Source organism: Oncorhynchus gorbuscha, linkage group LG06, assembly GCF_021184085.1.
Source record: "Oncorhynchus gorbuscha isolate QuinsamMale2020 ecotype Even-year linkage group LG06, OgorEven_v1.0, whole genome shotgun sequence".
Taxonomy (NCBI): domain Eukaryota; kingdom Metazoa; phylum Chordata; class Actinopteri; order Salmoniformes; family Salmonidae; genus Oncorhynchus; species Oncorhynchus gorbuscha.
The window spans coordinates 83,916,891-84,023,819 of record NC_060178.1 but is presented as its reverse complement, the minus strand read 5'-3'; the positions used below and the strand labels follow the sequence as shown (position 1 = coordinate 84,023,819).

The 106,929-nt window shown below is 42.6% G+C and overlaps 1 protein-coding gene across 6 annotated transcripts; it reads left to right on the top strand.

Moving 5' to 3' along the window:
- The first annotated feature begins 13,293 nt into the window (after positions 1–13,293).
- On the top strand, positions 13,294–101,175 carry LOC124038454 (caskin-2-like). 6 transcript variants are annotated; one of them, XM_046354356.1, is made up of 22 exons: positions 13,294–13,765; positions 15,545–16,134; positions 66,423–66,474; positions 68,775–68,872; positions 69,248–69,393; positions 70,391–70,486; positions 77,923–78,047; positions 80,162–80,270; positions 81,521–81,629; positions 81,929–82,023; positions 83,210–83,327; positions 88,061–88,192; positions 89,922–90,011; positions 90,352–90,509; positions 90,681–90,762; positions 95,269–95,354; positions 95,681–95,791; positions 95,941–96,042; positions 96,529–96,667; positions 96,904–98,952; positions 98,989–99,559; positions 99,640–101,175. In XM_046354356.1, the coding sequence occupies exons 2-22, from the start codon at positions 16,041–16,043 to the stop codon at positions 99,734–99,736; spliced, it is 4,659 nt and encodes a 1,552-aa protein (XP_046210312.1). In that variant the 5' UTR covers positions 13,294–13,765; positions 15,545–16,040; the 3' UTR covers positions 99,737–101,175. The 6 variants fall into 6 exon arrangements, with proteins under 6 accessions (XP_046210312.1, XP_046210311.1, XP_046210310.1 ...); XM_046354355.1 differs by having other exon boundaries at positions 90,355–90,509; positions 96,904–99,559; XM_046354354.1 differs by having other exon boundaries at positions 96,904–99,559.
- Positions 101,176–106,929: the final 5,754 nt, after the last annotated feature.

Here is a 106,929-nt window from a genome sequence, read left to right as displayed (position 1 = left end):
TGAGTAAATGAGGGATACAAAGAATATTGAAAGTAGATGCTTCTACACAGGTGTGTTTCCTGAGTTAATTAAGCAATTAACATACCATCATGCTTAGGGTCATGTATAAAAATGCTGGCAGGTCATTATGTTGTCTACCATAGCTATGCCCCAATAGAATGACGATGCTCCCATCCACAGGAGACGCGAGTGGTCACTGAATGGTTTGATGCGCATGGAAACGATGTAAACCATATGTCATGGCCGTCTCAGTCACCAGATCTCAACCCAATTGAACACTTATGGAAGATTCTGGAGCGGCGCCTGAGATAGTGATTTCAACCACTATCAACAAAACAACAAATGATGGAATTTCTCATGGAAGAATGGTGTCACATCCCTCCAATAGAGTTCCAGACACTTGTAGAATCTATGCCAAGCTGCATTAACACACTTTATGTTGGTGTTTCCTTTATTTTGGCAGTTATCTGTATCATATTTAGTGGTGGACAAAGTACTCAATTGTCATACCTGCGTAGAAGTTAAGATACCTTAATAGAAAATGACTCAAGTAAAAGTCACCCAGTAAAATACTACTTGAGTAAAAGTCCAAATGTATCTGGTTTTAAATGTACAGTGGTGGAAAAAGTTGTCGAAATTGATTTTTTTTGTTGAAATTGTCATACTTGAGTATAAATACAAAGTAAAAGTAAATGCTATACATCAAATTCATTTTATTAAGCAAACTAGACAGCACATTATTTTTGGGGGGACAGACAGACAAGGGCAGACTCATACACTCAGACATAATTTACAAATTGCGTTTTTGTGAGTCTGACAGATCCAGTAGAGATGCCAAAGCGTTATATTGACAGGTTTATGAATAATTCTGTCTTGCTTGAGCATTAGAAATGTAACAAGTACTTTTTGGTGTCATGGAAAATGTACAGGAGTAAAAAGTACATATTTTATTTAGGAATGTAGTAGAGTAAAAGTAAAAGTTCTCAAAAATATAAATAGTAAAGTCCAGATACCCACCCAAAATACTTAAGTGGTATTTAAAAGTATTTCTTACTTAAGTACTTCACATCACTGATCATACTATTCTCTGTATATGAGAATATATTATTACCTGAGAATACATTATCATATTTTGTTGTTCTCTCGAGCTAAGATTGGATCCTATAATACTAAAAGAACCTTAATAACTGCAGCACCTTGGACTACAAGAAGTATCCAAACTTCTACAACTACAACAAACACCACTCACCAATGGTATTCTTCACCAATCACGATTATATACAGGAGATGAATATATGGACGACAAATTATGACAACAAATTAATCAAACTGTACCTGGAAAAATCACATGAATTTCACATCTGAAGATGTGATCTCATGTGATTGTCACACCCTGACCTTAGAGAGCCTTTTTATTTCTCTATTTGGTTAGGCCAGGGTGTGATTTGGGTTGGCATTCTAGTTTTCTATTTCTTTGTTGGCCGGGTATGGTTCCCAATTAGAGGCAGCTGTCTATTGTTGTCTCCAATTAGGAATCATACTTAGACAGCCTGTTTTCCACCCTAGTTTGTGGGATCTTGTTTTTGCACAGTTGCTGTCTAGCCCTGCAGAACTTTACATTTGTTTATATTTTGTTGTTTTGTCGGTGTTTCAGTATAAAATGATCATGAACACTTTCCACGCTGCGCTTTGGACTCATCCATTCAACGACGAGCGTAACAGTGATCACGTGATTTAATGTGAAGTTAATGTGATAACATTTGACAACATGTGAAGCAACATGTGACATGTGATGATAACATATGAAACGTGACATGTGGACATGTGAAATTAATGTGAAATAAATGTCATTTAGAATATTTTACTTTGAAAAGCACAATTGACATTAATTCAATTTAAACTGTCGTGGTTCCCTGCAGATTTGATTTAGTTCCCGGTTTGATCCATCGATTTCCCCCAGTACGTTTTAGGACATTCTTAGAACATTGTGTCAAGGTCCCCTAGAGGTTTTTTTCTTGAGGTGAAAATACAGTAAATCAAATGTATTTATACAGCCCTTCTTATATCAGCTGATATATCAAAGTGCTGTACAGAAACCCAGCCTAAAACCACAAACAGCAAGCAATGCAGGTGTAGAAGCACGGTGGCTAGGAAAAACTCCCTAGAAAGGCCAAAACCTAGGAAGAAACCTAGAGAGGAACCAGGCTATGAGGGGTGGCCAGTCCTCTTCTGGCTTTGCCGGGTGGAGATTATAACAGAACATGGCCAAGATGTTCAAATGTTCATAAATGACCAGCATGGTCAAATAATAATAATCACATTAGTTGTCGAGGTTGCAACAAGTCAGCACATCAGAATATCAGTTGAATATCCAACCTGAAAATATCTTTACCTCGGAAGCTATCCTCACCATAAGGTGATCGTTGTCCTGTATATTATGAGTACAGCGACTGCAATGAGAAGGCATAATGTTAATGTTACTAACGTTACTTAGCTTTGGCTGGTGGAGGTCCTGACGAACCACGTCCAGATAAAGCATCCGGGGTGAAAAAGTTGAATGAAAAAAGTTGAGCAAGGGAAAAAATAAAAATATAAAATGGTAATTAAAAAGTTCAAACTGTGTAGTTGGCAGGTAGCAAAGTAAGGTAAACGTGTTGCTCTTCCCTCCTCCAGACCAGGTGGGCAGAGACTTGTGCCTGCTCCTCTTCCTGCTCCACACATCCACACACTCTCACAAATAAGAGCATGGTTACAGTACAGTGTTGTTCCCTGGTGTACAAAAAGGTGAAATGCACACATAAGATACCTTTAGAGGTACACATAGGAACTCACATGGTACTGGGTCTGTACCAGCTGGGTGCATTCGCATGCTTTGAAATCGTTCGAAGACACCACTTGGCTAATGGCCAATAAGCTGAGTCAACCATAAAGTAAAAGTACAGCTATCATGCTTGTAAACAATTTATACCGTTCAAAAACACATTACTAGATTGCTTTTTATAAATAGTGTTTTGTTGTTACATTTAACTGCCGAAAATGCTGTTATCTAAGTAATTTCCTTAGTGTTGTCAGGAGGTCAGCATGTGGGAGATGCAGCACAACTGCTTCACAGCTCATTACTGACACATTCACTTACAAAATTTGAAGAGCAGACAGTGTCAAAGGAGATGCTCTACTTACATCGGCATAACCATTAAACACTTAAATTGCCGTTAACCGTAACGTAGTGACAAATCACATTTTTCAAATTTCAATAGCTCTTTAACCATTACTCCTAAAACTTTCAAAACTGGTTGTAGCTAACCCGATGGCATAGACACACATTGCACACACTTATCTTTACATCTCGTACTAATTTAAAAGATTTATTTACATTTTTGAATTTCAATTGCTCTTTTGTAATGTGACCTACTGACTTCAAACAAGATTCAGAATATCCACCGACTACCCTTCTATATTGTACACCCTTCAGTTTGTCCGTTTTAATCTCACATGTTTTTACATTAATTTTTCAAAATGTAAAACTTCAATAGCTCCTTGGTCATGTGACCTACTGGACTCAAACAAACTTTAGAATGTCCACAGACTAGCCTTATATATTGCACACTCTTATTTGTGTACTGTAAAATCAAGTGGTTGTAACGTACATTTTTCATAGTTTTAAATTCCAATAGCTCCTTGGTCATGTGACCTACTGACTTCAAACAAGGTGCAGAATGTCCACTGACTACCCTTCTATGTTGCACACCCTTTAGTTTGTCCATTTTCATCTCACACGTTTTTACATTAATTTTTCAAATTTCAATAGCTCCTTGGTCATGTGACCTACTGACTTCAAACAAGGTTCAGCATGTCCACTCAGTGGGCCTACACATTGCACACCCTTTAGTTTGTCCATTTTTATCTCACAAGATTTTACATGAATTTTTCAACATTTTAAATTCCAATAGCTCCTTGCTCAGAAATTCATACAGTATGAAGGATGAACATAGAAGTACATTAGATGTGCACCTAACCAAGTCTAAGGACATGTAATATCATTATGTAGTCAACTGGAATTGTAGTTGAGCTTTTATGTTATGCAGGTGAATGAGGACCCAAAAGCGACTTAACAGAAACAGAGTTTATTCCAGTCCAAACAGAAAACGACTAATCCTGAATTCTTAACAGGTTATGTCCAAACGGGGAATAACAGAAATCCTCTAGTCTGTTAACAGGAGAAGCGGCCACAGACTGCAGGTCGCTTCGGGTAGGCGCAGGCCGTAGCTGATAGAGACACCTGCTCACCACGCAGCATCTGATGAAGGCAAAAACACGACAGGACGGAACAAGAACACAGTACAGCAAACAGCAAACAAGGATCCGACAAGGACAGAAGCAGAAACAGAGAGAGAAATAGGGACTTAATCAGAGGGCAAAATAGGGGACAGGTGTGAAAGAGTAAACGAGGTAGTTAGGGGAATGAGGAACAGCTGGGAGCAGGAACGGAACGATAGAGAGAGAGAGGGATAGAGAGAGAGGGAAAGAAACCTAATAAGACCAGCAGGGGGAAACGAAGAAGAGAAGAGAAGAAGAGAAGAGAAAGCACAGGGACAAGACATGACAATATATGACAAAACATGACATTTTATTTATTTTTATTTTTTATTTCACCTTTATTTAACCAGGTAGGCAAGTTGAGAACAAGTTCTCATTTGCAACTGCGACCTGGCCAATATAAAGCAAAGCAGTGTGACACAGACAACAACACAGAGTTACACATGGAGTTAATAATAAACAAGCTAATAACACAATACACAAATCAATGACACAGTAGAAAAAATAAAGTCTATATACAGTGTGTGCAAAAGGCTTGAGGAGGTAGGCAATAAATAGGCCATAGGAGCGAGTGATTACAATTTAGCAGATTAACACTGGAGTGATAAATCAGCAGATGATGATGTGCAAGTAGAGATACTGGTGTGCAAAAGCAGAAAAGTAGAAAAGTAAATAAAATAAAAACAGTATGGGGATGAGGTAGATAGATTGGGCAATGTACAGCTGCAGCGATCGGTTAGCTGCTCAGATAGTTGATGTTTAAAGTTGGTGAGGGAAATAAAAGTCTCCAACTTCAGCAATGTTTGCAATTCGTTCCAGTCACTGGCAGCAGAGAACTGGAAGGAAAGGCGGCCAAATGAGGTGTTGGCTTTGGGGATGATCCGTGAGATATACTTGCTGGAACGTGTGCTACGGGTGGGTGTTGTTATCGTGACCAATGAACTGAGATAAGGCGGAGCTTTACCTAGCATAGACTTATAGATGACCTGGAGCCAGTGGGTCTGGCGACGAATATGTATGTTGGGCCAGCCGACTAGAGTATACAGGTCGCAGTGGTGGGTGGTATAAGGTGATTTGGTAACAAAACAGATGCCACTGTGATAGCAAACTGGATGCAGTCTGAGTAGAGTGTTGGAAGCTATTTTGTAGATGACATCGCCGAAGTCGAGGATCGGTAGGATAGTCAGTTTTACTAGAGTAAGTTTGGCGACGTGACTGAAGGAGGCTTTGTTGCAAAATAGAAAGCCGATTCTAGATTTGATTTTTGATTGGAGATGTTTAATATGAGTCTGGAAGGAGAGTTTACAGTCTAACCAGACACCTTGGTATTTATAGATGTCCACATATTCTAGATCGGAACCGTCCAGGGTGGTGATGCTAGTCGGGCGGGCGGGTCGGGCAGCGAACGGTTGAAAAGCATGTATTTGGTTTTACTAGCGTTTAAGAACAATTGGAGGCCACGGAAAGGAGTGTTGTATGGCATTGAAGCTTGTTTGGAGGTTAGTTAGCACAGTGTCCAAGGAAGGGCCAGAGGTATATAGAATGGTGTTGTCTGCGTAGACCCTGCCAGAGGTCTGGACAACATGCCCTCCGATTTGACACACTGAACTCTGTCTGCAAAGTAGTTGGCGAACCAGGTGAGGCAATCATTAGAAAAACCAAGGCAATTGAGTCTGCCGATAAGAATACGATGATTGACAGAGTCAAAAGCCTTGGCCAGGTCGATGAAGACGGCTGCACAGTACTGTCTTTTATTGATGGCGGTTATGATATCGTTTAGTACCTTGAGCGTGGCTGAGGTGCACCTGTGACCGGCTTGGAAGCAGGATTCCAGAGCGGAGAAGGTACGGTGGGATTCGAAATGGTCAATGATGAGTTTATTAACTTGGCTTTCGAAGACTTTAGATAGGCAGGGCAGGATGGACATAGGTCTGTAACAGTTTGGGTCTAGGGTGTCTCCCCCTTTGAAGAGGGGGATGACCGCAGCAGCTTTCCAATCTTTAGGGATCCTGGACGATACGAAAGAGATGTTGAACAGGCTGGTAATAGGGGTTGCAACAATGGCGGCGGATTGTTTTTGGAAAGAGAGGGTCCAGAATGTCTAGCCCAGCTGATTTGTATGGGTCCAGATTTTGCAGCTCTTTCAGAACATCTGCTGTCTGGATTTGGGTGAAGGAGAAGCTGGGGAGGCTTGGGCGAGTAGCTGCAGGGGGGGAGGAGCTGTTGGCTGGGTTTGGAGTAGCCAGGAGGTAGGCATGGCCAGCCATTGAGAAATGCTTATTGAAATGATCGATTATCATGGATTTATCAGTGGTGACTGTGTCACCTAGCCCCAGTGCAGTGGGCAGCTGGGAGGAGGTGCTCTTGTTCTCCATGAACTTTACAGTGTCCCAAAACCTTTTGGAGTTAGAGCTACAGGATGCGAATGTCCGCTTGAAAAAGCTTGCCTTTGCTTTCCTGACTGACTGCGTGTAATGGTTCCTGACTTCCCTGAACAGTTGCATATCATGGGGACTATTCGATGCTATTGCAGTGCGCCACAGAATGTTTTTTTGCTGGTCAAGGGCAGCCAGGTCTGGAGTGAACCAAGGGCTATATCTGTTCTTAGTTCTGCATTTTTTGAACAGGGCCTGCTTATCTAAGATGGTGAGGAAATTACTTTTAAAGAATGACCAGGCATCCTCGACTGACGGGATGAGGTCGATATCCCTCCAGGATACCCGGGCCAGGTCGATTAGAAAGGCCTGCTGGCAGAAGTGGTTTAGGGAGCGTTTGACAGTGATGAGGTGTGGTCGTTTGACTGCAGACCCATAGCGGATACAGGCAATGAGGCAGTGATTGCTGAGATCCTGATTGAAAACAGCGGAGGTGTATTTGGAGGGCAAGTTGGTCAGGATAATGGCTATGAGGGTGCCCATGTTAATGGATTTAGAGTTGTACCTGGTGGGTTCCTTGATGATTTGTGTGAGATTGAGGGCATCTAGCTTAGATTGTAGGACTGCCGGGGTGTTAAGCATATCCCAGTTTAGGTGACCTAACAGAACAAACTCTGAAGATAGATGGGGAGCGATCAATTCAGAAATGGTGTCCAGTGCACAGCTGGGAGCAGAGGGGGGTTGATAGCAGGCGGCAACAGTGAAAGACTTATTTCTGGAGAGGTTCATTTTTTAAATAAGAAGTTCAAACTGTTTGGGTATAGACCTGGAAAGTATGACAGAACTTTGCAAGCTATCTCTGCAGTAGATTGCAACTCCTCCCCCTTTGGCAGTTCTATCTTGACGGAAAATGTTGTAGCTGGGTTTGGCAATCTCAGAATTGTTGGTGGCCTTCCTAAGCAAGGATTCAGACGCGGCAAGGATATCAGGGTTGGTGGAGTGTGCTGAAGCAGTGAGTAAAACAAATTTAGGGAGGAGGCTTCTGATGTTGACATGCATGAAACCAAGGCTTTTCCGATCACAGAAGTCAACAGAGGAGGAGTAGGATGAGGGTATGGCTAAAGACTATCAAAACTGGTCGCCTAGAGCGTTATGGACAAAGAATAAAAGGAGCAGATTTCTGGGCATTGTAGAATAGATTCAGGGCATAATGTGCAGACAGGGGTATGGTGGGGTGCGGGTACAGCGAAGGTAAGCCCAGGCACTGAGTGACGATAAGAGAGGTTGTATCTCTGGATAAGCTGGTTATAATGGGTGAGGTCACCGCATGTGTAGGGGGTGGGACAAAGGAGGTATCAGAGGTATAATGAGTGGAACTAGGGGCTCCACAGTAAACTAAAACAATGATAACTAACCTGAACAACAGTATACAAGGCATATTTACATTTGAGAGAGACATACAGCGAGGCATAAAGTAATCACAGGTGTTGATTTGGAGAGCTAACTAAGACAACAACAGGTGAGACAACAACAGCTAATCAGCTAAAAGGTAAAATGGCGATGACTGGGCAGAGAGGGTTGGTTAACTACACACAGAAAGTTCACACCTGAGTTCGCGGCCAGGGCCGATAGATAAAAAAATATAAAATATATATATATATAAACAAACAGAATAGAGTACCGTGATTAATGGACAGTCCAGCGGGCATCAGCTATGTAATCAAGTGATCATAGGGTCCAGGGGGCATCAATAGAATTTCTATCCGGGCAGATGCCCGGGGCTAGTAGAAGCGGCTCCGACGGAGGCTTGAACGCGAATGTTTCTGGTGGTGCGGCGGGGTGACGACTACACTGGCGATTTATGGCCTTTATTCTGTCACTTTAAAGTAAATAGTGAAGATGTGACATCATGTAAACACAGTATTGTCAGCAGTAACACACTTTTTTGACAACATAACACCTTATGTATGATACTTCATCTCCCTAACAACCTCAACCTTCTCTTTCTGTCCAACAGGGTGAACCAAAAACACTTGTAACGCCCGTCGGAAGAAGTGGACCAAGGTGTAACGTGTGGTTGAGGTTGTGAGTTCAAATCCCAGATGTGGTTGCATCCCAAGTGTGCTAACAGATGTTGAGATTATTTCCATTTATGTTCCAATTCCTAATTTTACGGTATTGAAAATGATTTAATTAGAATTTGAATTGATGTGTACTTCCTGAATACAGTTTGTTGTTGTTGTATATCCACTGACAAAATACAGTTCAGCTGTAGAAATACCTTCACAGTTGTTTCCACTATTTTCACCGCAACGCAGTAGCTGGAAAATGACTATAAAATTACAGGATAAAAAAACAACATATTGTGCCATAAGCACATCTACCTTTAAATGCAATTGCAAGTCAGGCATACCAAGTTAATTTGCAGGAAGGGCCAAAAAGTACCCAAGTGCATTGCAATTGACAGTAAATGAACGTCCTCTCACTGTCAACTGCGTTTATTTTCAGCAAACTTAACATGCGTAAATATTTGTATGAAGACAACAAGATTCAACAACTGAGATATAAACCGAACAAGTTCCACAGACATGTGACTAACAGAAACGGAACAATGTGTCCCCGAACAAAAGAGTCAAAATCAAAAGTAACAGTCAGTATCTGGTGTGATCACCAGCTGTACTGCAGTGCATCTCCTTCTCATGGACTGCACCAGATCTGCCAGTTCTTGCTGTGAGATATTACCCCACTCTTCCACCAAGGCACCTGCAAGTTTCTGGGGGGAATAGCCCTAGCCCTAGCCCTCACCCTCCGATCCAACAGGTCCCAGACGTGCTTAATGGGATTGCTGGCCATGACAGAACACTGACATTCCTGTCTTGCAGGAAATCAGGCAAAGAACAAGCAGTATGGCTGCTGGCATTGTCATGCTGGAGGGTCATGTCAGGCTGAGCCTGCGGGAAGGGTACCACATGAGGTAGGAGGATGTCTTCCCTATAACACACAGCGTTGAGATTGCCTGCAATGACAACAAGCTCAGTCCGATGATGCTGTGACACACCGCCTCAGACCATGACGGACCATCCACCTCCAAATCGATCCCGCTGTAGAGTACAGGCCTCTGTGTAACGCTCATTCCTTTGACGATAAACGCAAATTGCAATTTATTGCTCTGGCCACATCTGCAGTCCTCATGCCTCCTTGCAGCATGCCTAAGGCACGTTCACGCAGATGAGCAGGGACCCCAGGCATCTTTATTTTGGTGTTTTTCAGAGTCAGTAGAAAGACCTCTTTAGTGTCTTAAGTTTTCATAACTGTGACCTTAATTGCCTACCGTCTGTAAGCTGTTAGTGTCTTAACGACCGTTCCACAGGTGCATGTTCATTAATTGTTTATGGTTCATTGAACAAGCAAGGGAAACAGTGTTTAAACCCTTTACAATAAAGATCTGTGAAGTTATTTGGATTTTTACTAATTATCTTTGAACGACAGGGTCCTGAAAAAGGGACGTTTTTTGTTGTTGATGAATTTATATAGAAAAACTCTAATACATTATCCTATTACTGTAAAAATGTATCTTATAATGACCATAACATTTACCCCAAAATTAATAACAATGGATAACAGTGTAGTTTCAATGTTATCACATGTTGAACCACATGATTTCACATGTGGAAAATTGCATGATTTCACACGTGAAACATGAAATTTCACAAGGGAAATCATGTAAAAACCTGTTTTTGGAACACTTCACATGTGACATATCGAATCTAAAATCATGTGAAAACGTGTTTTGGAACACTTCACCAGACATTTCAGATGTGAAAACACATTTTTGGAACACTTCACATGATATTTCACACGTGAAAAAGTGTTTTTGGAACACTTTACATGTGACATTTCACATGTGGTGAACGCGTCTGCTTTTGAAGCACTTGTTTTAAATGTTTTAAAATGTGCAATTCCATGTTATCGCTGTTCAGCTAAAATATTACCCATCTGTGATTTGAACTCACTCACAAGCGCTGGATTTGACGTATGCTGATCTTTCTGCAGCACCACAAAGCCTTTAGCAGTCCTTTAAACATTCATTATCTATAATACATCTCTGCACTTATCAGAAGCCATCTGCACTGATATTCTATTCTCTCGTCATTGATTTAATTGACTTATTTCAGAAATGTCAGGGTTTGGTGTACAGGTGTCTAATGTTGGTGTGACATATTATTCTGTTTTAATGATACTCCTGAATCACTATGATAAATATAATAGTTTTTCTTGAGTGTATTTTTAACAAAGCTGAGATTTACTTTGAAGTCTAAAGTGTAGGAATATAGGTGAAATCAGTAACTGACAGATATGGTGGCATAGCAAGAACATTGGCACGAGGTGAACCAAGAGGTTGTGAGTTCAAACCCAAAGTAAAGACATGTTGAATAATAATTACTGTATAAACATACACAATGTAAGTTGAAAGCACTGTGTATATAGCCTTGTTATGTATTGTGTTACATTGATTAGATTTTTTTTATTTTAGGTTATTTAGTAAATATTTTATCAACTCTATTTCTCTAACTGCATTGTTGGTTAAGGGCTTGTAAGAAAGCTTTCACGGAAGGTCTACATCTGCTGTATTTGGCACATGTGACAAATCAAATCTGATTTGATCACAACTCTTTTTTATTTGCAGTTCATCACCTGTGAAATTTAATGTGAAAATGTTCATTCACATGTGAAAGGTTTTTGATCACATGTGAAAGTCCATCATATGTGAAGTGTTCCAAAAACACATGGTTTGACATGATTTCAAACGTGAAAATCCACGTCATCACATGTGAAGTTTTGTGCAAAACATGTGGAAATGTCACATGTGAAATGGTTTTCCATAAGGGGAGGGAACATGTGGAGAACTGATGATGACGGGGAGAATGAAGAGGAAATACCATGCTTCCGTGTGTCTGAAATGGCACACTATTCCCTTTTGGTGCACTACTTTCAACCAGGGGCTAAAGGAAAAAAGCTGAACATACCGTAGCTCCGGACATTTCTAGACATTTAATGTTTCTCCTGTTTCTGGGTTGAATACACTGTGAATGGCACTGAAAGAGAAAATAATGAGTCATGAATATAAGAGCCATTGTAACACTCCCTCACACTCATGTTTGAGTTCAGGACACAGAACATTCTTTGAATGATACAATAATTATTGTTATTTTAAATCTTACAATTGTAAAATGGTTTAATGAATCTGCTTCTGACCGTTTATTCTCTCTGTAAGAGAAAATAAACCACCAAGTGTAAATTATTCATTGTTCAAACAAGATTATAAAACATGTATTTTATTTTGTTACTTTTGTTTGAAAGCACACACTGAAGTATTGTCTGCAACATGTGCATTACTCATGATACCCCGTCATACCACCAAGTGTCGCTAAAACCAAACACAACTTCAAACTGTGACCCGGTCGAATTATGTTATTTGGGTTACATACACATAAACTCCTTTTCAAATCCTTTCAGACTATTTTAATACAGACGCTGCTTTTGAAAATGTATATACACAGAGTATACAAAACATTAAGAGCACCTGCTCTTCCCGTTACATAAACTGACCAGGTGAATCCAGGTGAAAGCTATGATCCCTTATTGATGATACTTGTTAAATCCACTTCAAAGGGAAAGAGACAGGCTAAAGAAGGATTTTCAAGCCTTGAGACATGGATTGTGTATGTGTGCCTTTCAGAGGGTGAATGGACAAGACAAAATATTTAAGTGCCTTTGAACCGGGTAAGGTAGTAGGTTCTAGTTGCATCGGTTTGTGTCGAGAACTGAAACGCTGAGTTTTTCACGCTCAACAGTTTCCCGTGTGAATCAAGAATGGTCCACCACCCAAAGGCCATCCACCCACCTTGACACAACTGTGGAAAGCATTGGAGTCAACATAGGCCAACATCCATGTGGAACGCTTGTAGAGTCTATGCCCCGACGAATTGAGGCTGTGCGTATAATCAGTGTATATTGTAGCAAACGGAGGGAGTGGGAAGCGAACCCGCATCAGCGTGAACGGCATAAATCCTACGCATTGCACCACTAGGGTTAACACATTTGGTGGGAAACGTGGCTCATATAGCTAGGATCAGTACCCTGCCCCCTCCGAACCGGAAAGCATGTCCCAGTGTTCAGATCCCTCACACATACCGGGCTGTGCGTTTCGATGACCCCACGGCCACCATTCCATTTCTGACACCATTGTAGCGAACTGACGGAGCGGGAAGCGAACCCGTGTCTCAGGCATGAAAGGCAAACACCATAAGGTTAACAAATTTGGTATGAATTATAAAGTGGCTCATAGCAAGGATCGATGCAATATGGTAAACCGACCTTGTCTTGTCTACTGGCAAACTTCATTCTGTCTCCAATAAATTATCCATATAGCCCAACTACTGATACGGAGTCAGACACCTTTCACTCCCCTGGTGATTAAGGATAGTATGGGAGTAAAGTAATCCTATCCTAGATCTGTGGTACAGTAGCACACGAGTCGTCTCCCTCCGAAGTTCTTCCCCAGAGTTTTGATGCGTGCGGAGGCGGAGCCAAAACCTCGAGGAGTCGCTCGTTCCGCTCGAGGTCGCAGAGGGATTAGTCAAATTGAAAAGGTGTCAGATCCGCTCGAGGTCGCAGAGGGATTAGTCTAAATTGAAAAGGTGTCAGCTTCGCTCGAGGTCGCAGAGGGATTAGTCTAAATTGAAAATGTGTCAGATCAGGTCTCCTAGCGCGCGCACGATTCAGTCAAACTGCCAGGCGAGGGTGACATTATTTTCTTGACCTTCAGTAAAACAGGGAGTAGGAAAAGAACTGAATGAAGTCAGAGTTTGACTTTCAACCACTTATCAGAAAGTCTTCTGGATATTGTTTCGCTAGCAGCATAACTTCTTTATACACACACCTTCTGTGCTGTCTGCTCCTTGAGCCTCGGCTCCAACCAAGCACCTGACAAACGCTAGCTGAGCACTACTCTACACTCCTCCAATCCTTCAACAGGGACCGGACAACCTGTGAACACATTTACAATACTGGTAAGATGTTCTGTCTTTGACCTCTTCGTTTGTTTATTATTGAGCGGTCTTGGAAGACCACAAATCAAAATCGGACAAACCAATCTGCAAATTTGATACAACTGGTCGAAAAAACGAGCCCAAATCTAGCTAGCAGCAACGTCCGACGTTCTATTAATGAGTTATTTTCTATCTAGCTAGATCTACCGTTATTATAATAATAATAACAATTTATATCATGTTCTGTCCTATTCTGTTCATTTGGTTCTGTTCTATCGGGGTTCTAGTCTATTCCTTCGAAGTGTGGCAGGGTTTTCAAACCTCTCCTCGGGGACCCCCCAGCCGTTCCATTTATTTGGTATAACGTTACTGTACCAGTTTGTTTTCCTAACTACAGGGAAGCCCTCTAGCTATAGCAGCTCTGTGTTTGTTTACAAATGCTCACGTGCCTCCCTCAATGGACAGCTGCTCAGTTTGTTATGATGTTGTTATGACACCCTCTGAACTCTGTGTACTGGGCTTGATGGCAATCAAGAGGAGTGTCATGTACTAGCTGGCAGGCAAGGTAACTGAGTCTGTGACACATTGACATGCATGCCATTACTAGCCACTAGTTATCCGGAACAGAAATCCTATGGGGTAACTTCTGATTGGAATAAAACTGGATTCATGATTGCAGCCTTACATGATGCCTCCTCCCTTCACATACATGTAGCACCTATCATTCCAAATTTTCATAGCTAATATGATGTGATCTGTTATTGTACTTGACCGTGTCTACTGCCTATTATTGTGTAGTCTCTATAATGACAGCATATGTGATAACTTAGCCCCACAACCTGATGGTAAACAGAAGCCCTGCTGTAGTCAGAGAGACACACCAATAACAGTCCCTCCCAGCACAACCTTTCAGAAGAAGGGGAGGAATTTGAATAGAATTTAATAGAATGGGATAGAGTAGAATAGAAAACATTGTCCTTCAGAAGGACATTTCTTTGCAAAGTCTTGCACAGGTGACACAAAAACACATTCAGTTGGAGGTACAAAGGTGGTACAATATTTTCGTGTTTTAGCCCAACACTTTGCCTCCCAGCTCCATTGGGTGTCTTAATTGCTGTTTTGTTTTTGCCCAGAAAACTCCTATTTTAATTGGATCTGGGTGGCTGCAGCTCTGTGTGTGATCTCAGATATGCCTCATTCACTTGCAGCTGTACAATCCAAAAACCAGACGAATGTATTTTTCTCCTAAAACATTTATCCTGGATATGTTTTGTCCCGTACGTGCTGCTGGCTGTGTCCCCTGTGATTAAGATGCGGTCACTTCTGCCTTTCAGTGTACGTCCCAAATGTCACCCTATTCCCTATATAGTGTACTACATTTGACCAGGGCCTGTAGGGCTTTGGTCAAAAGTAGTAGGCTTACACTATGTAGGGAATAGGGTGACATTTGGGACAGAGCCCCCAGTTTACTTCTGTCGGGAAAAGTTTGCAGCTTTTTCCCCGACAAGTGGCAGAGTTCCAGACAGCTCCAAGTGAAAAAGACATTTCCTAGAAGTTGAAGGAAAGTGGAAGGAGTTAAGGAGTAGTATTCCGACATGGAATGATCCTAAGATAACATTCCATGGTGAATAGGCTTCCTGAGTGAAAGAAAAACAAACACATTAGATTGGTTTTAGAGAGCCACCCATCCTTAATTATGTTGTAGTTACAACTTGTAATAACACCCAGTGCTTTGCTAATGCTTTTATTAAATAGTAGTGAATGCCCAGCTCATGATGACATGTCTGTGTGTTCTGGTAGGTTTTACTGTTTCAGGTTGGCGGAAACAGCTGAGAACCCAACACACACCTTGCCCTAAGGACAATCCTAGGCAGACTCCATTTGATTTACAACGGGACAGACAACCAGGCCCCATACACAAACACACACTCTGGAAACCAAGCAACCAACAGAAGGCAGAGGAACACAGCCTCTAACAACCAACTACCCCACCTATCTCACCATCTCACCCAGTTGATACCTAGCCTAACCTAGGCCCGGAGATAAAAATGTTCTCTGCTGGCTGTTCTGGTTGATTCCTATCTGACTGACACACGCAGGCAGACAGACTGGCTGGTTTGGGCATTTTGTGACGCTCTTCTGTACGTTCATCATCATTGTGTATCCGAAGGAATCAACATGCACCTGACTGGGTAAGGTTGAGGCCTCGACTGCCAAGGACCACTTAGACGCAGTTGAGACAACTGACCTCGTAAGGACCGTGTGTGGTTACTGGTCACTGGTGTGGTGGTCAGTTATGGGTAAGGAACAGGACTTCCTGGTGGCAGTGAAGAGTGGAGACATCCTCCTGGCACACAAACTTCTGGCTAAGGTTAAATGCAACAAAACCAGTGAGTACCTAGACACACACACACACACATCTGCTTTCTCTTTCAATTCCTGATGCAGCCCGTGTCTGCCTGTGTTTGTGTTCAGAGCATGTGTATCTGTTGGCTTGATGCAATGTACAGCAGAAGCATTGATAGCCTGTCCCTTATCTGAGTGATACTGTTCTCTGTATCTATATCAAAAGAAAAACGTTGTATTTAAAATAGCAGTATCAGGTTCAACCATCCACCACAACCAATGATCCATCTAGGGGTCGGACAATTTGAATTTAAATGTAGTCAAACCCCTAACAATATGACCTAATCTCCAAAACACAGATGCTGGTACTGTACAATATGTCTCAGGGTGTGCCTGGTCAAATGTAGTGTACTGTATAGGGAATAGGGTGCCATTTGGGATGCACCCTCACAGTGGAGCTTCGGTGTTGCTTATCTCTATAGATTCAAGTCAAACTGCTCGCGAGGTTAGCCTACCATAGCATTGTTGCTAATCACAGTATTCTCCTTATCCTGGCCAGGAGAAAGTCTAACCTCTCTCTCTCTCTCTCTCTCTCTCTCTCTCTCTCTCTCTCTCTCTCTCTCTCTCTCTCTCTCTCTCTCTCTCTCTCTCTCTCTCTCTCATGGGCTAAATGTTTCAATGCTCGGGAAAGGAAATGAGTGGCGTAGTTGTTGCATTCATTTTTTAATTTGTAGGGCTGGGAATTGCCATGGACCTCACAATATTATATTTTCACGATACTTAGGTGCCGATACGATATGTATTGCAATTCTTACTATTGTCATGATTCTATATGTGTTACGATTCAATACTGGGATTTTATTGTGATTCGATGTTCCAAATATATATATATTTTTTACCTGACGAAGATCCGTTTCAGACCGAAACGTTGTCAATAAAGCAGTGGATTGGGAGCTTTAACAGTATGTGGGCCTTCTTGTTTTATACTAGTACTCTTTATTAGTCCAGCACCTATGTTTTTAAGGATGTGCGTGTGACCACAAACCTTTCCAAATATATTGCTCACCATATGTCTGCTGCACAGGGACAAGTGGGAGTCATGAGATTTTTTTGCTGTTGATCAGTCATGTTAATAAAATTGCTGAAAACAAATTGGCTACCTTTTTAAAAAGTAGATGGTGAACAAGCCATGAAGAAAAAATACTGGACTTTTGGTGTAGACACAGCAAACTAACGCAAAAATAATATCGAGATACTGTCAAAACGACACGGTATATCATCCAAAATAATATCCCAATATGTAACTGTTTCAATATGTTCCCCCCGTCACTATTAATTTGCAGTGTGGTTTATTTCACTTTACCAACTTTCCGGATGTTGGCCAATTAGCCAGTTTCACTCTTGGAATATGCTTGTATGAGTACTCTACTCTGACTGGAAAAATAGGCTACTTTCTGATGCTTTGCAATGGCCCGTCTGTAATATGTTCCATTTGTAAATGAGTAGTTTAGTATCTCGGGACGATAAGACTTAACATTTGAATGGCTCTATTTTAACAAACCTAATGCAATGGTAAATCTAAGCGCAGGCGTTAGCACTATAGGTTCAGGGGTGTGTCAGAAATATTTTTGCTATTTTCACAACTACAATTATCGGCGTGAAAGGGCTGGGTTTTCATGAACAAACAAGTTGTGGGTGTGTAGAGGCTTGTGCCCTCACTGGCCAATCAGAATGTGCTCCATGGCTAAATATGTGGTTGCTTCAAGTTGTGTATTTCCAGTCTTTAATGTATTCCCTTGGAATCAACTCCAATTCCAATGTTAGTCTGTTTATAGTTTGTTAAATGAAATGAAATAACAAAATGTAGAGCTATCCTATCTTTGCTAAATACATTAACTTGAACCCATTTTGCAGTCCACATTGTTCTAAGTAATTGCATGGCTTCAATAGCATTCACACTGATATAGGGGCTAGGCCTACTGTAAATCACATTATGGCTGACCATGTACATGCCAAACATTGCCAATAAGCAAAATTAAAATTCACTATTGATGAGGCCTAAAAAGAGAACGAATAATTCAAATCAAATTCGAAAGAAAAATAAACCACAACTTGTTTTAAATAGGCTACGTGTAAATACACTTACAGGGACCATAGTTTCTCCCTGTGGGTATGTAACATTAAGACAGAGGAGACTATGGAGGGTTTTATGTACAGGACATCCAAACTTTTCACAGTAGCTGGATCCAGTATAGATCCAATATAAAGAGAAAGGGAGAAAGTCTGTATACTGCTCCCAAATATATTTTATGAACATAATCAGATCTTACAGATCAGATCGTATTCTCACATCTCCAGGAGCTGCATTGCATGGGCACCACAGAGTTGGCACCATAAAACCAGGAAGGTGAATCATTCTAATAAATTTGGTTGTAATAAAATGTTTCTAAATACAAAGTATACAGGCATAAAAAGCAAATACGCTAAAACCAGCTATTGGTTCATTTAAATATCCCTATCAGCGTATATAGCTCCACAGTGATCTGGTACTGGTATTCCCTGTATATAGAGCCGCAGTGATCTGGTACTGGTACTCCCTGTATGTAGTTCCACAGTGATCTGGTACTGGTACTCCCTGTATATTGTTCCACAGTGATCTGGTACTGGTACTCCCTGTATATTGCTCCACAGTTATCTGGTACTGGTACTCCCTGTATATTGTTCCACAGTGATCTGGTACTGGTACTCCCTGTATATTGTTCCACAGTGATCTGGTACTGGTACTCCCTGTATATTGTTCCACAGTGATCTGGAACTGGTACTCCCTGTATATTGTTCCACAGTGATCTGGTACTGGTACTTCCTGTATATTGTTCCACAGTTATCTGGTACTGGTGCTCCCTGTATATTGTTCCACAGTGATCTGGTACTGGTACTCCCTGTATATTGCTCCACAGTTATCTGGTACTGGTGCTCCCTGTATATAGAGCCGCAGTGATCTGGAACTGGTACTCCCTGTATATTGCTCCACGTTGATCTGGTACTGGTACTCCCTGTATGTTGCTCCACAGTGATCTGGTACTGTTACTCCTTGTAAATAGCTCCACAGTGATCTGATACTGGTACTCCCTGTATGTTGCTCCACAGTGATCTGATACTGTTACTCCTTGTAAATAGCTCCACAGTGATCTGATACTGGTACTCCCTGTATGTTGCTCCACAGTGATCTGATACTGGTATGCCTTGTATATAACTCCATTCTTGTGGATATTATTCCTCTTGTGTTACTAGTTATTTTAAATATGTTTTAACTCTGCATTGTTGGGAAGGGCTCATAAGCAAGCATATCACAGAAAAGTCTACACCCATTGTGTTCGGTGCATGTGACAAATAATATTTGATTTGATTTGAAACACACACACACACACACACACACACACACACACACACACACACACACACACACACACACACACACACACACACACACACACACACACACACACACACACACACACACACACACACACACACACACACACACACACACACACACACACACACACACACACACACACACACACACACACCATGTCATCACCATTGACCCTAGTGGAGGGGTTAAGGATCTGGTCAATGCTACAGTCGTTCATCACCGCAGGAGAGCTGTAAGAATGACAGAATCCCAGATGCTCTGGTCTACACTGGCTGGTATAGCCCTGGCTAGGTGTCAATGAAGTTGAATAGCATGCCTATTGATTATGTGGAGCTGTAAAAGGTCTGTCTGTATGGAAAGAAAGGGAACAGGTGGTAGTAGGTCACCATAGGGCCATAGACCAGAACTGCGTCCCAAATTTCACCTTATTTCATAATATACACACACATTTCATAATATTTCCTATATAGTGCACTACTTTTGATCCATGTCCTATTGAGAGCCCGTAGGGCTCTAGTAAAAAGTTGTGCACTAAATAGGGAATAGGTTGCCATTTTGGATGCCGCCCAGTGGTCAGAGAGCTGATAGACCAGAGTCTGGCTTTATCCTGAGTCTGACTGACCATCTGCTGACAGGTCCTGTCTCTCTGTCCTCTCCTAGACTAGCCCAGGCTACATCCCAAATGACACCCTATTCCCTGCATAGTGCACAACTTTTGATCAGAGCTACATAGGGCACAACTTTTGACCAGGGCCCATAGGATAGTGTACTATGTAGGGGATAGGGTGTCATTTGGTACGCTACCCTAGTCTGGCCGTCCACTAAGACCCGCTATTATTGACCCAAAGAAGGTCCAAAAATGCAGGCACAACATTTTTGTGGAGGTGACCGATTCATCATGGCGAAAGACATACTCACAGTGAACTATTTTATTCAGTAAGCTGATAGTGGACTATTTGAGACAGAATGGAGAGCACGTCCCCAACCACATCGACAGAGCTGTTGTGGAGCAGGACGAGCGCTTCAAGTTCCTTGGCGTCCACATCACTAAGTACTTAACATAAAATCAAATTGTATTTGTCACATGCGCTGAATAGGTGTAGACCTTACTGTGAAACGCTTACTTACAAGCCCATAACCAACAATGCAGTTTTAAGAAAATAGTTACGAAAATATTTACTAAATAAAGTTTAAAAAATAAATAATAATATGAACACAATAAAATAACAATAATGAGGCTAAAAACAGGGGGTACTGGTACCGAGTCAATGTGCTGGGGTACAGGTTAGTCTAGGTAATTTGTACATGTAGGTAGGGGTAAAGTATGCATAGATAATAAGATAATAAACAGTGAGTAGCAGCAGTGTAAAAACAAAGATGGTCCACACATGCCCACACATTCATGAAGAGGGCATGGCAGCGCCTATTCCCCATCAGGAGACTGAAGAGATTTAGCATGGGCCCTCGGATTCTCAAAAAGTTATACAGCTGCACCATCGAGAGCATCTTGACTTGCTGCATCACTGCTTGGTATGGTAAATGCACCGCCCTTGACCGCAAAGCGCTACAGAGGGTGGCGTGGACAGCCTAGTACATCACTCCCTGCCATCCAGTACCTCTATATCAGGCAGTGTTAGAGGAAGACCCGAAAAAAGCCACCCAAGCCATAGAATGTTTACTCTACTACGGTCCGGCAAACTGTACTGGAGCATCGGCTCTCGGACCAACAGGCTCCAAGACAGCTTTTACCCCCAAGCCATGAGACTGCTAAATAGTCCATTTATGGAACCCAAACTATCTGCACTGACCCTATCCTGTTGTCTAGTCACTTTACCCTGCCTTCGTGTACCTATCTACCTCAAATACCTTGAATCCCTGCACATTGATCTGGTACTCCCTGTATATACACCACATGACCAAAAGTATGTGGACACCTGCAAACATCTCATTCCAAAATCATGGGCATTAATATGGAGTTGGTCCCCCCTTTGCTACTATAACAGCCTCCACTCTTCTGGGAAGGCTTTCCACTAGAAGTTGGAACATTGCTGGGGGACTTGCCTCCATTCAGCCATGAGTGTTATTGAGGTTGGGCACTGACTCACTGTCGGCATTCCAATTCATCCCAAAGGTGTTCGATAGGGTTGAGGTCAGCACTCCTCGGCGGTCCCGTTCTGTGAGCTGGTGTGGCCTACCACTTCGCGGCTGAGCTATTTTTTCTCCTAGACCAGGGTTCCCGAACTATTGGCCCGCGGGTGGTTTTATTTGGCCCCCCAAGATTTCTGAGAAAATCTTTTTATAATAATATGTTTTAATACATTTAAATGTTGGACATAAAAGACTGTAAAAACACCAGGAAATCAGCTCCAAGTAATTTTAATTTAAGAAATCTATTCCCAAGTATTCCCACGCATAATAGAGAGACAAGTGGTCATACACAAATGTAATCAAGGTTTGAAATGATCATGTTTTCGTCAAACATTATATCTGTTTGGGCTTCTTGCGGTCAATTTGCAGTCTACAAATTATTTGTAATTATGCCCCCCGAAAATCCGCTCAACAAAAAAATCGTCCCACGGATTAATCTAGTTGATGATCACTGTCCTAGAGGTTTTCACTTCACAATAACAGCACTTACAGTTGACCGGGGCAGCTCTAGCAGGGCAGACATTTTACCAACTGACTTGTTGGAAAGGTCCTATGATGATGCCACATTGAAGGTTACTGGGCTCTTCAGTAAGGTCATTCTGATGCATATATAGGTCATTCTAAATGGCATATATATATATATATATATATATATATATATATATATATATCTGATGCCAATGTTTGTCTATGGAGATTGCATGGCTGTGTGCTCGATTATATGTACCTTTCAACAACGTGTGTGACTGAAATAGCCGAAACCACTAATTTGAAGGGATGTCCACATACTTTTGTGTATATTTTGTAGCTCCATTCTTGTGCATTTTATTTTATTCCTCTTGTGTTACTATTACATATTTTTTTTAACTCTGCATCGTTGGGAAAGGCTCGTAAGCAAGCATTTCACAGTAAAGTCTACACCAGTTGTAATCAGTGCATGTGACAAATACAATTTAATTTGATTTGAACTTACATGCCCCCAGTGACAGCTTGAATTATATGGCTGTGGGAGGTTCTTGCTCCTCATGGGTGCTGTTCGAACGTTGCCCTAACACTCCTCCTTAAAGGAAGACTATTGTTAGTATCGCTCCTCATTATTACCATTTCTATTGTCTTCTAGATACATGCTGGTGTTCGTGCTATATAACCCTAGTAGTCTGTCACTACATCTATACAAATGACTGAAGTTTCATGCAGAACAGAGGTGAATTTTAAATCTGAAAAACTAAACTTCACAACACAGTCCTTCACCTGCACATATTAATGCAACATAACCCCACATGTTAAAACACACTCCTTTACAAACCATCCTGTTCTTTTTAACATCTGCTAGTTCTCTAGCTCCCTCTCTTCATCTTTACCTCCTCCCTCCTTCGCTCCCTCATTCCTCTGCTCAAATCAGGGATATCCCAGATGGCCAAGGGTGAGATTACTGGACAGAGGGGTGTGTGTGGTGTGTGTGTTCCACTAATACCACTGTTCCATTTATCCTACAGTATGAAGCTATGGGTCGCCAACTAGAGTACCCTATTAGCTAACAGTAGTTATCTTATTATTAGCGAACAGTAGTCAAAGTGTTATTAGCTGACAGTAGTTATCTTATTATTAGCTAACAGTAGTCAACTTGTTATTAGCTGACAGTAGTTATCTTATTATTAGCTAACAGTAGTCAAAGTGTTATTAGCTGACAGTAGTTATCTTATTATTAGCTAACAGTAGTCAACTTGTTATTAGCTGACAGTAGTTATCTTATTATTAGCTGACAGTAGTCAACTTGTTATTAGCTGACAGTAGTTATCTTATTATTAGCTAACAGTAGTCAAAGTGTTATTAGCTGACAGTAGTTATCTTATTATTAGCTAACAGTAGTCAACTTGTTATTAGCTGACAGTAGTTATCTTATTATTAGCTAACAGTAGTCAAAGTGTTATTAGCTGACAGTAGTTATCTTATTATTAGCTAACAGTAGTCAACTTGTTATTAGCTGACAGTAGTTATCTTATTATTAGCTAACAGTAGTCAAAGTGTTATTAGCTGACAGTAGTTATCTTATTATTAGCTAACAGTAGTCAACTTGTTATTAGCTGACAGTAGTTATCTTATTATTAGCTAACAGTAGTCAAAGTGTTATTAGCTGACAGTAGTTATCTTATTATTAGCTAACAGTAGTCAAAGTGTTATTAGCTGACAGTAGTTATCTTATTATTAGCTAACAGTAGTCAAAGTGTTATTAGCTGACAGTAGTTATCTTATTATTAGCTAACAGTAGTCAACTTGTTATTAGCTGACAGTAGTTATCTTATTATTAGCTAACAGTAGTCAACTTGTTATTAGCTGACAGTAGTCAACTTGTTATTAGCTGACAGTAGTTATCTTATTATTAGCTAACAGTAGTCAAAGTGTTATTAGCTGACAGTAGTTATCTTATTATTAGCTAACAGTAGTCAACTTGTTATTAGCTGACAGTAGTTATCTTATTATTAGCTAACAGTAGTCAACTTGTTATTAGCTGACAGTAGTTATCTTATTATTAGCTAACAGTAGTCAAAGTGTTATTAGCTGACAGTAGTTATCTTATTATTAGCTAACAGTAGTCAACTTGTTATTAGCTGACAGTAGTTATCTTATTATTAGCTAACAGTAGTCAAAGTGTTATTAGCTGACAGTAGTTATCTTATTATTAGCTAACAGTAGTCAAAGTGTTATTAGCTGACAGTAGTTATCTTATTATTAGCTAACAGTAGTCAACTTGTTATTAGCTGACAGTAGTTATCTTATTATTAGCTAACAGTAGTCAAAGTGTTATTAGCTGACAGTAGTTATCTTATTATTAGCTAACAGTAGTCAAAGTGTTATTAGCTGACAGTAGTTATCTTATTATTAGCTAACAGTAGTCAACTTGTTATTAGCTGACAGTAGTTATCTTATTATTAGCTAACAGTAGTCAACTTGTTATTAGCTGACAGTAGTTATCTTATTATTAGCTAACAGTAGTCAAAGTGTTATTAGCTGACAGTAGTTATCTTATTATTAGCTAACAGTAGTCAACTTGTTATTAGCTGACAGTAGTTATCTTATTATTAGCTAACAGTAGTCAAAGTGTTATTAGCTGACAGTAGTTATCTTATTATTAGCTAACAGTAGTCAAAGTGTTATTAGCTGACAGTAGTTATCTTATTATTAGCTAACAGTAGTCAAAGTGTTATTAGCTGACAGTAGTTATCTTATTATTAGCTAACAGTAGTCAAAGTGTTATTAGCTGACAGTAGTTATCTTATTATTAGCTGACAGTAGTCAACTTGTTATTAGCTAACAGTAGTCAAAGTGTTATTAGCTGACAGTAGTTATCTTATTATTAGCTGACAGTAGTCAACTTGTTATTAGCTAACAGTAGTCAAAGTGTTATTAGCTGACAGTAGTTATCTTATTATTAGCTGACAGTAGTCAACTTGTTATTAGCTGACAGTAGTTATCTTATTATTAGCTGACAGTAGTCAACTTGTTATTAGCTGACAGTAGTTATCTTATTATTAGCTAACAGTAGTCAAAGTGTTATTAGCTGACAGTAGTTATCTTATTATTAGCTGACAGTAGTCAACTTGTTATTAGCTGACAGTAGTCAACTTGTTATTAGCTGACAGTAGTCAACTTGTTATTAGCTGACAGTAGTTATCTTATTATTAGCTGACAGTAGTCAACTTGTTATTAGCTGACAGTAGTTATCTTATTATTAGCTAACAGTAGTCAAAGTGTTATTAGCTGACAGTAGTTATCTTATTATTAGCTAACAGTAGTCAACTTGTTATTAGCTGACAGTAGTTATCTTATTATTAGCTGACAGTAGTCAACTTGTTATTAGCTGACAGTAGTCAACTTGTTATTAGCTGACAGTAGTCAACTTGTTATTAGCTGACAGTAGTCAACTTGTTATTTGCTGAGAGTAGTTATCTTATTATTAGCTGACAGTAGTTATCTTATTATTAGCTGACAGTAGTCAACTTGTTATTAGCTGACAGTAGTTATCTTATTATTAGCTAACAGTAGTCAACTTGTTATTAGCTGACAGTAGTCAACTTGTTATTAGCTGACAGTAGTTATCTTATTATTAGCTGACAGTAGTTATCTTATTATTAGCTGACAGTAGTCAACTTGTTATTAGCTGACAGTAGTTATCTTATTATTAGCTAACAGTAGTCAAAGTGTTATTAGCTGACAGTAGTTATCTTATTATTAGCTGACAGTAGTCAACTTGTTATTAGCTGACAGTAGTCAACTTGTTATTAGCTGACAGTAGTCAACTTATTATTAGCTGACAGTAGTCAACTTGTTATTAGCTGACAGTAGTCAACTTGTTATTAGCTGACAGTAGTCAACTTGTTATTAGCTGACAGTAGTCAACTTGTTATTAGCTGACAGTAGTCAACTTGTTATTTGCTGAGAGTAGTTATCTTATTATTAGCTGACAGTAGTTATCTTATTATTAGCTGACAGTAGTCAACTTGTTATTAGCTGACAGTAGTTATCTTATTATTAGCTAACAGTAGTCAACTTGTTATTAGCTGACAGTAGTCAACTTGTTATTAGCTGACAGTAGTTATCTTATTATTAGCTGACAGTAGTTATCTTATTATTAGCTGACAGTAGTCAACTTGTTATTAGCTGACAGTAGTCAACTTGTTATTAGCTGACAGTAGTTATCTTATTATTAGCTGACAGTAGTTATCTTATTATTAGCTAACAGTAGTCAACTTGTTATTAGCTAACAGTAGTCAAAGTGTTATTAGCTGACAGTAGTTATCTTATTATTAGCTAACAGTAGTCAACTTGTTATTAGCTGACAGTAGTTATCTTATTATTAGCTGACAGTAGTCAACTTGTTATTAGCTGACAGTAGTCAACTTGTTATTAGCTGACAGTAGTCAACTTGTTATTAGCTGACAGTAGTTATCTTATTATTAGCTAACAGTAGTCAAAGTGTTATTAGCTGACAGTAGTTATCTTATTACTAGCTAACAGTAGTCAAAGTGTTATTAGCTGACAGTAGTTATCTTATTATTAGCTAACAGTAGTCAACTTGTTATTAGCTGACAGTAGTTATCTTATTATTAGCTAACAGTAGTCAAAGTGTTATTAGCTGACAGTAGTTATCTTATTATTAGCTAACAGTAGTCAACTTGTTATTAGCTGACAGTAGTTATCTTATTATTAGCTAACAGTAGTCAAAGTGTTATTAGCTGACAGTAGTTATCTTATTATTAGCTAACAGTAGTCAAAGTGTTATTAGCTGACAGTAGTTATCTTATTATTAGCTAACAGTAGTCAACTTGTTATTAGCTGACAGTAGTCAAAGTGTTATTAGCTGACAGTAGTTATCTTATTATTAGCTAACAGTAGTCAAAGTGTTATTAGCTGACAGTAGTCAAAGTGTTATTAGCTGACAGTAGTTATCTTATTATTAGCTAACAGTAGTCAAAGTGTTATTAGCTGACAGTAGTTATCTTATTATTAGCTAACAGTAGTCAAAGTGTTATTAGCTGACAGTAGTTATCTTATTATTAGCTAACAGTAGTCAAAGTGTTATTAGCTGACAGTAGTTATCTTATTATTAGCTAACAGTAGTCAAAGTGTTATTAGCTGACAGTAGTTATCTTATTATTAGCTAACAGTAGTCAAAGTGTTATTAGCTGACAGTAGTTATCTTATTATTAGCTAACAGTAGTCAAAGTGTTATTAGCTGATAGTAGTTATCTTATTATTAGCTAACAGTAGTCAAAGTGTTATTAGCTGACAGTAGTTATCTTATTATTAGCTAACAGTAGTCAAAGTGTTATTAGCTGACAGTAGTTATCTTATTATTAGCTAACAGTAGTCAAAGTGTTATTAGCTGACAGTAGTTATCTTATTATTAGCTAACAGTAGTCAAAGTGTTATTAGCTGACAGTAGTTATCTTATTATTAGCTAACAGTAGTCAAAGTGTTATTAGCTGACAGTAGTTATCTTATTATTAGCTAACAGTAGTCAACTTGTTATTAGCTGACAGTAGTTATCTTATTATTAGCTAACAGTAGTCAAAGTGTTATTAGCTGACAGTAGTTATCTTATTATTAGCTAACAGTAGTCAACTTGTTATTAGCTGACAGTAGTTATCTTATTATTAGCTAACAGTAGTCAAAGTGTTATTAGCTGACAGTAGTTATCTTATTATTAGCTAACAGTAGTCAACTTGTTATTAGCTGACAGTAGTTATCTTATTATTAGCTAACAGTAGTCAACGTGTTATTAGCTAACAGTAGTTATCTTATTATTAGCTAACAGTAGTCAGCTTGTTAGCTAACTGGGCTAAAGATATAATTGAGGTTGTCGACTCATTGTCTTCATGTCAGCCAAACATGCTAGTACAGCAAATATGCATGCACACGCACGCACGCGCACGCACGCACGCACGCACACACACACACACACACACACACACACACACACACACACACACACACACACACACACACACACACACACACACACACACACACACACACACACACACACACACACACACACACACACACACACACACACACACACACACACACACACACACACACTTTAATCCTGACCCCTCCTTCCCGGGACAGATGGAGGAGCTTGTCTGGGATTGCCGAGGGATTTAACTGAAGGGGTTAAGTGTGTGTGAATGTGTGTGTGGCGTCACTTAATCCAGCATAACTGTTATTTTATTACCTACAGTAGCTAGCATGCAAGCAGTGGATTCATCCATTCCAATAACATTTGATTTTTAGTCTTCCCTATCTTCTCTTAACATTCTTTAGTCTCTCTCTCTCTCTCTCTCTCTCTCTCTCTCTCTCTCTCTCTCTCTCTCTCTCTCTCTCTCTCTCTCTCTCTCTCTCTCTCGCACCCTTCTAGTCTATTTTATCTCTCTCTTCATTAGGTTAGTATCTCTTTTCTCTTCTTCAATAGGTTAGTCTCTCTTTTCTCTCTCTCTTCATTAGGTTAGTATCTCTTTTCTCTCTCTCTCTTCATTGGGTTAGTCTCTCCTTTCTCTCTCTTCATTAGGTTGGTCTCTCTTTTCTCTCTCTCTTCATTAGGTTAGTATCTCTTTTCTCTCTCTTCATTAGGTTAGTCTCTCCTCTCTCTTCAGTAGGTTAGTCTCTCTTTTGTCTCTCTTCATTAGGTTAGTCTCTCTTTTCTCTCTTTTCATTAGGTTAGTATCTATTTTCTCTCTCTCTTCATTAGGTTAGTCTCTCTTTTCTCTCTCTTCATTAGGTTAGTATCTCTTTTCTCTCTCTTCATTAGGTTAGTATCTCTTTTCTCTCTCTCTTCATTAGGTTAGTCTCTCTTTTCTCTCTCTCTTCATTAGGTTAGTAACTCTTTTCTCTCTTTTCATTATGTTAGTATCTCTTTTCTCTCTCTTCATTAGGTTAGTATCTCTTTTCTCTCTCTTCATTAGGTTAGTATCTATTTTCTCTCTCTTCATAAGGTTAGTCTCTCCTCTCTCTTCAGTAGGTTAGTCTCTCTTTCCTCTCTCTTTATTAGGTTAGTCTCTCTTTTCTCTCTCTCTTCATTAGGTCAGTCTCTCTTTTCTCTCTCTCTTCATTAGGTTAGTATCTCTTTTCTCTCTTTTCATTAGGTTAGTATCTCTTTTCTCTCTCTTCATTAGGTTAGTATCTCTTTTCTCTCTCTTCATTAAGTTAGTCTCTCTTTTCTCTCTCTCTCTTCATTAGGTTAGTATCTCTTTTCCCTCTTTTCATTAGGTTAGTATCTCTTTTCTCTCTCTTCATTAGGTTAGTATCTCTTTTCTCTCTTCATTAGGTTAGTCTCTCCTTTCTCTCTCTCTTCATTAGGTTGGTCTCTCTTTTCTCTCTCTTCATTAGGTTACTATCTCTTTTCTCTCTCTTCATTAGGTTAGTCTCTCCTCTCTCTTCAGTAGGTTAGTCTCTCTTTTCTCTCTCTTCATTAGGTTTGTATCTCTTTTCTCTCTCTTCATTAGGTTAGTATCTCTTTTCTCTCTCTTCATTAGGTTAGTCCCTCTTTTCTCTCTCTCTTCATTAAGTTAGTATCTCTTTTCTCTCTTTTCATTAGGTTAGTATCTCTTTTCTCTCTCTTCATTAGGTTAGTATCTCTTTTCTCTCGCTTCATTAGGTTAGTCTCTCTTTTCTCTCTCTCTTCATTAGGTTAGTATCTCTTTTCTCTCTTTTCATTAGGTTAGTATCTCTTTTCTCTCTCTTCATTAGGTTAGTCTCTCTTTTCTCTCTCTCTTCATTAGGTTAGTATCTCTTTTCTCTCTTTTCATTAGGTTAGTATCTCTTTTCTCTCTCTTCATTAGGTTAGTCTCTCTTTTCTCTCTCTCTCTTCATTAGGTTAGTATCTCTTTTCTCTCTTTTCATTAGGTTAGTATCTCCTTTCTCTCTCTTCATTAGGTTAATATCTCTTTTCTCCCTTCATTAGGTTAGTCTCTCCTTTCTCTCTCTCTTCATTAGGTTGGTCTCTCTTTTCTCTCTCTTCATTAGGTTAGTATCTCTTTTCTCTCTCTTCATTAGGTTAGTCTCTCCTCTCTCTTCAGTAGGTTAGTCTCTCTTTTGTCTCTCTTCATTAGGTTAGTCTCTCTTTTCTCTCTCTCTTCATTAGGTTAGTCTCTTTTCTCTCTCTTCATTGGGTTAGTCTCTCTTTTCTCTCTCTCTTCATTAGGTTAGTATCTCTTTTCTCTCTTTTCATTAGGTTAGTATCTATTTTCTCTCTCTTCATTAGGTTAGTCTCTCCTCTCTCTTCAGTAGGTTAGTCTCTCTTTTGTCTCTCTTCATTATATTAGTATCTCTTTTCACTCTCTCTCTTCATTAGGTTAGTCTCTCTTTTCTCTCTCTCTTCATTAGGTTAGTATCTCTTTTCTCTCTTTTCATTAGGTAAGCATCTCTTTTCTCTCTCTTCATTAGGTTAGTATCTCTTTTCTCTCTCATCATTAGGTTAGTTTCTCTTTTCTCTCTTCATTAGGTTAGTATCTCTTTTCTCTCTTTTCATTAGGTTAGTATCTATTTTCTCTCTCTTCATTAGGTTAGTAACTCTTTTCTCTCTCTTCATTAGGTTAGTCTCTCTTTTCTCTCTCTTCATTAGGTTAGTCTCTCTTTTCTCTCTCTTCATTAGGTTAGTATCTATTTTCTCTCTTTTCATTAGGTTAGTATCTATTTTCTCTCTATTCATTAGGTTAGTATCTCTTTTCTCTCTCTTCATTAGGTTAGTATCTATTTTCTCTCTCTTCATTAGGTTAGTATCTCTTTTCTCTCTCTTCATTAGGTTAGTCTCTTTACTCTCTCTCTCTCTCTCTTCATTCGGTTAGTCTCTCTTTTCTCTCTCTTCATTAGGTTAGTATCTCTTTACTCTCTCTCTCTCTCTCTTCATTAGGTTAGTAAGTCTTTTCTCTCTCTTCATTTGGTTAGTCTCTTTACTCTCTCTCTCTCTCTTCATTAGGTTAGTCTCTCTTTTCTCTCTCTCTTCATTAGGTTTGTCTCTCTTTTATCCATTAGGTTAGTCTCTCTTTTCTCTCTCTCTCTTCATTAGGTTAGTGTCTTTTCTCTCTCTCTCTCTCTTCATTAGGTTAGTCTCTCTTTTCTCTCTCTTCTTCTCTTTTTCTCTCTCCAGTATCTGACTAGCACTCAGTCATATTGTATCCCAAAAACTAAGTCACCAATTTATGTAGCCCCTATCTGTACTTGCCCTAGAACTGTTTTCATGATTTGTCTGCCCGATACAGCTGGGGAAAGACAAAGACAAAACCTTGTCTGTAAGCGTGGTATACAGGGATTTTGGTATTGTTTATGCATGTATGGATGGACTAGGTTTATGTTATTGTCTGACAAAATAGCTTTGATAAGACTGATACGTGTGTGTGTGTGTGTGTGTGTGTGTGTGTGTGTGTGTGTGTGTGTGTGTGTGTGTGTGTGTGTGTGTGTGTGTGTGTGTGTGTGTGTGTGTGTGTGTGTGTGTGTGTGTGTGTGTGTGTGTGTGTGTGTGTGTGTGTGTGTGTGTGTGTGTGTGTGTGTGTGTGTGTGTGTGTGTGTGTGCGTGTGTGTGTGTGTGCTCCTTAGGGAATAGGGCTGTATCAGTCATTTTAATGAGAATCAGCAGGATGCTGCTTTTGTTGTTGTAGAAGAGCTGCTGCTTTGATCTGCTATGCCCTCTGATTGTTCTGTTACTCAGACTTGATGTTAGAGATGGAGGTTATTAAAGCGCCGTCATCTGTTCCCACTTTTATTTGTTTTAAAAGGCTAAACGTTTAAAAAATCTCTTGGTAAAGGATGAGAAACACTGTGAGTCTGACTGAAGCCAAATGTATACCCTTCACATGTACGTAACACGAGAGTGAAATTAGCTACACAAACTGGCGTTCTGCATAGTTGTGTTGAGTAACATATTGCGGGGTCGACACACTTTTGCTTATTCCCTCAGTCATTTCTAAAGGGGCCGATGGATGGTTTTATCTCTGTGGTAGGCCTAGTACAGTACACACATCATGTGCCTAGTACAGTGAAGTCAGGCATGGATGGGAATCCACTCAGGGCTCTTCTCAGCTTAGACATACTGTATAATTGGGCTACTTTACCTTAGTAAAGGAGAGGTGGCTGAGATTCCGTTTTCTTCCCAAGTTCCGTTTTCTCCAGGTTTTTTTTTTCCAGGTTTCTGTCTTTTTATTTTAAAAGTTCTCATTTACATTTTTTTAAACAGAAAACCAAGAAATTGGATGTTCTAAGTCCACAACAATGCTTAAACCACATCAAAATCCAATAAAATGTTAATGGTCACATGCGCCGAATACAACAGGTACCTTACTGAGAAATGCTTGCTTACAAGCCCTTAACCAACAATGCAGTTTTAAGAAAAATAAGAGTTAAGAACATGTTTACGACAAACTAAAGTTGAAAAAAAGTAACACAATAAAATAACTAGTAACAAGGCTATATACAGGGGGTACCGGTACCGAGTCAATATGCGGTGGTACCGGTTAGTCTAAGTAGTTTTAGGTAATATGTACACGTAGGTAGAGTTAAAGTGACTAAAAGTAATAAATACAGTTGAAGTCGGAAGTTTACATACACCTTAACCAAATACATTTAAACTCAGTTTTTCACAATTCCTGACATTTAATCCTTGTAAAAATTCCCTGTCAGTTAGGATCACCACTTTATTTTAAGAATGTGAAATGTCAGAATAATTGTAGAGAGAATGATTTATTTCAGCTTTTATTTCTTTCATCACATTCCCAGTGGGTCAGAAGTTTACATACACTCAGTATTTGGTAGCATTGCCTTTACATTGTTTAACTTGGGTCAAACTTTTCAGGTAGCCTTCCACAAGCTTCCCACAATAAGTTGGGTGAATTTTGGCAAATTCCTCCTGACAGAGCTGGTGTAACTGAGTCAGGTTTGTAGGCCTCCTTGCTCACACACACTTTCAGTTCTGCCCACAAATCTTCTACGAGATTGAGGTCGGGACTTTGTGATGGCCACTCCAATACCTTGACTTTGTTGTCCTTAAACCATTTTGCCACAACTTTGGAACTATGCTTGGGGTCATTGTCCATTTGGAAGACCCATTTGCGACCAAGCTTTGACTTCCTGACTGATGTCTTGAGATGTTGCTTCAACATAACATGATGCTGCCACCCCTGTGCTTCACGGTTGGGATGGTGTTCTTCGGCTTGCAAGCCTCCCCCTTTTTCCTCCAAACATAACGATGGCCATTATGGCCAAACAGTTCTATTTTTGTTTCATCAGACCAGAGGACATTTCTCCAAAAAGTACAATCTTTGGCCCCATGTGCAGTTGCAAACCGTAGCCTGGCTTTTTTTATGGCGGTTTTGGAGCAGTGGCTTCTTCCTTGCTGAGCAGCCTTTCAGGTTATGTCGATATAGGACTCGTTGTACTCTGGATATAGATACTTTTGTACCTGTTTCCTACAGCATCTTCACAAGGTTCTTTGCTGTTATTCTGGGACTGATTTGCACTTTTCGCATCAAAGCACGTTCATCTCTAGGAGACAGAATGCGTCTCCTTCCTGAGCAGTATGACGGCTGCGTGGTCCAATGATGTTTATACTTGCTTACTATTGTTTGTACAGATGAACGTGGTACCTTCAGGCGTTTGGAAATTGCTCCCAAGGACGAACCAGACTTATGGAAGTCAACAATTTTTGGCTGATATCTTTTGAATTTCCCATGATGTCAAGCATAGAGACACAGAGTTTGAAGGTAGGCCTTGAAATACATCCACAGGTTCACCTCCAATTGACTCAAATTATGTCAATTAGCCTATCAGAAGCCATGACATCATTTTCTGGAATTCTCCAAGCTGTTTAAAGGCACAGTCAACTTAGTGTATGTAAACTTCTGACCCACTGGAATTGTGATACAGTGAATTATAAGTGAAATAATCTGTCTGTAAACAATTGTTTGAAAAATGACTTGTGTCATGCACAATGTAGATGTCCTAACCGACTTGCCACAGCTGTAGTTTGTTCACAAGAAATGTATGGAGTGGTTGAAAAACAAGTTTTAATGACTCCAACCTAAGTGTATGTAAATGTCCAACTTCAACTGTAAATAAAAATAGGGAGGGGTCAGTGTATATTTTTCAGGTAGCCATTTTATTAACTCTTCAGCAGACTTATGGCTTGGGAGTAGGTGCTTTAAGGAGACTACTTTTTAAGTCTTTTCATCTCTCCCAGAAGGTTATTATTAGCATCATCGTAAATATAAGTGGAAAATATGCATACTTTCTTTATGAAACACCATTTTCCACCACCATGCTAGAGTTGCTAATTCTAGTCAGGTTGCAGCAGTCTATTTTTTTCACCCCTGGTCTGCAACCCGATTAGCTGAACGCGATATGCAACAACCCGGACTAGCATTAGCTACTTTAGTATGGTGGTGGAAAATTATGTTTAATATCTACCTTCTAACCATTAAATCGAGTTAAGGAGGAAAATGACTGACTGGAGAATGTTTTATGTACGAACCGGTCCACAGGGGATACAAGTGTATAGCCGGCTGCATGTAATTCCCTTTGGACGGTAAGATGAAACAACTCGAAGTCTGGACATCCTCTCGCTCGCTCTCTTCTCTTCTCTTTCTCCAATTAATGTCACCTCTCCCGGCTCTTACTGACACCTACCCATAAGCCCCCTCTCTTTCAATATACTGTAACCAGCATCTTCACCCACTGAGCACTGACAGACACTGGACGTCCATGGATGTTGAAAAGTAGTTGAAATTGGTTCAGTCTGCCCTGGCCTTAATTTCAACGTCCAAAGATGTTGTTTTTTGGTCCGGTCCAGAAGCTGCCTTGATTTCAACTTCCACAGACGTCAGGACCGGCCTTAATTTGGCCCAAACAGACATCCATTAATTTTTTTGGGTTATTAGGATATACAGCCGGCCGCGACCGGGAGACCCATGAGTTCTGTGCACAATTGGCCCAGAATCGTCCGGGTTATGGGAGGGTTTGGCTGGCTGGGATGTCCTTGTCCCATGGCACTCTAGCAACTCCTTGTGGTGGCCGGGCACATGCACTTCGGTTGCCCGCTGTACGGTGTTTCCTCCGACACATTGGTGTGGCTGGCTTCCGAATTAAGCGCGTAGTGTGTCAAGAAGCAGTGCGGCTTGGCTAGTCGTGTTTCAGAGGACGCATGGCTCTCGACCTTCGCCTCTACCAAGTCCGTACGGGAGTTGCAGCGATGGGACAAGACTGTACCTACCAATTAGATATCACGAAAAAGGGGTAAAAAATATATATAATATGCAAAAGAGGATATTGCATATTTATAACTTTCTGTACTTATTTAGGATACATCACCATGAAGAGAATGACAATCCTATCAATAATTATGCATTCACTTACTGTATTTCAATAATGAAAACAAAAAATGAATATCATAGCTGACATTGTTTTTGGCAGACATATTTGAATCTTAGGAGTAGAGTTTTGGGAAAACGTTGTCACATAAAAAACAGCGGGAGATTTCACCAACATTCTGTTACCAAACTTTGCATCTGCACAGTTCTTCCAGTAAATGTGTTTTTGTAAAATTGTCACTCAATTCTTAAAAGTAGTGCTTGTGGCATAGAGTTGTATGGTTTGTTGAACTTTGAAATCAAAGATTTTTCTTTGGTGTACATTTTAATGGAAAAATCTGAGTCTACCGTGGAATTGCCTCAAATAGATATTCTAGATACGTCTTATGATAGGATACAGCACGTTTTGGTTTTTGCCCTAGCACTACACAGCCAATTTTTTAAAAAATCAACTAATCATCAAGCTTTGTTCATTTGAATCAGCTGTGTAGTGTTAAGGCAAAAACCAATACGTGCACCGCTTGGGGTCTCAAAGACAGCGTTTCGTTAAATTCTGGGATACAGGGACATTCAATGTTCAGAATTGACATCAATGTATAACCTAAAGTCAGATTAGTTCTTATCTGAAGTTCCCATGAAGATGTTATAGCAAACTCTTGGTTTTAACCCAGATTTGTCTGGTTGGTAGTGGCCCTAGTACTATGACATGAGATCTTTCTGTGAGATAAAAACCAGACAGCACTGTTTCACCAGACTTGTTTACAGATACACTTAGGAAAAACAACCCTATTACAACAGACAGACAAACTATAATAACCAGGACAAGTCCAAACAAGAGTTTGGTAAACAGGTGAACTCTCCTTGAACTCTCTCTCTCTATGTCCTCTTTGTTCTCTTTGTTCTCTTTCTTTCTTGCACTATTTCTCTTTGTATCTTTTCTGGTACTGATGGAGTTATTGTGCTGGAACAAAGCATGTGCTGCTTGCCTGCAACCATACACAGAGACATGCAGAGGACAATGAGAGGACAATGTCTGTGTCCCAAATGGCACCCTATTTCCTATATACCGTGCATTGGGAAAGTATTCAGACCCCTTCACTTTTTCCACATTTTCTTACTTTACAGCCTTATTCTAAAATTGCTTAGAATAGTTTTCCCCCTAATCAATCCACAAACAATACCGCATAATGACAAAGCAAAAACAGTTTTTTTTAAATGTTTGCAAATATATAACCCCCCCCCCAGGAAATATCACATTTGCATAAGTATTCAGACCCTTTACTCAGTACTTTGTTAAAGCACCTTTGGCAGCGATTACAGCCTTGAGTCTTCTTGGGTATGAAGCTACAAGCTAGGCACACCTGTATTTGGGGAGTTTCTCCCATTCTCCTCTGCTGATCCTCTCAAGCTCTGTCATGTTGGATGGGGAGCGTTGCTGCACAGGTCTCTCCAGAGATGTTCGATTGGGTTCAAGTCCGTGCTCTGCCTGGGCCGCTTAAGGACATTCAGAAACTTACCCCAAAGCCACTCCTGCGTTGTCTTGGCTATGTGCTTAGGGTCGTCGTTAGACTGGGGCGAAGGTTTGCCTTCCAAGGTCCTGAGCGATCTGGAGCAGGTTTTCTTCAAGATTCTCTCTCCACTTTGTGCCGTTCATCTTTCCCTTGATCTTGTCTAGTCTCCTAATCCCTACCGCAGAAAAACATCCCCACAGCATGACGCTGCCACCACCATGCTTCACTGTAGGGATGGTATTGGCCAGGTGATGAGCATTGCCTGGTTTCCTCCAGATGTGACACTTGGCATTCAGGCCAAAGAGTTCAATCTTGGTTTCATCAGACCAGATAATCTTGTTTCTCATGATCTGAGAGTCCTTTAGGTGCCTTTTGGCAAACTCCAAGCAGGCTGTCAATGTGCCTTTTACTGAGGAGTGGCTTCTGTCTCGCCACTCTACCATAAAGGTCTGATTGGTGGAGTGCTGCGGAACTCTGGAGCTCTGTCAGAGTGACCATCGTGTTCTTGGTCACCTCCTTGACCAAGGCCCTTCTCGCTCGATTGCTCAGTTTGCCTGGGGGGGCAGCTCAATGAAGAGTCTTGGTGGTCCCAAACTTCTTCCATTTAAAGATAATGGAGGCCCCTGTATTCTTGGGGACCTTCGAGGCTGCAGAATTGTTTTGGTATCCTTCCCCAGATCTGTGCATCAACATAATCCTGTCTCAGAGCTCTACGGACAAGTCCTTCAAACTTATGGCTTTGTCTTTGCTCTGACATGCACTGTCAACTGTGGCACCTTATAAAGACAGATGTGTGCTTTTCCAAATAATGTCCAATCAATTTGTAGAAACAATTCACAATTCCTGACATTTAATCCAAGTAAAAAGTCTCTGTCTTAGGTCAGTTAGGATCACCACTTTATTTTAAGAATGTGACATGTCAGAATAATAGTAGAGAATGATTTATTTCAGATTTGATTTCTTTCATCACATTCCCAGTGAGTCAGAAGTTTACATACACTCAGTTAGTATTTGGTAGCATTGCCTTTAAATTGTTTAACTTGGGTCAAACATTTTGGGTGGCCTTCCACCAGCTTCCCCTCGCTCACACACGCTTTTTCAGTTCTGCCCACAAATGTTCTATAGGGTTGAGGTCAATGCTTTGTGATGGCCACTCCAATACCTTGACTTTGTTGTCCTTAAGCCATTTTGCCACAACTTTGGAAGTATGCTTGAGGTCATTGTCCATTTGGAAGACCCATTCGTGACCAAGCTTTAACTTCCTGACTGATGTCTTGAGATGTTGCTTCAATATATCCACATCATTTTCCTTCCTCATGAAGCCATATATTTTGTGAAGTGCACAGTCCCTCCTGTAGCACTTCACCACCACAACATGATGCTGCCACCCCTGTGCTTCACGGTTGGGATGGTGTTCTTCGGCTTGCAAGCATCCCCCTTTTCCCTCCAAACATAACAATGGTCATTATGGCCAAACAGTGCTATTTTGTTTCATCGGACCAGAGGACATTTCTCCAAAAAGTATGATCTTTGTCCCCATGTGCAGTTGCAAACCGTAGTCTGGCTTTTTTATGGCGGTTTTGGAGCAGTGGCTTCTTCCTTGCTGAGCAGCCTTTCAGGTTATGTCGATATAGGACTTGTTTTACTGTGGATATAGATACCTTTGTATCTGTTTCCTCCAGCATCTTCACAAGGTCCTTTGCTGTTTTTCTGGGATTGATTTGCACTTTTCACACCAAAGTACGTTCATCTCTAGGAGACAGAATGTGTCTCCTTCCTGAGCAGTATGACGGCTGCGTGGTCCCATGGTGTTTATACTTGCATACTATTGTTTGTACAGTTGAACGTGGTACCTTCAGGCATTTGGACATTGCTCCCAAGTATGGACCAGACTTGTGGAGGTCTACAATTTTGTTTCTGAGGTCTTGGCTGATTTCTTTAGATTTCCCATGATGTCATGCATAGAGGCACTGAGTTTGAAGGTAGGTCCTGAAATACATCCACAGGTACACCTCCAATTGACTCAAATGATGTCAATTAGCCTATCAGGAGCTTCTAAAGCCATGACATAATTTTCTGGAATTTTCCAAACTGTTTAAAGGCACAGTCAACTTAGTGTATGTAAACTTCTTACCCACTGGAATTGTGAAACAGTGAATTATAAGTGAAATAGTCTGTCTGTAAACAATTGTTGGAAAAATGACTTGTGTCATGCACAAAGTAGATGTCCTAACTGACTTACCGTAAACTATAGTTTGTTAACAAGAAGTTTGTGGAGTGGTTGAAAAACACGTTTTAATGACTCCAACATAGTGTATGTTAATTTCCGACTTCAAATGTAAAATTGTATTTCTGTTTAAAATGTTTATTAAATTAACAAACATTTATAAAAATTGTGCTTTGTGATTATTGGGTATTATGTGTAGTTTGAGGGGATTCAAAAAAAACATTTTAGAACTGTAATGTAAAAAATGTGGACAAACTGAAGGAGTCTGAATACTCTGAATGCACTGTTGTGCATGACTTTTGACCAGAGCCCAGGGTACACTACAAGTAGTACACTTGTGTACAAGAGTGTATGTATCCTGTATCCTTGTCCACACGATAATCTGCATTTGTCCGAGCATGTTCTAACATGATGTTCACTGGAAAAAACACAATGTTCTTTCCTTGAACTATTCTTTTTGTTTGGATACTGGAGGTCTATGTTTCCATTAGTCCCCCTTGACCTGATTGTGACACGCAGGCTGCCAATCATGGCGATCGATCAGACTCAGAACAACCAGTCCCAGACAGACGGAGGACTCTATCCTAATAATGACTCTGGCTAATCAATTGAGGATAATGAGGCCATGCAAGTTTGACAATTTACAATCTGTCTCCTCCTTGTTTATCTTCCCCTTCTCAGTTTCTCTCTCTCTCTCTCTTTCTCCCTCTCTCTCTCTCCCGCTATAATAAATATAGGCTAGTAGTTAACTTCACCTATAAATCATATATTGTATTATTCATTGCAGCCTTAAATCATTGCCGATCACCTGTTTAATCTCTACAGGCCTAAGCACAGCCAGTAAAAACATCACTACTCCCTCTGGACCAATACATATTACTCTTAAAGCTGCAATATGTAACTTTTTGGGCACCCGACCAAATTCACATAGAAATAAATTTAAGTTATAGATCCGTCATTCCCTTTGAAAGGGCCTAATTTATTTATTTCCATTGACTGATTTCCTTATTTGAACTGTAACTCAGTAAAATCTTTGAAATTGTTGCATGTTGCGTTTGTATTTTTGTTCAGTATAGTTCTGTTCGATGGCGAATGGTGCGTTCGATTGGAGGATCCTCCATTATTATTTAAAATCTCCAGATTGGAAACATTTTGGCATCCCAGTAGATTACAACGACGATGGGCAGAGAGTTGTGGATAAAATGTTAACATTAAGTCGCCACTCTTAACGAGAATAGCCTATGCAGCTTCCAACACCTCAAATATGTTGATACATTTACACAGACATCACCCCGGTATAACCGGAGCAAGACTGAAATGCAAATAAACAACAACACCTTCTCTCCTTGGCAGCTGATTTTGACCGGGCCAAATTACAATAGCGATTTGTAGGCTATGTTTTTTTTACCCCCCTTTCTCCCCAATTTCGTGGTATCCAATTGTTAGTAGTTACTATCTTGTCTCATCGCTACAACTCCTGTACAGGCTTGGGAGAGACAAAGGTCAAAAGCCATTCGTCCCCCGAAACACAACCCAACGAAGCCGCACTGCTTCTTAACACAGCGCACATCCAATCCGGAAGCCAGCCGCACCAATGTGTCGGAGGAAACACTGTGCACCTGGCGACCTTGTTAGCGTGCACTGTGCCCGTCCCGCCACAGGAGTCACTAGTGTGCGATGAGACAAGGATATCCCTACCGGCCAAACCCTCCCTAACCCGGACGACGATAGGCCAATTGTGCGTCGCCCCATGGACCTCCCGGTCGCGGCCGGCTGCGACAGAGCCTCAAACCTGGGAGGCCCATGTTTGTGTTTTTTACTGTCTTTGGTTTATAGCTGCGGATATTCACCCATTCTCATTTTCTCTGTGGTTGAGAATAGGGCATTTCAACTAGAGGTCGACCGATTAATCGGAATGGCCGATTAATTAGGGCCTATTTCAAGTTTTCATAACAATCGGAAATCTGTATTTTTTTACACCTTTATTTAATCTTTATTTAACTAGGCAAGTCAGTTAAGAACACATTCTTATTTTCAATAACGGCCTAGGAACGGTGGGTTAACTGCCTCGTTCAGGGGCAGAACGACAGATTTTCACCTTGTCAGCTCAGGGGATCCAATCTTGCAACCTTACAGTTAACTAGTTCAACGCAATAACGACCTGCCTCTTGTTGCACTCCACAAGGAGACTGACTGCCTGTTACGCGAATGCAGTAAACCAAGGTAAGTTGCTAGCTAGCATGAAACTTATCTTATAAAAAACAATCAATCAATCAATCAATCATAATCACGAGTTAACTATATATGGTTGATGATATTACCAGATATTATCTAGTGTGTCCTGCGTTGCATATAATCTGACTGAGCAATCAAGTATCTAAGTATCTGACTGAGCGGTGGTATGCAGAAGCAGGCGCGTAAACATTCATTCAAACAGCACTATCGGGCGTTTTGCCAGCAGCTCTTCGTTGTGCATCAAGCATTGCGATGTTTATGACTTCAAGTCTATCAACTCCCGAGATGAGGCTGGTGTAACCGAAGTGAAATGGCTGGCTAGTTAGCGCGCTAATAGCGTTTCAAACGTCACTCGCTAGCTCTGAGCCTTGGAATGGTTGTTCCCCTTGCTCTGCGTGGGTAACGCAGCTTCGAGGGTGGCTGTCGTCGATGTGTTCCTGGTTCGAGCCCAGGTAGGAGCGAGGAGAGGGACGGAAGCTATACGGTTACACTGGCAATACTAAAGTTCCTATAAGAACATCCAAAAGTCAAAGGTATATGAAATACAAATGGTATAGAGAGAAATAGTCCTATAATTCCTATAATAACTACAACCTAAAACTTATTACCTGGGAATATTGAAGACTCATGTTAAAAGGAACCACCAGCTTTCATATGTTCTCATGTTCTGAGCAAGGAACTTAAACGCTTTCTTACATGGCAAATATTGCACTTTTACTTTCTTCTCCAACACTTTGTTTTTGCATTATTTAAACCAAATTGAACATGTTTCATTATTTATTTGAGGCTAAATTGATTTTATTGATGTATTATATTAAGTTAAAATAAGTGTTCATTCAGTATTGTTGTAATTGTCATTATTACAAATAAAACAAAAAAATCACCCAATTAAGCCATTTTCAGTAGTGAGTGCATACATTTTCATACTGGTCCCCCATGGGAATCAAACCTACAACCTGGGTATTGCAAGCACCATGCTCTACCAACTGAGCTACACAGGACAAGTACATTCTAAACAGTACAGTAAGCAGTTTAAGTAGTAGGTAAGCCAGACTTCAGACATGGCCACTGTGATTTCCTTGTCTCTTTTATATAACAAGATTATCTCAATCTGTCTCATTCTAGTCCAGAACAGATCGATGAAACACACTATAACAGGAGTGCCATTTAATGAACATTTAAGGTTTCGCCAAGTCTAGATCATCATTTAACTGCTCCTGTTTCAGCGCTACATGAGCTCAGGCAGCATCCCAAATGGCACCCTATTACCTAGTGCACTACTTCTGACCAGGATCCATAGGGATAGGGTGCCATTTGGGACGTAGATATTTCCCATAAAAACACACAACTGTTGACTGTTCTGGCAGTGGCTCTTAAACGCCTTAGTAAGGCGTGTCAGTGTCACTGAGAAAAGACATGTCCAATAAACTGGTGCAGATTCTGGAGCTAGTTCTTTGTCTACCTTGGCAGCATCCCAAATTGCACCCTATTCCCTTTAAAGTGCACTACTTTCGACCAGGGACTCGGCTCTGCTCAAAGGCAGTGCACTAGGGAAAGGGTGCTATTTGAGGCGGAGCCCTTGTGTTTTTTACCTGCACATAGTGTAGCTCGGTTGGAAGAGCATGGTGCTTGCAATGCCAGGATTGTGAGTTTGATTCCCATGTGGACCAGTATGAAAATGCATACACTCACTACTGAAAGTTGCCCTGGATAAGAACATCTGATAAATGAATAAATGTAAATATAAAAATGTGTGTGTATGGAAAAAGGGGCAGGCCAGTGAGTGTGCTTGTTATTGTTATGGTGTCAGTATAAACAGAGAGAGTCCTAGTAGGGGGAAGAGGATCTGTTGATGCAGCTGAACTTTACTGACAGAGACCTATTAACACCACAGAGACAGAGAGGAACAGTTTTCAACATTCAGACTTGTAAGCGCAAACACACACCAAAAAGCAACAGAGGCCTGCCACGGGAAGAACACTTGGAAGGCAGAAGAGACGTTTCAAAATGCAGGAGCCTTTAATCAGATAGACACAATTCTAAGATCTGCTCCCAGAGACAATGAGCTTCTATTGAGAACATGTTCTTTATCAATTGTTTATCAAAGTCTTGATCATTCAGTAGCCTAAGACGGCACAATAACAAATGTACGCACAATACATTGAAAACTTTGGCTTTGGTTTGCTGTACTACCCATTTGTCGAAATCATAACGAGGCTCGAGCACCTTCACGAGGTGTTGAAATTAGAGGTCGACCGATTATGATTTTCCAACGCCGATAACGCTACCGATTATTGGAGGACCAAAAAAGACGATACCAATTAATTGGATAAGAGCAACTGCTCAAATGTAAATCAAATGTGCTGTTTTGTAAAAATGAATGTAGTAAGAAACAAATAACAGCATGTTAGGCTCATCCTAATCAGAATGTGTCACGCAATTACGTTGATTCCCACCGTTTCTTCATTTTGGTACAGCTGTTATCAGACACGTGTAGCTCTCGAAATATGATTATCTTCCTTAATCGTGTGCAGCAAATTTACTAAATGAAAAGCCAAAATGAGTATGACATCCTGGCATTTAAAGCATACTCAATTGTTTTTAATTTCACAAACTAAATGTAATTTTTTTTTCGCATACCCAAAATGCCTACTATTTAGAATGCAAGTACGGGTATTCCGACACGGCCAGTAATAGAATCAATGATACTATTTCTACAGAGGAAATGCACATGTGAGTCAACTGTTCTAATCGTTTCATTCAGTTCTATTCAGTAGGAGTTCTGTTTGGCTCACAGATATATCCTACTTCTGGAATAATCTAGTTTCCAGATTCCCAGTTAACAGAGTTGATTCATGACGTAACTATTTTATCCTGGTTTGTCTGGTTCTCAGTTTTGGAGCGCCTGTGTAGCACTGAAAGGGTTTTTGGGATATGTTATCATTGGTCCCCCTTGACCATGGTGACACTCAGGCTGCCAATCATGGCGATCGATCAGACTCAGAACAACCAGTCCCAGACAGACGGAGGACTCTATCCTAATAATGACTCTGGCTAATCAATGGAGGATAATGAGGCAGAATGGCAATTTACTATCTGTCTCCTTCTCATTCTCCTTGTTTATCATCCCCTTCTCTGTCTCTGTCTCTCTCTCTCTGCATCTCTCTCTCTTTGCATCTCTCTCTCTCTCTCTCTCTCTCTCTCTCTCTCTCTTTATCTCTCTCTCTCTGCATCTCTCTCTCTTTGCATCTCCTCCCCCACTCTCTCTGCTCCCGTCCTTCCTTATGGAAAGAACAATGTATTGTCCCAATAGAATGTCTGCCTGTATATTGTGTTAGGCTAACTCAGATCCCTTGGTTGAGACATAGCTAGTGCTTTGGTAGCTACACCATATATACACCCCTTCAAATGAGTGGATTTGGCTATTTCAGCCACACCCGTTGCTGACAGGTGTATAAAATCGAGCACAGAGCCATGCAATCTCAATAGGAAACATTGGGAGTAGAATGTCCTACTGAAGAGCTCAGTGACTTTCAACACATCACACACACACACACACACACACACACACACACACACACACACACACACACACACACACACACACACACACACACACACACACACACACACACACACACACACACACACACACACACACACACACACACACACACACACACACACACACACACACACACACACACACTCAGTTACTTTCAATGAAGTAGTAGGCCACACAAGCTCACAGAACGGGACCGCCGAGTGCTGAAGCACGTAGCGTGTAAAAATCATCTGTCATCGGTTGCAACACTCACTTCCGAGTTACAAACTGCCTATGGAAGCAACATTAGCACAATAACTGTTTATCGGGAGCTTCTTGAAATGTTGCCACAAAAGGTTTCCATGGCCGAACAGCCGCACACAAGCCTAAGATCACCATGCAATGTCAAGCGTTGGCTGGAGTTGTGTAAAGTTTACCGCCATTGGACTCTGGAGCAGTGGAAACGCCTTCTCTGGAGTGATGAATCACGCTTCACCATCTGGCAGTCTGATGGACAAATCTGGGTTTGGCAGATGCCAGGAGAACGCTACATGCCCAAATGCGTAGGGCCAACTGTAACGTTCGGTGGAATGGGGATGGGTCTGGGGATGTTTTTCATGGTTCGGACTAGGCCCCTTGTAGTTCCAGTGAAGGAAAATCTTAACGCCACAACATACAATGACATTCTAGACAATTCTGTATTTCCAACTTTGTGGCAACAGTTTGGGGAAGGCCCTTTCCTGTTTCAGCATGACAATGCCCCCGTGGACAAAGCGAGGTCCATATAGAAATGGTTTGTCAAGATCGGTATGGAAGAACTTGACTGGCCTGCACAGAGCCCTGACATCAACTCCATCAAACACCTTTGGGATGAATTGGAAAGCCGACTGCGAGTCGGGCATAATCGCCCAAAATCAGTGCCCGACCTCACTAATGCTCTTGTGGCTGAATGGAAGCAAGTCCTCGCAGCAATGTTCCAAAATCTAGTGGAAAACCTTCCCAGAAGAGTAGTGGCTGTTATAGCAGCAAAGGTGGGACCAACTCTATATTAATGCCCATGATTTTGGAATGAGATGTTCGACGAGCAAGGTGTCCACATAATTTTGGCTGTGTAGTGTATAATTGTCCCTCTCTTGGTAGGCAGTGAACTGGTACTGCAACTCTTCTGTACAAGGCTTAGGCTACAGTATAATCACATTGCCAGAGAGCCACAGGGATTTTGTGACTTCTCCAGGCTTCCAGCCAGCCCTGAGCTCAGTCTGCCCACAGTCATGCCAGCCCAGCACCACTTAGTGCTATCACCTGCCCTGGCGTTTGGCTGCCACTGCCTGGCTGTGTCCTTATATAGGCTGTATGCTACTGTATATAGGCGGTATGCTACTGTATATAGGCTAGCTACATGTAACATTTTAGGTTAGCTACAGTGCATGCAAGGGCATAGCATATTCTCATAAGTAAGGACAACGTTGTCCTAGCTGGTTTGCCTAGCTGCTTTGCCAGTTTCGCTTAGGCTGAAAGTGCTTCATTAATTCACTCAAAAGAGAAGGTATCCTCTTGCTACCTCATAATCCAATCAAGGTTCCACTGGCTTCCAGTTTAAGCTCGCATCCGCTACAAGACCATGGTGCTTGCCTACGGAGCTGTGAGGGGAACGGCACCTCAGTACCTCCAGGCTCTGATCAGGCCCTACACCCAAATAAGGGCACTGCGTTCATCCACCTCTGGCCTGCTCACCTCCCTACCACTGAGGAAGTACAGTTCCCGCTCAGCCCAGTCAAAACTGTTCGCTGCTCTGGCTCCCCAATGGTGGAACAAACTCCCTCACGACGCCAGGACAGCGGAGTCAATCACCACCTTCCGGAGACACCTGAAACCCCACCTCTTTAAGGAATACCTAGGATAGGATAAAGTAATCCTTCTCACCCCCCCCTTAAAATATTTAGATGCACTATTGTAAAGTGGCTGTTCCACTGGATGTCATAAGGTGAATGCACCAATTTGTAAGTCGCTCTGGATAAGAGCGTCTGCTAAATGACTTAAATGTAATGTAAATGTAAGGTGGCTGAGTTGAAGAAATTGAATCTGCAAGAGATATGAAGTTAGCCTGAAGGACGGACCATGTTGTTAGAGTGGCTCAGAACACTTCTTAGACCCTGAGACCTTACAGGTGCTACATCATCTTTGACATGGACTCTTTAGTCATATCTGGATCTGCGTATGACTAAGAGTCTGTATCATGCTGATATTCAGCTACAGCTGCTCTTGGAGAAGGTTCTTATAGAACAGGGTTTCCCATCCTTTTTCTGCATCGCAAACTGGAGCAGATCCAGAAACAGTTTTGCGGACCGGAGAACGTCCATCAAGCTAGCTTTAGGAAGCTGCACCTGGACAGATTCCTGAGGTCTGGTTGGAGAGTGTTTAATCTTTTAGTAGGCTAATCAGTGAAGTTCGATTGATCTGTTAGTCATGTCAATATTAGGAAGGTGTTCCTTATGTTTGGTATTCTCTGTGTAGAAAAGGCCTCTGTCGTTTCTGCTTTTGTGGTTTTTCTCTTCCGTAAAATGGCAGAAACCGGAATGGATGTCTGTGTGGTTTACTATGTGGCCAAAGAAAGCCATTCAGGCTATTTTCTCAAACCGTGCGTGTGTGTGTGTGTGTGTGTGTGTGTGTGTGTGTGTGTGTGTGTGTGTGTGTGTGTGTGTGTGTGTGTGTGTGTGTGTGTGTGTGTGTGTGTGTGTGTGTGTGTGTGTGTGTGTGTGTGTGTGTGTGTGTGTGTGTGTGTGTGTGTGTGTGTGTGTGTTGGAGCATATGTTTCTTTTGCAAAAACCGCCATAATAGAGTCGCATATGCTTAGTGTGAATGGAGACAACGTTTTACATCAAAACAAGGAATTGGAGAGAACCTACAGAGGCCATACCTAGGCCATACATCCAGGCAGCCCTTCTGTTGTGTCCTGTTATTGACCCTGACAGGGCAGCTCAGACATACCCTTAAGGCAAAGAAAAGGGCAACGGTCAACTGTCTTAGGGCTGCCTGTCTACTTCAGTTGCAGAGGTACAGTTAGGTGCTTCAGTGCTAAAACACATTTCTGTTGCTAGACTATCCAGTTTGTTCATAATGCGGGAGATCCTTTTTGATCTTTCAGCCTTACGCTGCGCCCAAATGGCACCCTATTCCCAATAGTGCACTAGTTTTGGTCAAAAGTTGTGCACTATATAGGGAATAGGGTGCCAATTGGGATGCACCCTTGGTTATTTTTTTGTCTACCCACCTGACAGAGAATGCCGTAGGTCTGAATAGAGAGATGAATGGATAAGAGAGGGATACTTCCGTTTCTTTCCAATGGGGTTTTCCACTCTCTTTCTGCTCTCTGTCAATGTGCCACGATGTTTCAAAGAGTTCTGTTTAAAGATCAAAGTACAGACATATATTTTGTCCAGTTCTGAACACATTTACACCTGTCATTGTGTATTAAAAACCACAAGGAAGATGATGACAATGACGTATTATAGGCTAGCCTACTAGAATAGTGTAGGGACATAATATGCTTGTTAACATTTTCTGCAACATGTGTTATGACTAGGGCCAATCGTTTTTGCTGACCACGTATCCTGGCAAAGGAAAAACTCCCTAGTTGAGAAACACCCAGTCACTGTAGCCCTATGTGAAATGCAAATTATTTTCTATGATTTCTTTCAATGTGTGGTTGTAGACATGAATAGCATCTCTATGGCTAGTCTCTAGGCTACAGTACTCCTTGCAGGGGCCCCAGTGGTCTGACTGTTTGTGGTGCCCAGTGCTTTTGTGTGTGTGGGTGTTAGTAATGTGCTATGCCGTGTTTACAGCCAGGCATTTGCATGGAGAGACACTGGAAACCAGTGATCTTTCTGCTGCACCAACATAAAGACTGGGTTATACACACATACGCACGCACGCACACACACACCAACACACACACACACATACGTACACACACAGACACACACACTAGGCTTGGGCGGTATCCAGAGTATCATACCTTAAAACCGACATTGTGCTATGCCGGGATATTCTGTAATGCTGGGCACTGAACACAAGTGGGTGCTATTTTCGAACCCCACTGAGCATCTGTAATCCCATAGCAAATGCTAGTTAAATGCTAACGAGCACATTGCAAACATTTTATACAGTCTCTGGCATAAACTATTTGCAGGACAGACATCTCAGCTCATAAAGTTATACAAGAAACTCAAAAAGCTACTCAGTTTGCACAACACAATTATTAGATCCAGAAGGGGATTCTTCTGTTACCAAGTTAAGCTTTATTTTTGCAAGAAGCTAACCACTTAGCTAGATAACTAGCTACTAAATTAGCAAACTAAATGCACAATTGCGGAGCATTTAGCACATTTTTGACAGTTAACTTAATAGTTATAAGATATCTAGCTGGCAAACATTGAGTTATGACTAACATACTGTAACTAGATCACCTGGTGTGTGCTGCACAACAGTGAGTGAGTCACAAGGCTCCAGGTCTCTCGTCTATGTGTGCTTGTAATCAAACACCATGTGACTGGGGACTATCGGTAAGCTTCATAATGAAAAATAATATGACAGGTGTAATGAACATCTCAATCTGCTTGATCTCCTAACGTATTGCACAAGTTGACTGCAGGAATTTAAAAAGTAGCTACAAAAGAATAACTTTCACTGGTATTTCCAAATCTCTAGGTATACAGTATATATACGTTATACCGCCCAAGCCTGACACACACTCAGCCTTTTAGGTGAGGTGATTGAAGGCCAATGACGCTTGACTGGGTTACATTTCACTGCCTCATTATGTTCTACTGTTTTGGGTGCCATCTCTGTTGCCCTGTTGTAGCCAGTAAGTTATGTATTCAACAGACCTTTTTGATGTCGGATTTCTATAGATAGTATGTGGGGGCATCTCTCTGTGTGTGTGTGTGTGTGTGTGTGTGTGTGTGTGTGTGTGTGTGTGTGTGTGTGTGTGTGTGTGTGTGTGTGTGTGTGTGTGTGTGTGTGTGTGTGTGTGTGTGTGTGTGTGTGTGTGTGTGTGTGTGTGTGTGTGTGTGTGTGTGTGTGTGTGTGTCTGTCTGAACCCCCTAGTGTTAAACACACCTGCAGGCCATGGTAAAACAGGGATTTTGTTGGCAGGATTATGATATTGGGTGTGTGGTATGTGGGGCACTATAGGGGGAGAGACGGACAGACACACACAGTCTGTCCACATGCAGTAATTTACTGTACTGTGATGTCAGCCACAGCCCACCAACGTTTATTGAGAGGGAAGCAATTGTTTTCAGAGAATGAAGAGAGGGAGTGGATGGAGGGATGACGAGAAAGAGAGGGGTTGACTGAACACAAGATAGTCATTGATAAAGGGAGGGAATGTGTGTGTGAGAGAGAGAGAGAGAGAGAGAGAGAGAGAGAGAGAGAGAGAGAGAGAGAGAGAGAGAGAGAGAGAGAGAGAGAGAGAGAGAGAGAGACGAATAGAGGGAGAGAGAAGGAGATGGTGGTGGAGAGATAGAGAGAGTAGGAGGTGGTGGTGGGTGTACTATGTCTGGAATGTTAGCTCATGTTTGAACTGGAACTCTAAAGGCTCTGTTTGTCCTCTCACTGTCCTTAGGGCAGTTTAGGCCCCACTTGGCAAGCTGCCCAGTGTGTGCGTCTGTGTCTGTCAGGGTTGAGGTTCTTTCGGAATTTAATTCAATTCAAACCATACATTTTAAATTGAATTTCAATTGACTATACCCCACAGGAAGCAGAATTTGAATCGAAGTAAATCAAATTTATTCAAAGCGATCCAAATCAATTCAACTGAAACATGAAACTTTTATCAAAAGGATCTGCCATTTATTAATGAATAGAATACCCATACCATTTCAAATATTAGTTTGATTTTAACTCCGTTTTTTTTATTGTCATGAGATGTTAGATTGTTCCCTTTCATACTGTAGTGTTTGATCTAATGCATACTGGGGAGAAAGAAATCTGATATTAAAACATTAAAGGAGTAGTTCACTATTAAATAACTTGATGTTAGATGCTTCATCGCCCTGAAAGTAGTCTATGTGCCGGATGAAACTGTATTCGATGGTTCAGTTTTCTTTAAACAGCCATTACAAACTCCAGCTAACTTTAGCTGCCACTAGCTTACAATCTATTGTAGTGGGGCGTATGAGCATGATTTTTAAAAAGTATGTCTAAATCACCATAAATCCACTCCATTTTTTGGTTTTATGTTACTTAAAGGTGATTTGGCCATTTTAAAACAAAACATGCTCACATACCCGATACCCGATCAGTTCCATAGATTATTAGCTAGCGGTGACTAAAGTTAGCTGAAGATTGTAATGGCTGTTTTATTTGATTTTTTACCATAGATTACAGTTTCTCCTGGCCCATAGACTACTTTCAGGGTGAGGCACCATCTAACATCATTTTGCAAAATAGTGAACTATTCGTTTATGAACTATGAATTATTATACACAACCCACAAAATGTTTTTAGAATATTTCCAGATTTCAAGTTTTCATAACAATCGGTAATCATCATTTTTGGACGCCTATTATGGCCGGTTACATTGCACTCCACGAGAGGACTGCGCGGCAGGCTGACTACCTGTTATGCGAGTGCAGCAAGGAGCCAAGGTAAGTTGCTGGCTAGCATTAGACTTATCTTATAAAAAACAATCAATCTTCACATAAACACTAGTTAACTACACATGGTTGACGATATTAGTAGGTTAACTAGCTTGTCCTGCGTTGCATATAATCAATGCAGTGCCTGTTAATTTATCATCTAATCATACCGTACTTCGCCAAACGGGGGATGATTTAACAAAAGCGCATTAGCGAAAAAAGCACAATCGTTGCACGAATGTACCTAACCATAAACATCAATGCCTTTCTTAAAATCAGTACACAGAAATATATATTTTTAAACCTGCATATTTAGTTAAAAAGATTCATGTTAGCAGGCAATATTAACTAGGGAAATTGTGTCACTTCTCTTGCCTTCATTGCACACAGAGTCAGGGTATATCCAAAGGTTTGGGCCGCCTGGCTCGTTGCGAACTAATTTGCCAGAATTTTACATAATTATGACATAACATTGAAGGTTGTGCAATGTAACAGCAATATTTAGACTTAGGGTTGCCGCCTGTTCGATAAAATATGGAACAGTTCCATATTTCACTGAAAGAAAACGTTTTGTTTCCAAAATGATAGTTTCCGGATTTGACCATATTAATGACCAACGGCACGTCTTTCTGTGTTTATTATATTATAATTAAGTCTGATTTGATAGAGCAGTCTGACTGAGCGGTGGTAGGCGGCAGCAGGCTCATAAACATTCATTGAAACAGCACTTTACTGAGTTTGCCAGCAGCTCTTAACAATGCTTGATCACAGCGCTGTTTATGACTTCAAGCCTATCAACTCCTGAGATTAGGCTGGCAATACTAAAGTGCCTATTAGAACATCCAATAGTCAAAGGTATATGAAATACAAATGGTAGAGAGAGAAATAGTCAACGCATCATAATTCCTATAATAACTACAACCTAAAAGTTCTTAACTGGGAATATTGAAGAACTGGGAATATTGAACCACCAGCTTTCATATGTTCTCATCTTCTGAGCAAGGAACTTAAACGTTAGCTTTTTTACATGGCATATATTGCACTTTTACTTTCTCTAACACTGTGTTTTTGCATTATTTAAACCAAATTCAGTATGTTTCATTATTTATTTGAGACGAAATAGATTTATTTATGCATTATATTAAGTTCAAATAAAAGTGTTCATTGTTCATTCAGTATTGTTGTAATTGTAAGGGTTTTCTGGTGAAAGAGAAGCGGACCAAAAAGCAGCATGGTGGTTATTCATGTTCTTTAATTTATAAAGAAACTACACATGAGATAACTAACAAAAACAACAAACGTGAGAAAACCTAAAACAGTCCTATCTGGTGCAATCACAGAGATAGGAACAATCACCCACAAACACACAGTGAAACCCAGGCTACCTAAGTATGATTCTCAGAGACAACTAATGACACCTGCCTCTGATTGAGAACCATACTAGGCCGAAACATAGAAATTCCCAAAACCTAGAAAAACAAACAGACTGCCCACCCAACTCACGCCCTGACCATACTAACTAAATACAAAACACAGGAAATAAATCTCAGAACGTGACAGTACCCCCCCCCCCCCCAAAGGTGCGGACTCCGGCCGCAAAACCTTGACCTATAGGGGAGGGTCTGGGTGGGCGTCTGTCCGCGGTGGCGGTTCTGGCGCGGGACGCGGACCCCACTTCACCATTGTCTTAGTCCGCCTTATTGTCCGCCTCCGTGGCTTTCTCACCATGGCAACCCCTCTCAATGACCCCACTGGACAGAGGGGCAGGGGCTCTGGCACCTCTGGGCTGAGGGGCTCTGGCGCCTCTGGGCTGAGGGGCTCCGGCAGCGGCGCCGGACAGGCGGGAGGCTCCGGCAGCGGCGCCGGACAGGCGGGAGGCTCCGGCAGCGGCGCCGGACAGGCGGGAGGCTCCGAACGCCGGACAGGCGGGAGGTTCCGGCAGCGGCGCCGGACAGGCGGGAGGTTCCGGCAGCGGCGCCGGACAGGCGGGACGCTCCGGCAGCGGCGCCGGACAGGCGGGACGCACCTGCAGGGAGGAGACAGAGAGACAGCCTGGTGCGTGGAGCTGCCACAGGAGGCAGCGGCGCCGGACAGGCGGGAGGCTCCGGCAACGGCGCCGGACAGGCGGGACGCTCCAGCAGCGGCGCCGGACAGGTGGGAGCACCTGCAGGAGGAGACAGAGAGACAGCCTGGTGCGTGGAGCTGCCACAGGAGGCAGCGGCGCCGGACAGGCGGGAGGCTCCGGCAGCGAGGCGGGACGCTCCAGCAGCGGCGCCGGACAGGCGGGAGCACCTGCAGGGAGGAGACAGAGAGACAGCCTGGTGCGTGGAGCTGCCACAGGAGGCAGCGGCGCCGGACAGGCGGGAGGCTCCGGCAGCGGCGCCGGACAGGCGGGACGCTCCGGCAGCGGCGCCGGACAGGCGGGAGCACCTGCAGGGAGGAGACAGAGAGACAGCCTGGTGCGTGGAGCTGCCACAGGAGGCAGCGGCGCCGGACAGGCGGGACGCTCCGGCAGCGGCGCCGGACAGGCGGGACGCTCCGGCAGCGGCGCCGGACAGGCGGGAGCACCTGCAGGGAGGAGACAGAGAGACAGCCTGGTGCGTGGAGCTGCCACAGGAGGCAGCGGCGCCGGACAGGCGGGAGGCTCGGCAGCGGCGCCGGACAGGCGGGAGGCTCGGCAGCGGCGCCGGACAGGCGGGAGGCTCCGGCAGCGGCGCCGGACAGGCGGGAGGCTCCGGCAGCGGCGCCGGACAGGCGGGACGCTCCGGCAGCGGCGCCGGACAGGCGGGAGCACCTGCAGGGAGGAGACAGAGAGACAGCCTGGTGCGTGGAGCTGCCACAGGAGGCAGCGGCGCCGGACAGGCGGGAGGCTCCGGCAGCGGCGCCGGACAGGTGGGACGCTCCGGCAGCGGCGCCGGACAGGCGGGAGGCTCCGGCAGCAGCGCCGGACAGGCGGGAGGCTCCGGCAGCGGCGCCGGACAGGAGGGAACACCTGTGTTGATGGGACGGAGAGACAGCCTGGTGCGGGGTGCCTCCACTGGTGGTACCGGGCTGGGGACACACCTCAGGGCGAATGCCTTGCATACTAAGCCAAATCAATTGCTCTCTCTCTTCGCACTCCCCCAATTCTATTAACGCCTCCTCATCTCCCATCCGTTCACTCAACTCCACTCTGTCCAATAACTCCTCGACCCTCTCAGACTCAGCCCTTAGCTTCGCCGACAGCTCGGATAACATCCATGGCTCCTTTCGGTAAACAGGGGGAGTTGGCTCAGGTCTGGCTCCTGACTCTGCCACACTCTCCCTGTGCCCCCCCAAGAAATTTTTGGGGGTGCGTCTGGGCCGCTCTGCCGTGCTAGCTCCTCATAATGCCGCCTCTGCCTTCGCTGCCTCCAGCTCGGCTTTGGGGCGGCAATATTCCCCTGGCTCTGCCCAGGGTCCTTTCCTGTCAAGGATCTCCTCCCAAGTCCATTTCTCCAAATAGTGCAGCCTCTCCCACTGCTGCTGCTGCTGCTGCTGCTGCCTCTGTTGATTCTCCTGCTGCTGCCTTTGCTGCTGCTGCTCCTGCTGCTCCTGCTGCTGTTGCTGCTGCCTCTGTTGCTTCTCCTGCTGCTACTGTTGCCTCTGTTTACCACGCCGCTTGGTCCTTGGTTGGTGGGTGATTCTGTAAGGGTTTTCTGGTGAAAACCCAGAAAATTAATGTTCTTTAATTTATAAAGAAACTACACTTGAGATAACTAACAAAAACAACAAACGTGAGAAAACCTAAAACAGTCCTATCTGGTGCAATCACAGAGATAGGAACAATCACCCACAAACACACAGTGAAACCCAGGCTACCTAAGTATGATTCTCAATCAGAGACAACTAATGACACCTGCCTCTGATTGAGAACCATACTAGGCCGAAACATAGAAATTCCCAAAACCTAGAAAAACAAACATAGACTGCCCACCCAACTCACGCCCTGACCATACTAACTAAATACAAAACACAGGAAATAAAGCTCAGAACGTGACAGTAATTGTCATTATTACAAATATCTACAGTTGAAGTCGGAAGTTTACATACACTTAGGTTATTAAAACTCGTTTTCAACCACTCCACAAATTTCTTATTAACAAACTATAGTTTTGTAAAGTCGATTAGGACATCTGCTTTGTGCATGACCCAAGTAATTTTTCCAACAATTGTTTACAGACAGACTATTTCACTTATACTTCACTGTATCACAATTCCAGTGTGTCAGAAGTTTACATACACTAAGTTGACTGTGCCTTTAAACAGCTTGGAAAATTCCAGAAAATGTGTCATGTCTTTAGAAGCTTCTGGTAGACTAATTGACATCATTTGAGTCAATTGGAGGTGTACCTGTGGATGTATTTCAAGGACTACCTTCAAACTCAGTGCCTCTGCTTGACATCATGGTAAAATCAAAATGAACCAGCCAAGACCTAAAAAAAACAAATGTAGGCCTTTGGTCTGGATCATCCTTGGGAGCAATTTCCAAATGCCTGAAGGTACCACATTCATCTGTACAAACAATAGTACGCAAGTATAAACACCATGGGACCACGTAGCCGTCATACCGCTCAGGAAGGAGACGTGTTCTGTCTCCTAGAGACGAACGTACTTTGGTGTGAAATGTGCAAATCAATCCCAGAACAACAGCAAAGGACCTTGTGAAGATGCTGGAGGAAACAGGTACAAAAGTATCTATATCCACAGTAAAACGAGTCCTATATCGACATAACCTGAAAGGCCGCTTAGCAAAGAAGAAGCTACTGCTCCAAAACCGCCATAAAAAAGCCAGACTACGGTTTTCAACTGCACATGGGGACAAAGATCGTACTTTTTGGAGAAATGTCCTCTGGTCCGCTGAAACAAAATAGCACTGTTTGGCCATAATGACCATTGTTATGTTTGGAGGGAAAAGGGGGAGGCTTGCAAGCCGAAAAACACCATCCCAACCGTGAAGCACGGGGGGGGGCGGCATCATGTTGTGGAGGTGCAATAGATGGCAGCATGAGGAAGGAAACTGATGTGGATATGTTGAAGCAACATCTCAAGACATCAGTCAGGAAGTTAAAGATTGGGCGCAAATGGGACTTCCAAATGGACATTGACTCCAAGCATACTCCCCTGACCTCAATCCTATAGAAAATGTGTGGGCAGAACTTAAAAAGCTTGTGCGAGCAAGGAGGCCTACAAGCCTGACACCAGCTCTGTCAGGAGGAATGGGCCAAAATTCACCCAACTTATTGTGGAAAGCTTGTGGAAGGCTACCCGAAACATTTGACCCAAATTAAACCATTTAATGGTAATGCTACCAAATACTACTTGAGTGTATGTAAACTTCTGACCCACTGAGAATGTGATGAAAGAAATAAAAACTGAAATAAGTCATTCTCTCTACAATTATTCTGACATTTCACATTCTTAAAATAAAGTAGTGATATTAACTGACCTAAAACAGGGAATTTTTACTTGGATTAAATGCCAGGAATTGTGAAAAACTGAGTTTAAATGTAGTTGGCTAAGGTGTATGTAAACTTCTGACTTCAACTGTGTGTATATATATATATATATATATATATATATACTTATTTTCAATGGCGGCCTAGGAACAGTGTGTTAACTGTCTTGTTCTGGGGCAGAACGACAGATTTTTACCTTGTCAGCTCCGGGATTTAATCTTGCAACCTTACAGTTAACTAGTCCAACGCTCTAACCACCTGATTACATTGCACTACACGAGGAGCCTACCTGTTAAGCGAATGCAGTAAGAAGCCAAGGTAAGTTGCTAGCTAGCATTAAACTTATCTTATAAAAAACAATCAATCAATCTTAATCACTAGTTAACAACACATGGTTGATGATATTACTAGTTTGTCTAGCGTGTCCTGCTTTTCATATAATCGTTGCGGTGCGTATTCGGGGAAAAAGGACTGTCGTTGCTCCAACGTGTACCTAACCATAAACATCAATGCCTTTCTTAAAATCAATACACAGAAGTATATATTTTTAAACCTGCATATTTAGCTAAAAGACATCCAGGTTAGCAATATTAACCAGGTGAAATTGTGTCACTTCTCTTGCATTCATTGCACGCAGAGTCAGGGTATATGCGATAATAATAAATGTTTTGTTTTCGAAATGATAGTTTCCAGATTCAACCATATTAATGACCAAAGGCTCGTATTTCTGTGTGTTATTATATTATAATTAAGTCTATGATTTGATAGAGCAGTCTGACTGAGCGGTGGTAGGCAGCAACAGACTCGTAAGCATTCATTCAATCAGCACTTTCATGCGTTTTGCCAGCAGCTCTTCGCAATGCTTCAAGCCTATCAACTCCCGAGATTAGGCTGGTGTAACCGATGTGAAATGGGTAGCTAGTTGCGCACTAATAGTGTTTCAAACGTCACTCGCTCTGAGACTTGGAGTAGTTGTTCCCCTTGATCTGCAAGGGTAACGCTGCTTCGAGGGTGGCTGTTGTCAATGTGTTCCTGGTTCGAGCCCAGGTAGGAGCGAGGAGGGGGACGGAAGCTATACTGTTACACTGGCAATACTAAAGGGCCTATAAGAACATCCAATAGTCAAACGTATATGGAATACAAATGGTATATAGAGAAATACTCCTAAAAATACTATATTAACTACAACCTAAAACCTCTTACCTTGGAATATTGAAGTCTCATGTTAAAAGGAACGACCAGCTTTCATATGTTCTCATATTCTGAGCAAGGAACTTAAACGTTAGCTTTTTTACATGGCACATATTTCACTTTTACTTTCTTCTCCAACACTTTGTTTTTGCATTATTTAAATCAAATTGAACGTTTCATTATTTATTTGAGGCTAAATGGATTTTTATTGATGTATTATATTAAGCTAAAATAAGTGGGGCCTCCCTTGGTGGCGCAGTGGTCTAGGGCACTGCATCGCTGGGTTCGATCCCAGGCTCTGTCGAGCCGGCCGCGACCAGGAGGTCCATAGGACGACGTTTGGCCGGTAGGGATATCCTTGTCTCATCGTGCACTAGCGACTCCTGTGGCGGGACGGGCGCAGTGCACGCTAACCAGTTTGCCAGGTGCACGGTGTTTCCTCCGACACATTGGTGTGGCTGGCTTCCGGGTTGGATGTACGTTGTGTTAAGAAGCAGTGCGGCTTGGTTGGGTTGTGTTTCGGAGGATGCATGGCTTTCAACCTTCGTCTCTCGCGAGCCCGTACGGGAGTTGTAGCTATTAGACAAGATAGTAACTACTAACAATTGGATACCATGAAATTGGGGAGAAAAGGGGGTCAAATTAAAAATAAATAAAAATATTATTATTATTATTTAAATAAAAAAATAAGTGTTCATTCAGTATTGTTGTAATTGTCATTATTACCAATACATTTTTTTTTTAAATGGCCGATATCGGTATCGGCTTTATTTGGTCCTCCAATAATCGGTATCGGTATCGTCGTTGAAAAATCATAATCGGTCGACCTCTAAACCAATTTTCTGTTTTTCAAATTTACGGATAGTCAGGGGCACACTCCAACAGTCAGACATAATTTACAAACGATGCATTTATGTTTAATGAGTCAGCCAGATCAGAGGTAGTAGCGGTGACTGTTAAAAATATAAAATATAATTAGTAAAGTACAGATACCCCCCAAAAACGACTTAAGTACTTTAAAGTATTTTTATTTAAGTACTTTACACCACTGCATGTTTTAAATAAATAAGCCTTTTGTAACGGCAGATTTATTCTTTGTCTGAAAAGGAGTAAGGATCGGACCAAGATGCAGTGTGGTAAGTGTTCATGACGATTTATTAAAAACGAACTGAACACTGAAATACAAAACAATAAACGATGTGATGAAAATGAAAACCGAAACAGTACCGTGTGGCGACAAACACTCACACAGAAACAAACACCCACCAACCGTGAAACCCAGGCTACCTATGATTCTCAATCAGAGACAACTAACGACACCTGCCTCTGATTGAGAACCATGCTGAACACAAAAACAAACAGACTGCCCACCCCAATTCACGCCCTGACCATACTAAATAAAGACAAAACAAAGGAAATAAAGGTCAGAACGTGACAGTACCCCCCCCCCCCCAAACGTGAGGACTCTGGCCGCAAAACCTGAACCTATAGGGGAGGGCCTGGGTGGGCGTCTGTCCGCGGTGGCGGCTCTGGCGTGGGACGTGGACTCCACTTCACCATAGTTTTAGTGCTCCTCGTAGCCCGCCTCCGTGACTCCTTTAGAGCGGTGACCCTCGCCGCCGACCTTGGACTGGGGACCCACGCCACGGGTCCCGAATGGACGGGAGACTCCAGCAGCGCCGGACAGGCGGGAGACTCCGGCAGCTCCGGAGTGAAGGGCAATTCCGGCATCGCCGACGTGACAGGCGTCTCTGGCAGCTCCTGGCCGGCTGACGGCTCTGGCAGCTCCTGGCCGGCTGACGGCTCTGGCAGGTCCTGGCCGGCTGACGGCTCTGGCAGCTCCTGGCCGGCAGACGGCTCTGGCAGTTCCTGGCTGGCTGACGACTCTGGCAGCTCCTGGCTGGCTGACGACTCTGGCAGCTCCTGGCTAACTGACGTCTCTGGCAGCTCCTGGCTGACTGACGTATCTGGCAGCTCCTGGCTGAATGACAGCTCTGGCAGCTTCTGGCTGACTGACGGCTCTGGCAGCTCCTGGCTGACTGACGGCTCAGGACAGACGGGCGGCTCTAGCAGCTCAGGACAGACGGGAGACTCTAACAGCTCAGGACAGACGGGAGACTCTAGCAGCTCAGGACAGACGGGAGACTCTAGCAGCTCAGGACAGACGGGAGACTCTGGCAGCGCTGGACAGGCGGGAGCACCTGTAGGCAGAAGATGGAGAAACAGCCCGGTGCGGGGGGCTGCCATCAGAGGGCTGGTGCGTGGAGGTGGCACTGGATAGACCGGACCGTGCAGGCGCACTGGAGCTCTTGAGCACCGAGCCTGCCCAACCTATGGTTGAATGCTCCCGGTAAGGCCAGTGCGGCGAGGTGGAATAGCCCGCACTGGGCTGTGCTGGCGAACCGGGGACACCATGCGTAAGGCTGGTGCCATTTACGCCGGCCCGAGGAGACGCACTGGAGACCCGATGCCTAAAGCCGGCTTCATGGCACCTGGCTCGATGCCCACTCTAGCCCGGCCCATACGAGGAGCTGGAATGAACCGCACCGGGCTATGCACGCACAGGGGAGACTGTACGCTCCACCACATAGCATGGTGCCTGCCCGGTCCCTCTCTCTCTCCGGTAAGCACGGGAAGTTGGTGCAGGTCTTCAACCTGGCTTCACCACACTCCATGTGTGACCACCCTCAATACATTTTTGGGGCTGCCTCTCGGGCTTCCAGCCTCCTCATACCAGCGCCTCTCTGCCTTCGCGGCCTCCAGCTCTGCCTTGGGACGGCGATATTCCCCTGGCTGTGCCCAGGGTCCTGCACCGTCCATAATCTCCTCCTAAGTCCAGGACTCTTGTGTTCGCTGCTGCTGCCAGTTAGCAAGCCGCTTAGTCTTTTTGTGGTGGGTGTTTCTGTAACGGCAGATTTCCTCTTCTTCTGAAGAGGAGTCAGACCAAGATGCAGCGTGGTAAGTGTTCATTTATTTATTTTAATTTTACCTTTATTTAACCAGGTAGGCTAGTTGAGAACAAGTTCTCATTTGCAACTGCGACCTGGCCAAGATAAAGCATAGCAGTGTGAACAGACAACAACACAGAGTTACACAATAAACAAATCAATAACATAGTAGAAAGAAAATAATCTATATACATTGTGTGCAAAAGGCATGAGGAGGGTAGGCAATAAATAGGCCATTGGAGTGAATAATTACAATTTAGCAGATTAACACGAGTGATAAATGATCAGATGAACAAGTGCAGGTAGAGATACTGGTGTGCAAAAGAGCAGAAAAGTAAATAAAATAAAAACAGTATGGGGATGAGGTAGGTAAATTGGGTGGGCTATATACCGATGGACTATGTACAGCTGCAACGATCGGTTAGCTGATCAGATAGCGGATGTTTAAAGTTGGTGAGGGAGATAAAAGTCTCCAACTTCATGACGATTTATTAAAAACGAACTGAACACTGAAATACAAAACAATAAACGATGTGATGAAAACCGAAACAGTACCGTGTGGCGACAAACACTCACACGGAAACAAACACCCACCAACCAACAGTGAAACGCAGGCTACCTAAGTATGATTCTCAATCAGAGACAACAAACGACACCTGCCTCTGATTGAGAACCATACTAGGCTGAACACAAAAACCAACATAGAAAAACAAACATATACTGCCCACCCCAACTCACGCCCTGACCATACTAAATAAAGACAAAACAAAGGACATAAAGGTCAGAATGTGACACCTTTTTCATTTCATTTAAATAAATTCAACATCCTTTAATTCAAATTAAATTCAAATTCTGCTTCCTGTGAGATGTGGCTAATTCAAATTCCATTATGTTTCTAAAATGTAATTGGAAATAAAGAGTATTTCGCTACTCAATTCAGAATTGACCCCAACTTCTAAATTGACCCCATCCCTAATGTGCGCGTGTGTGTGCGTGCGTGCGCGTGCGTGTGTGTGTGTGCTAACACATTGTCTTGTCTGGCCTTTAGATTTGGTCCAGTTAAAGTGTGAGTGGAACACTGCCCTACATTTGAACTATCCTGTCGCTGTAGAAGCATGACATCATCATACATGAAAGGCTGGCTTATATGACACACCTCATTCATACTGCCGTTAAGAAAATATGATAACCTTTGGTTGGGTTTAATATTATGGGTTGTCCTATAGCAGTTGGTGAGACCGTATCCACATTTACAGAGTGAGTCATATGGAGGAGGAATTTGGTTAGTATTCAGATGGAATATAATAGAAGTTCTCTGTTCCAATGATTGAAACCAATGCCAGTAGAGTTTTTCAGACAATCAATCTATACTTCTGTTCACTACTTCTCCCACTCTACTGGGGGACAGATTCACACTGTGATGTGTGTGTGTGGACATTCTTGTGCACGGTCCAGTGAGGGAGAGAGAGAGGCCAGTGGGCCAGGCAGAATGGTCCCTGCCGAACATAAGGCTGGGTTTGTGCTCAGTGAGGCTGGAGCTGGGGTCTGAGAGCAGGTCTAGCAGAGAAGTCAATGCCCATAGAGAGAGAGGCTTTAGACGAGGTGGGAGAGCCTGCAAACGACCCTGGAACTGGAGCTGGGGGTAGAAAGTAGGACTGGGTGTAGGACAGTGAAGGTGGGACTGGAATGGAGGAATACGGATACGTGACTAAAATGATGGCAAAAGGAAGACTGAGAGGAGAAGGCATGGGGCAAGTACTGTCGTTCACCAGACACTTGCACCCAATACCTGTAGATAAGGCTATGGGGCAAGTACTGTCGTTCACCAGACACTTGCACCCAATACCTGTAGATAAGGCTATGGGGCAAGTACTGTCGTTCACCAGACACTTGCACCCAATACCTGTAGATAAGGCTATGGGGCAAGTACTGTCGTTCACCAGACACTTGCACCCAATACCTGTAGATAAGGCTATGGGGCAAGTGGCAATGTGTTTTTGGGGTAAGTCAACTATTCGGACACTCAGCCTAGTCAAAGATCTGTATGGGCTTTAGCCAATCAGTTCCTCTGACTATTCGTATGTACAGTCACATCCCAGATTATTGGCATCCTTGATGAAGATGAGGGAAAAGACTGTATATATATATATATTATATGCTCAAATTTTTTAAACATTATATTATTTTATACTAATACAATTTCTCAGCTGAAGAGATTTTGTTTAACAATAACAAAACCTCTCAACAAGATAGGTGTCAATGATTGGAAACCCTGTTTTATATACTAGGGCACTCTCCTCCTGCACTGAGCCTTTTTCTCAAATGTTTTATGAGATTGGAGAACACATTGGGAGGGATATTAAACCATTCCTCCAAACAGAATCTTTCCAGAACAAAACAGCTCCATAACGTCAAAGACCACTAGGCTATGCACCAATGGTCACCAACCGGTCGATCTCGATTTCTAGTCGATCACCAAACGTTTTTGTAAAAGAAAACAACGACAAAGCCTCGCTTTCCTATTTTTTTCGCTTCGTGCTGTTGGTGGTAGGTGCACCTGATTCAGCAGTCGTAGCACCTATAGGCCTAACGCTGGCCAATAAGATAGCTCAGATCACCCTGTTTGCACAGTTTCCTCGAGCCATAGACGGTAAAAAGAAGCCTCAAACGCACAGCAAAGGTGATACTGTGATATTTCAATACTTTTAAAACCATGACTAGAGACTCGATGAATACAGCAAACAGCTGCTGTTTTTATGGATAAGTTCATGTTTCATTTGTTATTCAGCACTGTCAACATTAACACTTTTATAAGCCATATAATGCACTGTTTCCCATGTTTGTTCAATGAACCATTCTCAGACCATTTAATTTCTAAATGGTCTGAGAATAACAACATTGGCAGTGCAATTCATGCATAGCCAAGTTACAATGTATTGGGCCTACTGCACAAACCTCATTGATACAGAACTGTTTTTAATCGGTTAATGTTGCACATGCTTACTCTTTTAGTCATGTTTAGATCTCAGCTTGCATTTTGACTCAGAAAGTGATCTTGACTCAGAAAAGGTTGGTGACCACTGCTATACACTAAGTGTACAAAAGATTAAAAACACCTGCACTTTCCATGACATAGACTCACCAGTTGAAAGCTATGATCCCTTATTGATGTTACTTGTAAAATCCACTTTAATCAGTGTAGATGAAGGGGAGGAGACAGGTTAATCCTTAAGAGTCTATTGACGAACCCGTGAGTCAATCTAAGTAACATAATAAAAAAATCTCCATAAAAATCCTTCAGTTTAAGCTAGAGAAATCAGTTTTTTTGCATAGGCTCAATCCACATCTGCCTATGTGGAGCTACAGCGGTGTTTGTCAGATCATCCCGAAAATCGGTCATCGGTTTGGCCTACAAACTATTATGAAGGGGAGACTCACAAACACAATGTTGTTTTCTGTTATGCTCTACGACCCCCCACAAGTGTCACAGGACTCGTCTGAAGAAATCTATATATTTCCTGAGCTTTCTTTTATCTCCTTAATATAGGACAGACACTTCAAAATCTTATTCCTTATGATAAAATGTTATACTGTATTTTTTGCAATTTATGAATGTGTTATTCAATGCATTTCTATGGGCTATAGTAGTAAATATATTTTTTGATACCTAAAGGGGTCGTAAAATTCAAAATCAAATAGCTAAATGTTCTATGGTCTGACCATCTTAAAACAATTTGATATGTTAGCTTCGTAGCCGCCCCACCCCCACGCTCAACAGTTTCCCATGTGTATCAACAATGGTCCACCACCCAAATGACATCCAACCCATTTGGACACAACTGTTGGAAGCATTGGAGTCAACATGGGCCAACATCCCTGTGGAACGTTTTCAACACCTTGCAGAGTCCAAGGCCCAACGAATTGAGGCTGTTCAGAGTGCAAAAGGGGTGTGTGACTCAATATTAGGAAGGTATTCTTAATGTTTTGTACACTCAGCATATGCATTCTTCTTGAATGAGAAAGTTACAGACGCACAAATAGTATACCGCCAAGACATGCTAACCTCTCACCATTACATTAAAATGGCATCTTTAACTTTCTCACTCATCATTATTTACGAGTCATTCAGGACTATCCATAATCATGGTAGCATCCACATTAATGTAGGAGTGTTTAGAAACAAGCTCTATTCCTATTTACAATAAAAGTGACTCCAAAATGACACTACGGTCCATGATTTACCATTCATTTCTACTGGGCACATATATGCAAATGCATCCAAATGCATTCAAGCTTGCGTGCTAGGAATATGGGACCAAATACTAAACTTTTGACTACTTTAATACACATGCTGTATGTGAATTTGTCCCAATAAGTCTGGTACCCTAAAATGGGGGGACTATGTACAAAAAGTGCTGTAATGGATGAAAATAGCCTCAGATTAAAGCTGACAGTCTGCACTTTAACCTCATAGTCATTGTATAATTTCAAATACAAATGTGTCACTGTCATTATACTTTTGGAGGTCACTGTATAATCCACATTTTATGTGCATACAATATACATTATAGCTCAGTATTTGTATTATTTATTTCATAGTCTTTTTTGGTCATCTTTATCAAGGGCACCAATAATTTTTGATTTTACTTTATATTTGTTTGCAATTGTAGCGGATAAAAACACCAGAGAGGAGTTTGCTTCAGCAACAGATCTGGAGCCAGACTAAAAGCCAAGTAAGAAGGTTGAATTGGTGTGTTTCATTCTTCAAGGGATTTACTGAGATGTAATTTGTCAGCTGGCAAATTTCTGTCATAATACCATATGAAATCGAAGAGAGAGAAAGAGTTTGGGGAGCATCCTCCAATGATTCTGACTTGTTATTTCAGGAACGAGTGATGAAGAAAAAGCGAAAAAAGAGAAACGTGAGCAGAGACCTTTCCATGATGGAAGCTCACTAAGGCATTCTGTTGAAAAGACAAATATGTTCTTATGTTGTTTTTCCCTCCCTCCCTCCTTCCTTCCTTCCCTCCCTCCCTCCCTCCTTCCTTCCCTCCCTCCCTCCCTCCTTCCCTCCCTCCCTCCTTCCTTCCCTCCCTCCCTCCTTTTGTTTTTCAGAGTTGCTGAGTTCCACAAAGAGGCTGAACATCAACTATCAGGACTCAGATGGGTAAGACATTAGTGTGTGCATGCGTTAGGGTTGGGTGGTATCCAGATTTTCATAACTTTATACCGTTCCTGTACCATACCAGGGTAGTCATTATTACCGACAGTGCACAGAAGGGGCACTATTTGCTTTATTTTTTAGCCACTTGATTTTTTTTTAGTTAGCCACTTAGCTATTAAGTTAACAAACCAAATGTATAGCTGGAACCCTAAGCTGGGGATAAAATTACCTGCCGTATATTTCAAAATACCCCAGTATACGGTATACCGCCCAAGCCCAAGCCTAGCAAGCATTAGTCTTTGTTTACTGAGGTGCGTGAATCAGTTAGATAGACTTGTGGTTTTTCCTCTCTGAACACTTTCTTTGCTCAGAGGAATGCAATCAATGTTTGTAGAGCAAGACTCACTCAATAACATTTAGTTTGATTGACATGGTCATTATCGCTAATGTGACTATTGAAAGTACATACCTGGTGTGGCCTGTGGTCGGTTATTTAATCTGTATCTTGTGTCGATGTAGATTTACTCACCACCCAGTCACACCTGTACACAGACAGACCAGACTGTGTGTGGGTGTGTATTTGTTTAAGAGAGAGGGGGATGTGATATATGATAGTGGTGCTGAGGGACTGAAAGGAAGAAATGAGAGGTGAGCTAACAGTGACCAGTCACCATGAGTCAACACTCAGTCAGCAGGGGGGGGAGGCAATGAGAGAGATGGAAGGATGGAGAAAGAGAGAGAGATAAACTTAGTATCAGTGAAAGACTAAATGGATACCTTTCCTTTGTGTATTCCAGTGGTGGAAAAAGTACCCAATTGTCATACTTGAGTTAAAGTAAAGATACCTTAACAGAAAAGGACTCAAGTAAAAGTGAAAGTTGGAGTGAGAGATACACAAGGTTGTAAAGAAATAAATAAAGGAGTGAAAACAGACAGATGAGATGTAGTTGGATAGATGGATGGATGTGTATCTGACTAAATACCCGGCAGGTCAAAACATTACGCCTTCAAGTCTGGAAATGAGCAGTCAGACACTGATACACACACTCAGGCTTCATCCTAAATGGTTCCCTATGTAGGGTCCTATTTTTCACCAGGACCCCTAGGGGAATAGGATGCCATTTGGGATGCAACCTTACACACTCAGACCTTACATGACTGGATCCCATTCACAACCATCGTCACAGATTCACAGAATATAGTATTTTAAGTGGATATGAAATAATCAGAGCTTGTGTGCGTGGTCTTTTGTATCTCAGTTGGCAGAGCATGGCACTTGCAATGCCAGAATAGTGGGGTTTGATTCCCGGGACCACCTGTACGTAAAATGTATGACTGTAAATCGCTTTGCATAAAAGCGTCTTCTAATGACTTGTATTTTAGAAGGACAGCTCTGAGTGAGTGCTGTATTACTGTCCTTGATACTCCAGGTATTCAGTGAACCAGCACTGAACCCAGTCCCCTGACACACACACATACCTATGCACAAGCACATTTCATAGTACTCTCCCATACTTGAGTTTAAATACTAAAAACCAAATACATTTGATACTAAATTGATAGGGATGTTGTGGTTCTTGGGTGGCATCTTAAATGGCACCCTATTACCTGAACAGAGCACTACTTTTGACCAGAGCCCACATAGGGAATAGGTTGCCATTTGGGACGCACATTGGTCAGAGTTTGTACCCTGTATAGATGGCTATGTTTGGACCCAGGTCCTTGGTTTAAGGTAGGAGCTGGAACAGTGGAGGTGTCTGTGTTCCATGGCTGGCAGTAATTCAACAGTCGACTGTTGTCTAGAACACCCTGCTCTCCAGGAATGAAGGGCCCAAATTTATGCATTTAATTTGTCCCTCGTGGGATATACTGCCCCCTGACACACACACACAAACAAACACACACGCACACACACACACCATCCTGCCATCGTCTGCTAGTGTGTTCTGATGAAGGCTCACCTCCTGTAAAGTCATCAGGTAGATTTATAGTCTCTCTGTCCAGACTATGGCAGACTCATTTCACCCTGGAAAACGTCCACAACTACCTAAGAGGGGAAGGACTCCTTACACCAGGCACTGTTGGACAGTACTGGAAATATAGAGTCTGTTTGGAGTATGGAGGCTGCACATGCTTCCAGAATATTTCTAGACAATTACTGTAGTAGTAACAACAGAGTGGATGGAACAATATTAATGCTCCATCTCTCTCTCTCTCTCTCTCTGTCCCTCTCCCCATCTCTCTCTCTCTCTCTCTACCCCCCACCTCTCTTTATCTCTCTCTTCCCTCTCTCTCTTCCCCAGGTTTTCAGCATTACACCATGCAGCTCTAACGGGCACCACTGAACTGCTGTCTCTACTACTGGAGGCTCAAGCCACTGTGGACATCAAAGACACCAATGGTGAGAAGTTATAAGCTCTTATAAGTGGGTATAAACAGGTAATACAACAGCACAAGTCATTAAAGGGGCAATCTGGGATTCGAAAACACTCCAAAGTGGTCACTCTGCCACTTGTTTTGGCAAACAGAACAAAAGCCAGTCCTGGATTACACCGTACATTGTTTGGCTCCTTCATGAGCCTTCATGGGATTCTTGTTGGACTCCCCTCTGTCTATCTCTTTTCAACTCTATCTTTTCCTAACTAACCTTCTCTTGTTCTATTTTTACTCTTTTTATCTCTCTCTCTTCTTCCATCTCCTCTCTGCCTCCCTCCCTACCTCTCTCTCTCTCTCCCTCCCTACTTCTGTCTCTCTCTGTCTCTGTCTCTCTCTCTAGGTATGCGTCCGCTCCACTATGCAGCGTGGCAGGGTAAAGCTGACTCTGTGTTGCTGCTACTAAGGGCTGGAGCATCAGTTAACACACGGTCACAAGACGGACAGATACCTCTACACCTGTCTGCACAGTATGGACACTACCAGGTGGTGAGTACACACAATGAACACACAAACGCAGACAGACACATGCACGCACACACACACACAATTGACCCTTATCAACTCAGAGACATGGTTCAATATTTGGAAGGATTGCACACTGGTAAGAGGCCTCACCACACACACCTTCACTCAGTATCAGTGTGTATATAGTGTTTTCAGGTGTGACAGTGTGACACAGATTGTGTACGTTAGGTGTCAGGGTGAGTGAAAGGAGAGGGCTCTATAGTAACTACATGACATGATCAGGTCAGCAGTGGGTTCCCTGGGTGACATATTGAGACTAATGGGAGGAAGGAGGAATATGTGTATTGGGTGTCTTTAATACACAAGTACGGAGTCTACCTGAGAGGTGTGTTCACACACACACACCAACACGCACCCACACACATGCACATACACACGAAACGCACAAACATACACGCAGCAGCAAAACTGGTCATGGAGACTACTGAGGTATTGTATTGTATTGTGTGTGGACAAAGCAGGAACATTAACAAAGCCAGAGGTATTTCTCTGTAATGGATAGGGTCGCAATATTACAGGAATTTTCTATAAAAGTCTTGGTTGGAGGAATCTGGATTTCCTGCTTATTCCCTCCTGATTCCGGGTATCCTCCAACCGGGATTTCGGGAAAACCAGGGAATTTATTGACCCTAGTAATGGAAGCCCTGTTAGGACTACTTCTTTAGCCCTGAGCTAAGATCCTGATGCCTCTCTCTGCTTGCTGTGGTGATGAAATGTCAGAATGTTATGTTTATTTACCCCTCTCTCTCTCTCTCTCTCTCTCTCTCTCTCTCTCTCTCTCTCTCTCTCTCTCTCTCTCTCTCTCTCTCTCTCTCTCTCTCCCCTCTCTCTCTCTCTCTCTCTCTCTCTCTCTCTCTCTCTCTCTCTCTCTCTCTCTCTCTCTCTCTCTCTCTCTCTCCCACTCTCTCTCTCTCCCTCTCCCCCTCTCTCTCCCACTCTCTCCCACTCTCTCCATCAGTCTGAGATGTTACTCCAGCACCAGTCTAATCCATGTCTGTTGAACAAAGCCAACAAGACCCCTCTGGACCTGGCCTGCGAGTTTGGCAGACTCAAGGTGAGTCAGTGAGTGTGTTTGTGTATTTTATGGTAGGCATATGTGTGTGTGGCATAGGAGGCTGGTGGGTAGAGATGTAGGAGGACGGGCTCATTGCAATGGATGGAATGGATAGTATGGAAAGGTTTCAAACACACCTAACTCATGGTTTTCATGTGTTTGATAATGTTCCATTCATTTGATTCCAGCTATTACAATGAGCCCATCCTCCTACATCTCCACCCACCCGCCTCCACTAAAGGGCATATTTTCATATATGCTAGTTACAGTTTTTCTCAATCGTGTACAAGCACTTTTTGGATCTGTTGAAACGTATCTATAGCAGAACAGCAATGATCAAATGTTCAAATACATTTACAGAACTTCAGATCCTTTTCTTGCCCTTGCATATCTTAGACCACATTTTGCAAAACATTCAATACAAATGTCACCAGTGACTATAAAATGCACTGTTAAGTGTTATGTTCACAGAATATTAGCACATATTTTCAGCAGGAGATAAATGTGTGCAGTAGTATTCACTGTTTCCGGCAATCAGTAAATACTACTGCATGAAATTCTAAAGCATCCCATCAGTATCATACCAAGTACAATTTATTTAAATTTTATTTTTATTTCACCTTTATTTAACCAGGTAGGCCAGTTGAGAACAAGTTCTCATTTACAACTGTGACCTGGCCAAGATAGAGCAAAGCAGTGCGACACAAATAATCCAGAGTTACACATGGGATAAACAAACGTACAGTCAATAACACAATAGAAAAGTATATATACAGCGTGTGCAAATGTAGTAAGACTAGGGAGGTAAGGCAATGAATATGCCATAGTGGCGAAATAATTACAATTTAGCAATCAAAGACTGGAGTGATAGATGTGCAGAAATGAATGTGCAAGTAGAGATACTAGGGTGCAAAGGAGCAAACAAAGAATAACAATATGGGGATGAGGTAGTTGGGTGGGCTATTTACAGATGTGCTATGTACAAGTGCAATGATCGGTAAGCTGCTCTGACAGCTGATGCTTAAAGTTAGTGAGGGAGATATAAGTCTCCAGCTTCAGTGATTTTTGCAATTCGTTCCTGTCATTGGCAGCAGAGAACTGGAAGGAAAGGCGGCCAAAGTAGAAGTTGGCTTTGGGGGTGACCAGTGAAATATACCTGCTGGAGCACGTGCTACGGGTGGGCGCTGCTATGGTGACCAGTGAGCTGAGATAAGGTGGGGCTTTACATAGCAGAGTCTTGTAGATAACCTGTAGCCAGTGGGTTTGGCAACAAAATGAAGTGAGGACCAGCCAACGAGAGCGTACAGGTCACAGTGGTAGGTAGTATATGGGGCTTTGATGACAAAACGGATGGCACTATGATAGACTGCATCCAATTTGCTGAGTAGAGTGTTGGAGGCTATTTTGTAGATGACATCGCCAAAGTCAAGGATCGGTAGATGAGTCAGTTTTACGAGGGTATGTTTGGCAGCATGAGTGAAGGATGCTTTGTTGCAAAATAGGAAGCCGATTCTAGATTTAATTTTGGATTGGAGATGCTTAACCTCTCTGGGATATGTGGGACGCTAGCGTCCCACCTGGCCAAAAGCCAGTGAAAATGCAGAGCGCCAAATTCAAATAAATTACTATAAAAATCAAACTTTCATGAAATCACACATGCAATATAGCAAATTAAAGCTACACTTGTTGTGAATCCAGCCAACGTGTCAGATTTCAAAAAGGCTCTTCGGCGAAAGCAAACGATGCTTTTATCTGAGGATAACACCTCCATAAACAAAGAGAGAAAGTATATTTCAACCCTGCAGGCGCGACACAAAACACAGAAATAAAAATATAATTCATGCCTTACCTTTGACAAGCTTATTTTGTTGGCACTCCAATATGTCCCATAAACATCACAAATTTTGTTTGATTAATTCCGTTGATATATATATCCAAAATGTTCATTTATTTGGCTCGTTTGATCCAGAAAAACACCGGTTCAAACTTGAGTAACGTAACTACAAAATATCTCAAAAGTTACCTGTAAACTTTGCCAAAACATTTCAAACTACTTTTGTATTACAACTTTAGGTATTTTTTTACGTAAATAATTGCTAAAATTGAAGACGGGATGATCTGTGTTCAATACAGGGGTAAAACAAACTGTAGCATGCTTTCTGCTCATGCGCCTCTATCAAACAGTACACTTCAAGTGACTCTCGTTCAAGATGGCCGTACTTCTTCATACTTCAGGTCCCTTAGAAATCTGGATTCCCAATGAAAACCCATTGGAAAGAGAGTGACCTAAAAAAAAAAATCTGAATGGTTTGTCCTCTGGGTTTTGTTAAATATGTTCTGTTATATTCACAGACATGATTCAAACAGTTTTAGAAACTTCAGTGTTTTCCATCCAAATATACTAATAATATGCACATCTTATCTTCTGGGGATGAGTAGCAGGCAGTTGATTTTGGGCATGCATTTTATTCATCCGGATGTGAAAATACTGCCCCGTCACCAAGAAGTTAATGTCTGGAAGGAGAGTTTACAGTCTAACCAGACATCTAGGTATTTGTAGTTGTCCACATATTCTATGTCAATACCGTCCAGAGTAGTGATGCTAGACAAGCGGGTACAGGCAGTGATCAGTTGAAGAGCATGTATCTAGTTTTGCTTGCATTTTAGAGCTGTTGGAGGCCACGGAAGGAGTGTTGTATGGCGTTGAAGCTTGTCTGGAGGTTAGTTAGCACAGTGTCCAAAGAAGAGCCAGATGTATACAGAATGGCGTCGTCTATGTAGAGGTGGAGCAGAGAATCACCGACATCATTGATGTATACAGAGAAAAGAGTCGGCCCGAGAATTGAACCCTGTGGCACCCCCATAGAGACTGCCAGAGGTCCGGACAACAGGCCCTCCAATTTGACACACTGAACTCTATCTTAGAAGTAGTTGGTGAACCAACTAAAGCCAAGTTAACAAACAGATCACCGACCATTTCGAATCCCACCGTACCTTCGTACCTTCACCTTGAGCGTGGCTGAGGTGCACCCATGACCAGCTCTGGAAAAAGATTAATAGCGGAGAAGGTACGGTGGGATTTGAAATGGTCAGTGATCTGTTTGTTAACTTGGCTTTTGAAGACTTTAGATAGGCAGGGTAGGATAGATATAGGTCTGTAACAGTTTGGGTCTAGAGTGTCATCCCCTTTGAAAAGGGGATGACCACGGCATCTTTCCAATCTTTAGGGATCTCAGACGAAACGAAAGAGAGGTTGAACAGGCTAGTAATAGGGGTTGCAACAATTGCGTTGGAAAGTTTTAGAAAGAGAGGGTCCAGATTGTCTAGCCCAGCTGATTTGTAGGGATCCAGATATTGCAGCTCTTTCAGAACATCAGCTGTCTGGATTTGTGTGAAGTAGAAATGGGGGAGGCTTTGGCAAGTTGATGTGGGGGTGCAGAGCTGTTGATCGGGGTAGGGGTAGCCAGGAAAGATCTCTAGGCAATGGGGACCGTCTAATTGTTCCTATTTTTTTTTACAATAGTCTGGACATGCAGAGATGCAGAGAATAAAATGGTTTCTTCTATGTAGCTTTGGTTTACTTCTAAGTCATCATCTTCAACATTCCATTACAGAGCTTTGCTTTGGTGTGGATTGAGGCCTATACATTCATGTCAATTCCTCCATTGTATTCACCTTTCCTTATTTCTGTTGTGGATAGTGTCTCCTTGTGCCAATGGAATGTCTACAAAACAATGAGCAAACCAGCCTTTGTATTGAATACATGGAATTGGATTGTGATTAATGAATCCTAAATTAACCCTGCTCACAATGTGCTTATTTTTTTATTGGAATAATATTTGATTGGATGTGTATTAAATTTGTTTAGTGAGATATGCAAAAATGAGAGTAATTTCCCATAATTCTGCAGCTTTGGATAGATGTACTTCCAATTTTGATCATCATGATTTGGTGACCGCTTAGAAAATGTATTGATCTACTGGGTAAAGTGACCAAAACCAAAACATCAGCCAGGAAGCCTAGGAACTGAGAAGCGGTCTGTGGTTATCACCTGCAGAACCATTCCTTTATTGGGGGTGTCTTGCTAATTGCCTATAATTTCCACCTGTTGTCTATTCCATTTGCACAACAGCATGTGAAATGTATTGTCAATCAGTGTTGCTTCCTAAGTGGTCAGTTTGATTTCACAGAAGTGTGATTGACTTGGAGTTACATTGTGTTGTTTAAGTGTTCCCTTTATTTTTTGAGCAGTGTATATGCCACATCCCATGACATTACAATGATCAAAGTCCAGTGTAAGTGGTGATAGTGTGTGTGTGTATTTTGTCCATGTCTCACAGAGGGTGTGTGATGGATAGAGGGGGTAGAGGGATAGAGGGGGTAGAGGGATAGAGTGTGTGTGATGGATAGAGGGGGTAGAGGGATGGATAGAGGGGGTAGAGGGATAGAGGGTGTGTGATGGATAAAGGGGGTAGAGGGATAGAGGGTGTGTGATGGATAGAGGGGGTAGAGGGATAGAGGGTGTGTGATGGATAGAGGGGGTAGGCCAATGTCAAACATCTCACATAGCTTAGATGAATTACCAGCTAAAATGAACTAGCAGCTAAAATGAACTAGCAGCTAAAATAAGCCTGTTTCAGGGAAATGGGTTTCGGTTCTGCTCCCCGGACAGGCACACACAAACGCGCACGCACATACACATTCTCTCACACAAACACCGATGCATGCACACAGGCGTGTACACACACATACACACACACGAGTGAGAGAGATTTTGCAGTGCAGTATGTTTCTCTGTCACAGTTGTGATGAAACGTATAGCTGTCCCTGTTTTTTAGGTTTAGCCAAAGTTGAATTTACACACACAGGCACGCACGCACGCATGCAAGACAGACAGACACGTCAGTAATCTTCTGGCCCTGTGAATAGCATAACAACAGGCTTTAGGCTGTAACGCTGAGTCAGTTAAGGTCTTTATTACTGTAGTCTCTCTCTCTTTTCCCCCTTTCCCTCTCCTTCTCCCCCTCTCAGTAAGCGTCTTTGTTACGGTAAAAGGGGTATCTTTAGACACCCAGCGCATGGACAGTTGCTAGGCAGGTTTTATGTGCACTTAGGTGGCCCCATAAAATGTACATGTATGGAATGCACAAGTGGTGTAAAGTATTTAAGTAAAAATACTTTAAAGTACTACTTAAGTCGTTTTGTGGGGGTATCTGTACTTTACTAATGATATTTTTGACAACTTTTACTTTTACTTCACAACATTCCTTAAGAAAACAATGTACATTTTACTCCATACATCCCTGATAACCAAAAGTACTCGTTACATTTCGAATGCTTAGCAGGACAGGAAAATGGTCCAGTTCACACACTTATCAAGAGAACCCCTGGTCACCCCTACTGCCTCTGATCTGATAGACTCACTAAACACACGCTTCGTTTGGGAATGAAGTCTGAGTGTTGGAATGTACCCCTCGCTATCCGTAAATTTAAATAATAAGGAATTTGTGCAGTTTGGTTTTCTTAATATAAAGAATGTGAAATTATTTATACTTTTACTTTTGATACTTAAGTATATAAACTCAACAAAAAAATAAACGTCCTCTCACTGTCAACTGTGTTTCTTTTTAGCAAACTTAACATGTGTAAATATTTGTATGAACATAACAAGATTCAACAACTGAGACATAAACTGAACAAGTTCCACAGACATGTGGCTAACAGAAATTGAATAATGTGTCCCTGAACAAAGGGGGGGTCAAAATCAAAAGTAACAGTCAGTATCTGGTGTGGCCACCAGCTGTACTGCAGTGCATCTCCTCCTCATGGACTGCACCAGATTTGCCAATTCTTGCTGTGAGATGCTACCACTCTTCCACCAAGGCACCTGCAAGTTCCCGGACATTCTGGGGGGAATGGCCCTAGCCCTCACCCTCCGATCCAACAGGTCCAGAGACGTGCTCAATGGGATTGAGATCCGGGCTCTGCATTGTCATGCTGGAGGGTCGTGTCAGCATGAGCCTGCGGGAAGGATACCACATGAGGGAGGAGGATGTCTTCCTGTAACGCACAGAGTTGAGATATCCTGCAATGACAACAAACTCAGTCCGAGGATGCTGTGACACACCGCCTCAGACCATGACAGACCCTCCACCTCCAAATCAATCCCGCTCCAGAGTACAGGCCTTGGTGTAACGCTCATTCCTTCGATGATAAACACAAATCCAACCATCACCCCTGGTGAGACAAACCCGCGACTCGTCAGTGAAGAGCACTTTTTGCCAGTCCTGTCTGGTCCAGCGTAGATGGGTTTGTGCCCATAGGCAACGTTGTTGCTGGTGATGTCTGGCGAGGACCTGCGAGGCCTACAAGCCCTCAGTCCAGCCTCTCTCAGCCTATTGCGGACAGTCTGAGCACTAATGGAGGCATTGTGCACTCCTGGTGTAACTCGGGATGTTGTTGTTGCTATCCTGTACCGGTCCTGCAGGTGTGATGTTTGGATGTACCGATCCTGTGCAGGTTTTGTTACACGTGGTCTGCCACTGTGAGGACGATCAGCTGTCCGTCCTGTCTCCCTTTAGCGCTGTCTTAGGTGTCTCACAGAACGGACATTGCAATTTATTGCCCTGGCCAAATCTGCAGTCCTCATGCCTCCTTGCAGCATACCTAAGGCACGGATCACACAGATGAGCAGGGACCCTGGGCATCTTCCTTTTGGTGTTTTTCAGAGTCAGTAGAAACGCCTGGGAAATGGTTTATGGTTCATTATAAAAGCATGGGAAACAGTGTTTAAGCCCTTTACAATGAAGATCTGTAAAGTTATTTGGATTTTTACGAATTATCTTTGAAAAACTGGGTCCTGAAAAAGAGACATTTCTTTTTTTTTCTGAGTTTATTAGCAGTTATATGTACTCTTATATTACTGGGTGACTTTCACTTTTACTTGAGTTATTTTATGACAATTGGGTACTTTTTCCACCACTGGAATACACAAAGGAAAGGTATCCATTTAGACTTTCACTGATACTAAGCTTATCTCTCTCTCTTTCTCCATCCTTCCCTCTCTCTTCGGCTCCTTTACACTTCACCTCTTCTATATCTATACAATCATCCTCTCTCTCTCTCTCTCTCTCTCTCTCTCTCTCTCTCTCTCTCTCTCTCTCTCTCTCTCTCTCTCTCTCTCTCTCTCTCTCTCTCTCTCTCTCTCTCTCTCTCTCTCTCTCTCTCTCTCTCTCTCTCTCTCTCTCTCTCCTCTCTCTCTCTCTCTCTCTCTCTCTCTCTCTCTCTCTCTCTCTCTCTCTCTCTCTCTCTCTCTCTCTCTCTCTCTCTCTCTCTCTTTGTCTCTCTCCCTTTCTCTCTCTCTGTGTCTTTCTGCCTCACTCTGTCTCTTTTTGTCTCACTCTGTCTGTCTCTCTCCCTCATTCTCTTTCTCTCAGGTGGCTCAGTTGTTATTGAGCAGTAACATGGTGGTAGCTCTGTTGGAGGGGGAGGGTCTAGACTCTACCTCCTCCAACACACCCCTTCACCTGGCCGCTCGCAATGGACACAAAGACATCATCAGGTGAGAGGAGTAGCTGTCCTTGACCGTGTGTGTGTGCATGTGTGTGTTAACAGTGCGTAAGTGGGATATCCACCCTCGAACCCCATAACCTCCAGGGTCTCTTACATGCTGTTAATGATTCCCTTCCTACTTAAATCACCACATTCCCAGGAGGTTATGGGGTTCCCTCCATCCGTGTTACACATTCTGCTGCTGTGGAATTTTACTCCCATATTAGATATGGAGAAAAGAGAGAGAGGGGTGGGTGGCAGAGAGACAAAAAATAAATGTAGTAAGAATATTTCATTCATTCAGATCTATGATGTGTTATTTTAGTGTTCCCTTTATTTTTTTGAGCAGTGTATATATGAGAGAGAGAGAAAGACATATAGAGAGAGACAGAGTAGGAGGAAATTAAATAATAGAATGACCCTGGAATCCCAGGCCAACCCAAAGGATTCCCGCCGGGCAAAAACTGGTTGAATCAATGTTGTTTCCACGTAATTTCAACCAAAACATTTTATTTGATGATGTTAAATCAACTTAGAAAATTGATTGGATTTGCAAAAAGTCATCAACTTAAGGGAATTTCGCTTTTATTTCTACCATCTTTTAACCTCAATCCAACAATAGGGTGAAATTGTTGGTTAATTTCACTTTAGTTGACAACTCAGCCAAACGTAAATCTCAACTTAATGTTGAACTGACATCTGTGCCCAGCGGGGTGTCTCTTTTCCACTATTGACTTGAGCTTGGTCGAAAGGTTCATGTTTGTAAAACCTGTCACTGTATTCCCTTTAGGCGCTGGTCAAAAGTAGTTCATTATATAGGAACTAGGATGCCATTTGGGATGCACACTTCTGCACCTTCTCTACTACATTTGTGAGACTTTAGTTCCTCATACAGATTCCTCCCACTTTAAGTTGTGTGGGTTGCTTATTTTTGTGAATGGAGGGATGGAAGATTTTAGAAAAGAGTCAATTTGCAGTCTGTTTTCAGCTTCTCTTTTACTTCAGCCCAATGTGATTATTATACTGATTATTATACTGATTATTATACTCTTATAAAGATGTTGAGTAACCAGCTCTCCTCCTCTTTACTCCTTTCTTCATTCCTCCTCTTCTTCCATCTCCTCACTCCTTTTCTCCTCCACTCTTTTTCCCACTGCGTCCTACTTCTCACCTCCGCTCTTCCCTCTCCCCCTCCTCTTTCTCTCTCCTCTTCTTCTATCCTTCCTCTCTTATTTTTCACTCCTATCCTCTACTCTTCTCTCCTCCTCTTCTCCTCTCCTCTCCTCCTCTACTCCTCTCCTCTACCCTCCTCTCCTCAACCCTCTCCTCCTCTACTCCTTTCCTCTATGCTCCTCTCCTCTACCCTCCTCTACTCCTCTCCTCTACCCTCCTCTACTCCTCTCCTCTACCCTACTCTCCTCTACCCTCTCCTCCTCTACCCTCCTCTACTCCTCTCCTCTATCCTCATCTCCTCCTCTACCCTCATCTCCTCTACCCTCATCTCCTCCTCTACCCTCCTCTACCCTCCTCTCCTCCTCTCCTCTACCCTCCTCTACCCTCCTCTCCTCTCCTCCCCCTCTACCCTCTTCTCTTCTTCTCCTCTTTTCTCCTCTACCCTCTCCTCCCCTCCCTTATTTTCCCAATGGTGTGGGAGTCTGTGGATAATCTCTTTGACATTCCCTCCCCATGCCAGGCATTCCCAGAGGAACGCCCAGATTCCCAGTCTGTGTCCCAAATTTTCCACATAGTGCAGAGCAATGGGCCCTGGTCAAAAGTAATGCATTATGTAAAGAGTAGGCTGCCATTTAGGACGTAACCCCAGATTTCCTCCACCACATCCACAACTGTCTGGATCTGATACCTTAAGCATTCCTACAGCTGGGCTCGTGTGTGTGTGTGTGTGTGTGTGTGTGTGTGTGTGTGTGTGTGTGTGTGTGTGTGTGTGTGTGTGTGTGTGTGTGTGTGTGTGTGTGTGTGTGTGTGTGTGTGTGTGTGTGTGTGTGTGTGTGTGTGTGCGTGTGCGTGCGTGCGTGCGTGCGTGCGTGCGTGCGTGTGCGTGTGTGTGTGTTGTTAGTAATGTATGTTGTGTGTAAAACCTCCTATCTGTGTGTATTTCGTTTTCAGGTTGCTACTGAAGGCTGGTATAGACATCAACAGAGCCACTAAGGCTGGGACCTCTCTGCACGAGGCTGCCCTCTATGGCAAGACGGAAGTAGTGCACCTGCTGCTGGACGTAAGACTTAACACTACCATCTGAATCTCCTTACTGGATGCATCCCAAATGGCACCCTATTCCTTATTTAGTGCACTACTTTCAACAGGCTCTGGACAAAAAATAAGTGCACTACTGTATATGGGGCGGCAGGTAGCCTAGTGGTTACAGTGTTGGACTAGTAACTGCAAGGTTGCAAGATCAAATCCCTGAGCTGACAAGGTAAAAATCTGTTGTTCTACCCCCCGAACACGGCAGTTGTTCGGGGGCACTGTTCCTAGGCTGTGATTGAAAATAAGAATTTGTTCCTGACTGATTTGCCTAGTTAAATAAAGGTAAAATATATAGGGAATAGGGTGTCATCCACTGAGGTATCTGCTGAAGAAGCATAAGACTGGATGCAGTTTCTGTCTTATCCAAACATGACACAGACAAAGGAGTTAAGAAGTAATAGGAGCTATTTTCAGCCATAAAACTGACGGTTGTTTCTTTTTTATTTAAGTATTGATACTGTTGCTGATACTGTTGCTGATACTGTTGCTGATTGCTGATACTGTTGCTTCATGCATTGTATGCGTGTGCTTACCGTTGCCAGACAGTAGTGTTGTTAAGTGGGAGCAAAGGGCACTGTGTCCCAGTGTGTCCCGGTGTTGTTGCTGTGTAGTTGCTGTTCATGCCCTCCCCATTGACCAATAGACTGTATGTATGTATCAAGGTGACATCTATATGGTTATCAATATTAGTTATTTCTTGTGTAGGCTGCTTTCCTATTTGAAATAAAATCATATGAGAGAAAAAAATGTCATGTTATCTACCTCTGGCGACATGACCGTGATACCCAGTAGGAAGGCAGGCACAATACCGGCGCGTCGGTCGCCTCTATCCACTCATAGTGCAGACCAATCAGCCACGCAACATGGTCTTGAATGGCAACAAATCTGTCCAATTAGCTGATTCGCTTTCCATACACCCACTCCTTTCGACACATCCACTCACCCATACTCCAGTCACCATAATGGGCTGCAGCTACCCATCATTTTTAGGGAGTGTGTGCATGCTGTGTCTTGGAGACTAACGGTGTGCGTGTGTGTGTGTGTGTGTGTGTGTGTGTGTGTGTGTGTGTGTGTGTGTGTGTGTGTGTGTGTGTGTGTGTGTGTGTGTGTGTGTGTGTGTGTGTGTGTGTGTGTGTGTGTGTGTGTGTGTGTGTGTGTGTGTGTGTGTGTGTGTGTGTGTGTGTGTGTGTGTGTGTGTGTGTGTGCCCGCCCATGCAGGCTGGTATTGATGTAAACCTATGTAACACGTACAACCAGACAGCTCTGGACAACGTTAACCAGTTCACCACCACATCAGCCAGCAAGGACATCAAGATACTATTGCGAGGTGAGATAGATAGGCCTCCTCTTCTACATATTACCCTCTTGGATTTCTGGACCTACCGCTCCAGTGTACAGTATATTTCCCCAGGGTGGTGTATTGTTTCTTATGCATTCTCCAGTTCATGCTTTTAGACGTTATCCCCCTGGGAGTATTGCTTTGTTCTGATTTGGTCTATAATATGTAATTCCTCTCTCTCTCTCTTTCTTTCTGTCTCTCGCTGTCTCCGTCTCTCTCTATCATCTATCTCTATTTCTCTCTTTCTCTCTCTCTTTCTTTCTTTCTTTCTTTCTCTCTCTCTCTAGAAGCATTAGGGTCTCTCCAGGTGAGAGCGGTGAAGGACTACTGGAACCTTCATGACCCTACAGCCCTCAACCTCCGAGCAGGAGACCTCATTATGGTACACTAGCGAGCATCTGTGTTCGTGCCTGAAAGTAAACAATCACATTTGTTTCCGTCCTGGAGGCTGAGCTGCTTTCAGAACTAGATTGAATGAGGAGAACTACTGTCTTGAGGTAGCTGCATTGTGAGGGGGAAATCTGTGTACATGTGAGTTTGTTTCTAGAGGTTTGTGGTTATGGTGTTAAGTGTCTGATGGTAATTTGGTGTACCCTACTGTTAAGCGTGTAAGTCTGTACATTGTGGCCGTTTTGTTTGTGGAGTGAGGTGTGGAGTTTTGTGGCAATGTGGTGTACTCTTAAGTTGTCAACGGTTTGTTTGTAATTATGGTGTGAGGTATGCTGCTTTGATGGCGGTATGTCTACGGTTAATTGACTACACCGTGTAAGAAGTTCGAGTAGAGTTGGAGGTTGTTCTGAGGTACCTAGCAGGCAAAGACACGCTCCTGTCAGTCTGTCATTAGTTAGTGCATTCCATAGCTTGAGACATCCCCATTTGCAAGCTATGTGTGTGTGTCATTCCTTCAGTGTGCTAGCTACACTGACTGATATTTGTTTTTGGCCCCTCTGGGCATTTGTTAAGACACGCTCAGAAAGTGTGTGTGTTTGTGTATGTGCTCGCTCAGAAAGTGTGTGTGTTTGTGTGTGTTAGCTCTTCCATTGTAGTGTTCCCTGGGGCATGTCTTCCATAGATCCACTCAGCTGGCCTGGCACACATACACAGTGAGGATGCTGTGTACTGTACCCTGTCCTGTGCCAACCCTGTCTGCCCTAGCCATCTCTAACCCTGTACACACACACAAAAGCTTGCACACACACCCTGCCCTCATTGGAATGTTAATAAGCCCATTTCCGTTACTCATATAGAGATAGATTAGGCATAGAATACTAGATATTATGCATATGTTGGGTTTCATGTGTACAGCACAAGCAGGGTTGTATTCACTTAACAAACAGAAGAAAACAGACTGAAACGGGGAGGGACTATCTGAACTTGTCAATAAGAAACTCTTGTTATCGTTCTAAAACTGTTTGCTACTGTGTGCACTAATGACTACGACCTAGACTTCAATGTAACAGCTCTCACATCAGGTGGCGCAACCATTCTGTGGGTAGAAGTTGACCAATAACCACTTATAATCACAAATAGCACAGCTATAATACTGAATGATGAATGGTTGATTTCAGGTGTTGGAGCAGCACATGGACGGGAGGTGGAAAGGTTATATTCATGACAACCAGAGAGGAACGGACCGGATTGGATACTTCCCTCCGTCTGTAGTGGAGGTCATCAGCAGGAGAGCAGGTATACACACACACACACACACACACACACACATACACACACACACGCACACACACATAAATCACACATGCCGAAGCGTATACACCAGGCACTCACGTGCCTGTATGCAGCCACAAACACATACCTTCACATTTACAGTGGCAAGAAAAAGTATGTGAACCCTTTGGAAGTATCTGGATTTCTGCATTGATTGGTCATCAAATTTGATCTGATCTTTGTCTAAGTCACAACAATACACCAACAAAGTGTGCTTAAACTTATTGTATTTTTCTTGACTATATTAAATACATCATTTAAACATTCATAGGTTGGAAAAAGTATTTGAACCCTTAGGCCTGACTCCAAAAGCTAATTGGAGTCAGGAGTCAGCTAACCTGGAGTCCAATCAATGACACGAGATTGGAGATGTTGGTTAGAGCTGTCTTGCCCTATAAAAAATGCTCAACTTTTTGTTTGCTATTCACAAGAAGCATTGTCTGATGTGAACCATGCCTTGAACAAAAGAGATCTCAGAAGACATAATATTAAGAATTGTTGACTTGCATAAAGCTGGAAAGGGTTACAAAATTATCTCTAAAAGCCTTGATGTTCATCAGTCCACGGTAAGACAAATTGTCTAGAAATTGAGAAATTGCAGCACTGTTGCTACTCTCCCTAGGAGTGGCCATCCTGCTAAGATGACTGCAAGATCACAGGGCAGAATGCGAAGTGAGGTTAAGAAGAATCCTAGAGTGTCAGCTAAAGACTTACAGAAATCTCTGGAACATGCTAACAGCTCTGTTGATGAGTCTACAATACGTAAAGCACTAAACAAGAATGGTGTTCATGGGAGGACACCACGGAAGAAGCCACTGCGGACCAAAAAACACATTGCTGCATGTCTGAAGTTTGCAGAAGTGCACCTGGATGTTCTACAGCGCTACTGGCAAAATATTATGTGTACAGATGAAACTACAGTTGAGTTGTTTGGAAGGAACACACAACACTATGTGTGGAGAGAAAAAAGGCCCAGCACACTAACCTCATCCAAACTGTAAAGTATGGTGGCGAGAGCATCATGGCTGCTTTGCTGCCTCAGGGCCTGGAGAACTTGCTATCATCGACGGCAAAATGAATTCCCAAGTTTATCAAGACATTTTGCAGGAGAATATTAGGTTATCTGTCCACCAATTAAAGCTCAACAGAAGTTGGGTGATGCAACAGGACAACAATCCAAAACACAGAAGTAGATCAACAACAGAATGGATTCAACAGAAGAAAATATACCTTCTGGAGAGGCCCAGTCAGAGTCCTGACCTCAACCTGTTTGAGATGATGTGGCATGACCTCAAGAGAGCAGTTGGGGCGGCAGCGTAGCCTAGTGGTTAGAGCGTTGGACTAGTAACCGAAAGGTTGCGAGTTCAAACCCCCGAGCTGACAAGGTACAAATCTGTCGTTCTGCCCAATAAGAATGTGTTCTTAACTGACTTGCCTGGTTAAATAAAGGTTAAATAAAAATATAAAAAAATAGAAAACATCCCAAGAATATTGCTGAACCTAAAGTTTTGTTAAGAGGAATGGTCCAAAATTTCTCCTGACTGTTGTGCAGGTCTGATCCGCAACTACAAAAAACATTTGGTTGCTGCCAAAGGAGGGTCAACCAGTTATCCAAGGGTTCACATACAGTGCCTTGCGAAAGTATTCGGCCCCCTTGAACTTTGCGACCTTTTGCCACATTTCAGGCTTCAAACATAAAGATATAAAACTGTATTTTTTTGTGAAGAATCAACAATAAGTGGGACACAATCATGAAGTGGAACGACATTTATTGGATATTTCAAACTTTTTTAACAAATCAAAAACTGAAAAATTGGGCGTGCAAAATTATTCAGCCCCCTTAAGTTAATACTTTGTAGCTCCACCTTTTGCTGCGATTACAGCTGTAAGTCGCTTGGGGTATGTCTCTATCAGTTTTGCACATCAAGAGACTTAATTTTTTTCCCATTCCTCCTTGCAAAACAGCTCGAGCTCAGTGAGGTTGGATGGAGAGCATTTGTGAACAGCAGTTTTCAGTTCTTTCCACAGATTCTCGATTGGATTCAGGTCTGGACTTTGACTTGGCCATTCTAACACCTGGATATGTTAATTTTTGAACCATTCCATTGTAGATTTTGCTTTATGTTTTGGATCATTGTCTTGTTGGAAGACAAATCTCCATCCCAGTCTCAGGTCTTTTGCAGACTCCATCAGGTTCTTTCCAGAATGGTCCTGTATTTGGCTCCATCCATCTTCCCATCAATTTTAACCATCTTCCCTGTCCCTGCTGAAGAAAAGCAGGCCCAAACCATGATGCTGCCACCACCATGTTTGACAGTGGGGATGGTATGTTCAGGGTGATGAGCGGTGTTGCTTTTACGCCAAACATAACGTTTTGCATTGTTGCCAAAAAGTTCCATTTTGGTTTCATCTGACCAGAGCACCTTCTTCCACATGTTTGGTGTGTCTCCCAGGTGGCTTGTGGCAAACTTTAAACAACACTTTTTATGGATATCTTTAAGAAATGGCTTTCTTCTTGCCACTCTTCCATAAAGGCCAGATCTGTGCAATATACGACTGATTGTTGTCCTATGGACAGAGTCTCCCACCTCAGCTGTAGATCTCTGCAGTTCATCCAGAGTGATCATGGCCTCTTGGCTGCATCTCTGATCAGTCTTCTTGTATGAGCTGAAAGTTTAGAGGGACGGCCAGGTCTTGGTAGATTTGCAGTGGTCTGATACTCCTTCCATTTCAATATTATCGCTTGCACAGTGCACCTTGGGATGTTTAAAGCTTGGGAAATCTTTTTGTATCCAAATCCAGCTTTAAACTTCTTCACAACAGTATCTCGGACCTGCCTGGTGTGTTCCTTGTTCTTCATGATGCTCTCTGCGCTTTTAACGGACCTCTGAGACTATCACAGTGCAGGTGCATTTATACAGAGACTTGATTACACACAGGTGGATTGTATTTATCATCATTAGTCATTTAGGTTAACATTGGATCATTCAGAGATCCTCACTGAACTTCTGGAGAGAGTTTGCTGCACTGAAAGTAAAGGGGCTGAATGATTTTGCACGCCCAATTCTTCAGTTTTTGATTTGTTAAAAAAGTTTTAAATATCCAATAAATGTTGTTCCACTTCATGATTGTGTCCCACTTTTTGTTGATTCTTCACAAAAAATACAGTTCTATATCTTTATGTTCGAAGCCTGAAATGTGGCAAAAGGTCGCAAAGTTCAAGGGGGCCGAATACTTTCGAAGGCACTGTACTTTTCCACCCTGCACTTTGAATGTTTACACGGTGTGTTCAATAAAGACCTGAAAACATATAATTGTTTGTGTGTTATTAGTTTAAGCAGACTGTGTTTGTCTATTGTTTTGACCCAGATGAAGATCAGATCCAATTTTATGACCAATTTATGCAAAAATCCAGGTATTTCCAAAGGGTTCACATACTTTTTCTTGCCACTGTACCTTGGTTCAACAATAGAATACCACACCAACTTTACAGCTGTAAATACCCATCGGTATACCAAACAGCAGCCCTAACTGAGCTAGAGGTCCTGAAATAAACTCTCAAATTACATACACACACAGTACATACACACACACTCACGGAGGCAGACACACAAACTCACACACACCGTTTAATCAGATTAGCAGGGCCAGATTGGGTAGTGTCAGCTCAGTTCTAAACCCCGAGACTGCGTTAGGAGTGTGAGTGCACAAGTTTGTGTGTGTGTGTGAAGGGAAATCCCAGTTGAAAGCTCAGTTGAGTCGTTGACAGGTCATTGCTACGAGAGCAAACTTATCAGAGGCGAAGTCAGAAATGTGCGTGTGTTCGCCTTTGAGTGTGTGTGTGTTCGCCTTTGAGTGTGTGTGTGTGTGTGTGTGTGTGTGTGTGTGTGTGTGTGTGTGTGTGTGTGTGTGTGTGTGTGTGTGTGTGTGTGTGTGTGTGTGTGTGTGTGTGTGTGTGTGTGTGTGTGTGTGTGTGTGTGTGTGTGTGTGTGTGTGTGTGTGTGTGTGTGTGTGTGTTGATATGTCAGCATCACACTGCTTTCGTGGACACACACACTCTGAGAGCCTGGTAAGCCTCCCTCAGCATAAGTGCTGATATGAAAGCCCTCTCTATGGCTCTATGGGAATGAAAGCTCCTGCTGAACCACTTTGCTACCACCATGTTGTCACATTCATTCACTAGCTATACATAAGGAGCTTTGGGGATTCATACATATATTTAGCTGCCTTGGCGGTTTTATGAATCTGTAAGGATAGAATGCAGGATACATATCCTCGGTGTGTACTAGTTGCAAACACACACACCTTCTCCCGCCCTTTAATTTAGCCAGTGTTATTCAAAGTCGGGGTACCCCTAGTGGTATCCAAACTTGTGGTATCCTTAGTGAGGTCGTGGGGGAATTGCTGTGCGTTCGACAAAATAATTTTACGAGACATACAATTAATTTTTTTAAAGATCATTTGAAAATAACAATTTTCTTGAGTAAATATACTTACTGTTTTATTTTCATGTTAATAAGAGAGATGAAAATGTAATGACTTGTAAAAATGTAAATGTGCTGATTTTAAGGTTGTCATTAGATTTGGGGTGTTTTGGGGTCACCAGAAATTCTGGCAAATAAAATGGCGTCCCCACAGAAACAATTTGAATACCACCGCTTTAAGCTCTGTGGTTGGGTTTTGCTTCTGGCCTGCAGGGGGTACTCTCTCACGTCAGGTCTCGTTGCCAAGCCAACGGCAGCAGCACTTCCTGTCCAGAGCTCCTCCCACCAGTATTGGCTCTACCCCCCAGACTGATGACTCCTACACCTTGTACTACGGCCACGCAGGTAAACACAAGCATGCACACACACACACACCAGTGTTAATTCCATCAACAATAACTATGACAAAAAATGCTTTTCAACTACCAATTTTTCCTGACTAAAACTATGACAATCATGAGAAGAGATACCCTGGAAAAAATCACTAACTATTACAAATTACTTTTCATTTTAGTCACCGAAAATGTGACGAGACAATAATTACATGTGAGACTAAGGTGCATTTAATTTGACATGAAGCTCCGTTTCATCTGTTTTGCCCAAATCATTGAATGCAATCTTCTCATTGGCAGTATTGACATCGGATTTGATTGAGCTGATCTGCGCGGCTCTTCCACACAGCTCCCAGGCGTTCTCTTCAGTCACCCCTAAATCTTTTGAACTGATGCAAAGCCAGGACACTTGACTTGTAACTAACCTCAACTAGAAACAATCATGTTTACTCTCTATCTTACTATCATGTAGGCTATTTTTGCCTTGATCACTTCAGAAGCTCTACTTTTTGTTATTCATTCAGATGTGGTTTCTCGCCGTCCACAAACGCGAGTTGCGGTTGCTTTTTTCCTATGGGAAAAACAAATATTTGTTATTTGTTGGAAATCAGGAGTACAGTAATACTTCTGGCATTTCTTGAAAGATCAAATTATCCTCTTTTCAAGGAAACCAGTGTTATTTACTCCCATGACGGTTATGATTGGGGCTGTAAATTGGGGGAAAACATCTGAGCTGTAAATTGTTTAACCTGTAGCCAAGGCTTTGTAGTATATGGTTAATTATAGCTGGCATTGGTTACAATCTGTCACAATACCAATGTTTCCAGCTAAGGTATACAAGGAGATAGTTGGCCTAGTTGGACAAGGCTATCTGAATGTGCACATGATGGAAGTTAGATGTGGCCTAAATATTAATTATTTAATAGAAAAAAATCACTGACCATGAATTTACTAAAATGGCTGTGACTAAGGGAGTGGAAGCTATTATGTGCATGTTGGAAGTTAAGTTAGAGGTTTATGTGAAATCTACAATGCCTAAAATAGGACAGAAATTACTGACTAAAACTAGACTAAAATTGTCCAGAGTTTTAGTCGACTGATAATAACTAAAAATAAGAAGGGTGAAATGGGACTAAGACTAAAAATGTATTTTAATCATAAAGACTAAAACTAAATTTAATATAGGTGACAGTAATTTACAGATGTTCTCGACCTCTACTACTTCTCTCCATCCACTAAGTCAATTTTGTGGAAACAAAGTGGCCTATTATTTCCATTGGGGCCCTGACAACCCCCCAAAACCATTTACATTACATTTACATTTAAGTCATTTAGCAGACGCTCTTATCCAGAGCGACTTACAAATTGGTGCATTCACCTTATGACATCCAGTGGAACAGCCACTTTACAATAGTGCAACTAAATCTTTTAAGGGGGGGGGGTGAGAAGGATTACTTTATCCTATCCTAGGTATTCCTTAAAGAGGTGGGGTTTCAGGTGTCTCCGGAAGGTGGTGATTGACTCCGCTGTCCTGGCGTCGTGAGGGAGTTTGTTCCACCATTGGGGGGCCAGAGCAGCGAACAGTTTTGACTGGGCTGAGCGGGAACCCCCACCCCCTACTCCATACCCGCCTTAGTCCCGCTGGGAGTCACCCTGGAGTCCTCTGACCCCGCTCAACCCCATGACCCCCACTCCCCAGCACACCTCCACCAGCCCTGGCTTACAGTATGTGTTTTTGTTAGGTACCTGTACACCTGGCAGTCTCCTTTCAGCCCCAGCTAGTCCAGCTAGCCCCAGTGAGGACATATGGGTCCTCAGGAACTCTCACACTGGTAAGAGTGTGTGTACCCAGCTACCCAATTACCCAGACTACCTCGTGCCCCTCTGTTTACCCAGTCTTCTAGATGTACCACCCTCTCCCCCTCATAAAGTCCAAATTAATGCCTCCATCCCCACCTAAAGACCCATGCTGCTGACCTGTTCCCCTCCAAGTGTCCAGTCCAAGTGTCCATTCCCAGCTGATTCCCTGATCTTGACCCAATCTTGTACTGTACACTTCTCCACTGATCCTCTCTTTCTGTCTTCCTTTCTCTCCCTCCCTGACGAGGGGTGACAGTACCCATGGAAGCAAACTTTGCCACAATGTTATACTCCCTCCCTCTCTCGCTCTAGCAGGAGACAGGAACAGTGTTGGCAGTGCAGGCAGCAGTGCAGGTAGTGTGGGCAGCAGTCGTAGTGCTGGCAGCGGGCAGAGCTCCGAGAACAGTTTTGGACAGAACGGGTCACACACTCACCAAACCGCAGCCACATTGGGTTCCTACATGGCCACGGTGAGCACAGTGAGCTGGAAATTATTTTTGAAATGTTAATAGATATCACTAGCTGAAGTAAAGGTTACACTTGGTTGCAGGAAAAAAATATAGAACGTATATTCACCTTATTAACAGTCATATATATAAACTACAAATAGCTGAACAAGGTCTTCCTCTTTCTGTGTGTAGCTGGCTCCCTCTGCTGGTGAATCAGAACAGCAGTTTCGCTCAGTAGGACCAGTCCACAGCAAACAACCTGATGGATCTACAGGTTAGTTACACTACTGTGCACCAGGGTTAGGGTCAATTCCATTTCAATTCCGGAAGTACACTGCAATTCAAATTCTCTTGAATACTTTTCAATTAGCAACATTTGGAACTAGAATTGGAATTTGATTTACTTTCTGAATTGAAATGGAATTGACCACAACGCTACTTTACACTACTTACCCTTCTGCTCTACCCTCCTCTAATCTCTTCCCTTTCCCTTCAACTCTTTATCTATTTATACTCAGCATTTTCCCATGCCAACCCCACAGACATTTTGTCTGTAATTTTCAGTTGATACAGTATATTCTGTATGCCTTTTTGTCTGTTAACTAGCTGTATTCAGTCTACGAGGTCAGATGATCCACCTTCTAGCCCAGGCCAGGCCAATAGTAGCTACCTACAGGCACAGGGCAGTGGGGAAATGAGAAAGAAATGCAGTGCTTACCCCTCTACATCAACAATTCATAAACCAGCTTTCTACACAGCCGATAAACACAGAAACTTACCTCTCCACAAACCAATATAGACAACGGATCTTCTCACTATAAACCAATAAAATACATGAGGAGATTTCAGCTCCAGCTCACCTCACTGCAAAACATAAAAGACAGAGGTTGGGTCCCAAATGGCATTGCCCATAGGTCTCTGGTCAAAAGTAGTGCACTATATAGGAAATAGGTTACCATTTGGGACACAGACAGAAGCTCAGCTCTCTACAGAAGCAATAAAAAGAGACACAGTGAGTCTTTGGTCTCTCATCTGTGGGTTCGGGGTAGGACAAGAGGAAAGAGAGATACGGGTATTTTGTCAGCTTACGGTGTTCTGCTGAGTAAGGCCTGAACAAACCGCTATCAGCTGCTCCTGACCTGGAAGGGAGGATGAAGGGATGGAGAGAGACAACAACAGAAAGACTTCACCAGGACAGAGAGAGGGAGTGGTTAAGAGAGAAAGGGGAGGAGACAGACAGAGAAAGTCAGGGAGAGAGAATAACTCTGTGTGTGTGAGAGAGAGTCAGAGTAGAGGGAGACATTGGAGATGGGTTGAAAGAGAATTACAGAAGCCAGATGAGAGAGAGAGAGAGAGATGTTTATGACTCAGTTTCACAGAGGCAGAGAGATGAGGTGCAAAAAGACAGGAGCTCCACCACTTTCCTTGTTCCAGAGGGGTAAGACTTAGTTCTCCTGGCTATTCCTTGTTATTATCTGCAATCTCTTCAGCTATTAATTACTCTTATTTTAGTGTGATTGTAATTTTACTGGAGACGTTTACCAGTGTTTGTTGTTTGACCTAAACAACTTAGAGAAACAGGGGGAAAACGACCTCAAATGTAGTCTGTCAGAGAGCCAGGGTGAAAAGGTTTCATCTCTATTTTCAGGCTAAATGTAGCAAGTTAGAAGATAAGTTTATTTTGGCAGGTTTACGTTTATTGGGATGAGTCTTGTCCTGGAGGCAGAACTGAGGGATATCTGCTAGATGGGCCAGCTTTTAAAGTAAAAATGGGCTATATTGTAAAGATGTATGAAAACAAAATATCGCTTTTTGCTATAATTTAAGGTTAGGGTTAAGCATTAAGGTTAGCAGTGTGGTTAGGGTTAGTTTTCAAATGAGATGTTGTGGCCGTGCCAAGCTCGTGACAAATCTGCAGAGCTGCCTCCAAAAGATTAAATGACGAAAAACGCTAACCTTCATTATTGTAGCTAAATACATGGGGTCCATACTTGCAAACATTATTCAAAGTTTGAGATGCACGTGATACAACGCTACATGTTAGCTGTCTGGCTCATTTAGCTCTATGCTGTAACAAATTCCTCATCAGCCCATCAAAGATCTTAGACTTTATATCCACCAACCAATGGTATTTCTTAAAATAGGTCATTTTGGTCACCAGAGGGATATTTTAAACCTCCACATTCAAGGTTTACTTGGTCTAGAAAGTTTAGTCCCAATATTGCCAGATGCATCCTTGACTAGGTTCCTAGCGTTAGACACAATTCGAAAGACATGTTCTCGCATATATGACATTTACATTTAAGTCATTTAGCAGACGCTCTTATCCAGAGCGACTTACAAATTGGAGAGCGACTTATGACAAAAGTCGTACCCTTTTGCTTAACACACATCCATGTGTTTTTACTGGAAAAACATCAAGTATATGTCATGTACCACTAATACCATCGCTACTGGGTGGCGTATTCCGCTAATGTGATTGACTGTATCTTCGGGGTACAGTAACATGCTAAGTAGACCGGGAACGCGCCACCGAAGGCATATTGATTTTGTCCATCCACACTAGACGTGGGTTCGAGACCCTTCGCGTCAAACTTGATTATTAAGGAAAAAACCGTTCACTGCTGGCCCTTGATGCTCAATTCAAATAACGCATATGTGACGATTAATTTAATAATGCATATAAAACGTTTTTCATGTAAGTATAGCCTACATAAGAAATTAAGTGGTGTTTTTAGTAAGTGGTGTTTTTAGTAACAGTAACGTTACACTATGCTATTATATTCGGTATGTTCGGCCTTGGCAGAATACAAATGAATCATTAAGTTATTGCGAGACATTTATTCAGCTTTGATCTAAACTTTATTAAAGACCAGCATTCTGAGAAGTGACAGAGTATCGCTCTGGTGCTCTCCGGCAGTTCTAACGTTTCACCTCTGTAGGTATCGGTCTACAAGAGGACTCCAAGAAGCTCCTCATTAAATATATTTATATACAAGGTTTTGGCTGCACTTCCCTTATCAACAAACTATGAAAATAAATGTAATTCTACATTTCAAAGGATAAAGCTATATCTCACCGGGGATTCAAATTTACGGCAAAAAATAGATGCGCCAGGCTCGCTACACTGTGAGTTATGTGCCATTTGACAAGTCTTCTATCGTGTCCATCTACGTAAACAATGTTAATTGGCTGATGCAGATTTGTTACCGGACATAATCACTGCCCCCTGGCCAGGTTAGCATAGTGCTAAATGTGACAGGTTATGTAATGGGAACAACGATGTAGCGTTTTATCACGTGCAACTACGTCGAGAATTTTAATTGTTAGATGCGCATTTTAAAAATGTCTAATGTTCTTAAGTATGGACCCATAGAGTTGTGTTTACTAAAGTGTGTTTTGTTTGTTTACTTCTTCACCTGAGCATTTTTGTTTTGCTGTTCTGCAGTGAATATGTTTTTACTCCGGGTTTTTGTAGTGAGACAGTGCTGGATAATTAGGATACACATTTCTGATCAGCAGTATTGTTGTGCCATTGAGCCCCACAATGCATTGCTCTTTACAGTACTGTAATATATAATTCCAGTAGCTAACTCTGTAACATTGATGTAAGTTTACAGCAACATTTTTAGTGTGGGTATGGTCATGTCTGTGTGTAAGACTGGCACAGACAGGGTCCTATTCAGTCAGTCCTGCACTGTAGTCCTTTCATTCAGGTGTCATGTTCTGTTTTCAGAACCTGTAGATGTGATACATGAGGGGGGGGTGCTGTTCAGGCAGCACTTCACTGCTACACTACTCAGCCTAGGCCTAGTTTCCAGATACAGTGTATACCTATGGTATTGATATGTCCATGCAAGCTGTGTGTGCTGAATGTATGCCCTGTATTCTAGCTCTCCAGGTTTCCAGCTTTTTCTGTCTCTCTCGCTCTCTCACTGTTGCACTCTCTCTCTGTCTGTTTTTGTCGGCCTTGTGAGTAGAAGCGTGCGTGTGTTTTGGATGTAGGGGTTGATGAGACACAAACACATGGGCCAAATACCTCTCACTCAGGTGCTTTCTTCACCTCTGGAGGGAGAAAGGGGGGATGGGGCCCAGACATGTTTGGAATGAAGGAGAGAGGGAAGGGAGGGAGAGAGGTTGGGATCAAATCCATTGCCCCAGGTGAAAGAGAGAGAGACAGAGAGGAATGGTGAAGATGCATTCTTCAGTGAGCTGCAGTAATCTGTTGACTGACCCTACATATCTACAAGATAATACAGCTTTACCTCGGTCCTTCATTCAGCTTGCTGTTACAGTAGACTGTTAGTGATACACCGCTGAGTGTACAAAACATTAAGAACACCTGCTTTTTCCTGGACATAGACTGACCAGGTGAATCCAGGTGAAAGCTAGGATCCCTTATTGATGTCACTTGTTAATTCCACTTCGATCAGTGCAGATGAAAGGGGGGAGGCAGTTTAAAGAAGGATTTTTAAGCCTTGAGACAATTGAGACATGGATCGTGTATGTGTGCCATTCACACGACGTGAGGCTGTTCTGATGGCAAAAGGGGTGTAACTCAATATTAGGAAGGCGTTCCTAATGTTTGGTGTACTCAATGTATATGCCATTTTAGCAGACACTTTTATCCAAAGGGACAAAGTGATGCATGCATACATTTTTTACCTATGGGTGGTCCCAGGTATCAAACCCACTATCCAGGGGTTGCCATGCTCTACCAACTGATCTGTGACCTCTGTGCATTGATTTTGGAATCTTTCCCTATCTCTCTTTTTCCCAGGTGGTCCGCATCATCAGGTCAGCAGTGGTACTCGGTCAGGGGAGCAGGGTGGCTTCATGCGTCCAGATCAGCTCCTGGAGGGCAGGGTGAGTTGTGTGTGTGTGTGTGTGTGTGTGTGTGTGTGTGTGTGTGTGTGTGTGTGTGTGTGTGTGTGTGTGTGTGTGTGTGTGTGTGTGTGTGTGTGTGTGTGTGTGTGTGTGTGTGTGTGTGTGTGTGTCACATGAGGCTGCTGAGGGGAGTGGTATGGAATGGTATCAAACACATGGAAACCATTTGATTTGATGAGTGCAATTACCAATACATTTATTCTGTTCCAGCCAATACTAAGAGCCCGTCCTCCCCAATTAAGGTGCCACCAACCTCATGTGGTTTGGTTGTGCATGTGTGATAACCTTCTGTTCACTGTCTATAGGACTCTGAGGCCATCTACCAATGGCTGTGTGAGTTCCAGCTGGAGAGCTACACTGCTAACTTCCTTACAACAGGATACGATGTTCCTACTATCAGTAGGATGACCCCAGAGGTCAGACACTGGATTGTATTACCCCATTCACACATTTACCTCTTTTTAGGTCAACAAAATTAACGAGCATGGATGAATGTGTTCTGTAGTCATTTTTATCATTGACAGCCTAGTCGTGGGGCTTTCTAACCTGGTGTGTGTCTCTCCAGGACCTGACTGCTATCGGTGTGACCAAGCCAGGCCACCGTAAGAAGATCTCCATGGAGATAGGCAACCTAAACATCCCAGAATGGCTACCTGACTACATCCCTGTAAGAGACTTTCACATGACCTTTGCACTCTGTACACAGTTATGACTGATAACAACAAGCCTTTGATAGATTGCACATCTCTCTCTCTATGTCATTAATCATAATTAGTTCTTTGTGTTTCATGTACACCTTTACAATCAGCAGTAACTGTGTTTTGTCGTACAACCATTGGACAAGAAGCACACCCTCTGTCCCTCTGTCTTTCTCGCTCTGTCTCACTCTCTGTCTCTGTCTCTCTCACTGTCTCACTCTCTGTCTCGCTCTCTCTCACTGTCTCGCTCTCTGTCTCGCTCTCGCTCTCTGTCTCGCTCTCTGTCTCACTCTCACTCTCTGTCTCACTCTCTGTCTCACTCTCTGTCTCACTCTCTGTCTCTCTCTGTCTCTGTCTCACTCTCTGTCTCGCTCTCACTCTCTGTCTCGCTCTCACTCTATTGAATAAATGCTGTTTCTTTGTTTCCTCTCCATCTCTCTCTCATTCTCTGTCAGTCTGAGCTGTCAGAGTGGTTGAGTGCGATTGGTCTCCCTCAGTACCAGAAAAGACTGTGTGAGAACGGTTATGACACCATCAGCATCATCAAGGATATCACATGGGAAGACTTATCAGAGATAGGAATCACTAAACTGGGTAAGGGGTTTTCACACGCACGGGGACACACACTGCAGATGCACTGACATTAAGCAAGGTCATCTGTCTGTCAGAAAGGTGTGTGAGAGCTCTTGGACACATTCCCCCTCACCAATATAACAGCCTTGTTGTCGACAACCAATGATCAACCCTTTTAACCACTTTCTATCATCAATATTTTTCATAGTTCTTTTTCTACAATTTGCGTGGAATTTATTTTTGTCTCTCTCTCCCAGGTCATCAGAAGAAGCTGATGTTAGCCGTGAAGCGTTTATGCGACCTGCATCGTTCCCGTCACCATGCCAATGGCTCCGGCGCGCTACGGTGTAGTAAACCCCTCGCGGCTCTGGAGCTGGTGGCTATCGAGCCCCCCGAGCCCCCTGCCGACTGCTGCCCCCCATCCCCCCACAGTCCCAGGACACCCCTCCTTTCCTTTCAGGACAGCGAGCTGAGCACAGAGCTACAAAACGCCATGATGGGCAGGGCAGGAGGAGGAGGGGTGGGGATAGGGGGGTTTGGGATGTGTGTGAGAGGTGTGGTGAGGGGTGTGGTGTCGCCGATGTCGCTCAGCCAGGAGAGCATTGGAACGCGTTCCCGCGGATCTGGGAATTCTGGGAATTTTTCGGGATGTTCCCAAGAGCTTCACCAACAGACTCTGGCATCGGCTGGAGTCTACAGTCGCTCGGACGAGAGCCTGGGGGGAGTGGGAGGAAGATGGGCGAGACAAGGGGGAGGAGGGAGTCCAGAGAGAGACAGGCAGAGACCCACAGAGTTGTGGTCAGACCAGCTGCGCCAGCCCCCCACTAAACTACCCATCACCCCTCCTCTCACCCCCAGCAAGATGCCCCGCTTCGCCTACCCAGCCGTGCCCATGCCCAGTAAACCCAAACCCTGCCAGTCCCCTGCCCACCCCCACCGCCCCTCCTTCTCTCCCCAGGCCTCCCCCACACAGAGGACCTTCAGTTACCTCCACACCCAGGGAGGAGGTACCGATCTGGGCCAGCGTGGTCTACCCAAGCCCCATGCTGGAGCTGTCCCCCTCCCAGGACTAGGCCTCAACACAGAGGCCCTTAAGGGCCCTAAGAAACGCACCCAGAGTCTGACACACTATTCCCTGTCAGATGGAGAACCGGAAGACAACGAGTTATCGGCGCAAGAATCCGTTCCCCCGGTGACCATGCCCTCGTACGCCACACTAGGACGCAAACCAGGCCGCGGCCAATCCTCCGCCGTCCAACGCCACATCAGCCGGAGCCACACATTCGCTGTGCGCTCTCGCCACAAAGGCCCGCCCCCACCACCACCTAAGAGGTTGAGCTCGGTGAGTGGCAGCCAGGCCAACGAATCAGGAGGAGCAGCAGTAGTGTCAGTGGAGGTGCCAGGGGTGGAGACTGAGAGTGCAGGCAGTGTGAAGAGCATTGCAGCCAGGCTACAGGGGTCCGGGCCCAGGGGCAGTCCCTCTAAGGGGGTAGAATTACCCTCCCCACGCACCTCCACCCTCGCCTCCCACAAACCTGTACCCGGTCTGGGGCTGGAAGGCCTGAGGAGGATGGGGAGCGAGCGGAGGGATAGAGATGGAGGGATAGAGAGAATCCCAGAAGAGGAGGGAGAGAGAGGGAGGAAGAGTGGTTCAGTATTGGAAAGCTCTACGTCACTTCAGAGGAGCTCCAGTGAGAACCTCCCTTTCGCGGAGGAGGGCAACCTCACCATCAAACAGCGGCCCAGGTTGGGAGCAGGTTGCCGGGCAGAGCCTGAAATCCAACCCCAGGCTTCTCTAGAAGACCCAAAGATGCAGCCCCCAAAGTCCCTGGAGATCCCAGAGTTCAACCTCAAAGAGTCGGACACGGTCAAACGGCGGCGTCAGCCCAAAGACCGGGACACACACACACTGGACGAGATCTTCACCCCCAGCGAAGATGACGCACACACACAGCCGCACACACACAGCCGGTCCAACGGCTTCCACACACACACAAACAGAGACATAAAGAGTGAGGAGGAAGCAGGTGTGAGGTCAGAGCGCAGTTTACAGAGAGTAGGATCGACAGGGAAATGCCAGAAACCACCTCTGTCCTCCAAACCAACCAGCTCTCCCCTCAAACCAGCTGGTCAACAGATACACACAACTACATCTAAACCAGGCAGTCAACAGATACACACAACTACATCTAAACCAGGCAATCAACAGATACACACAACTACATCTAAACCAGGCAGTCAACAGATACACACAACTACATCTAAACCAGGCAGTCAACAGATACACACAACTACATCTAAACCAGGCAGTCAACAGATACACACAACTACATCTAAACCAGGCAGTCAACAGAAGACAGCACCAACGTCCAAATTAGGTAGCACACACAACCATATAACCACTCCTATACCAGCCAATCAACAAATACACACAACTTCATCAAGACCAGCCAGTCAACAGACACGGGCAACTATCCATATACCAGCCAGCCCACAAAATACACGCACAACCAACTCTATACCGATCAATCCACAGAAACTAGTAACAGCAGCCAAACCAGCCAGTCCACAGAAAACAATAACATCCAAGCCAGTAATTCACCAGACGCCTGCTACTGTCTCTAGACTTCCCCAGCGCAGCACATCCATAACGTCAGCCCCTACAGCCCGTTCCCCTGGTGTGACTCTCAATGTGGTCCAGAGTGTGGTTTTCACTTCCCCAGCCCAGGCAGCCCCCGTTTCATCCTACCGCACCTTAGGGCCTCCAGGCCAGGCAGGGCGAGCAGTAAAGGCCCAGGCTGGTAAGGCCTGCTCGGAGGTACTGGTTCAGAGGAGGCTGGATGAGACCAGCACGTCACTCGAGGAAGCGCTGAAAGATGTAGAGAGGAAACTGGCTCAGGACGACACTGACGGGTAAGACACACACCCACATGCGGCAGACACACACACACACACACACTCACTTTTTTAACACTCTCCTCTCTCTATTCCAGTGGCAGCGGCACAGTGAAAGCAGCAGGGAATATTCTGGATGACATCGGCAACATGTTTGGTGACCTCGCTGACCAGCTGGATGCCATGTTGGATTAAATACTCTTCATTTCACTCAAGGCAAACTGAATAGGATCAGCTGGGTTCAATGGATTGGGTTGTTTTGCCTAGATACCTAGGCTTTGACCCAAATGGCACCCTATTCACTATATAGTGCACTACTTTGGACCAGAGCCCTACATGTCCTGGTCAAAGTATTTTACTATATAGGGAATTAGCGAGCCATGCAGAACGGTGCCCTAAACTTGCTTAGACAGATCTGCATGTTTCCAACATCCACTCTCATAGGGTGGATGACAGAAAGTATGAGGGAGGGGAAGGGTGAGGGAATGTGAAAGGGTGAGAGAAGGGAGATGGGAACCGTAGGGAGAGGGGAGCTGTAGGGTTGAGGAGAGCAGATATCTTACACAAACACTTTGTCATCAGAATTTTTTACGCAAGCGCTTACTGAGGGATACAGCTTACTGAGGGATACAGCTTACTGAGGGATACAGCTTACTGAGGGATACAGCTTACTGAGGGATACAGCTTACTGAGGGATACAGCTTACTGAGGGATACAGCTTACTGAGGGATACAGCTTACTGAGGGATACAGCTTACTGAGGGATACAGCTTACTGAGGGATACAGCTTACTGAGGGATACAGCTTACTGAGGGATACAGCTTACTGAGGGATACAGCTTACTGAGGGATACAGCTTACTGAGGGATACAGCTTACTGAGGGATACAGCTTACTGAGGGATACAGCTTACTGAGGGATACAGCTTACTGAGGGATACAGCTTACTGAGGGATACAGCTTACTGAGGGATACAGCTTACTGAGGGATACAGCTTACTGAGGGATACAGCTTACTGAGGGATACAGCTTACTGAGGGATACAGCTTACTGAGGGATACAGCTTACTGAGGGATACACCTGTGGGTTGTGTTGTTGGAATAGCATCAGTGAGCGGCACACACACCAGGACTTATCTAACTAAACTGAAGCACATAACCCTGAATCAATGGTTTTGCTAGGCAGACAGCACAATAACACAGAAAAGTGTACTGTGATTTATGACATCGAGCACAGGTTTATGACAGAGCATGCGTGGCTTTGCTACAGCTTTGTGCTGAGCCAACCAGATTTTACCAATGGGAATAAGGGTCCATTTTTAACATGTATGTATTGTAAGTTGTATTATATTCTCGTCTTAAACCTTACCCAATGTTACGTTAAAGTGTGTCAATATTTTTAACATGAGATAAATCTATGACGTTCCTGAAAACTGAGAATTTAGTTTACTTTGCATTTGTTTTAACAAAGGGAGCACCTATTTACTTCAATGTTAAGTGTAACTGGCATTTCAAAAGTACTTATTTGTTTTATCTTATGTTATTTAACATGTAATATACTATAGTTTGGTTGATTATTGTTGGAGTTGGGTAAGTATCTATAAGATGACATATTATCTGAATTAAATTCCATGCATATGTATTTGTTTATGGTTTACCAAAGTGGAAATCCAGTGTTAGCTCTCCAAAGGCTTCAAAACAACATTTGGGGGGGGGGGGGTAAAGCTCAGCTGTGTAGTGAAGGTGTTGCAGTATGTTATAGGTTTTGGTCGCAAATACAGTTTAGTGGGTGCAGCGAAATACTTATGTTTTAAGCACCTAACAATGCAGACAAATGTTAGACAATTAAAATGTAAGAAGGGGGAAAAAGAAAATCAAGAATGGCAGGATGAATCTGATTAACAACCCAAATAGCAGTAATCAACTACAGGTGTTTATACTACTGACATGTACAGTGGCAAGGAAACGTTTGTGAACCTTTTGGAAATATCTGGATTTCTGCATAAATTGGTCATAAAATTTGATCTGAACCTCATCAAGGTCACGACAATAGACAAACAGTCTGCTTAAACTAATAACACAAACCAAAAAAAATCAGGTCTTTATTGAACACCGTGTAAACATTCAAAGTGCAGGGTGGAAGAAGTATGTGAACCCTTCGATTTAATAACTGGTTGACCCTCCTTTGGCAGCAATAACCTTAACCAAACATTTTCTGTAGTTGCGGATCAGACCTGCACAACAGTCTGGAGGAATTTTGGACCATTCCTCTTTACAAAACTGTTTCAGTTCAGCAATATTCTTGGGATGTCTGGTGTGAACCGCTTTCTTGAGGTCATGCCACAGCATCTCAAACGGGTTGAGGTCAGGACTCTGACTGGGCCTCTCCAGAAGGTATATTTTATTCTGTTGAATCCATTCTGTTGTTGATCTACTTCTGTGTTTTGGGTTGTTGTCCTGTTGCATCACCCAACTTCTGTTGAGCTTCAATTGGCAGACAGATAACCTAACATTCTCCTGCAAAATGTCTTGATAAACTTGGGAATTCATTTTTCCGCCGATGATAGCAAGCTTTCCAGGCCCTGAGGCAGCAAAGCAGCCCCAAACCATGATGCTCCCATCCACCATAGTTTACAGTTGGGATGAGGTTTTGATGTTAGTGTGCTGGGCCTTGTTTCTCTCCACACATAGTGTTGTGAGTTCCTTCCAAAAAACTCAAATGTAGTTTCATTTGTTCACAACATATTTTTCCAGTAGCGCTGTAGAACATCCAGGTGCACTTCTGCAAACTTCAGACGTCGCAGCAATGTTTTTTTTGGTCCACAGTGGATTTGTCCGTGGTGTCCTCCCATGAACACCATTCTTGTTTAGTGTTTTACGCATCGTAGACTCGTCAACAGAGATGTTAGAATGTTCCAGAGATTTCTCTGTGTCTTTAGCTGACACTCTAGGATTCTTCTTAACCTCACTGAGCATTCTGCACGGTGCTCTTGCAGTCATCTTCACAGGATGGCCACTCCTAGGGAGAGTAGCAACACTTACTCCATTTATAGACCATTTGTCTTTCCGTGGACTGATGAACAGCAAGGCTTTTAGAGATAATTTTGTAACCCTTTCCAGCTTTATGCAAGTTCAAGACATGGTTCACATCAGACAATGACTCTTGTGAATAAGCAAACTCAAAATTTGTGAGTGTTTTTTATAGGGCAAGGTAGCTCTAACCAACATCTCCAATCTTGTCTCATTGATTAGACTCCAGGTTAGCTGACTCCTGACTCCAATTAGCTTTTGGAGAAGTCATTAGCCTAAGGGTTCACATACTTTTTCCAACCTACACAGTGAATGTTTAAATGATGTATTCAATATAGACAAGAAAAATACAATCATTTGTGTGTTATTAGCACACTATATTTTCTATTGTTGTGACTTAGATGATCAGATCAAATTTGTTGACCAATTTATTCAGAAATCCTAGTAATTCCAAAGGGTTTTTTCTTGCCACTGTATAGGCTGTGAGGTGGGTAGTATACACACCACATGAGGTTGGTGGCACCTTAATTGGGGAGGACCGGATCATGGTAATAGTTGAAGCAGAATCAGTGGAATGGTATCAAATACAGCAAAAGCTCCATTCCAGCCATTATTAGGAGCCGTCCTCCCCTCAACAGCCTCCACTGATACTTACCTTAACATTATAACAGGCTTGGATTGCTCTCGCAGGGGTGGGCAACTCCAGTCCTTAGGGGCCTGATTGGTGCCACAGTTTTGCTCCAGCTAACACACCTGACTCCAATAATCACCTAATCATGATCTTCAATTTAGAATGCAATTTGATTAATCAGCTGTGTTTGCAAGGGATGGAGAAAAAGGGTGACACCAATCAGGCCCTCGAGGACTGGAGTTGCCCACCCCTGCACAGAAGTCTACTGCATAGCCTCAGAGTACTGTACATTGAACTGGACTGTAGTAATGTAACCTACAGTAAACCCTGACCTAGTTAAAACAGCAATCAGCAGTTGAAACAATAACAAAGCGCCCCTGTTTTGGTAAAAAGATGAGGGATGGGGCTTGATAAATCTAAACACTCAAATGTATAGACAGAGCTATGGATGGCAAGCACTGACCATCCATGATATCAACATTATACACTGAGTATACAAAACATTAAGAACACCTGCTCTTTCCATGACATAGACTAATCAGGTGAAAGCTATGATCTCTTAATCAATGTCACTTGTTAAATCCACTTCAAGTAATGTACATGAATGGGAGGAGCCACGTTAAAGAAGGAAAATTGAGACATGGATTGTGTAAGTGTGCTGTTGATTGAAGTGTCTTTCAACTGGGTATCGTAGTAGGTGCCAGGTGCACCGGTTTCAGTGTGTCAACAACTGCAACGCTGCTGGGTTTTTCATGCTCAACAGTTTCCCGTGTGTATCAAGAATGGTCCACCACCCAAGAGACATCCAGCCAGCATTGGTGTCGACATGGGCCAGCATCTCGATGGAACGCTTGACACCTTGTAGAGACCATGCCCCAACAAATTGAGGCTATTCTGAGGACAGGGGAGGGGGTTCCTGTTTGGTGTACTCTGTGTTGTTTTAACCATGTTTTGAGGCTATATAGCATGTGTTTACATTTACTTTGTTTACAAACATTTGAGTAAAACAAGCTTATATTTTGGATTCTGAAGATAGTTGTTCAAAGCTCATGAGGCATTTATAAGTTATATTCTAGAATCAATGGGTACATACTGTATCATGAATTTATAAGGACAAAATTGTATGTAGCCACAGCAGGAAAAAAAATCTAACTTTGTTTCTCCAATGCTATTCCAGCAATTGTTATCAGAAACCGTGGGGTGGGTCTTGGCAAATGTAATTGCCACTTGAATTCTGTGGTAACCAGTGCCACCCCAAAAGCAAAGACAAGTTGGCGGATTTGGGCCCATTTCAGTGATGGTTTCTTCAAGAGAGAAAGCCGCTTTCGAATGTATTTAACTTTTATGCATGTTTCTGAAAAAGTGTTCTTGTTACAATGACTACATCGACTGACTTTATTTTGTAGAAAAAAAACATTTACTTATATATATTTACTTATATATGCACCTTCTCTCATATGTCATGTCAACAACATTGTATTATGTATATTAGCATTCATATAACAAAAGTCCATGATTATAACATTTCATAATAGTTTTGTAGTCATATAGCTGTGATATTGTACTGCGCTTAATATTATGTGTATACAGTTGAAGTCGGAAGTTTACAATACATGTAAACTCAGTTATTCACAATTTCTGACATTTGATCCTAGTAAAAATTCCCTGTTTTAGGTCAGATATGATCACCAATATTTGAAGAATGTGAAATGTCAGAATAATAGTAGAGAGAATTATATATTTCAGCTTTTATTTCTTTCATCATATTCCCAGTGGGTCAGAAGTTTACATACACTCAATTTGTATTTTTTTGCATTGCCTTTAAATTGTTTAACTTGGGTCAAACGTGTCTGGTAGCCTTCCACAACCTTCCCACAATAAGTTGGGTGAATTTTGGCCCCAGTTGGGTGAATTTTGGTCATTATGGCCAAACAGTTCTATTTTTGTTTCATCAGAACAGAGTACATTTCTCCAAAAAGTATGATCTTTGTCCCCATGTTCAATTGCAATGATACCATCTATTTTGTAAATGTCCCTGGCATTTTTCACGTGGGATCGGTTTTGGAGCAGTGGCATTATGGCTTCCTTTTTGTTTCTGAGAACAGGCCATTTCTCCAAAAAGTTATCTCCCCATGTTCATAAACCGTAGGGCATTTTTGTGGCTTTTGGAGCAGTTGTACTGTTATCTCGGATATAGATACTTTTGTACCTGTTTCCTCGAGCATCTTCACAAGGTTATTTGCTGTTGTTCTGGGACTGATTTGCACATTTCGCACCAAAGTACATTAATCTCTAGGAGACATAATGTGTCTCCTTCCTGAACAGTATGACGGCTGGCTGCGTGGTCCCGTGGTGTTTATACTTGCATACAATTGTTTGTACAGATGACGTGGTACCTTCAGGCATTTGGAAATTGCTCACAAGGATGAACCAGACTTGTGGAGGTCTACAATGTTTTTCTTGGCTGATTTCTTATAATATTCCCATGATGTCAAGCAAAGATGCAGTGAGTTTGAAGGTAGGCCTTAAAATACATCCACAGGTACACCTCCAATTGACTCAAATTATGTCAATTAGCCTATCAGAAGCTTCTAAATCCATGACATAATTTTCTGGAATTTTCCAAGCTGTTTAAAGGCACAGTCAACTTAGTGTATGTAAACTTCTGACCCACTGGAATTGTGATACAGTGAATTATAAGTGAAATAATCTGTAAACAATTTTTGGAAAAATGACTTGTGTCATACACAAAGTAGATGTCCTAACCGACTTGCCAAAACTAAAGTTTGTTAACAAGAAATGAGTGTATGTAAACTTCCGACTTCAACTGTAGATGGGGGCAAAGTGACCATGCATAGATAATAAAACGCAAGTAGCAGCAGTGTTAATGCAAATAGGTGGGGTCAATGCAAATAGTCCAGGTAGCCATTTGATTAGCACTGTACACCAGGATAATATTGTATCTAGGAGGAGTTCTGACTTCAACTGTTTATGCTTCATGCAGTGTTTACTACGTTCATCAGATAGGGGGGGGGGGCTCCTCCCAAATGACACCCTATTTTCTATTTAGTGCACTACTTTTGACCAGGACCCATAGGACCCTGGTCAAAAGTAGTGCACTTCATTGGAAATAGGGTGGCATTTTGTAATTGGGACACAGACATAGTTACTTTTACTCAAGCATTAAATTGCCAGTATACTCAGGTCCTACAGTACAGTACCCATCAATACTGCAATTATACACTTTACAAAAATATAAAACGCGTACCAAAGTATTGGTCCTATGTTTCATCAGCTGAATTAAAAGACACCAGAAATGTTCCATACACACTAAATTTGGTACACACATTTGTATCCATTCCTGTTACTGAGCATTTCACCTTTGCCAAGATAATCCATCCACCTGACAGGTGTGGCATATCAAGAAGCTGATTAAGCTGCATGATCATTACACAGGTGCACATTGTGCTGGGCACAGTAAAAGGCCACTCAAAAATGTGAAGTTTTATCACACAACGCCACAGATGTCTCAAGTTGAGGGAGCATGCAATTGGCATGCTGACTACAGGAATGTCCATCAGAGCTGTTGCCAGATAATTTAATGTTAATTTCTCTACCATAAGCCCCCTTCATCATTTTCAAGAATTCGGTAGTACGACCAATCGGCCTCATAACCGCGTGTATCGCGTCGTGTGGGCGAGCGGTTTGCTGATGTCAACATTGTAAACAGAGT

What these genes read in the sequence shown, in the direction of transcription:
- LOC124038454 (XM_046354354.1), top strand. Translation starts at nt 16,041, where the DNA reads ATGGGTAAGGAACAGGACTTCCTGGTGGCAGTGAAGAGTGGAGACATC. An exon ending in GGTTAAATGCAACAAAACCA is followed by an intron (nt 16,135 to 66,422) that starts GTGAGTACCTAG and finishes TTTGTTTTTCAG; the next exon opens with AGTTGCTGAGTTCCACAAAG. An exon ending in CTTGTACTACGGCCACGCAG is followed by an intron (nt 88,193 to 89,921) that starts GTAAACACAAGC and finishes TGTTTTTGTTAG; the next exon opens with GTACCTGTACACCTGGCAGT.